Genomic DNA, 128,339 nt, shown 5'->3' on the forward strand with positions numbered 1-128,339 from the left:
CAGTGGTTCCTAATCTGAGGGTCAGGACCCTCCAGGGGGTCCAAAGATAAATGTGAGGAGTTACAAGATGATTAAAGGGACAGCAAAAGCAAACATTTACTCTGACTTATTTCTTTAGGTATCGGAAAATCCTTCTATTTTACTTACTCAGTGTATTTTAATATTAACCACCCTGATCTAAATGTATAAGAAAGATTCAGCAAAGCTAATGCCATGCATGTAGTTGCAGAATATGCACCCAGACAATTAAGTATTGGTATGTGTTCAATGCATGCTCTGGTTTAAAAACTATATTAATGATATGCAGTGTAATCTAGCATTTAGACCTTAGTTCCAGGCAAGAGGACCAGCAATGATCCCTTTTCATAGTGATGATGTACAGCTCAGGGCAGGGTCTAGATTAGGCATGCAGGAGGGTGCTGTAGGCCAAGTAACTGGATGTCCCATCATGACATACTGGTACATCCCTGCTACATTTACCCAGGGAAAATCTATCAGGCTCAGAAGTTCTTGCACTTACTTTAATCATGTATGTGGTCCACACTCCACATATATCTTGGAAAAATGCTACAATTATATTAGGATTCTGGTTCTGTTCCACATTCACTCTTTATTGCCTCATCACAAGTAGTTAACATTATTTTAGTAAACGTTTTTGACAGATCTTTTCGGATGTTGAGGGAGTGTGTTTTTCTTGGGAGTTAATATCTGTATATTTTAATTTAGTCATTTGATATCTTCTCCTTAGCCGTCGTACATTTAGACACTCAAAAACATAGCAATGGACATTTTATTATTTAACAAACTATTAACAGCAGTGACATGCTGAATCACATAAAACATTATTCATCTTCATCATTTATCTTTACGTTTGTGGTGGAGCGATTATAATAAACCTGGACATTTTCAATATATACTCTCTGTCTCTCAATATAACATTAACACTTGATAGAATTGAATACAATTCAATACACAAACACAACAGCCTCAACAGAGCTTAATCAAAATCTTTCTGACAGACTCAACAAAAAAAAACATAATTTGTCTGTCTGTCTGTCTGTTTTCCCTCAGTCCATGGACTTATCACTCCAGGCCATTGACTTTCTTTTTGCCAGCTCCATCCAGGACGGCTGGCTGCTGTCAGACATGGACTGCAACACTGATGGCATTGTAGGTGACGATGAGGGCGATGACCCCACATTTTTACGCAGCCATTTGTCCTCACGAGGTCTGTCTGGAACTTTGGTGGGACTTGATTCTGAAAGAAAAAACTGTCACGTTGGTGCACATGGAGACACTAATTACTATTAAGTATTTCAACAGTTGCAATTAATGTGTGTCAACACACCTGCAGGTTTTACCCCTTGTCTTCCCTCTGGTTTTATGTCTTTGTTTAGAGGCATGGTTTTGACTGAAGCAGGGGATTCACCTGATGTCTGCACCTCTGTTTGAGCTTTCCTTAATTCCACCTGAGAAAAACCGAGTTAGATGATATGCTCTGGATAACGTTTCAGTTTAAAACAATAGCTGTTAAAGAATAAATCTAATGATATTCTATATTTCAATAATTGTCACCAAACCTCATGAAAAGACCAAAACCAACAAGGAATTAATCTGACTATCAAAGACCTTGTTGTCCAACAACTATTAAAAAAACAGAAATGAGTCACAACATTGACATATTCCTTCTAGGATGAATAAGGGCACTGTAGTTTATTTTGAGTTAACTCCACGCAATGTCGTATATTGTAAATACTCACTAGTGCACCAAAGCTAGACATGTTTTGTTTGGTTAATGTTTGCTAAAAACTACAGTGCCAAGCTGTTTTAAGAGATTGCTGAGCCTTTTTCAAACATGAAATTATGCCGATGGCCTTAGACAGGGTATGAAAGTCAAAGTATTGAGAGACAGACTATAGCTCTCTTGGTTATTTTGTTGATAGTAACAAAAAATATAGAATATCACCAGCCTTATCCTTGAATTGATTTACAGTCAAGCGCGGTGTGAAAGACAGTTACAAAGAAGTACCACAAACCCCCTTGGTTCCAGACGGAGTGGTCCACTCTGCCCGTTTCTCCAAAAAAGCAGCCTTTTCGCTTACTGACCCGGCCCAACCGGCCTGTCTTCCTGACTGTGATGCTCCCTCTTTTTCCTGCACAGTGGCTTCTCTTTCCCCTCTTCCAAAGGCAGAAACTGGAGGAGGAGCTGTGGCTGATGAGGTGGTAGAAACTGAGGTTGTTGATTTGAGCTGGTTGGAGGGATGAAGACCTCGATTGCTCCAGGCGAGTTGCTGCTGGCCCGATGATAAGTAAGATTGTGCAAGAGACTGTGTGACACTCCCTTGTGTAAACTGAGATGAGGTTTCTGATTGTGTAGAGGAGTGCAAGGGAGACTGGGTTGTCCATGGGTTGGTCTGTACAGCTGGATGAGATGCAGAATGTGAGGCAGACTGAGGTTCACTGATTTGTTTTAATGATTGTGGTTCTCTGGAGGTGTTTGAGTGAAGAGGAGGCGTCTTCTGTTGCATTAGCGATGGTTTGACAGTCTGTGCTTGACTTCTATTTTGCACTGTTTCTGCTTTGAGTGCATCCGTTGATTGTTGACATGCAGCCTCTGGTGATGTTGTACTTTGTTGTATTTTTACAGTCTGTGTCTGTACTTGTGCTCCGGTCAGTGTCTCCATTTGGACTTGTGGTCGAGCCGCTGTCTGCACCCCTGTAAAATCTCTGGGAAGTCTACTAGTAAAAAGGTGCTGAAGGCTTCTGGTCTTTTCCATTGCCAAGCTCATCCAGGACACCTCAGATGAGGATGTTTGGGGGGCAGCCTGGGACTCCTGGGGCGCTGTGATGGCAGTTTCAACTTCTTTGAGGTTTGAGGATGTTGTTTGGACTTCTGTCGCCATGATGTGAGGATTGCTGGTAGATGGCGGGTTATGCTTAACTGGAAGGGAGAAGCCCGATGGGGTTGGATCTAAGGAGTGACACAGTTCAGTTAGACACACTTGGCAGCTCTGTTAAAGTTAGCCTGAGTGGTATGTAAGTAAGTGCAAAGGTCCCCTGTGGTCAGTACAAATTGTATTACTCCAGAGTGATTATTTACTATGTGCAATTCATAGTGCGCATGTGTGCAATGTTTAACCCTATAGGGAACTGAAAATAGGTTTGCACATAAAAGAAATAATCTTTTTTAGGTGAACCTGAGATTAAACATCTTCTACATGGTGAAATTACTTATATTTTTCAGAGACTTACCTGTCAGTCGGAGGTCTCTTATTTCCAGTCTTTTTTGTTTGTCACATTGCTCCTCATACACTGGTGGCTTTGAGTTACGATTAGAAGAGGTATCAGACCGAAATCTCATCGACAGAGATGTGGAGCGCAGTTTAACACCAAACGCTTTCTTTCCTTCCTCCTCCTCGACCTCCTGTGCTTCCGCCGCCTCCTCCACCACCTCCTGGCTGTTCTCCTCCACCTCTGCAGCGCCTGTATCTGCGCTCACATTTTTAGATGGTGTCGTCACTGATTCCATGTTTTTGAGGCTGTCCCTCCTGTCCCATGGAGAAACTAAACTTTTGTGTGGCGCTTCCTCTTGTCTAAGTCTTCCCACAGTAAAAGGGGCCCCTCTCAGTTCTTCCTTTTCCCTCATGCTTGAAAAGCATTTATCCTTTGTTCCCCCGACTGTCTTGTGCCTGGCTTCAGTGTTTCCCAGCACTCCCACAAAACTGCATGATCGGGGTCTTTCTCCATCCTGGTTTTTGGCAGTGGTGTTGGCGAAATGGAAAGACCCAGATCCTGGGGTGGGTCTCTTTATTCCTTTTGTGCTTTCTGTCTTGCCTTGAACCTGCTGGTGAACTGAGCTGAAGGGAGTGGAGTGTTGGTCAGAGGAGACTTCAGCCTTGTTGAGAGTATTTCTCTTGTCATGGGACATTAATTGTATTTCAAAATCCTCTCTGTTGTCCTTCAGTTCTGACTGTATAAAAGATGAGTGTGGGCGTTCTCTTGGCATTACATCCGCTGGTCTGTGAGGCTTAACTCTAAGTACCTGGGAGGGTATGGAGGGCAATGTCCCAAGAAGAGCTTGGTCCTGTTGGGAAAATGTTAGGCCGGATGATTTGGATGCTGCCTCTGATATGATTGGTGCCACCTCTGGGGATTTTGAAGGAAGACGCTGAGACATAAAAGGAGTGATGGCCCCTTCTTGTTCTGTTTCCAATGTCACCTCCTCTTCAGTACTAAGCTGCCGCCGCCGCCACACTTCTTCTCTTACAGACTCAGGGTTGTTGGTGTTGTTAAGGGTGTGTAAGTGAGATTTAGAGTGATTCTGTAAAAAAAAAAAAAAAGTAAGGGGAGGTGCATGAAGGGTGTGTTTGTCTTCATTAACAATATATAAAGGTGAAAACATGTTTACTCACTGCAGCAAGTGTCTTCTTGGTGTTGGTCCTCTGGTTTCTGGGCTTGACAGACATCCGGTGGCGTGCAGCAGAGGTATCCAGGCAGGGGGTGAAGTGGGCTGGAGAGCTGAAGTCTATCGGGGGCTCCACAGCAGAAGAAGAGGAATGGGAGGAGACAGAAAGAGGCAAAGGGAGAGATGGAGTCAGGGGCATAGATTTGGTTGGTGCAGGTTTGGGGATGGGTGAGAGCGGACGAGAGGATGGCTGGGATGGGGTCTGAAAAGGAAGGAAAGTCATAATACAGTATAACACTGCAAAAGCAAAGTGAACATGAAAACACATACCTTTATTGATTGTATTTATTCCCAAAACCTAACACCAAGCTGACCGCATCTGACTATATCTATTAAGGCTGGCTATATTCTACTTTTTTTTTTATTATTGTAAACCGATCTCCTGAAAAGACCAAAAGCTATAAACACAGCACACCGTTAGGTTGCTTCATTATGGTGAACATGGGTACTCTAGTTTATTTTGAGTCAATCCCACATACACCGTCCTGCTGCCGTAAATACTCACTACATTAATCTATGTCTAAAAATAGTCCCTGACAAATGCACTATTTACTATTTAGCAATGTTTGCAAAAGAAATTGCAGTGCCCAGCTGTTTAGGTATTAAGATTTGCACCTTAAGTAGGAATAAATAAGTTTGTTTGGGGCTGAGTGTCTCAGACAAGGAAGTCAGACAGTATTGAGAGATGGACTGAAGCAGCAACCTTTTCATGGAGTTTGTTGACAATAAGAAAAATAAAGAATATCCCAAGCCTTATCCTTTAGCCATTGCATTAAACTAAACAAATCCTAATCTCAGACTTGAATCTCAAGAATTTAGGATTGTCAAAAAGTCCAGAATTTAGAGTGATGCTCTCCTTGCAGTGTGTTGGGTTTGCATTACGACATAGAAGAAACATAAATTCACACAAAGAAACACACATGGATACATTCACACGAGTATTGTACTTACTGCACTGCTAAGCAGGCATAGGCAAGATGTTTGCATGAATGTTGCTACACACTGGGAGTATGCTACTCGCTTCTACGCTTTACTTCCTACCACTCACTGCTAAACTAAAATGGCTATAGCTCCTGGTGACAGTGTGGCAGTTGGATGGAGTAGAGCCAAAATGGTTGGTGAAAAGTAAAGAGTAATAGAGTCTGATTGATAAATCCACTCAGGAGGAACTCTGAAAATCATAACGCACCCTCAAATACTCCTAAACTGCACGTGGACTGATCAAATAAGCAGATAACTGACCATGTGTCACTTAAGTGGGATAATAAATCACCTTGCTTAGGGCTCCTGAGATTTCAGGAGGGCTGTGGGCAAGGCTGTCATACTCAGAGCGGCTTCCCAGATCCTCTGGACGTCTGATTGGCAGAACGAGAGGCGGCGGCCCCAAATGCAACTTCTGTTGCTGAAGTTTAATCTGTGATACCAGAGGCACAGTTTTTTTTTTTTTTTAAATAAGTACATTTGTAAAGGCCCAACAAAATGCCTAGCATAAAAGACTATACCTGCAGAGCTTTGATCTTGCTGTGAACGTTCTCCTGGGATAAGACCCTGGCTGGTTCAGTGTCTGTCAGGACCAGATCAGCCAGAAAGATGCTGTCATGGGACAATGCCCGTGATCCCATCATCCCCTGGGAGCAACTATGGAAGCCAGAGTGGAAGAACAGAAGAGTTGTAAAGGCATAGACTGGAAATCAGGACAGAAATGGAGCTGTAAAGCAAACATTTACAAGACCATATAGACACTCACGCCAAATCTTCATTTGATCCGAGTCCTTTTCCTGCAGTAATATCACTGGCTGATTGGCTGAGTTTGGCGTCTACCTCTCCCCCTCCTCTCTTACTCCTCCCGAAGAGACGAGTTTTCAGAGCCTTCAGTTTGGACTTTTTACGTCCTGACAGAGATTGAAAAAAGAGACTGATTCAGGTCACAGCAGCTCACACACACATGCGCCAAACTAACAGTCTTTTTTTTTTTATATTCTCTGTTTTAACTGTTACATCAGACACACTGACAATAAATGGTCCCTGATGTGTGCTAGTAGTCACATGTTTCAGTGTTATGCTGACCTTTATTCTGATTGCTAATGATTGTCAAAGACTTGCTTCCTCTTCACGATAACACTCTTATGTAAAACTTCATGACAGATAATCTCACCTGGAATGTCCTCGGTGCTTCCATCTGTATCTCTAGAGAAAGACTCCATCGGTCTGATCAATGAAAGAAGTGCAGAACAGACGACAGGAAAGTGTGTAAAGAAAGGCACCGATAATGAGAAACAACTGTGACAAAAACCTCAGGCATACAGTTTTTGGAGGCTGTTGTCACGTGCTAGAGGGCATCTAACGTGGTGTGAATCCGCCAATGGTTTGTTTTCTGGCAGGCACGTATATGCACTTAATGCACTGGTGTGATAGCTTGAAGGTGTGACTCTGGACTTGAGGTTCAAAGGTTTATTGGCATATCAGGAACGGTACAAACCTTTACTGTAGCTAGGCAGGGCGTGCTGAGGAGCCTTTATGGTCAACAATATATAATCAAAGAAGCTTTTACTATTAAAAGGACCATTAAAAACACATTAAATGCAGTGTCATCAAGAATAAAAACACACTATGTAGGTTATAGAGGAGGTATTGGTATTTTAAATATGGCATTGCTCTAGAAGGAGTACACATAAATATCACGCTGTCACAAAGCAGTGCAGCCTGGATAATATTTTGTGAACACAGCAAAAGCTAAAATCTTGCTCTCAGACAGCTTTACTTATGCAACACTTTGTCTGACAAACATCCAGATTTGGGTTGATATGTTACTGGGTGCAAGATTCAGTGCAAGGTGCGTGTTTTCATTTTTCGTTCATTTTTACAGACTTCCTTTTGTACCCTGCCAGTCATGTAGTTTTCAACTGTACTGATCAGCTACTCGAGTAGCCGAGGAACTTTTAATAGAGCATGATCCTGTACAGCATCTGTGTCTGATAAGACAAGATGGGGCAGGTTATGAATAAACATGCAAAGTCCACACTGCACCTCTCATATCACCCAGCCTGCCCTCAGAATACAAGCACGCCCTATTAAGAAAGGATGTAACGGTATGAATAACCTAGGACACTGACACAAAAAATTGGTTGTGACTTACACAACATTTGAACCTCTTGCCCAAATACATTTTAACATGTGTGGGTTTTCCACCAGAACACTGAATGAAACTAAAGTGCAAATGAATCAGGCCATATCTCAGAGTTTTATCATCCAGTGAGCCAAGCTATAGCCCCAAACCAAAACAGCGGATAATCAAGTGGATTACTGACATTGCAGAGAGATCCTTGTGATTTCACAGTACCATAATCCACACAACAGCTTGATCATAAAATTCCCATGCCAGGTACTGTATACTCTTCCTTCTCTATGTTAAAACACACATTCACACACCGTTTAGGGCAAAATTGAGTAAACTTACCCAACGCCTAATAGCAGCGGCTTTGCTTCTCTTCCTCCTCTTTGTCCTCCTCTCTGGGCCGAGTTGTCTTGTCTCAGCTGTGTCACTGTCGTTATGTTTAAACCTCAGGCTTGAGTCGTCCAAATCTGCAGACGGAGGAAGATGCAGAGGGAAGGGAGCGAGGGAAGTGGAAGGAGAGAGAAAAACATGCAGGGAGAAAGAGAAAGAGAGCGAGAGAAGGACACTCCATGACAGGGTAAGCAAATGCACAAAGAGAAAAGAGGACAGAAGAGAATAAGAGCGAGAGAGAGAGAGAGAGAGAGAGAGAGAGAGAGAGAGAGAGAGAGAGAAATATACTCCATTACATTAGTGGCACACTGTGGCCCTCTGCGCTAAGCTCCTTATAAAACGCTAACCTGATTTTAGGCCCAGAAATGAGAGTAGAGGAAAAAAAAAAATAAAGCTTCAGTTGGAAAGAGGGCAGGCTGCAGGAATTACGGCTCATAGGACTGTTTACACATTACACCGGGTTGCTACACCCCCAGGAGATCACAGAGGGGAGTGTGTGTGTGTGTGTGTGTGTGTGTGTGTGTGTGTGTGTGTTTCTTTTCAACAAAAACTTAAAAATTGAAAAAAACACACACACACCAACCCAGATGTTTGTTTTTAGAAATATATGAACGTAATGTATGTAGTGTACTGTATGAGTGTCCATACTGCTCTTTTTGAATGCATAAAAATGGACCTTTGTTGCATGTTTCAACTATATCTCAGCTGTAAATTGTCTAAAGTCAAAAAATAACCTAAAAACAACAAAAAGTGAATCTTTCAGTAATACTGGTAAGAGACAAAGCTATCCCACACATACATTTTATAATCAATGTGTTTTAACGGTGAATCCAATTGTCTACACATTCATACAAGATAACACTGAGAGATGGGAGCACTATCTAGGCCACTGGGCTACAATCAGTGAGAGGGAGGGCAGCAGGAAGAGAAAGGCAAACATTTGCATCCATATGTTTTTATGTCTAAGTGTGTGGCCGAGCAGCTTCTGTGATGAGGCTCCTCATCACACAAATCCTTATCTCTTGCACCAGAATATAAACCCAGCCAGTGACATCTGGTTTACATGCAACCAACAGCATGTTTACAGAACACAGTGACATAAGAGTCTTGGATGTGGTTTTATTCATGGTTTTATATATGGGACAACATGTATGTTTATTTTATCTTAGAATGTGATTACAGCTGTAATACTTCAGTATGTGAAAGCTGTTTGCACATAGGCCTATTGAAATACACTTGCACTGCTTCTCGCACGTCAGCCTTTTGTACTCGAGGATGCTCATTGTCTGCTCTTAGAAAACAAAGGCAGCGATGTGTGTTACAGTTATGGTCATCTCTGATTCATGTGGTTCCCTGATGGATTATATTTCTTCCCCTCAGAGCCCAGATGAGGACGGTACACATCGAGATTAAGGGCGATAGATAATCCGATCACGGCGCTGTTTGAAGTCATGCAGGTTTCCATTCATTCAAACAAACTGTTCCCCATGAAAATTGAATGAGGGAGATACTTTTTTTATAGGGGAAATATGTGTCATTAAATTAGCCTACATAAAACTAGACTCATATTGGAGTTGGCTAAATATGAGTTTTAATCCTTTACAGTGTGCCTACATCCAGCAGCAGTTGAGATTGTTGTGTAAAGGAGAATAAAACATGTTTTTTAATATCAGGCCAATCTGATAAAGCTGCCGCTACAGTAAGGTTTTGTGGCGTTGCACATTTCAAGCAATTTGAAATAATGGTTAATGATGTGATGCTATTTGAATGACTAAGCAATACAGTTCATCCTTGGAAATAGCTACAGTTGTGTCTAGAATAATAGCAGTGTGTTTAAAAAAAAGTGAATAATGCTCAAAATCTTTAGAATAGCTTTTAATTCCATAATATCAATGCATTGGGAACACTGCACATTCAATTCCAAATCAAAACATGACCAAAAGTTGATCAAGTTTGTGTTATACCTTTACAGAAAGTGAAGAAAAAAGGAATATTAGGCTGTTCAAAAAAATAGCAGTATTTGCATTTTTCTTTACAAACTGAAAAATGTCTCAAGGGTTTGCTTTACTTTGAATCACTGCACTAATATTTAGTTGCATAACCATTATTTCTGAGAAGTGCTTCACATCTGTGTTGCATGGAGTCGACCAACTTCTGGCACCTGTGAACAGGTATTCCAGCCCAGGACGATTGAACTACATTCCACAATTCCTCTGCATTACTGGGTTTTGCCTCAGAAACAGCATTTTTGATGTCACCCCACAAGTTTTCTGTGGGATTGAGGTCTGGGGATTGGGCTGGCCACTCCATAACATTAATCTTGTTCATCTGGAACCAAGACTTTGCTCGCTTACTGGTGTGTTTTGGGTCATTGTCTTGTTGAAAGACCCATTTCAAAGGCAGTTCCTCTTCAGGATAAGACAACATGATCCCTGGTATGCGATAAATAGGCCCAACACCACAGTATGAGAAACATCCCCATAACATGATTTTTGCACCACCATGCTTTACTGTCTTCACAGTGTACTGTGGCTTGAATTCAGTGTGTGGGGGTCGTCGGACAAACTCTCTGCGGCCCATAGACCCAAAAAGAACAATTTTGCTCTCATCAGTCCACAGAATGTTGCCCCATTTCTCCTTTGGCCAGTCAATGTGTCCTTTGGCAAATTTCAACCTATTCAGTACGTGTCTTTTTTTCAGCAATGGGACTTTGCGGGGGCTTCTAGCTGATAGCTTTGCCTCACACAGCCTTCTTCTGATCGTAACAGTACTCACAGGTAACTTTAAGTCTTCTTTGATTTTCCTGGAGCTGATCATTGGTTGAGCCTTTGCCATTTTGGCTATTCTTCGATCCATTCGAACGGTAGTTGACCGTTTTTTCCCACGTCATTCAGGCTTTGGATGCCATTTCAAGGCATTTGAAATCATTTTGGCTGAGCAGCCTATAATTTTCTGCACTTCTTTATATGTTTTCCCCTCTCTAATCAACTTTTAAATCAAAGTCCGCTGGTCCTTAGAGCAATGTCTGGAACGACCCATGTTGCTGAGTATTTCAGTGTGAAATGCACTATAACCAGCATGCACAACATTTGCTTCCTTCCTTCCTTAAATATGGTCCATAATTGACACCTGTTTCTTCACAGAATCAATCACCTCACTAATTGAACACAACACTGCTATCATTTTGAACATGCCCCTTTCAATTACAGATTCAATTACACAGAATGAGCAGCATGCATGTCATGCCTGTTGAGTCTGTTGGTTTTCTATGACTCTACAACACTTACTAGTAAATTATTTGCTATGTAGAAATATCACTTCTACCAAAAAAATTGATTTATGAGGTTAGTGATGTTGGACTGCTATTATTTTGAACACAACTGTATTAAGCCAAGGAAGTCCATAGTGCTCAGAATAATGCAAAGTTTAGACATCCGTTCGTCCTAATACGTTCCATGACAACTGACTGAGCCAACTCTATCTGCTGATGAAGACCGTGTGATATGGTCAAAAGCCCAGGAGCAGGCGAGTAAATAGGTCTTGAGTTAAGATTCTTTTGAAAACTGGAAATAGTAGGTTGACTTTCTAATCTGCTACAGTTTGTGTGTTAGCTTTGTATACCAAGACACACCGAAATCAGACTTCATGGAGTTAAATATAGTTCTAATCAGGCTTAGTTATTAATCTTGTAAAACTCCTTTTTATTATTATTATTATTATTATTATTTTATTTTAATTAGCATGAGAGACCCTGAATATAAAGTAACTGGACAAGATCAAATCATGGTTAAAATTGAATAATAACACACAGACAAATTTTATGATATTATAAAAGCACTTTAATTATAATTTATGAATGTTTTAATTTATTTTTTCCACCAGATGGCAGTATGGCATCCTAAAAAGCAAATAATAGAAAAGTTTAAAACAAAGTAATAGAAAAGAACCCAAAATGACTCTTTGACACAGTTTGACTACAGACAACACTGAAGAAACCATACAAAATTATACAGTTGGTTGGAATTAAAGACATACCAGTGTGATAAAAAAACACATTGTAAAACCTGATAAAAACTGCTTGTTACACAGTTGGTATAAGGCTGATCAACATGCACCTGTATGTTAAGGCAAATCCAACAACATGTCTGTGCGTTTTGAGGGCAGGTAAGTACATTAAGATTCAAGCTTTATGAATCTCATAGTGTTTTTGTGTGTTTGGTGTGAAAAATGTCTACGTTGGTCTCTTGGCACTGCCTGAGGTCATAGTCACAACAGCCAATAGAGAATCGGCCCTGGGAGATAAAAAGGAACACTTCTTACAACCAAAACTCAACATGTTGATACACAGACATTCAGCACCGTAATTCAATGGCAGCAATAGAGAAGGATGAATATTAATTAGTATGAAGTCTCACTTTAGGTCTCTTGAAGTAATCCAGCCCTCTTCCTATCTTGATGATCCAACCATTGTCAAACCTAAAAACACAATTCATTTTGGATTACTGCCATACATAAAGCCCCAGTCACAGAGAATGGAGTGCTGATGTAAAGGTAAATCCTATAAACTCAAGCAAGAATTTCTTTAAAAAGAAGACTCCATCATTTGAAAACAATTCTGAGGCTATACAGTGTCGTATTTTGGTATGAAATTGTTTATATGTCAGTTGCAGCTGTACCTGATCTCCCTGTCATGTATAGTGGAGGAGTACTGCAGAGCCAGAGTCACTCCCTGAGCACTGAGACTCTCTTTCAGCTCAGCCAGAGCGCTGCTCTGCTGACTACTATCCGCCTGCAGAACGGGACGAATGGCATTAAAACAACAGAACTAACTGAACAGAAGAGACCGCTACAGCTGTCATGCATTCACTACATAGTGTGACCTCATTAGTTAAATAACCTACTTCATCCTGTGAAGTGAGGAGATGGATCTTTTTCACCTTGCAGGGCGCTTTCAGCAGCATCTCACAGTACCGCAGGAAGTTGTACAACTGTAGTGGAGAGGAGGGAAAAGGGGTTTGTTTGACATGTTAGAATGAGTTTGGTACAGTTATATGTCAAGACCAAAATAGCTATAAACATTAGGGGTGGGGGAAAAAAATCGATACAGCATAGTATCACGATATTTTCCGTGGCAATACTGTATCGATACACAGACGCCAAGTATCGATCTTTTATTATATATGTGTTGGTCAGTTCTGTTTGTTTGCATATACAGAGGTTTACTCCTCGATGCAGCGGGCCCGGGTTTGACTCCGACCTGCGGCCCTTTGCTGCATGTCATTCCCCCCTCTCTCTCCCCTTTCATGTCTTCAGCTGTCCTGTCAAAGAAAATCATCTTTAATATCGTATCGGGACATAAGGGACCGTTTGGTATTTATGGAATGGACCACCGGAGGAAAATAGGGGAGGGTCATGTCTTTTTATTCTTTGTTGAGGGGAGGGTGCTTGGTTGTTAAACCAATTTTTGTTTTATTAATCAAGTAACTAAAAACATAATGTATAGACTGATTGATAATAAAAAATAATTTGTAGTTGCAGCAGCCCTTGAACAAAGCAAAATAAAAGAAGCCAAATCCAGCTTGAAACAAAGAGGAAAAAACCTGCACAATAAAGTAATGATGAAAACTAAGATCTTACTTGGTGGGTGTGTCGTATGTATGGGTCTTGTACCCAGACCTCTGTGAGTAAACTGCTCATGTATGGCTTGAACAGAGACTCGTAGCTGTAACCAGTAGCATCCTCAGCTATTCTAATCTGCTCATGGTATTTCCCATCTGCCAGGAGAGGTAGCACAGTAAGAGACAAGAAATGGAAGTAAGAGGTCTCTCTCACACTCACACACACACACACACTGAAGTAGTAAGAGTGGGTAACAAATACAGAAGCAAACTTAGGGCCCTTAAAATGTTTAGTTTTCAATTGTGCCATGTGAATTACTTGGTTTGTTGGACAATGATTCATTGAATTTGTATATGCACCACTTAGCCTTGTGTCAAATGCACATGGTTCATATATTTCAAGATAAGACCATTTTTACCAAAAAAATAAAAAAGTAATTTCAGTGGGTCAATGGGGACCCACAGCAGGTTAACCCAGCCGTGGCAGGGGCAGATGCAGACTTTGCCAGGTTTGTTATTCATCCTTTAGTGGTTGTATTAATTACCTTCTTTCATCTGGTTCACATGAGCTTTGATTTGCTCTGCTCTGTCCATGTAGCTCTTTATCTTCTCTCTGTAGTGGCCTCTCTTTGAGTCATCTTTCACAGCTGCTGACAGAAGAAGGAAAACAAAATGAAGTTACGGTTCGTACCTCATTATGCGGCCTCTGCTGTGTATATGTATACCTTTCATCGCGTCTATAAGCAGCTGGATGCCTTCCTGGTAGCAGACAAGAGACTCCTGGAAGCGGTCGCTGTGATCGAGCTCCACTGCCCGCTTAAGGACGGAGATGGCGGATGTCTCCATCCCTGTCACATGGTTTTGTGTCATTATTCTCTCTATCCCTCGTCTTTTTAGAGCTTCTATAAAACCAACAGAGTATTCATTCTTATCTACTGTCAGGAAAGTCACTGAAAGAAGTGGCACCACCTTCTACCTTGATAGCTACATAGGTGCGCCACAAAAATATTTTCCGTAGAAACGTAATGGTGGAATAATGGTCCACGATGCTTATAAGGGTGCAGTTAACATAAACATACATTTAAAACATCTATATTTTAATCATATATTATAAAATGTAAATAGTGCATTTACCGTTTATAAAATCTCAAATATAGTTTAAAAATAGTTCTAGGAACTTTGTTCTGGGAACATTTGCCATATCGGCGCGGTTTCAATGTAACCCCTCGATGTTTCCGGTTTATACATCCATGGAGGAGACTAAACTGTCATGATGCTTACTGATGCAGTTGTTTTTCAGCTCTTGAATTAATGTTGTACGTGTGAATTTGATGTATATATAGTTACGTTTGTGTTTTTATTCATACCGTTAAGTTACGTTTGATCCACGCGCTTATTTTGCGGTTAGCAGGGCTGGACGTTAAAGGTAACCTTGGCGTGCGTGACTAGTTTTTTGTACCTGGGGCCAGTTAACAGTAAAACTACGGATAATTAAAACATGTCGGGTGTCTGTCACGGTTTGAGCTCTTTATCAGTCAAGGTAAGAACAATATTTGTTTAATGTTTCAACTGTTCCATTCTGACAGGATCAAATAACGTGTTCTGTATTTTTAAATTAGGACAATCGATGTCGATACGGTGGAGGTATTTGTATTTAAATGTGAGAATTTACTGCACTGCTTTGTCTTAAAATATATAGTAAACGGTTTGGCTTTTACAAAACATTTTACAATATATTTTCAAACTCTAATAAGCTGACAAAACTTGCTGCTATGCTGAAAGTTGCACACAAAATAATCTGTGATAAATTGTTTCTAAGGTCATTAAATTGTAAATAGAGGACACTAATAATACGTAATAGGGCTACATCTTCAGCCTGTTTTTTATTTTTGTAAACCAGCAAATTGTATTTGTATTTGAAGGGTTCAGTGCACGATTCAGAAAATGTCCGTATTCGATATCGATTTTTAGGATCAAGATTGGATTCAAAATCGATTTTCGATTCAAAAACGATTCTCGAAAAAAAAAAAAAAATTCAATGTGATTGCAGTAGACATACAATTAAAAAAAATATGAATCGATTTTTGGAATTCTATGAATCGATTTTGTATCGGTAGAGCTTGCAAAATCTGACAGTTAACAAATGTATTATTGTCTCATGTCATATCATTCCAACCCTACAGGACGCTGTATTTGTGTGCTCCTGTATCAGAAAACAAATCTGCCTTTTAGCCTATGCCAATTACCCCTCTTTGATTTGAATCTGTTTTACAGTTCCTGTCAGAAGCTACGCTTTTGTCACCTTGCCCATGGTTTGTGTCTGCACGCAGCAAATTTACCAAAGCAAGAATCCCAAAAGAGGTAAGAATGAAGTCAAAAGCCCCAGGCATGTCATTAGTTATTTAATATACTGCTTATTTGAGAAGGAATTTGCAACATTTTGTCAACCAACCAAATTTGACTAAAGATAGTAGTTTAGATTGTACTTACATAGTATATATATTGGTAGATTGGATTAGTTATGATGCTTTGTTCGGCACTTCTAAATGATTAAAGCATCACTTTGGCTCATTTGCTCTGTTCAAATGATCCGTCCTTTTTTCTTCGCAGCTTTTTGCAGAGAGGTCAAAAGAACATGAGAAATATGAGGGAGATCCAGACCAACCTCATAAACTGCATATAGTGACACGAGTCAAAAGTACGATGCGCAGACCGTACTGGGAGAAAGAGATGGTGAAACATCTTGGGCTTGAGAAGGTACAGCTCTTGTGCTATTCCGTTCAACAAGAAAGTATTTAACATTAGATTTGGGAAATATGATATTAACATGTATTGTTTAGGACTACTTATGTGTTAATTGGTATGTTCAGTGATTTTTATGATTGGAAAATAAGCACCTCAATAAGCGTTATACACAGTGGCCGTTAAAGCTATAGTGCGCAGCTATTTTTTATTACTGCACGTCCGTCACACTTAAAAGCCATTGCCAAATAAGTTGATACAAAGCTTAACAAAACTCTCTGTATTTCTCAGTATGGCTATGTTTAGAAAATGGTGTAGTCTGGCATCTTTCGTGCACAGTAGCTCGAGTGAAGATAATTACCTCCTCTGAAGAGTTTTTTTTTTTTTTTTTATCCTCCGTGTCCTCCTTGGCTACAAGCAGCTCCGTGGAGGAGGGGTGGGGGTGGTGCCATAGGCTTGCTTCGTGTGGCTGCAACGTCAATGTTGTTGTCATTATTTAGAATTCCTCATGAGGGAGACAGAAACTACGCACTATAGCTTAACCCTGCCTTGTAGACTGACAAAAACTGCTTTGGGATGATCCCTAAAATAGTTAGCTGTGATTGTATCACCTCAAGCAGATGTAGCATCTGTCCACTATAGAGGCCCAAGGAACATTTATTAAAACATCTTCTACAGGCAAAAATCAATTTGTAACTTGTAACACTCTCTGAACACAGTCTCTGATTTTCCTCTCCGTTTTCTCTTTGTTGTGTATTTAGGCACATGTACCTGTAATTCACAAAAATACACCTGCAGTCAATAGCCAACTGAAATTCGTCAAGCATCTTGTCAGGTAAGATTAATGTAACATCTGCCTTAAATGAATGGTTGTCAAGCCTCTGCTAATCATTAAAGCATTTGTCTGGACGTTTTAAAAAGACTGTTTGTATAATTTCTTGTCCCTCAATCGTCTCTTCGTGGTTCATTCAGGATCCAGCCCCTGAGGACGCCCTATGGACTCCCTGCTGAACAGGACATGGGTGACACCTACATTAACAGCAAAGGAGAGTTGATTGTTCGTCGCCTCCTCCAACCTGTAGACCCCAAGGCTATCGAGTCTTAGCTCTGCTTCCAATCATTACAATTCATAGTTCAATTGTTCATAAATATCATTAAAAAATCTTGTGCTCCATAGCTTCCTGTTCTGCTTCCACTAAACTGAGAAACTTGTTTGGTTTAATGGGTTCTAGATTTACTCAATAAATGTTTAAATACACACTAATCAGTCATACAGATTACAAATTAGGAACAGGTGATGAACATGTAGACCTTTTAAAATGAAATGCAGCCTGTTTCCTTTGCGTTTGTAAGTTCCGTCTCACCTTCTCTGTTGAGTCAGAGTACCAATGGAAATGGGTTAAACCTTATTTCAGCTGCACGAGGGGGTTCACTCACACAGGCGTTTATTTTAACAACTAGACCTCTTTTCAGGATTGGAGCTGTGCCAATTCCGTACTACATACAAATTGTTTAAATCAGGGATCTTCAACAGGGGGTCCGGGACCCCTAGGGGGTCATCCAAATAATTGTTCAAGTTTTTTTCAAAAATTACAAAGTTAACATGAATCCAACATATTAGCAAATATAAATCCCCACTGTTTACTGGCCTATAGGTAAGGTAGCCACCCACATACAGTTAATAAGGATTCACTCTGCCATGTATATGTGTAACATTAAAACGTGATTTATAGAATGCCAACAATTATTAGGGAAGTTTGGGGTCCCCTGCTGGAGCTGCTACCTCGACCCGACCCGGATAAGCGGATGAAGATGGATGGACAACAATTATTAGGCTATTTTACTTTAATAGCTTAGTATTCTATGCAAAAAAAAGGTATGGCAAATCCACCATTATAATAGCAATCTGCCATGGAACAAGCGCGCCTGCTTTTAAAGGGAATGTGAGATAACGCTCCGATTGGTTTATTGCACGTTATGCCCAAACCACACCTACGAGTAATGTAGCTACTTCAGACCAACCCATTTTAGATTTGCGTCGGGTGCAAGAGTCATCCGCCCACAAAGCTACTTGCGTTTCAGATCGTTAAAATAGGGCCCCCAGTGTTTTACACCCATAATAACTAAAACAGGATGCTACTACATCAACTTCTCTCATCTGTCTCTCACAAGTACCTCAACTGTATAGAAGAACTATACAAAATCACAGAAGCATACCTTTTTTTATTCACATTTTTTATTAAGTCTGCATTAATCAAGTCAAACTCTTGCTACAAGGAAATGTGATGCTAAAAGATGATCTTGGCAATCATGCATCATGGTTTCTGTTCAAACATCAGACTTGCATGGTTACAAGGAAACACATGAAATAAACAGAACTACCCAAATGAGCACAGCCGTAAGTGCATGTATTTAATTTTTTTTTGTTCGAATGTAATTCATTAAATAAGGGTAAGACAAAAAGCGCTTTTATAAAAAAAAAAAAAAATTGATATGGTATATTAAAATAAAATCTGTTATGAATGGGGAAAGTCACTGAGAGAAGGGGAGCCGAAAAATGAAAGCGGGCTGTCTGCTAAACTTTATTTTCCTTAAAGGAGGTAGCCCTGAGAGAAAAAAAACAGACGACTGTCGGTGCTTTTCAGTCATCTTCAGAATCAGAATCAGAGTCGTAACCTCCCCCTCTGATGGTTTTCTTCTCCACCTTTGTGAACTTTGTGCCTGACCTCTGTGTCATTGTAGGAGGCTCCATCAGGTTACCACTAGAAGAGATCAAAAAGAAGGATGTTACAATCAGGTTGTATGTTGTTTTTATCAGCTCATTACTGTGAGCTATTCTGTAGCTATGAAGCCTAAAAAGGTGAAGGTGGGAGTCTACTGTGTGTCTCACCTGTAGTTAATAACATCTGCACAGCCCAGTCTCCATTCAAGCATCTCTGTGGAAAACTCGTCTGTGTTTCCCAGGTCAGAGAATCCAACCACATAGTCCTTTGTTTTTCCGTCTAATAGCAAGGCCAGCGTCGGAATAACCTTGATCCGCAGCCTCTCTGTCAGAAAGGGGGCCTTTTCCACATTCAGTTTGATGAATTTGGTCTCAACATGCTTCTTTGCCAAGAGGGCCAAGTGTTTGTCAAGGATCTTACATCTTTATGTAGGGAACAGAGGACAGAATGACAAGTTCAGCCGCCTGATGTACAATGTACTCTAGTTACTAAAATGTAACAAAAAACTTGAGGAGATCTAACATCAAAGGAAATGGGATCGTTTTAACAATAATAAAGTAACACAATGAACTAAAAGCTGAGTGCTAGTAAAAAGGTAGGGATGCACCGAATCCAGATTTTTGGAGTTCGGCCGAATACAGAATCCACTGGTTAAGATTCTGCCGAATCCGAAACCCGAATCCTACTCCCATCCTTAGTCCATTAACACAGTAAACACATTAATGAAGTAAACAACGTCCACAGCCTCTAAAATAGTTAAATGTAACAACAATGTTGAATTCAAGCGCTCTTTTCACATCGTAGGAAAGCACATCGCTATTGCCAGATGAGTGACAATTTTGTTTGGCAAATTTTCGCTAACCCGTGTATGATGAAGGCATGTTGGGTGGGTGAAATTAGAAAGCTAACGTTAGCTAACGAGCAGCAGTCGGCCGTTCCGCTCCCACTGTAAGGAGACTCATTTACCGAGAGAACAGCTGACAGCCTGGCAGAGGCACTGTACCTGAAGTTGCTGCATTTTGGCTGCTGTCTGTAGGTTCCTTCATGCATAACTTATATTCTTTCGGATGTTTCATACGCAAATGTTTTAACAGCGGCAATGTTGTGTATTGTTTAGGGTCCTTGCCGCCGCGAGACAAATCGGCATTGCAAATTGAACACGTAGCTCGACTTGAATCGCCTTCTTTTGACTCAAAGTACTGCCAAACAACACTTTTTCTGCTCACAACGTTCCATTTTCACTTTCTCACAGCCTACTACATTGAATGGTCCACCTACGTAAACACCTTCCCCTAATCAACGGCGGCGTCATTACGTCGACCAGCGCAGCGCGTGTAGTTCAAGCGGAAGGTTCGGTGGAAGAAAATTCTAAGGTTCGGTAGAAACCGAACCCCGTCACAAAGCCTCCAAAAGAATCAAAGAATCCAAAGCCTGGATTTGGTGCATCCCTAGTAAAAGGTAGTGCGCTGACTCCTGGAAGTGATATTCTTATGCATTTATTATGAGTGACTAAATTAGGGGCTGCAACTATAGATTTACACCATTTTTAAATAGATTTATCATTTAGTATCAGGGCTCTAGCCGTTCTATGTGTGCCAAACCGTCACATTGCGGGGGTCATGGTCTGGTGCACGCAGCTGCCCGGTAACACTTTGCCGTACGTTATTAGCAACATGTGTTGAGGTTAGCGACACTGATTGGTGAACGTGATTGGTGAACGTTATCTCCAAGAGCTTTATGATCTGTACAGTATAAACCCTCTGGCAGGTTAATGTTCTGTTGACTGACAATAAATGAACGACAAATCTTTTTAGCACTAGATTCAATTTCGCAATCGTACAGCTGTCGCTCTGTCACTTTATTGAATTAAATAAATACTAGCTATAGCCTAGACTTACCTGAACGTAGAATTTTTGTAGAAGTGGCAGACAACGTTCTTGCTATCTTTGACCTCGCTGAAAAAGTCCTTTTCACTTGAGATTTCTCTGTACTCTCCATGGCCTTTAGACAACCACTCCTTAAAAACAGAACTAGGGTGAGTAGCAGAACAAAGCTCAAAAAATAGAAAAACTGGCTTTTACATGTGAGCATCATTAAACATTTTTTGTTGGCTAATTTGGGATGTGTGTCAAAACCATTTTCCCCATGAAGGATTACTTGTACTCCACTTGTATAGAAACTCCAAAGCAAGACTTAGTCTTTAATTAAAAAAAATAAATAAATAAATCACCACAGGGTTCCCAACATGGTCCTTAAAATTCAAATACTTTTCCTAAAACATTACAACACAGATCATTAATAAAAAGTGATTTGCTGTTAATCTAATTCAAATGGTTTCTAAAAGGGCTCTGTAAATAAAACTGCTGAAAAACCACCATGTAATATAATGGCTCCGTGAAGAAAATTCACAATATCCCAGAAATCCTGTGACAACTTTGAATAAGGCCACAATCAAGCTGTCACATGATAACAAACCACCTCCAAGAAATAGATTATTATTACTCACCATAACAGGCTCTGAGACACCATTTACAACAGTGTCATGGATATGTTAAAATGTTTGCAGTGGGTGTGTTGTGATATAAAATGTTGCACTTGCTGTAACACGTTTATTTACTAAATGGCCCAGCTAATTTAATCCGCTTCAGAAACTGAATATAAAACTGTTAAAAGACATCCCACATACCTGCTTCTGTTTCTGGGCTTTTTTAAGCGCCTCTAATCGCTTCTCCTTCAGTCTTTCCAAATCATCTTCATCCATTTCATTCAGTTTGCTCAACTGTGCATCCACCTTCTCCTCAACCAGCTTGGCTGAATGCTCCAAGACCTTTGTTATGATGTCAATTGATTGGTTGGCCATGGTTGCCTGCTCAGTTAAACGCTTTGAATCTGGGGCAAAAGAACGTATAATGTAAACTAAGACATGACAGCAGATAATACACAATAAAGACACCAGTTGAGATTTCTCCCGGCCATAATTGCATGATCATGCTGCAATGATAACAATTAGGCTACATCAGAGATAAACTTTAAACATTTTTTCTACTATGAAAATACACAGTTGTGCAATGTACACTGTCTGACTCAGCTTAATGCAGTCTAATGCTAAGTTTAGTGTTGATTCAATTCCATAGTCGTTTTGGGGGCTGTAGTTTGTGCTAATGGTTAAATGGTACTGCGCCACACGGAGGCATGTTTCTAATATTGAGTGTATCCTCAGTGATTAAACATGTTGGGATTATCAAAACTGAACATTAGAACCATCATGAAGGTACCGTTAAGGTGTACGGCAGGGCTGTAGTACTACAATAGATTTAGCTAGGTGTAACGTTATTTAAGCAACTGGCATCTGTAAACCTAACATGAGCAACGCAGCAACTTACTACCATAACCACGTATGTACGTAGCTAATGTTACTGTCCAGTCATTGTGAAAGACGATACGCCGAAAGCGGTCTGACTGAACTGCGTCTTTTAGGTAACGCTAGAGACAAAGCCTTGGTGACAACTGGGCACACCTTATTTTCAGTTCGCCGGTTGTTAGCCATACCTAATGGATTGTTAGCTAGCTGCGTTAACGTAACCTAACGTTACTTGGTTATGGTCTTCTTATATGTTCGACATTTCCTCTTTCGCTTCACGTGCAGCTAATTATTACACGCCAATCAATCGAAAAATGAAACTAGGTGCTAACTCCTGCCAGTAATCCTAAGAACAATCAGACCATAATAACGTTATGTTAGCCTGCTAAGCTAGCTAGCATTAGCCCTGCGAATTTCATATATCTATGTTAACGTTAACACCTAACACTCGTATGGACATGGAACAATACTTGACAAGTGTTTGAGATGGTAATAAACGTCATTAATGTGTGGTTTTAAATTAAAACATGCTAATGCATAACCACACTAGCTACCGTTAAATGACTGGGTTAACGTTACCTGATTGAACTCACCGACACTTTTGTTTGTGCGCGATATGCAAACGGTTGCTGCGCATACTGCGGATGTTACGTCACAGTAGGTACGTTTGACGTTAAACTACATCCGGGCAATTCATAAAATAAGTTATTATTAAGTTTTTTTTTTTAAACTTGTGACCATGCTTGTGATGCATGTTTTAATAAAGCTAAATATTTGCATTTTATTTGAAAAGCTCTATATTTAAAAGCAAAAAATGCTTTAAGGCTTTGCTGATTTTATTTATTTATTTAGCGCTCAAATCTCAAACACCTTTATGCCTATTTTATGATTTAAAATTCTTATTTGAGTGAAATCAATAGAATTGTGCTGAGAGTTTAGCAGTCTGGAGCATAGAAATATGTATATAATAAATGTATATTAGAGGATGGATACCCGAGCCCGACGGGACCCAGGCCGGGTTCGGACAAATATTTAGAAATGATGTTCGGGTTCAGGTCGGGTGGGCGCTGTGAGCGCTGAGTGAGCAGGTACGAGGTACGAGTAGTAAGTTGCCGTCTATGGAAAAAGAGCAAAGCAAAACAGCTGTTGGGGCTAAAAATAGAAAAAGAAAGAGGGAAAAGGAGATAACATGTCAAGGGATGCGACAGCAGTTAAATAAGTGGATGGTGAGAGGCAACAGGTAGGATTAGCGTTTGCTAACACTGGGAATGTAGCAGCCAAATGGGGGTTTACCATGGAATCATGCATAGATTTGCTACCAAACTTGGGAGGCTTGCAAATATTCATGTTAACAGACTAGTGTTTGCTAACACTAGCAGATAAAGTGGGGTTTACAGCTAGCTTACAATATGCAAAACCAAGGTTGCTGAGCTGAAAACTGATAAATATAAGGTAGCATGTACAATAAATGACAAGAATCTGGAAAACATAACTAATGCTATAACTCTGGTTTATCACTGAATCATGCATAGATTTGCCAAACTTGGAGGCTTGCAAATATTCATGTTAACAGACTGTTCTCAGACTAGCTAGTGTTTGCTAACAGTAGCAGCTAAAGTGGGGTTTACGGCTAGCTTAATGCAAACCAATGTTGCTGATAGCTACATTTAGATTTTGGTTAAACCCTATGGTACCAATCCCATGCATGACATATCTCAATTTTATTAAGGTCAAATAACAACTGGTAAATATAAGGTCGCATGCACAATCAATGACAAGAAGAAAAATAAATAAATATGAAAAAAATATATAAATATTTAAAATACAAAATGTGAATGTAATTTCAACAGCAGCACAACCTTACTGCATAATAGTTGTCTTATCTGATGCGATCACTAAGAAGAATTGAATTTATATGCTGCTATATTTAACAGTGAGTTCATTTCATTCAGATGTGAGGATGGTGGATCAGGAAAGACAACAGGTAGGTCTAACATTAGGTGGAAGTGTAGGGGGAGCCACTTGATAACAACAGATTAATTTCTTAATATTATTGATATGGAAAAACTAATGAAAAATGTATTACATTATGTCTTAGTGGAGAAGACCAACCAGGGGTGATGATTAGGTTTCCAATTGTCACAATTTGGTTGCCAAGGGCAACCGTTAACGTCGCTGATATACTTTAAAATGAACCTTTATAATTTAAAGCCCATACATGATGTCCGGCACTTTTTTTTGGGGGGGGGCGCCAAAATTGCTGCTGCATACCCCTCTGACACTGGGTAGTTGCACCACTGCCAGTTGCTTAATAAAAGCGGGCTTTCCACACAAACAGACGTAGCCTACATGTGTCATTTGTATGAGGAAAAAAATTAGTATATATATATATATAAAATAATATGTCATATTTATATCTATATCTATATATATATATATATCTATATCTATATATATATATATATAGATATATATATATGGTCTGGAGTGTTGTTGATACATGAACTTTAAGTTTTTAGAATTGTGTGCATACAATAGAGAAAGCATTTCTTCTAGGAGATGTAATGCCAGACACCCAGTTCGTAATACTGCAAATACTGTATATCAGAATCAGAAAAGGTTTTATTCCCACAATAAGTAGCCTACACTTATGTGGAATATGCCTTGGTGAAAGGTGCATACATAAACAAACAAACATATTAAACATTAATATGAAATAAACAATAAATAAAGAAAAACAAATATATACATACAAAGTAACTGTTGCATAAGAAAAAAAGGATGAAAGGGTTGAGTGCAAAATTTGCAAAGAATATATAATATATGCAATGGTTGGATGGTTGGATGATGCGCTGCACTCTGCCCCTGTCCTTAGCAGAGGCAGGAGCGTACCAGATGGTGATAAAATATATATATATATATATTTATTTTTATTATATATATTATAAAAACTTTGCAATACTTTTATCAGTTGTCCATAGGCTCAATCGCCATTGTGTTACCTCCTTCCACGGTAGTGTCTTAACAGATTTATTTAAATGAAAATCCAGACTACAGCTTTAACATTTTGTTAATTATTTTTATGTAAAACCTGCACAATGTAATTTATTGTCATTATTATATTATTGATATAGTTTTGTTTGTGTTTAATAAATGTTTTTTTTTAATCCAAAACAAAATTAATCAAATATTACAAAACAAACTTGCAAGCCATGCAAAAAAATGTTGATAAGAAAATGACTGTGGCTGGTTTTACTGGGATTCCCCACATTGTTTATTGGCACAAACATGCAAGACTTTAGCATATTGCACATTAGTGGATTTCATGCCTGCAAATCCCCTGCAAACACAATAACAGTGGGAAAAAAAAACGTTATGTTGATTAAGTTTTAAGTATTGAGGTATGGAATATTAATGTATTTATCTGCTCCTCACTGTCAGATCAGGGACACAGTGTAGATGAAGATTGACAACCTTGATCTTTCAAGAATATTTTGTAGTTTGTAATATACCAGTAGAATATACCAGTAGAAGAAAATAGCCATTTCCCCCCTTACTTTCAGAACCAACATGATCTTGATTGGAAACCCTTCTACAATTCAGGTTGTAACCTTAAACAATGACAAAGACAAATCAATTAATACAGAGTTTACAGTTTATTACCAAGATTTAGAAAACTTACAACTAAGTTCACAGCTTCAGGTCTTCAGGCACAAGCCAGTTTAGAGAAGACAAGACTGGCCAATTTTAACTTCTGGCCATTCCCTTCTGGAAAGATATGAAAGGTGAAAAGAAGCAAACATCTTGAAAGTGATTGGAGACTTGCACATTCTGAATTACATTCATTTCAACAAGTTGAAAAAAGTGACAGATTGATTTGTTTTGCATATAGGGGATACTGCTTTAAACAAACTACGCGTGCATGCACACGCGCACACGCACGGTGAGATCACAAGCCAGCCAGCCAGCTGCATGTGCCGAGTACTTCTAATCATCAATCATAAAAGTTGAGTTCACAATACAATGATGTAGCCACAAGCCATACAAATGTCTCCAATGTATGAAGTACACAAGTACATACTTTAAATAAAAATCAGGTCACCTGTTCCTTTGCAAATCCAGCATTATTTCAATATTCAGATTTGTGGAACTGGTAATTAGGTTGCAAACACACTAGAAAAAATGTACTCCAGATACAAAGGCTGTATGAAACGTTACATTATCTTGAAGGAACATCTCACTTGCTAGTGAAAAAAAAGAACTGCATAGGCTACTTATTGATTGCCATAACCCCTGTCAACATCCTCCCAAGGCAGAGTGCTACTGAGAATCAACAGTTAACCTCACATGAAGTGCTTTGGCCAGCTTCTGATTTCCATGTTGGAACACTTACAAACAATTAAAGAGTGAGAAGATTTTACAATTTAAAGACAGTTACTAAGAATTCACTACATGTAAACAATACAAGAGGTAAACCCTCCACATACATATTTTCTCTTAAAACTTTTAACAAGGGTCTTTGAAAACATTATTTACATTATACTATAATAACAAGGCTTGGCACTTGTCTTTGCGAGAGACAAGAAAAAAAGATACCACTTTATGCAGCAGACTATATATATATATATTTATTTTTTTTTTGTGACACAGCAGTAGATAAGTTCACATGTCAGTACAAGTGGCATGGAGCACCAAAGAAACACTGATGAAAAACAAGACATTTTAATCCTACCATTTCTGGTATTATCATAAGTCTGATGTCTGAGGAGTGCTACAAGACTAACTGATTCTAAAATCTCTAAAAGGTGCTTTGCATTTAAACATTATGGATGTGTTTACCACAGTCATTTTAAACCGAGACTGATTTAACTGCATACATGGAAAAAGTAACTCAACATGTGCCTGTGTATTTTAAACCTAGGGAGACGTCAACTGCTATTTCAGATGAAAAAACATCAGGAGGAAATTAAAAATCTTATTGGCTGGCTTGGCTTGTATAAGAAATAGTTAAGCACTGCCTGCAAAATGTTTTTATTTATATAAAATGTCACTCGTCACTTGTTATTTAGAAAAGAACTCTATATGAAAAAATGATGAAATTGCAAAAAGTGGCTATGCTTATCACTGTTCTGAGTTTTGGTGAGTAGATTCTAAGTACATTTCCTGCCTTTCAGTTTGTCTCAGTTTCACTTTGTGTGTGTGTGTGTGTTCATTAATTTGTGTCTCACTCTCAGGAGGCCACAGAGAACATTAAGTTGAGAAGGACGAACATCATAATTTAGACGTCATAATTCGTATTGCAGATGACCTTGTGAAAGTAGCAAAACAAAAAGTCTTGGTGTAATGGTAACACACAGAGAAAATAGTACCCCCTCCTTCTTCATACTACTTTCAGGGTGCTACCATAAGCCTGCTGCACAACCACCTGCACGTTGTCTAGGATGAAGTCGAAAGCCATACTCCAAACAGACTCTACCGACTGCTGCATGAGCCTGCAGAGAAAAGATCAAAAGGCAACACAAGGAATAAATAAAAATACAAAAGAAAGAGCGTGAGGTAGAGGAATGGAGGTGGCTAAACTGTACAGTTCTTACCTTTTCATATATTTTATAATCAAATCCAACTTCTCCAGGTCTTTATCCTCAATCAGATCAGTGCAGTATTTTACCACCTGCAGGATGTCCTCCTCCATGGGTTCTAACAAAAAGTAAAAAGTGATTAAATGGATTACATAAAAACATAAGTAACTGCGTGAGTAGGCACTATGAGAGAGCGGTTCTTCACCGTCTACCTGTTATGGTGGTGACCCATTCCCGTAGGAGGGTTTTAATGTCCGTCAGGTCATAGGCTCCAGCCAACACTGGAGAAGGGCGAGGAATGAATTTGGACAGAGACTCTGGGATGTCTGGTTTTGAGGTGGATGTGGAGGGACAATTTTCAGTCTGGGAAGGGAAAACAGGTGTGAGCTGGAAAGATTACATAGAGTACAAACTGCCAAAAAAGTGTATATCTTCACATGCTGCCACTATCAACATATATAGAACTGTTCTTTGGCTCACCTTTAATATGTTTATTGTTTCCCGTGATTTTATTGGAGGTGGTAGGGTTTTGGCTGGACTGTTAGTTGTGTGACGCCTCTTTAGAGGGGAAGGACCTTTTTTAACAGGGCTCGCGGCATTCTTTCTCTTGTAGCGCCGCTTCACCCGACCAATGCCAACTCCTGACTGTTTTAGCTGCAACAGTGGATTCTTCTGCTCCACTGCTGAGAAACCAAGAGGAAAAACAAAAGAAAAAGAAAATATGCAAGCTGATAATAGTAGAGGAAAAAAAAAGCAAGCAAAACTAATTCTTAACAAATTAACCTGGGGACTTACATATTTTTGCCTGGGGCTGGACATTTATTACGCGGTTGTAGGCAGACTTCAGTTCGTCCTGGAGCTCTTTGGGAAGGGCAGCAAATACGTCCGGATCAACCTGCAGTCAGAAAGCCGAGAGACTAAATAAAATCGTCTACTGTAGTGACAAACAATAAAATCAGCTTTATATAATTGGGGACTAATATGCTCATTTGGAGAAAAGCTTTTGCACTTCGAATAAAAGGTGCCTCTTAAGGTGTAAAAATTTGATATTTTTAACATACACCGACCGTAATAAGCGTTCACATTTCTCTGTGACAACTTGGGCTTTTGACAGATTTATGGATTACCTACAAAAGGCAAAATCTCAAACATTTGCATCCCTACCTGTGAGAAGTTTGGTAGTTCCAGTACAATTCCCGGACTGTCTGGCTGGTTTGGAATCTGTAGAAGCAATGTGCCAACGGGTGGAGTGTAGAGTGCAGGACCAGAGACAGGAGGACGAAGAGGGGAAGTAGGACGAGCCTTTAGAGATGGAGGCTGTGGAAGAGGAGCAGAGGGCCGTGGACTGGGTGACCGACGGTTACTTGCTCTCCCATCCCGATTAGTCCATGACTGCTCCACTTGTTCTCTCAGATCTGCAGGCAACGCCGCCAACACAGAATGATCCACCTTGGATATCGTAAAGAAACCCAAGTTGTTGAAAACATTCAACTGTTCAGCTCTTGTTTAATCTATTAGACGTGCCCTTCCAGTCCTTACCTGTGAAGGGGACGGAACCTCAATACTAAAGTTGAGACGGGCTCGAGAATGTTTTGGAGTTTGTCTGCATGCCTGCTGGTCTCTGCTCGTCCCTGGGACCGGCTCGGGAGAGGACAGAGGACCTGGAGAGGAGCGAGATGATGGGCCTGTGGTTGAGGAAGTCTTTTCCTGATGTGTGTTGTTGTCAGCAGCATCTGTAACATTGATGCTGAACTCAGTTGATTTCACAAACAACAACAAATATACCGTATAAACTGAAACACAAAGACTTTACACAAACCTCTGTGACTGGATCTCGCACTTCCCTGGCCTAGCAACATTTCTTTGATGGAGCGTGTCCCAGAGCCCGAAGAGTCCTGGGGGACAGAGTGATGTCCGTCAAGAAGCTGAACCTGGATGCCGACTCCTCTCATGTCCTGAACCTGCAACTTCATGGCGTGGAACAGCTTGATGACTGCGGCGGCTATCAGCTGACCACTGTCAGTGGATTGAGCGAGCATCACAGTCCTGACAAAAAAGGAGACAGACAATAATATGGATAAGCAATGCATAGAGGATATTATCAATCAACCCGTAACATACACAGGTGATAGTTTCTTTCCTACCTGGCTAAGTTATCACATATGCCATGACCGCCGTATTTAGCCGATTCGAGTGGCGCTCCAACCTTGCGAACCATGACCTTAAGGGTAACTCTGCGTCCCCGCAGCCCTGCTTCTTGTAAACGTTTTTGCACCTCCATGGACAAGTTAGTCATGAAAGACTCTGCCTCATCAACCTGATCACAGAGGTAGGGGGACAAGAGGGTTTGAGAGATAGATGGGAAATGCAGGGAAGATAAGAAAGAAGAGATGGAACAGGAGAAAGAAAGTAGTAGTAACCGTAGTAAAGCGAATGTTGTAGTTCATCTCAGCTGAGACGGACTTCCTTTCCTTCTCGTAGCGGACAGGTCGGTCATCTAGCCCCCTGCAGAAGCGGAACAGGGTCTGTCCGGTCCGGGGTCCAAACTTCTTTTGCAGCTGAGACAGAGACACCTGTTGGAGGTCCCCACATGACCTCACACCCATAGCAGCCAGTTTTCTGCCCATAACAGGCCCAACACCTAGAAAAAAGAAATGAGAAATTGATCAAATATTTACCACAGGAAAGACTGTATGCTGACAGCCGTGACTAGCAGGTGGTGCTGTATCTACCTGGTAAGCTGGTCACTGGCAGGTCCCTGATAAAATCATCCACTTCTTCAGACTTTAAGAAGTATTGGCCATCTGGCTTGGCCTTACGGGTCGCCAACCGAGCCAACAGGATGTTGGACCCTGAACAGATGAGTCAGTCTGAGTTTGTTAAACAGGAACGCAGTCTTGATGTATTTTACAGTATAAGACAAACTCACCCATGCCCACTGAAGCACAGCATCCGGTTTTCTCCTTGATGTCTGCTCTGATTGCACTAGCCAGATCTTCTGGGTTGCTGCCCAACTCAGTTAGCAGAGCAGAACCGTCGATCAACACTTCGTCACAGCTCAGAGCCTCAATGTCATGGGTGTAACTGCAATAAATAAATAAATAAATAAATAAATAAATGAGAAGGTGTGCTTTAGGTCATTTTTAATGTAAACAAGAGGGAAGTGATTTAAAAATTGACGAGGAAGTTCTTCTTACCCTGCCAGAGTCTCATACATGGTGAGAGCCACCTCTTTATAGGCCTCAAAATCATATGGGACAGACTGCAGCGAGGGACACAGCTGTTTTGCTTTGCCAAAAAACATCCCGTTTCTCACACCAGCCTGCCTGTGAGAGAAAATTGATTCCGGTTAGTACAAAATACAGACATTTGTGCCGTTTAATATAAATGAAAAGCCCACAAGTGTGTGATTAAATCTTACCTAGCCTCATAACTGCAGGATGCAATCTCTGCCATTGAGAGAGTGGCAGCAGCCTGGTCCACTCCGTTAGCATGTGAGTCAGGACTCTCTTGTGAAGGACTTCTGTATAGATCCTCATCTGCCCTCTCTGAGAGGCAGAAGGAACACAGGAAGAAGGAAGAAGGGTACACTTAGGCAGGCATGTTAAAGTAAGACATGTACAGGAAAATACAGGAAACACACTGAGCCGGGCCTATGAAAATCAAGGTCAGCACGCTCCACGACAAACAGGTTGAGTATGACGATCTCACCAGGTTGAGGATGAGTATGTTTCCTCTGGTAGTACTGCTGCTCCAGCTGAGGGTGGGCCCCGGGCCTCAGGGGCACTCTGCCCTGTCCACGGTTACTGGTCACAGCTATAGGCTTCCCTGCAAGACAACCACGAACTCAACCAGGAGCACAGACTGGATGGATGAGACTATTCTATGCAGCACGTGCTTGTGCATATCTTCAACACGTTCCACTGGCAGCACACAATTTAAACAGAAAAAAGGCGCCTTACCTCTAAGGTCTGGTCGATGTCGGATCCCCACAGACACAAAGAAACAGTCCATGTCCACATGAAGAATACAAGATTTAACACTTGTGGGTGCTGACGTTCCTGACCACACAAATAAATACATACAAGATCGTCAGAGAAAGTTTTCCACATCACAAATGAACATGAGCATCTAAATCCAGTTTAAAACGGGCCACACATGCGACATCAGTACATCGTAAATTAGCAGGGACACAGATGAGATCCCAGAGAGAACATTTTGTTCCCTTTTAGAAATAGAACATGTACTCCTAGGCCTTATGGGGCTGGTTTGCTTATTCACGAGACACCTTTTTCTTTTTTTTATATGTTTTTAGCATTTATTGACACTTTACAGTCGAGGGCAACAGGACACATTGCGAGAATGAATATCACTAATGTCTCTGTCTGAATTTGAATAGGAAAAGTTGGAGTTATGAGGTATGCGTCTCGGACTGTGTAGTCACCTAAATTTACCCTTCTTTAACAGCAAAAACAGGGAAAAGCAACAGTGATCCTTCCTTTCCTACCTCGACTGTCTGTCGAGTGCTGGGCCACAGATTTCCTCAGTCGGTCTTTCCCAGGAAAGGAGGCCCCTCCCACTGCTTTTCGCTTCCCGTGCAGTTCATTGACATACTCAGAAAAGCTGGACCTCCATGTGGAGATCTGGTGTAAACGTGAGTGAGAGTAGTACTCAGAGATCAAACCGCCTGTCTGTGCCAGCAGCTGAGCTGACGACTTAGATGGTGATAAAGCCTTTTCAGTGGGAGGATCCGGTTTGGCTGTTACGTTGGTTGTGTTAAGTGAGGCAGGGTCAGACGAAAAGGCATTGTGGTGACTTCCGTTCAGTCGAATTGGAGTATGTGAAAGAGAGCGAGATGCAGGTGACGGAGTCTTTTCCGGATTCGAATCAACTTGACGGGATTGCTGGAGCTGTTTTGGGAGTAGGTAGCTTTCAGTGGCTTTTGTAGCCTCCTGGTAGGTGGGTGGTGGAGGTTTAGGTCTCTGCTCATTGGCTCCATGTGAATTGGATTGCTTTAGAAAGACAGGAGACTGGTCAGATTGTTTTGGAGGACTATGGGGAAACTCATAAGGGTCAGGTTTGCTCTGAAACTGTACTGGAGGACTCTGAGGTTTATCATCTGAACTCTTGACTCTGCATGGAGGCCGTTCATTGTCAACAGAGTGTTCATCTGTAACAGGAGACAGGTCCTCTTGCTTTAAGGCACCATTAACAAGGTGAGTGTGTCCATTTGTCAGATGTGCTTCCTTCACCACCTGCGGGAGAGGATCTCCTTTGCCACAATCTTGTATTTCATTCATTTTTGCATGGCTCATCACGTCCATTGAGGTCTGTAATAATCTGTTTCTGTGAGATCAAAAGTTGAAGAAGAGATGTCTTAATCAATATTAATGTAACAAGATGTTCCAATTGTGTGTGCAAAACTTTGTAATCTCACATTTAAGTTAAAAAAATAATAATGCATACTCACATTTTTAATTCCACTTCCTTGCAGCCACTCCGGGCACTGTTGCAAGAAGAGTTGTTCTGAGGTTGTGGTTGGCTAGCTCTTTGATGCTGGAGATTAGAATGAGCTGTTTGAACAGTAGACTGTTGGGGCTTGTGTGGGTGCTTTGTGGGGCTTGGGTTAGACAGCAGGTGGGTGTGCAAAGGGCTTCTGTGTCTGGGATCTGTATTGAGGTAAGTGGATGCTAAGTGACTTGTTTGTTGGTTACTGAAGCAAACTGAAGAACTTTGCTGGATGGACTGAGGTTGGATGTTGCCTTGGTAAAGTCCACTGTGGCTGGGGTTAGGGATAGAGTTGGACGTGGACTGCTCATGGTTGAGTACAGAGTGCTGAATGCTGCCCTGTGGCAGATGAAGCTTTTGATGGACGCTTGGCTGAAGCAGCCCATGGCTGGGTCCTGCTATCTCTGACGTCTGGCGCAGAGTCGTGCCAGGGAAGAGTGGGCCTTTCTGTTTAGTGTACAGCTGGTACTGGAAGTAAGGCAGGAGACGCCCAGCCTTGATACTGTTTCAAACAAATGACAAAGTTAACACAAGTTAGTGTTTAGTTTTTTCAGCTAATATTTAACAATATGATATTAAATGAGCAAGACAATTTCCACTGAACACACCTGTCGGTGATCCACTCTGGCCTCATGATCTTTTCCCCTTTGAGCTCCTGAATTTTGCTGTTGGGCAAGTTATTGGCGATGATGTGGGTGGTCTTGGAGCGAGAGTAGTACATGTGGAACTGGCCACCATGCAGCATCATTAGTCTGCGTAGCTCATCTGCACTTGGCTCTGCTCACAAAGAGGCAACCAATAAAACAGTAAACCAAAAAGACACAAAAAAAATTCATAATAATCAGACAAAAGTCCTACTTATAGATCTGCAGACATCATCACAAAAGAAAAATAGATAGTTATCACATAAAACCATGACCTGAAAGGAAGTAAAAGAACGTTTTCATTTTTATTTTTTTTACATTAGTACTGTGGCGCAGTGTTACCTGTGTATCCATTGACATAGATGGCCACACTGCTAAAAATATTGGAGCATGAACCATCCTTTTGTTTCTCTCTGGGGGCATCGACTTTAAACTGCTCCTCCAGCTTAGAAACTTTTGCAGCCATATAGCCTCCCTATAAACACAAAGGAGAGCAGTCAGACAGAACTACCGTCTTGATATGCTGGTATGAATATTACAATTCCTTCTCTTACAATAAGGTACAGTATATCTACTTCCGTCACCAAGCACTTTAAAACTTTTTTAAGTTTATGTATAAAGAATAAACTCTGCAATATGTTCAATTCAATTTTATTTATAGTATCAACTCATAACAAGAGTTATCTCGAGACACTTTACAGATAGAGTAGGTCTAGACCACACTCTATAGTTTACAAAGCCCCAACAATTGTAGTAATTCCTCGGCAGACCCAGGCTCTTGGTAGGCGGTGTCTGACGGTGCCGGTTGGGGGTGTGATGAACAGTGGCAATAATAGTCACAATGAAGATAATGGAACAGTGACTACAAATGATAGTCATATATATATATATATATATCGACTATCATATCTCATATATATATATATATATTTTTTTTAAATGCTGCTTTGTTATCTAACATGCTTGCACACCATGCTCATTTTCTTTTATGGGTGGTACATAGACTATCAGTGTGTATGACATTTAAATAGGGGCACACACAGTTACAGAGACATTGTCTTCCTATGGAGATATTACTGTTGTTATGCTATATGTAGCTCTCACAGTTGTGTTAAAGCTTTGCCCGGCAGTCTAGCCTTTACCTAATTAAACAGTGACTAGCGATCTGCTTCAGGCTCTTAGCTGTCATAATGAAATTGCATTGGGTAAAGAACAGGATTGTTCACTTCCAGTAATATTGTGAAGCTCACTATGCATAAACCGTGTAATACATTTTCTCCCACTGCATTTTTTACTCTTAACACAGTACTCTTAACTGCCCATTCAGCTGCCTATCTACCTACCTTAAGGTTACACTTCTCCTACAGTCATATAGCCTACTGTTTTCCTTTTTAGATTGAGCATGTCCTCAAACTGGGTTTATTTCTGCTTTACATTGTTAAAGAGATACTCACCCTTTCAGCCCAACCATTGTCACCACTGTCATTGGCTCTCTTCTTTGTCCATCCATCTCGACTCATACTGAGCTACCTGAAAGCAGCACAAGAGGTGTTACTCATCAGTACTCAGTCATACAAGGCAAAGCTGAGTTCGGACACCAGACTGCAAAAAGTTTAGTGCTTAGTTAACTGCTTAGGTTATTTATAAAACTATTTAGAGGAGACACTGACTACTGTATTTATGATGCACACAAATAGCTTTCCATACATCCTAAAATGATGCTGGATGTCAACACTAATCAGATAAAGGTGTGTCATTTTAATTACCAACTTACTAATAAGGCAAATAAACTTTTGAGAAGTGAACAATTACTGAGTGATGTTTTCTTGCTAGTTTACAAAGCCTTCTCAGGTGCAGACAAACAGTGACACTGGTAACAACTGACATTTATGGCAGTTGTGTTGTGAATGTATTATTGTGGTGTAATGTTTATTTAGCATAAATGTTATATTGGTTTTATGCTCAGCTTTGTGTCCAAAGGCATGCCCGGGCAGGTCTTCACGAGACTTTACTGTGTTTTTAAGAATCTGTAGCCTCTCTGGGATAATGTAGTCCCGATTTGACAAGTTTAGGTATAGTGGTTGATCTACATGTGAAGAAATCAATGAAATATCCCTTTATTAAATTTTCACAAATAGAATAAACCTTTCCCAAATCTCAATTTGGGTTGCAGACAGCTTTAATGCTTTACCTAAAATGTCAAACACTCTTTCACAACAGTAAAAGGTGGTAAAAACGGAGGATCAGTCGCTCAGCATTGTAAGTTAACGTTAGCTATGTTTCTCGCATTGCCAGACCTATCTTCTTCACAGCGCTGAACTGTCGAATCGGAAGCCAACTTCAGCGTCGTCGGGCAGGTCTTCTGCAATTGACAGGTAGGTTACAGAGCCCCATGTGGCACTTTGTCACGTAGCCTAGCCACTCTGCTTTGCTAATTAATCGTGCATGTCGCTGCGCCACGGCACGACTGTAATATAATGTCAATTCAAGCAAGCAAAAATACGGGTATAAGTGTGTTGACTGCACTCGCTAACAATGCTGCCAAAATTAGCTCGCAAACAAAAGACACAGTAACGTTATATGACTTTGTAACTTCAGTACGGTGTTTATCTGTAAACAAACAACAGTCCTGAGTGATTGTAACAGAAGTCACTCGCTTTTACCTTTTATTCTGTCAGACTGGGTTGTTCGCCACAGACTTCTCTCTGCAGATACAGACCAACACAAACGTTGAGTGCGCACTGATTACGAGGTAAGACCAAAGCAAAGCGAAATCAAAATCCTCCAGACAGTTAACGTTAGCTCGACTCCTCAACCTTGACTTTGTTATTCAGAGAACACCTTTTGGTGGACAGATATCCCCTTATTTTGTCTTGCTGCCACGCCATGTCTCTTCAACATTTTCGCTCTCCCTCCCAGTCCTTTTGCTCTCCATTTCTACCGCCTGATCCCTTTGCTTTCCTTTTTTCTCAGTGAGCGTCAAGCGAAGAAGGCGAAACATAGTAGTTCCGGAGAAGATTTCAAAATAAAACATACGATGATAATTTAACATTTTGTATAAGTGTGTGAGTGTGTTGTGTTGTTGTCTCATAAAATGTTGGGTTAAAGAGCAAAACAACATAACATTGATGTGTTATCACACACATACAGTGGTGTCCTGCAGGCAGTAGGCATTTGCCATAGTAAATGTGTACTTATGTTACTAGGTTATCAGACATAGCTTTCTTCTACTCCTATTGAAGTCAACTGGCACAAAGCTTGGATAACCAAAAAGGTGTTGATGTCTAGACAGCTAAATAAATGTCCACACTTTTGTAAAAAATCCATATCTGAATATAAATGTATATAAATATGTTTCTACATAATACAAGTTAAGACATCATCATAGGCTGAACTCTAATTGTTAAAAACATACATTGTGCATATTTGTGTACATATATTTTGGTCGGACCATTCCCCTTTGGCTAGTTAAGTTCAGAAATGGTACTTATATTTTGACTAGCAAAAACACCTATATTTTATTTTCAAAAACAAACTACGCCGAATTTCCGGTTCACTTGTATAAGCTCATCCCGGTTAGCCCCAAGTTGTGTTGTAATGCTGCCACTATGCGGGCAACTGAGTGCATGTCACCTGAACTGACTATATAAAATAGCTCTTGGAAGCTTTGTACAGTTTTAAACCACCCACTCTGATACTTCCGACCCGATTTACTCAATGGGCTCGACACGACCAAGAGAGCCGTTGGTGTGAAGCTTTTTGATGTAGTTTGATGTTATGTTCACAGGGCGCGCACACCTCCTGCTTTCCTGCGGTAGACAGTCGATCAACCGCCCAGTCTAGGATTTTTTTCCCGGTATTTGTACTGTCTGGCTCCGAGCAGGGTTGTCCTCAGACGGCCCGGCATACAGACACTAACGGCCGTGACGCAGAGGCACGTGCAGATTGAACGAGCCAGCAGCGTAACGGCAGGCTGTAATCATGGTGGTCCGCAGACAATAATAACCATGTATAGTCTTCCCAAAAAAAAAATAGCACACTTGTGTCACTTGTCACGGCTTCTGTGCATTTCCACGTTAGTCAGCAGCTCATTGAACGAATTAAATTATCATGGAGTAAAATAAGGTCATGCAGACAGAAACGGCAGGCTACAACCTAGGGGCATTTTTTTTGTATATCAGTGCCTGCTTTGATTTAGACTAATTGACACATGAATGATCTAGCTTTTTAGATCAATTAAGACAACAAATAGTAAAGTGCAAAGAGCATGAAGACATTGGTTGATTTACTTGATGTTAAATCAAATGGCATATAGGCATACTTAATTGTAGCCTACATAACAGTCATCTTTAAATTAAGGACAGTGGAATAAAGTAGGTCATAATACAGGGAAGGAACATTAGATTAGTTTTCAACACACCCCATTTCATAGAATCAAAAACACCAGGATGCTATTGACCCAAGGTTTGTCGTGGCCCGAAGAGCCCCCTTATTGGTTGTTCTCTGTTGCTATGGTACCAGACATCGGATGCTGAAGTTTCATGAGCGACTTGAGACTGTGTTGGTGTAGCAGGAAGTATAGTTGCAGTGATGGATAGTCAGAGAGTGATTGATGAATGTGTGAGTGTGTAGAGAGAGAGAGAGAGAGAGAGAGAGAGAGAGAGAGAGAGAGAGAGAGAGAGAGAGAGAGAGATCTCTGCACAACTGGGCCAACTAATGAGTCTGACTCACACGCTGTCATTTAGACTGTATAGTGTTTGTGTGTCAGTGATAGAAATAAAGCCAGAGAGAGAGTAAACAACCTAGGAGCCTCTTCCTTTCCAAGACTAATGCATCAACACATTAACACATGAATGATTGATTTAACACCCTGCCTACAAAGTTTCTGATCATGAAATAAAAAAAAACAACACTGTGAGACAATAAGAGCAGGATATTCAGTGGGATGCTTCTCTCAAACATTGATGGGTGAGTGTTTTTCAGGGAGGAAGCTGTGCATTGTGTTTTAGAGACCAGGTTTGCTGCAGGCACAGGGGGCCATGGGATCACTTTGTGTTTTGGGGGCATCCTTGTTCATAAACAATTACCAATAATTATGCAAAAGTCTGATTGTGTGCATGCCTGTATCTGAAAAATGTCACAATTTCATAGCTCTGAATCACTGCCCACATATTTTATTTGTTGAGCAATTCAAATAATTTAAAGAAAATGAATGAAAGTAAATGGCAATTCAGTTTGATTGTCTGGCTGACTCTTTCACAGGGTGAAACAAAACATCCTGATTTTTAAGAGGTCTTTGGACTGATGATTTGAAGGTCTTGATTCACAGATAACATTGTAAGCCTTCAGTTAAAGGTGCTTTGTCACACAAAACCGTTTTTATTTGTATTTTTTGAAATATGTTAGGTCCATATGCGTTTGTGTTATGTCGTAAATGTGAAAATGAACTGCTACCTCCTCTGTCAGCTCTAGCTGCCACTGAAAAGAAATAAGTGGAGAAATCAGGCCAATTACAAAAGCTGGTCAGTCTGACGTGGTGTTGCCTGAGCTCATTACTATTCATGAGCTCGCCCAGTTGCGCTGGGTAAAGGATGCTTATAACCAGGCTCTCATTGGCTAGCTATTAGCCAATCAGAGTCAAGCAGCTTAGCTCGTTGAATATTAATGAGAACTGGCACAAATCGAGCTGAATCTTCCTGCAGGCTTTCTATACCACGCTAGAATGGCTTGAAACAAGGTAACCAAGGCATTTTTTCCACAAAAAATGTTACAGAGTCCATGGTAGAACTTCAGACATTACCACAAAGTAATGAAATACATGTGGCAGGGCACCTTTAAAAACATGGAAAATAACCAAAATTAGAGGAAAAAGATTATCACCTTGATAGTGATGCTGTGTTATCTGTGTCACTCATACTGTAAGAAGCTGGACATTTAAAATGCATACTCCTGAACTAGACCTAAGACAATACACATACCAAAAAGTAAGTGACCTCTTCAACTTTATTATTCATTAAATTATATAATCCCATACTCAAAACAGGGACAAAAATAAAATTTGCATAAAAGGGACATTGGCTGTTGGCAACTAAACTAGCCAACATTTTTCTTTCTCCGGTTATTGTTCTTTTTTTAATTTTTTTTTCTAAAAACAGATAATCCATCAAATATTGCACAGTAAAAACACATACAAGATATTTAAAAAGAAGAGTCATTAAAACCTTCATTAGAAAAAGATGCAGACACATTTCCTACTTTAGAGAAAGTGGTATATGATTGATTGGTCTATTTTTTTTTTAGCATCTTCTCCTGTTTTGGCAGCAGAGAAACAGTCCACTGGTTAATAATTAAATCTGAAGTATGAAAAGTTTGAAGATGCACATGGAACTGTACTGTATGAGAGTCCTGTCACTGTGGGACATTTGGCAAACGATTAGAGACTTCAAATCCATAGCACACACAACTCTTGAGATTAATCCAATGATGAGGAATAAGGTGCATGTAGTTCATCTGTGAGAAGTTAAAAGACTGCTCCTTCAGAAGGTTTTGCACACAGTAAGCACCCCAACATCCTATGAGGATGATCAGGCTCCATGGGATTTCATCCAACTCCATTTCACACAGCTCAGTAGGTATCAGTGCTGTCCTGTCAGCTGCATAGAGATCCAGTTTTGTCTCTTCTAAACAAGACCTGGAGATCCAGTGGGCAGGTTACAGTAAATCCTCTCCGTCGTTAGTTAAGTTTGGCACTAATGCGTATCCACTGAAGAGCCTGTCTGGTGTATTGGACAGCGTTAGCAATGCTACTGTGAAGAGTCAATGGCCCAGACAACGTATTCAAGTAGTTGAAGAACTCTGTAATGAAAAAGGAAGACAGACCGTGCTCTTAAAACATCTTTGTTTGACACAATGTGGCTTATTTTCATGTAAATCCATCTCAAACATTGGATGTGTCTGTGTACCTTTATTCTCCTGTGCAAGGTTGTCTGCCACCTCCCAGTACTCATAGCTGTACAGGACACTGTTGGTAATGTTCAGGTGATTTGCTGCCATCTGGTGGATACGTTGGGGAATGCTTATGACAGAGGGGAAGGCGCTGCCCCCGTGTGAACCCCGTCCTAGGTGTTTGGCATTGGGTGAGAGTGAAGAAGGGGGTCCTCCTGTATCCCTGGAAGTGGAAACACGTACACAAAGTGGTGGTGATCAATGAAGGTTCAGTGGCTGGAATGCAAGCTAATGAAACAGAGAGCCTGTAATATGCAGAAGTAATTATCCACCTACTTCCCAGAGTCACTCCAACAGGGTGGTGTAGAAGGCACTTTGGGAGAAGTCTGTAATGACACCATAAACAAGTCATCCAAACCCAAATGTTTACATTCTACCACAAACTTGAAAGGACCATAAAATGTACTTTATGTTAATGTCTCTATGTAAATGGAACCTCAGACTTCTTTTTTGTTTTGTTTGTTTAGATATACCTTAAAGTAGTCCAGCAGAACTTTGGAGTATTTCAGTGCATGGTCCTTCTTTAAACGAAACATTTGCCAGTAAAGGAGGGCAAGGCACCGGAAACTGTGGACAACACAAGCACATGTCAAGGAGACTCAGATGGATCACAAATCATCCTCAAAGTACAGTTCCTTCAGGTCCTTCAGAGTGATGATAGATGTGGCGTAAACAGAGGAAATGACATACGCACCACAGAACCGCCAGCTGTTTGTCTTCCTGTCTCGCCCCAGGGCCAGAGTGGCTTTTCAGCCTCATTGCGTACCTTAAGACACAGGACTGTTAAAATGGAGCTGCAGTTCATGTATATGTATCTGTGAGTGTCTGTTTGTCTCTCAAATCCAAATTACTTGCTTCTGTTTTTGCATGAGTGTGTAGTATACCTAATAAGCTCCACTGTCTCTGAGTACATGGTATAAGGAGACTTTGCCTCTAGTGGCCCTTCCTCCATTGCTTTCCCACATTCCATGAAGGAGAGAGCAGCATCAACGTAATTCACAGCCTTCCCCAGCTTGTCCACCTGGAAATAAGAAATCCAACATTTAAGTAATATAGAGAGTAAATATTACATCAATACTTGCATATTGTAGCCTTAAGTGTTTAAACAAGCAGGAATTAGCTGAAAATTACTTCAGCTCTGTGCAGTAGAGAGATTTATCCAGGAGGTGTTTAGCCTAGCTTAGCATAAAAACTGCACACAGGGTGAAACGGCTGAATGTATCTTATGTTCGTTAGACTCATGCAGCATCCTCCTTGCTGGTCTACCTAAAAGGCTGTTGGCTGACTACTTGATTACAAAATTCTAAGTAATTCTAAGAAAAAGAAAAGAAATTACTTACTTACTACTCTTTTTGAAAGCCCTATATGACCTTGTTTCACAATACCTCTCTGACTTGCTAATCCAATAGGAACCTATCAAAAAGTATAGGTTATGTGACGGAGGCTTTCTGGTTGACCAAGTGTATACATATACTGTATATAGACAGTATCTTATGTTTCTCTGTGAAGCACTTTGTATCTTCCCTGAAAACAAATGTACTGTGTAAATAAAGTTTTGTGTCCTTGCGTACTGAACACATAGACATTAAAATGTTGCCAAACGTCTCATCTTACTCCAAGTCAGAAAGCAATTGGTTGTATTGACCCAAAAATGTCAGAGTATTTCTTCAATGATTGTACAACATCCCAGTTTTGCTTAACTGTCGACAATTTATATTCAGTTAAAGATAAAGGACTCACCATTGCGTCAGCACGGTGCTTCATCCTTTTAGCTTCATGTAAGTAGTACTCAGCATGGTGCGGACTAATATGGACAGAAATACAAAAACATGAGTACAGTACAGTTGTAGTGTTTTTTTGTCACCAGTAAGTCACAACAGACAGTTGTCTGGGTAGTGTGTATCTAACTAGTCTCGCATTGCCAGACCTATCGCCACAGCGCTATGGAGTAAAGTCTGGCTACACCACAGATACATTCTGGGATAGGAGAAAAAAACGCTCTGGGTTGTTTGCATGTCTTTAAACCAATCACAATAGTCTTCGGCGGCGCTAAGCTCCGGACGCAACGACAATGGCTCTGCAAAATAGTCTCGGGAAGGAACTTGTTTTGGTGGAACATTTGCACCCCGCAAAAGAAAAATGCCACATACAAAATAAATAAAGTTAACTGATTACACAATACAGTAATGTGAGCTATTTAAATCAGCTGGATACATGGTTAAACATAATTTGCTTTCACCAGTGTATCGCAGTGTGTACTTCGCCCATTGCAATCCCACCAATCGGTCCCAAAACGTCCCAGTTAGATAGTAAATGCCATAAAACATATTCTTTGTAAATCTTTACAATCAATCCCTAAAAGAACCAAGCAGGCCGACCTTGCTGCACGATCCAAGTTTTCTTCAAAATTTGCAATTTTCAGCGTGTAGCTTGCTAGCTCGAAGTTTATTGTTGTTTTCCAAAGCGAACACAGTTTGAGAACGGCAACACACAGAGAACGGAAGGTGGCGCCGGATGTCAGACAATTATCCTGGAAATGTAATTCTGTTGATCCAGACTAGTATCTAACAAACATCAAGCAGTGCGGGCTATACAGTGATGCTTACGTTTCATTGTTTGGCACGGTCCCCCTGTGTCCTGCAGGGCCCCAGGACTCGAGTGGTGGTTTTGGCTTACTTGACACTTTGACACATTCCACCTCCATCTTGGGCTGAGTGCAAAGGTGAAGAAAAAGAGGTGAAATAAACCAAAAGGCTGTGAGGAATGAAGTTGGGATGATACAAACAAGTGCTTTAGTTGTATCACCTTTATAGCAGAATCTCTATTCTTGTCTCTGTTTTTGTGGACATGGACGTGATGCTGCTCTGAAGTCTTTGTTTTGAGGGGAGGCTTGGTGGACTCCGGGCTGTCGGACAGTGGAGACAGGGGAGACAGGGGAGACAACGGCCTCTTGCTGTCCAAGTACTCCTCCAAGTACCTGTGCGTACACAAACACACATGGGGTGTAAATATAAATACGCTTATTGTATTTGTGGATACAGTATGATTGCACATGTGTATGTGAGACAAAGTGGTGTGTTTAGTTGTTGTTTTTTCACCCGTTGTGTGTGGTCTCGGTCACAAAGTTGCGCTCAGCTGTGTGAGATGAAGACTCTGTGTGGCCTGAGAGGTCATTTGCATACGGAATACTCCTCTTGCTTTCACTTTGTGACACACCATTCTCCAACTGGTCACACACAAACACACATCCGCATGCTTTGAAGAACAAGCCCGTATCATTGCTTTCATATTTATGAATGCAAACGTACACATCAAATTCAACAGAGAAGAGGGTAAATATGCATGTTGTCTACCTTGCGTTTCCTTTTACTGTCTTTCGTCACAGTCTCAGGGATGTAGAGGTGTTTCATAGCCTCTCTTTGCTTATCCTTGGTTGCTGAAGAGGAGGAAGAGGAGGGTTTTTTAACAGTGGAACTAGTAGTGCTGTCCGGGACCCTTTTGAGAAGACAGAGGTCTATCTGCACCACCAGATTTCTAAGCCCTCGCTGGGAAGGCGCTGTAGCTTGTTCACCACGCCCGAACGGGACCAGGGTGTAGAGTCTTTGCTTCCCCTCACTCTGCTGCCCGTCACTTGGATTACCTGAGGTTGGTCCTCTGGGGTGCACCACCTTCGGCCTGTTGGCATCAGGCCTGCCTGGGCCTTGTTGCCCTCTCTTGGGGAGTCTCTTGTGAGAGGTGGAGTCTGCTGGAACTTTAGTGATCGGAGCCTGATATTCCGATTCTGAATCTGAATTTGAAGAGGTTGAGGCAGAGGGCGAGGAGGATGGTCTGTGAGGAGTTGAGGAACGTGACGGAGGAGGTGATGGGTCTTGCTGTAACTCTCTCTCCTCCTCACTTCTCCCTCCCTTTTTTGTCCTTCCCTGGTGGTGTGAGTTGTCTTGAATGCGGTGTCGCTCAGTGTTGGTAGGCAGTCTCTGTTTGGCCTGGACTGTTTGCCATTCGCGTCTATGTTGCTGCTCCCTCCCCCTCCTCTTTTCCCCTCTTGCAGTCTCCTCTCTCCTCCTCTGCCTCTCTATCACTCCCTCCTCCTCCTCTGCCTCCTCCTCCTCTTCTTCTGCCGAACTCTGGATCCAGGGACGTCTCAGTAGCTGCTCCTCCGCCAGCCTCCTGTCTTCCTTTCTCTCCTGTTTCCCTGGTTGTTTTTCCTGATGTCTGTCCTCTTTTCTCTCGTGTTTTCTCCCCTCTGCTTGGGTCAAATGATCTCCTCTGTGTTCCACCTCCTGTTCCTTGGACTGGGGTTTCTTTTGTGTTGTTTTTGTAAGGTCAACATGCACAGAGTTTGCCGCTGTAGCCTCAGAAGACTTGGCCCTATGTTTAAGGCTGGTTGTTGATCTAGAGTTCAACCCAGTATTAGATTTAGTAGCAGCTTTAGAGGTAGATTGGGAATGAGAACTATGATCAGAGTTGGTTTCACGACTAGTGGGAATTAAGTGCTTAGCTGTTGTGGGGCTATGTTGTAAGCTGGATTGAAATGAAGGCCTGGGCTTGTGGTTGGAGTTGTGGTTGGATCTGCTACTCTGGATTTGCTCTAAATGTGATGTGTGTTTGGCTTTGGGAGCCTCAGAGAGCTGTTTAGAACTTGGATGAAAGTTAGGCTTAGGTCTAGATTTGTGGCCGTGACTCTGGTTAGAGTTTAAAAGAGCAGAAGCCTTGGGTTTGCTTTGGTCTTGGTCCTCTGTGGGTCGAGTCTTGGACCTGTGCTGATGAGTTGGCTGAAGATGAGTACTGTTTTTAGGCTTGCTTTTCGTGTCGGTGTAAGGCAATGGAGTAATCCTATTTTTTGTCCTGTGGGGATTTGTTGTTAGGCTAGGTTGTGTTGTCCGAACCTCGGGGTAGTGCCGGACCCTGGAAGGAGCAGGTACACTGGGACTGGGTCTTCTTGGAGGATCTCTAGGTATAGGACTGGGGCTACGGCTTGCTCTCAGGCTCCCACATGGACTGGGGCATACACTTGGAACCGGGCTAGGGATCGGATTGTGCCTTGGGCTAGGGCTGGGACTTGGGCATGTGCTGAGGAATGGGCTGGGGCTAGGGCAGTAGCTATAACCAGGACTAGGTAGGGGGCTGTTGTTGTGGCTGTAATTAAACTGTGGGCTGGGAATAGGGCTTTGGCTAGGGCTGTATTCCCGATTGCTGTCCCAGGACCTGGCTGGAGATGGGGCTCTTTGAGTGTGGGGAGAGGGAAGGCGTCCTGCAATGCTCTGGGAGGGATCCCGGTCACTGCTGGCAGATTTGTTCCGGGACTTCTTTAGCCATTTATCCAACTGCCACTGGGCCGCAGAGGGGTGATCAGTCTTAAAAGAGCACAGACAAAACAAAATTAAATATTAAATCATAAACTAGATGAATCTAATAGTGAGGCTTAAAAATCGGAGTCAAGTATTTTCAACAAAACCTCCGCAAAGTTTCAAAAGTACAGAAGAATGTTCCATTGCATAGTCATATATAGATTGTATTATTGGACTATTATTACTGATGTATTAATGTGTACGTAACAGCTAATTTTAACTATTTCATACACTGTTAAGGAGTTCAGTCTCTGTTCAAAAGCCCAAATATTAGAAAGACAATTCTGGCTACAATTGGCTCCTGAAAAATGTTGTTTGTGCAGAAAGAGTGTGTTTTTAATTCAAACAAACCTGTCTAAAGAATTGACTTCTGAACTGAATCAAGAAAGTATGAAGTGTGTTTCTTTACTAGAATTATGAACAACTTGATTTAAAAAAAATACTCGAAACAAATTAATTTGCATTGAAAACCTGCTAAAATATTCTTACTGCGCTGGTGGATTTTTTTCACGTTTTAAGAAAATAAGAAGTCCAAGAGGACTCAATTATGGACTAAAATGACTTGATAAGAAGGACATTTCTGCAGGGAACATACAGCATGTATCATAATTTAAAATTTGAAAGTTGAAAAATCATAATTACTTAAGCTCTGAAATATATATGTATAAAAATAGTGAAGTAGAAGTGTGAAGTAACAGAAAAAAGAAATACTTGAGTAAAGTACAAGTACCTCAAAATTGTACTTAAGTGCGGCATGTGAGCAAATGTACTTGTTACACTCCACTGTACACGTCTTTTTCTGTACTAGTTCAGAGATAACAAGGTGCAAGCAGAGACATTTAACCATGAGGAATGACACATATCACTTACTGCACATAACAAATAGATCACTGACTCAGCTGCGATTTAAACTCCAACAACCCGAATCTGGATGACTCATGTCTAAAAAGTGTGATAAAAATTCCAACTGACATTATAACCTCCTTTCAATAGCCTACTTACTACATGGTCTCACAGCGCACATCTGTGCTTACAGTAGCTCAACCCCCATCCAATTATGCCAAATGACTCACTTAATGTTTGCTTAACAACTGGCTTGGTAACCAAAAATGAGACAAACACATGAGAAAGCAGAAGTTTCTACTAAATAGAAAAAAAGAGGATACTCACGGCTGGAGAGCAAACTTCTTTCTCTCTCTCGCGTTCTCGCGTTCTCGCTTTCTCTCGTTGCTGACCAGGAACTAAATTAAACCTCTACTCCTCAAGTCAAACAGTGACCCCCCTCCCCACATCCCTCTTTCCAGAGAAGACACTGCATCTCTTGTACCGTCTCAACTGCCCTCCCTCCTTCTTTTCTGTCCCTCCTTCTTTCTCCCAATACCTGGAACTCCAACCCCCATCTCTTCCTTGGGAGATATTTAAACAGTTCACGTAAATGAAAAACACATGGTGTGCACCCCTCCGCCTCACCACCCCCAAAAACACACTCCACTCCCTCCCTCTCTATAGGGGCCCAATGTAGTGCATGTTTAGTAATACAGTCCACTATGTCGTACAGGGCCTTCCATTCATAAAAGAGAAGCAGGTTTCCCCTTCATTCCACACATAGTACACGTCTCAACACCCACAAAGCCCGTCATATCTACCACACTCCACACCTCAGCACTAACTGATCCATTCACTAGTTATCTAACATAATGCTGTAGATGTAAACATGAACTTGAGTCTTGATGACTTCCACCTCCCGAGGGCTTTCCTCTTTAAGACTGGACCTGTTGACATGACACCCGGGCACTATTTCCCAAAGCTACCTCTGCCCCTCACCCTCCTCCTCTACAACTCATATGCATTCCTCGTTCCTCTGTCCCTCCCCACACCTGCCGTCAACTGCCTCGAGGCCACCTCTCCCTGCAGAGAATTTACCCGAGGAAGAGACAGACAGGCGAGGCATGGACAGAGAAGATAGAGAGCAGAAGAAGAGGAGGCTGTGGCTCAGCGTTGGTACCTCCTTGCTGTTGCACAGTGGCTGCGTGTTGGCAGGCGATGCAGGATCTGGGTGAACGTCTGGGCTCCGGCTGGGGCTCCGGGAGTGAAGGCTGCTGCTGCCCGACTCAGCGGTGGAGTCCGAGCCTGAAGAGTCTGAGCTGGAATGTCTCACCCGCCTGCCATGTGTGTGCGCTCGCTGTGCTGACAGGCTGTCAGTCAACACACACACATCAGAGAGGGGTCAGTGTACGTACACAGCCGAGCGGAGCCCACACACACACACGTCACGCAGGCACGCATGCACACACGCAGGCAGGCAGGCAGGCAGGCGCACACATACACACAACCACACACACACACACACACACACACACACACACACACACACACACACACACACACACACAGAGGCAGGCAGACAGATACTGTTGTTACTCACAGTTTAACTTATGTTTACAGACAAACATCCAAAGCTCATATCCACAATATACACACATGATATTTGTAATGGAGTACCTGTGTCCATCCCAGGAAGCTGACTCATGAGTTACCTTCAGGGACACAGAACAAAACAACAGTAAGTAATTATCTACCGCAGTAGCATAATGTACAGCTGGCTACACTCAATGTCTTACCTCTGCTGTCTTAATATCCTTAGTAGCAGTTGTGCCAAACTGCATATGGGTGTGTGTGCACACAATTAAACACTACCAGAAAAACAGGCATCCTTCAGCAGGAGCTGCCAAACAATCCAGTCATAGTCTCTGTTTCGCTTTGTCTTACACTTTCTTTTTCTGTTCACTCCAACTCTCTTCCACTGTATGTTTGCCTTCTTAAGCATGCACAATAGCATGAAGATATGTCCAGCTTAGATCAAAACTACTTAGTTACTTAATTTGTTAGTTATTATTTCTGCCATACCTAATATTTGTCCCATCCCACATGGGATAAGAAGACACTGCTATCTTACAAAATATGCATCTTCCAGTAATACATATAACATATAAAGACATTACATTGCTGTTACAACGTTATAATTACTTTTATATACTTTCAAAAAAACATGTTTACAAGGAAAAATTCCAAATAAACTTTAACATTAAACTGAAAATAACTGCCACAAGCCTGCAGTTTATCAAGATGAAGGGCTTTTTTTTTCTCTCATCTCTCAGACTTTCACCAAGAAACTGGATAATTAATCTTACTACACAATAATGCTGCTGTTATTATTATTAACCAGTAACAATAAAGAAATAGTATCACCTACCCTTTGAGTGTCATCATCATCACTGCTCAGCTTCAGGTCATCAGCAAGCATTCTGTAAGCAACGAAACACACAGACAGTCACTAGGATTTTCAATAGAGACGCACCAATACTGAATTTTTTTCTCCCAGTGCCGATTCTGATGCCGCAACTCAGGATATCTACTAATACTGAGTACTGATTTGATACCAGTGCTCTCTTTTACAAATCCATCGTATCAGATTGGTGCATCCATAGTTTTAAAAACTTTTAAGTCATCCTGAAAATGTTCCTTTACATCAAAATAAAAAAAAATATGATGGGTTATTTTTACAGTAAACTTCCAAAACAATAAGCTTCTGTAGGCTTCTGCAAATGTAATCAAACCAAGAGACTGTATTAGACAAAGTTAATTAAGATATTGTAGAAAGTGGTTTATATTTCAAAAAACAAAGATAACTCAGTTCTCAAAGCCTCACAAATGTGCATTCAATGTGTCAAATGACCTTTACATACTGTACTGATCTCTGTCTTGTTCATATATGTAATGTATTTCGGTTACATTGCAAAAAGTGCTCAGAATCTGTGAAAAAAAGGCTTCTTCCAAATGTTTTGAAAATGTTACATCACAAAGGCCATGTGATAATGTGGAACAGGCAGTTGGCTTACAACACTGAACATGTGTTTCGCCATAAAAGGAGGATGTAAAGAGGTAACAAACGGGAGCACATCGTTCTCAACTGACAGCTTTAGGAATGTTAACTGACCTTTGACCTAACCTTGTTATGTAGCATGAAACACTGTGTTGGCTGACCCATCCGTCTATTTCCCTGCACTCTCCTTAATGCTGTTCCCTGTGACTGTACTGACGATGATGTTCATGATTTGTAATTTTACAAAAGTTGCTGAGAAGAAAACATAAATTATGTGTGTGATATATTATATTGTCTGTGTTTGGTGACCTTCAGTGGATCATGTTTCCTCATTACCCACTTACGATTTGTGAGGTGCCACGCGAGGGTGACGGGTCGTTCGCAGCTGTACATCCCCCCGATCTTACAGAGAGAGAGAGAGCGAGAGAGAGAAAACATATTTAAAACCAGGCGACAAACAATATATTAACAGAGCGCTAATTGTACATTTTTGCACATATCAGACACGCAAACTTCTCAGTAAATGTTATCACATACTTTGCCTTTGCTGTGCAGTCGGTAGTTTTGCTTCCTTTGGAAAGAGGGAGAACAAAAGATAGTGAGCAAAAATCTCTATTTACATACCTAAATGCTTATTTATTTGTTTTTTTATATATACATATATTCATGGAGTTCTATTTTATTACGCAGTTTAAAAATGTGTTTTTAAAGGAGCCATGCTCATAATTTCATTCATGCTTTACATATTTCTGTTTTTGATTTAGCATTACACTACAGTATAACATTGTTGGACTCACGATGGGCAGTTAAAAAAAAAAGAGGATAGAAATTGATGCATTAGAACCAAAGATATTGTCCTTTTTTTCCAACGCATTCTTCTTCGTTGGCAAAACCTGCCGCCTACATTGACCACAATGTTTTTTAAGTCTAGTAAGCTCACTTCTTTCTAACTCCACACCCCCAGATTATTAAACTTGTTGTCTTCAGACCCAACTGCCACTGACTCAAGTGACATCACTTAAGGCAATTTATCAGATTTCGCACAGCTCTCTCTGGAGCCACAACTGGTTTTATACACATACGCAGTAGTACTCCCCAAGGCCTGTAGACATACTTTATTAGGGGAGTTCCCGTTTAATTATCAAAGATAAACAACACATATACAACACACATACATACCTTAGGGTTGTAGAGGATTCGTTGGGCCCAGTCATCCCCTAAGGCTTGCTGGGACGGCCAGGACTGAGTCATGTCCTGTGCAACAGAAGGGGGGAGGGTCAAAGGTGAATTGTGAGACTTCACTGTGATTGATGTTGTAAACATACAGAAACTCCAGCCATCGTAAATCGATTCCCTGAACTTTCTTCATTTTCTTTTCATTTAAGAGCAACTTATCTCTCCCATTTACTTACATACATAGATCCTCATTTGACAGCTGACACTTGTTATCAGCACTGTTTCTTCCCACCAGGGGGAGTGTGACTGTGATAAATATGGGTTACTCTCAGTGTCTAGTGTTACATGGTTGGTGTGGGAGTGTGCACTTTGCAGCTGTGTCAAGATTCCTCTGCAATCATTTTGTTTCTTTTTGATTGATCTCCAGCTGTATCTTTTTCCAGGTATTTCAAGTATCTGCTATATTTTTTTAAGCTATTTTTGTATGTCTCACAGCTCTTTTCTCTTTTGGAAAGTGAAGTTGTGTATGGCTGTGTGCACTCTAAAGACCCTGGCTCCATTTGTTTTGTTTGTGAACCAATTACACAGTATAGGCTGGAAAATGTATATTTGCCCACTTTCCATTTAGTTTTCTATTGCCTCTGTAATGTTAGTATCCATATATTTTACTGATTCATAGCCTACGTTTTATATCAATCACTATAAAGAACCATCACCTTATCGTGGTGGAGAGGTTTGTGTGTCCCTATGAACCTGAGGGCTGTGTTGTCTGGAGCTTTGTGCTCCTGGTAGGGTCTCCCAAGGCAAAGTGGTCTCAGGTGAGGGGCCAGACAAAGAATGGTTCAAAAATCCTATGAAAAATCGAGGAAGGGATGAAGTGACCCTGCCCGGAGGAAGCCCGGGGCCCCCGTCTGGAGCCAGGCCCAGATGGAGGGCTCGTCAGCGAGCGTCTGGTGGCCGGGTTTGCCACGGAGCCCGGTCGGGCACAGCCCGAAAAAGCTACGTGGCGGACATCCCTCCATCCCATGGGCCCACCACCTGTGGGAGGAACCGCTGGGGTCGGGTGCGCTGCCACATGGGTGGCAGTGAAGGTCAGGGGCCTCGACGGACCAGACCCGGGCAGCAGAGGCTGGCTCTGGGGGACGTGGAATGTCACCTCTCTGTGGGGAAGGAGCCGGAACTTGTGCGGGAGGTGGAGCGCTACCGGTTAGATCTGGTGGGGCTTACCTCTACGCACAGTCTTGGTTCTGGAACCATACTCCTGGATAGGGGTTGGACTCTTTTCTTCTCCGGAGTTGCCCAGGGTGTGAGGCGCCGGGCGGGTGTGGGGATACTCACAAGCCCCGGCTGAGCGCCGCTACGTTGGAGTTTAACCCGGTGGACGAGAGGGTCGCCTCCCTACGCCTGCGGGTTGTGGGGGGGGAAAACTCTGACTGTTGTTTGTGCATATGCACCAAACAAGAGTTCAGAGTATTCGGCCTTCTTGGAGACCTTGAGTGGAGTCCTGCATGGGGCTCCAGTCGGGGGACTCCATAGTTCTGCTGGGGGACTTCAACGCGCATGTGGGTAATGATGGAGACACATGGAGAGGCGTGATTGGGAGGAACGGCCTCCTGATCTAAACCAGAGTGGTTGTTTGTTGTTGGACTTCTGTGCTAGTCATGGATTGTCTATAACTGAACACCATGTTCGAACATAGGGATGCTCATAAGTGTACTTGGTACCAGAGCACCCTAGGCCAAAGGTCAATGATCGATTTTATAATCAGTTTCATCTGATCTGAGGCCATATGTTTTTGGACACTCGGGTGAAGAGAGGGGCGGAGCTGTCAACCGATCACCATCTGGTGGTGAGTTGGGTCAGAGGCTGGGGGAAGACTCTGGACAGACCTGGTAAGCCCAAACGGGTAGTGCGGGTAAATTGGGAACGTCTGGAGGAGGCCCCTGTCCGACAGACTTTCAACTCACACCTCCGGCGGAGCTTTTCGTGCATCCCTGTGGAGGCTGGGGGCATTGAACCCGAGTGGACAATGTTCAAAGTTTCCATTGCTGAAGCTGCGGTGAGGAGCTGTGGTCTTAGGGTCTTAGGTGCCTCAAGGGGCGGTAACCCGCGAACACCGTGGTGGACACCGGTGGTCAGGGAAGCCGTCCGACTGAAGAAGGAGTCTTTCCGGGATATGTTATCCCAGACGACTCCGGAGGCAGTTGCAAGGTACCGAAGGGCCCGAAGGGCTGCAGCCTCTGCCGTGAAAGAGGCAAAGCAGCGTGTGTGGGAGAAGTTCGGAGAAGACATGGAGAAGGACTTTCGGTCGGCACCAAGGTACTTCTGGAAAACCGTTCGCCACCTCAGGAGGGGGGAGCGGGAACCATCCAAGCTGTGTACAGTAAGGATGGGGACGCTGTTGACCTCAACTGAGGAGGTAATAGGGCGGTGGAAGGAGCACTTTGAGGAACTCCTAAATCCGACTAATACGCCCTCTATGGTAGAGGCAGAGCTGGAGGATGAGGGGGGGATTGGCATCAATTTCCCTGGTGGAGGTTGCTGAGGTAGTTAAACAACTCCACAGTGGCAAAGCCCCCAGGAATTGATGAGATCCGTCCAGAAATGCTTAAAGCTCTGGGTGTGGAGGGGTTGTCTTGGTTGACACGCCTCTTCAACATTGCGTGGAAGTCTGGGACGGTGCCTAAGGAGTGGCAGACCGGGGTGGTGGTTCCCCTTTTAAAAAGGGGGGACCAGAGGGTGTGTGCCAATTACAGGGGTATCACACTTCTCAGCCTCCCGGTAAAGTCTACTCCAAGGTGCTGGAAAGGAGGGTTCGGTCGATGAGTCGAATCTCAGGTTGAAGAGGAACAATGCGGATTCCGTCCTGGTCGTGGAACAACGGACCAGATCTTTACTCTCGCAAGGATCCTGGAGGGAGCCTGGGAGTATGCCCAACCAGTCTACATGTGTTTTGTGGATCTGGAGCAGGCGTATGACCGGGTGCCCCGGGAGATACTGTGGGAGGTGCTGCGGAGTACGGGGGTGAGGGGGTCCCTTCTCAGGGCCATCCAATCTCTGTACGACCAAAGCGAGAGCTGTGTCCGGGTTCTCGGCAGTAAGTTGGACTCGTTTCAGGTGAGAGTTGGCCTCCGCCAGGGCTGCGCTTTGTCACCAATCCTGTTTGTAGTATTTATGGACAGGATATCGAGGCGTAGTCGGGGTGGAGAGGGGTTGCAGTTCGGTGGGCTGAAGATCTCATCGCTGCTTTTTGCAGATGATGTGGTCCTGATGGCATCATCGGCCTGTGACCTTCAGCACTCACTGGATCGGTTCGCAGCCGAGTGTGAAGCGGCTGGGATGAGGATCAGCACCTCTAAATCGGAGGCCATGGTTCTCAGCAGGAAACCGATGGAGTGCCTTCTCCAGGTAGGGAATGAGTCCTTACCCCAAGTGAAGGAGTTCAAGTACCTTGGGGTCTTGTTCGCGAGTGAGGGGACAATGGAGCGGGAGATTGGTCGGAGAATCGGCACAGCAGGTGCGGTATTACATTCAATTTATCGCACCGTTGTGACGAAAAGAGAGCTGAGCCAGAAGGCAAAGCTCTCAATCTACCGGTCAGTTTTTGTTCCTACCCTCACCTATGGTCATGAAGGCTGGGTCATGACCGAAAGAACAAGATCCAGGGTACAAGCGGCCGAAATGGGTTTCCTCAGGAGGGTAGCTGGCGTCTCCCTTAGAGATAGGGTGAGAAGCTCAGTTATCCGTGAGGAGCTCGGAGTAGAGCCGCTGCTCGCTTTGCGTCGAAAGGAGCCAGTTGAGGTGGTTCGGGCATCTGGTAGGAATGCCCCCTGGGGCGCCTCCCTAGGGAGGTGTTCCAGGCACGTCCAGCTGGGAGGAGGCCTCGGGGGAGACCCAGGACTAGGTGGAGGGATTATATCTCTAACCTGGCCTGGGAACGCCTCGGGATCCCCCAGTCGGAGCTGGTTAATGTGGCCCGGGAAAGGGAAGTTTGGGGTCCCCTGCTGGAGCTGCTACCCCCGCGACCCGACCCCGGATAAGCGGATGAAGATGGATGGATGGATAAAGATTATAATATATATATATATATCACTTATAGGTGGCGCTACAGCAACCTGATATATACAAGGTCTAACCCTCACACCACGTCCTTTAACAAATCCCTAATATTCTCACATACAAAACAAAATTCTGCCTTCTCCCAATTAGTTTAAATGTTGATACAAAATTTAAAAAAAATAAAAAAAAAAAAATAAATAAATGTAGGCTTGCCAGAGGTGTGAATGCTCTGAGCTCTTTTGAGTTAACAAAACAGTATTTACTAAAACATGATACATTGAAAATTACAAATTATCCAAAGGATAATTATTTTTATATTTAAAATACATTTGGTGCATTCTCACAGATCAGTGACAGCAGGTGTCACTGCTCACCCTGACAGGAAGATTAAAGTGATGATTACACTTGATTATACACCTGGACTATTATGAAAATTTAAACCATTTCTTATTTGTTCTCTCTGCACCGTACACGAGAGGAAACAAGCCACACGGAGAGAGCTCTGCATCCACAGTGTCTTTGTTCCTGCTCTGATTATAATCTCTGCTGATTAGATTGCCTGCAGTCACATTCAGACAAACCAGGCCTCATGGATGCTGACAAAATGGACTGATTTTGTACAATGTTAGCATAATCTGGTTCCTCAGCTGTGTGTCCTAATGTGGAAGCATGGGGGTTCAGTGTGTAATGTGTGTGGCGATCACTGGGTGAGGGATAGCAGTAACAGAAACAGTGACCAAGCTCTGGAAAAGGATACATTTTTCAGCAGGGTTGTTTGAGGATTTGTATGTGTAGCCTACAGTATGTGTGCTTGTGTGTGTTGGTGGTCTGAGTGCTGATCAGAATGTGTGGTAACAGACACCAAACTCAACTAGAGTTGTTGAGATCTAAAGGAATAGCTCAGCATTTTGGAAATTACACTTAGATTGATACCACTTACATGTCTGTACTCTAAATATGAAGCTACAGCCAGTAGCTGTTAGCTAAGCAAAAGCCAAAAAACAGTCTGGCACATAAGCCCCCCGTAAAACAACAACGTGTCAATTTTACACGTTGTTTTATGAATGCATTAAAATATATACATACTGTATATAACGTGTGATTGTGTTACATTCAGACAGCTAGCTGTTCCCCCTGGTTCAAGTGTTTATGCTAAGCTAAGCTAACCAGATGCTGGCTGTAGCTTAATATTTAGCGTACAGACATGAGAGTGGTATCGTTCTTCTAACTAACGCTTAATCAAGAAGTGTCAAATTACTTCTTTAACTCTAGTTTGGAGTCTGCTAGAAGGAATGTTTCCAGTTTCATTTATTTAAATCCAAAGATGCTCATGAGATGAAACATTTTTATCAACCTGGTAGGCGACTCAAAGCTTTTCTTCCTCCTCTTCAAACTTGCCACCTCTCTAGTAAGCCCTCAAGGGCAAGTGTTTCCTTTCTCTGCTCATCCTTTTACTTCATTAACTCTCAGTCACCAAGGACACAGCACCAACCCTCACCCCTTTCCTCCTCAAACAACAACAAGGTCTCCCAGGTGGAGCATTATGTGTTGCTATCTTCCTCCCACCCTTCTCCACTCCAGGGTCTGTATCTCTATTCTCCTCCTCCGCTCCTCCTATCTGTCCCACACTGGTGACAGCCTGACAGGACACAGGGAGCAGTGATCCTCCGCAATGTAAAACCTCAAACATAATAGGAAAAATAGGTAGAAACCCTATGAGATTAGACCTGAGAAGATTGGTTGATTAATTGATTAGTTGATTGATATATAGACGATATATTCTCTGATTTCAGCATCTCAGACATTAAGATTTGCTATTTTTCTGTTATTGAAAGATTATTGTGTTTTGGACTGTTGGTCAGACAAAAACAAGAAATTTAAAGACGTCACCTTGCATTCTGGGAAATCTAAATGGACATTTTTCACTATTTTCTGACATTTCATAAGTAAACGACTAATCAAATAACTAAAATAATCAACACATCCATAGATGCAGCATGTCTTATGTGCTGCTGGTATTTTCGCCACTAAGCAACGATCGTCTGTAATTATTCTATTTTGTCTATTCTATGGCTGTTTCCAATGGCTCAAACCTGGAAAAAGCTGAAAATATCCCCCACAATATAACTCGATACATTTAATGAGGGATGAATCTGAATTATTGTACATGTTCAAAGTCAATTACCACTACTGTGATTACTATTACTTTTGAGAATGAAAAAAAAAATCATCAAAGTCAAGCAATGAAAAAAAAAAAGTAATTCCTTACCTCCAGAATATCTTTGGCACAGTTGTGTTGGCTTCTTGTTACCTGTGCAAACAGAAGAAAAGTGATGGTAAATGAGGAGAAAGTCACAGGAAGTTATGACTGATTTGTGACACTTCAGAACAACATACACAAGCCCAGCTATTAATTAGACAATCACATAGAGAAAGAGCTGCTGTTGCACACAAACCATTTGAGCATCTAAATTACAAGTGCAGTGTGTGTCATCTAAAATTCACATATATGCAAGTTCAACAGCAAATAAAGCGGTGCACTTGCACACACACACACACACACAGCTCATAGACTCATTCATTTCTTTCACCCGCGCCGTCATTACTAAAGTTGTGAACTTTCAGTCTCCTTCACAAAGATAACATACACGCATATACAGTACACTAAAAAAATCAACTTCTGCACTCTGTTCCTGCCTTTTTGCTGGAACATTCATAACGCTGTCACACTTTACTGTCAATCTTACAGTGTGTCTCTCTCTCTCACACACACACACACACACACACACACACACACACACACACACACACACAGTAATTGTGAGAGTTGAGAGAAGGTTGAAAGCTTGTTGATGACTCATATCTTAGAAATCACAGCTGCAGATGATCAGATGGATGTTGATTCTGCTGCAAGCAACTTTCGGTTTCCATCTGCATCTGGCAACCCCGCTCTCTCTCCCCCACGTTTCTTCCCTTTTTACAATTCAGCTCACAATTCAAATTCACCTCGTTGGCACGAAACCCAAGAACCATGTTGCTCAAGCATTAAGATAAAGGACCTAGTACTTTACATTTATGTGTGCAGCTGTGTAGTGCTTTCTATTTATGTGGGAATATGTTTCATTCTGACTGTGGGTTTTGTGTGAAAACAGATGATCCCACTGCACAAATTAGAATCACATATATAGTTCCTCATTCATAATAGCTCATCTGCAGAACACTTACATGGTCTTTCTCCTTGGTTATATATATTTCATACCTTAAACATTTCCTTTACACACTATATTCCATTTTCATTTAGGTGATTTGCTTCTTTCTTTTATGCCCCACTCTGTCTTCTGTGCCATCTGTGCAGCATAAGTATGTGTATGTGTAGTGAAACGTGCATGTGTGTGTGTGTGTGTGTGTGTGTGTGTGTGTGTGTGTGTGTGTGTGAAACTGCCTCTTCTTGCATGCATGACTCACTAAGGTCAGTGTCTGAGAGTGGCTGGACTCTAAGCCTGCGGATGGAAAACAGTGTGTGTGAAAACTGTCACAAACAGCTACAAGGCAGTTATGGGGCCGAAGGCACTAAATGAAAAACATAAACACAGACAACCAGTATTTTATCTCCCTGTGGCAGTGCACACGCTAAAGCCCTGTCTGCTTCCTCGGTTTACACTAACACATCCATTATGGATATCATCATTAGCTATGTGTTTCACACGTCCATATACCAACTAGCACCACAGGCTACAGCTCTGGTGCAATACCCTGATGAGTGAATATTCCCCAGGGGCCAAACAAACCACAACCCATCATAACACCTGCAACAAACAGCATGCAAGCCAACTACTACTAACCATCTGTTACATTCTTAAAGCATCAGCAATTAGGCTACTGAAGTTATGTTCATTTTCAGCTGCTATTCAGCACTTCAATCTGCGTTGAGTGCCTTTAAGAAAAATCTGAAAACACTTTTAATCTGCAAACTGAATATTTATGAAGATATAAACACAGCATGCACAACAGGAATTGTTCTCTTATTTTATTTCAGGATTCAGTAATCTTTCAAAAATTAACCTGCAGGTAGGCCTACTCTATGTAGGCTACAATTTAGGGACTTTAAACATCCATAATATTGTTCAAGAACAAAAACAATATTGAAAGACGTACTCAAACTGCTTTATAAACAGTCTATAAACCACACTCCATGCACCCTCTCACCTGAGAATATGCGCATCTGAGTAGAAAACAGACAATGGAAAGTTCCCCTTTGCCACCGAGGACAGTAGGCATGGTTCCTGTAGATGGTCAGTGCTCTCCTCCGGTGTCCATGCCAGTGAGGACTTGCGTTAAGAGTAGCGGATGCCCCTGCGTGACGCTGGCAGACCGGGCTCTTCACTGCCGGAAAGTGTCTGTGTCACTGAGGGAGACAGAGGGCGATGTAGGCGGGCCGGTAACGTCAGAGATGACACACACGCAGCTCACGCAGGGACATCACGACTCAAAGCACCCCGGTGGATGTTCATCACCAGTGCTTTTCAAAGGCGTATTAAGATGTCAGAGCTGCTAAATACACCGGCGACGGGACACTCTGTAATGTAGTAAGATTTATGACATTTACAGGGGCGGCGCTAAGAATTAAGGGGCCCTTAAACCGAGATTAATTGATGGTTTGGCCATATGGGGGCATCGCAACAAGTGTGTCAATAAATTACATGATGGTGTGGTGTAAACACAACATTTGACAAGATGATATGGCTAACGTGTTAGCAAACAGTTGCCTGACACAGCTATGAGCAACATTTACATGTATGAAGAGTCATGTTTGTTTAATATTCACTTTCTTCTTAGGTTTGTTTTGCTCTTCATCAACTCTTAAGAAAAATACTGCCCTGAAAAGTAGCACTTTTTAGCTGCTAGTGTAAATGCTCCACTATGTTAACTAGCTAGCATAGTTGCTAACTTTGTCTGTTGTTTGCTGCTGGGCTGGTAACCTGTACAGTCGGTTGTTAAGAGCTTTTTGCTGAAATGATCAATGACTTGCATCTTTATATATATATATATATATATATATATATATATATATATATATATATATATATATATATATTATAATCTTTATAGTGATTGATATAAAACGTAGGCTATGAATCAGTAAAATATATGGATACTAACATTACAGAGGCAATAGAAAACTAAATGGAAAGTGGGCAAATATACTTTATGGTATTGTATCCAAATGTAAATATAAACATAAACATAATGGTGAGCTAAGTCAAACACCTTGTATACCTTGTTACAAATATATTTTGTTCACAACAAGGTGAAGTCTAGCCCAGCTAGATGTTATGTCACAGTAACCCAACCTGATAGATATTTATTATTATTTATCATATTTATTATACCCCATTTATGTCAGTGGTTACTAATAAAGTCCAGCAACAGTTTTACAAAACCCCCATTAAGATTTTCTTTCCATAACAAGCATGTACGTGGACCTTGGTTGATTTTGTTCTGTAAAAGCTGTCTTGTTTTCAAGGTCAAGAATGAACTTTTAAGTCAACATGGATGAGAAGTCCTAGAGATCTATGTAATATCTAAGGCAACTGAGCAAATTCAGTCTACTTATGAGGTTGCATGAGATGGCCAAAAGCTCCCGAACAAGCAGGTAAGTGGACCTTGAGTTGAGCTTGTTTTTTACAAAAATGTATAATACTTACTTTCGCGCCTCTGCTTGAAGAATGTTCTTTTTTTGGCTATTTTGGATTGAAGAGTATATAGTGTGCAAGTCTTCATGTGAAGCCATATGTACATAAATACTTTAACTGTAAACTGTATAACATTAAACAGTTCTGTGACTGAAAGCATATTGTTGGCCAATGACAAAATCTGATTATCTCTCCTTCCTGCATCTTGGCCTTGTATGCTTGTCTAGTCCATCTATTATTCTGCTTAATGCATTCTGGCCTGTGAAGTGGCTCTGGATTGCATGGATTTTGCCTTGTCATGATAAAATATGAGCTGTCTCCCCGGCTCAGATGGCTCTGGGGGAAGGCTGGGAGAAGAGGGAAAGACAGACACAGAGAGCTTAATATATTAGCATTGACTGCATTGATTTAAGGAATCATATTTGACACCTTGTTCCATATAACCACATATCCTCCACTGAAACAGAAGTAGAAATTTGGTTTGGGCTGCACACCCCTGAAACCACAGTGTCCTTTATTCGTTTGAGGCACATGTCAAAGACTGACCTCAGCCACAGTGTATATAGCTGGTAGTCCAGATGTAGAAACTCATTTAATCTGCAGTGTTGAAGAGACAAAAAACACTAGTTAAGGAGACAAAAAGGATACATACTGTGTACTGTGCCTAATAAATGAGCGATTTTGTGACCTCCATTATCTTTGGTTGGTCATTGCATAAATTCATTCTTCTTAGTTCAGTCTATCTAATGTGTGTTTGTGTGGGTCCACACCTTTTTGTCTGTGGCTTTTGTGTTTCCGTGTTTTAAAGGGAAGTTTCATACACTCTGTTTCTTGTGCATTAACTCAAGAAAGTGTTTAGGTAAGATATAGATATATAGATAGGTATAGATAGATACTTAACTTATCCCCAGGAGGAAATTTGCATGTCACGGTACAAGAGAGATAAAAACTTGCTTACTTGTGACTGGGTAAGGCTTTCTCATTGACTAGTGACAATTCTCACATTTAAGTTAGGTAGTTAATTAGTTATTTTCACCACACAGCTTTAAACTTTAGAGCAGTTAATAAAAAAGCGATTAAAAAACCCCAAATGTTTTAGGGATGTGCTCTAACGTTGATATGTCAGTAAAATTTGAAATTTTTTGTCGTCATGCACCAATGACGATGTGAGAGGGAACACTTCTTGATGTTAGAAGTTACAAAAAGTACTTTATAACATCTGCACACACTGACAGGGTCCTTCCTTTTGTCTTGAGTCATAGGTGCCAGTCCTGCATTACTAAAAGCACTGACTCCAGTAGCAAAACATATTGAGCTTTATCGATTAACTGATAAGTCGATCGACATAAAAATATTCAGAAGCAATTTTAGCGATAATTAATTACACATTTTCTGGCATTTTTTAAAGCAAAAATGGCAAATATTCCCTTGTTCCAGGTTCTTAAATGTGAAGACTTTATGCTTTTCTTTACCATTCATGATAGCAAGAGAGATGTTTCTAATTTTTTGTCCTCCTTATTCACATACATGAGGGGTGCAGGATATTAGAAACACCTCTGAATATAATGCAGTCCAATACAACACCAGCACTAACTATGACTTTAATGCTAAAACATATAATTAACACCTCTATGGCAGTGTCAAAAACTGAACATTATAGGCATAATAAAAGTAGACTTTAGGGCAGAACAGTGTTATTAGATTGCATTAGATTGTACACCAATAAAGTGTATGTGGCTGTCAGTCTGCTCTTTTCTTTGGACTGGATTGAATCACAGCATGTGGTCCTGATATTACAGCAACTCTCTGTCTCTGAATCTTTCTGCTCTCTTTCTGTATGCTCACGAAACTAGGAAGCAAAGAGAAGAGCGAAGCAACTGTGTTTTCCTATGGAACAGAGTGGAAATGTAGGGATGAACTGGGAATGGAGGGATAAGAAATGCCTGGGGCCAGTCTCCACAGCCACACGGTAGCACCCTTGGTTACAGACCCATGGCGACAGGACCTCAAAGGCACAACGGCATCCCTCGACGCTGCCTGTTTAGAACACGGCTGGCCTCAAGAGTCAGCCTTCCTGACAACACACTCTCCCGCTTTCTTTCTGTCTTTCTCTCTCTCACAGCCTAAATGAGGAAGATGGAGATGGAAAGGTGTTGGGAGAGAATGAGTGGGCCCAAGCTACATTGTCAGTCCCTGCAGCTTGCTTTGGTTACCATGGAGATTCTAGATTCCTTCAGGTAAAGAGGGAAAAGTAGAAAATTGGGTACCACTTTCTAATAAGACACTCTTCATACAGGCTTATATAAGCTCTAATTTGTGTTTTTATATGGTTAACAAATCATTTACTAATGCTTCATAGATATAGTTATAAGCTTTTTATAAGCACACCGTTTGGGGTTGCCAGGTTGTGAAACATCCCCCAGACTGGTGCTAAAAAGATGTTGGTAAGCCATTACAAAATACTCAGTTTCTCATTATCTAATAAGCCAACAAGTCTGTGGTTCAAAATGTTAATTTAGTCATTTCTAAAGATTATTTTTTGGGCTTTTCTGCCTTTAATTGATAGGACACCTAGGTGAGAGAGAGAGGAGGAAGACATGCAGGAACTTGTCACAGGTTGGACTGGAACCCTGGACCTCTGCGTTGAGGTATAAACCTCAAACTATATGTGTGCCTGCTCTACCCACTGAACCACCCTGGCCACTAATTTAGTCATTTCTGAAGAAAGTTTACACCTATCTCAATGTTAATAAGTTGTTATAAATGGCTTTTGGTCCAGATGTTCTGCAGCCTTGTCCCAGAATATAAGTGATCGTCTATTGAAGGGCTAAAAAGCAGCATGGATGCAACACTGGATGAGTAGACGATCAGATGGTATACAGTGAGCAGTGAGCCCCACCCTGTGGCCAAAGTGAGAAGTGAAGCTTTATCCTACTACACTGCCAATTCCCTGCATTACTGTGATCATAAATGTTTTATTTTTCCCTTTGCCTCAGGACAAACACAGTGAGAGGGCTGGATTATGTATTCTTGTTTAATAACACCTCGTCAACATGCACTCAGACGCACACAGGCTAGTGAATATGATGATGTGATGTGATATGATACGTCTTAGGGCTCCAACTAATGATTATTTTCATTGTCTGATCAATCTGTCGATTATTTTCTCGATTAATTATGTCAATAAAAAAACAGAAAATAGTAATATAATGCTGATTGCAATTTCTTGGAGCCAAAGTTGACATATTCATATTGCTTGTTACCAAAACCCAAATATAATCTGTTTACTATATATGACGAAGAAATGCAGCATATGATCACATTGAGAAGCTGGGACCAGAAAATTTTTGGTATTATTGCTTGAAAAGTGACTCAAACGATTTTGAATTGATTATCAAAACTATTACTTTTTTTCTCAGTTCTAATGTGTTGGTTTCTTCCAGATGCTCCAGTTTCCTCCCACAGTCCACAAACATGCAGCTCAGGCTGGATAGAAACTCTAAACTGCTTATAGGTGAGAATGTGTTTGTGTTTTTCACCCTATATGCAGGCTCCAAAGCACGTAGAGGCTGAGATAGAAGATATATAGAAAAAGAATGGATGAGCTGATATAAGGGACAGCACTCTTTAGCAGTGGCTCCCAACCGTATTTTGCTTATAAATATATAATGAAAGTATCACAAGAAGAAAGAAAAGATAAAAGTCAAACATGAGCCTAATTTTGTATTACAGAATTTTTTCTTCTTATTTTCCCATTGTTTTAATGATCTTGTTTAACCCTTCAGATATATTAGTTTGGGAACTACTTCTCTTGGGGTAGACTGAAAGCCATAATAAATAATTCCTCAAAACAGTGATGTTTGAGCATCACTGAGGTATTTTCTGGTTAAAACAGATCATCATGGCTCAGTATTTAAATCCAGCTGTCTTGACTACATTTCCTTCTGTGTTGCCATTTGTTAAATGATGTATTTAAAATGTAGCCAAACGTAAATACAGTGTCATTATTGAAGCTGTGCTCTATATCTAACGTGTTTGCTCAGCTGCTTCCCCATTTGAATTGATGCCTTTCCAAAACACAGCAGATAACAGCAGATAGCCTGCGGCATTGTCATAATAAACGGATAAAAAGAGCAGGATATGCAAAGCCACGCAGAGAGAAGCCTATTCATGTCATGCTGAAGTGCACTAACAACTGCTTGGACTGGCTTGTCCCTCGTGTGATGTCATCCAATGGATGAGTGGCTGGCGGCTGCGATGCGCATGTATGCAGTCTATTGCCTCAACGCTTCACAGCGAACCGCACTTGACAGCTTGCCAGATTAGAGGGGGGAAAACACACCATTCAAGGGAGGAAACCAGACCTGCTGAATTTCCACCAGCCAGCCGTCAACCGCATCCACCCGAGGTAGAGCAGGGTTTCCCGCAGCCCCTCTCTGTCTCTCTCTCATCGTACACCTCATGCATCATTTTTGTGGATTAATTATGTTTCTGTTCTAACGCACAGATGACAGCGTAACCGGGGCGGTAAGCTGTTCAGATACCCAAATACAGCCGCTTTGTTGAATAGGATCTGTTGTGACTGGACATGAATTCGGCGGAACAGACGGTTACATGGCTGATTACGCTCGGGGTGCTGGAGTCGCCAAAGAAGACCATCTCGGATCCTGAAGCATTTCTGCAGACCTCCCTGAAAGATGGGGTGGTGTTGTGTCGGCTGCTGGAGCGGCTCAGCCCTGGGTCCACGGAGAAAGTAAGGGCAACATATAGCCTACTCCCCCCCACTCCCCTCTGCATAGCCAACCGCTCGTCCCGTCGGCATACTGTGTGCTGCCCAGATCTGTGAAACCGACGCGGTTTGTTGTCTGGCTTCTCTTTCTGCCCAGTGGCCCATGAGGCGATTTCTTTTGTAGGTCACGGCAGCCCGGGTTATTGTCTGCGAAGACAGCACTATGTTATGTTATATGGCTGCACATACACGTATGTCAGCGTGTGTACAGAGAAGAAGAAAAGGCCGCTGTTTCCACCGCGTATTGATCTGCTCTAACATCACAGCAAACACAAAATTGATTGATCAAATATATTAGGAGCTATTAGATCCACTATAGGGTTTTAATAATGAAGGCCTCGAATACACTTTAAATGCAGGTTTAAGCACTCAACAACGTTATCGTGTGAAGCCCCCGTTTTAAATTTCTCTTTAATCGACGGCGCCGGTTGCGTAGCCTACATGTCAGTGTATATTGATACACAAAGTATGATCAGTCAGAGATGACTAGCTATCTGTACACAGACCACAGCAATAAGAGTGGGCCGCCATTGACTGCAAAGGCACACAGACAGAGATGGACCCTCTCTCCATTTAAAGAAACAGCGCAGTGTTTGTGTCTGTCAATGTATAGCGTCAGCCAGTTTAGAAGGGAGGCAATGTTTTCCTCAAAAGAGGCTCAGGGCTGCCTGCACCTTCAAATAAGCGTAAGAAATGTGCCTGTTAAATGGCAAAATGTTCCTCAATTTTTCACCCTCTCACAGTGACGATGGGGTGTTGTTTAATTTCTGAGACATAACCAAATTATGTTTTACTATTTTGCCCTCACAAGAGGATTTGGTAGAAGATAGCCTCTTTAAAATACTGTGTTTGAAAGAATCTGTAGCTACTTGAGAAAGGGGGAAACAACTGGGAAATAGGTGCCTTGTCCTGATGGGTGAAAGCCAAATCAGTGTGGTAGGATGATCTAAATTATGTTAAATATGCTGCCATCTCATTTGGGGAAGATTTAACATGTTTTCTTGACACATAACTGCTAAGAACTTCCAAGACATGACATAACAAAAACTGTCACAGATAAAAAGCCTCTGTCCTGCCCCACAATATGTTAATATTACCAAACTAACTTGATGTGATAACTTCATCCAAATGGTAGCCTAAATAATAGAAACATTTGAGTTACAGTAGTAGTACACATCTAAATCTCTGGTCAGAGAAGACAGGTTTCTGTAACTCTTAAATTAACTCTGACTAGTGGTCACTTCAATGGAACAACAGAGGCAACAGATGTCTCTAATAGGTCTGAAGAGACAAACTATAAATGGATATATAAACAAAGTGAGCTGATTATAGTAATAATACTATAGCCTTTTTGAGGTTGATGCAGATATTGATATTTGAGATATCCCAATAGAGATATTTCGGCCAATATTCTACCTAAACAAACACACATTTTTTATAAGGATCCCATTCATTTGCTTATAAAACAATTTAGACTAATATACAGTATGTGAGAGGGACATATATAGTTGACAAATAAACTTATCAGTGTCCTCTGGTGGACAAACTATGTAAAGGTGACACCTTAAATTAAATTATATTTTAGGCATATCTGCACTGACATTCATTGTACTTATCAGCCAACATTTTACACCGATACAATATATCTGAGAAAGGCTATAATTGGCTGATTTGCGCTCCAAATACTACCACCACTACTTCTATTACTACTACTAATATTTTTTTTTAAATTTTTCCCATGCCTCGCTTCCCACTTTTCCCCTAACATTTACATGTGGAGCTTCTATAATATTGATCTAAAATCCCTGGGCTAGTTGTTAATTGGCTAATCATATCGTGCCATTTATCTGGTTCTGTTTTTGCTGAGCAGCACTGTATGTGGACCACAAGAAAGTGGGAGATGCGGGCCACAGCTGGGTCAGATGTCAGTTGCTATCAGGGTAGATACCAATGCTATATAGACCAGAGATGATATATACTGTATCATGGTATCGTATCATGGTTCTTCCAATTAGCTAAAATCGGGCCGCTTTGCCTTCCTCACTTGCATCTCTTCTTCGGCTTTAAGATTTCTCCCAGTTACATTTTGATAGACAGATGAGGCATGAAGTGAGGATGGTGGACTTGAGGGCAACATGCATTGCCTCAATTCTCCCTGTGTACTTTATCTGCTGGGTAGCTTCTAAATTTCCCAAGAGTATGCAGAGTATCCTAGTATTGCATTATTGATCTGGATCCACAAAGTAACTAAAGTTACTAGATACATTTAGTGGATTAAAATTACAATATATATATATATATATATATATATATATACACACACACACACACACACACACACTCAGTTGACCGTTAATATTAGGTACACCTAGCTAAAACTAATCTGCTATAAATCCCACTTTCATGAATGTTATAATGTTTTAGAGAGGTGTAAATTCAACGTTATGGTAATTTTGTTACTATTGTATTGCCTTATAATGTGAGGTGTTTCAAATATTTTGTCCACATCGTTTATTAATAAGGCTTCATTTTGGTCTCAACACTTTTCTTCTTGTTGAAGTAGGTTGTTAAAAACAAAAAACCACTACACATAGGCTACACCAACCTCAGTGGGGATCCCTATTTGTCAACGTCATTTCCCTCGATCCAATACCACAGCCTCTTCCACTTCCCTGCTGCGGCATCAGCGTTCAGCCTCCCCGGAGTGATAGGCCCACTGCTAACACACACTGTAGAATGCGTGTCGAGAGAGACTAGATTTGAGGGGTTGATGAACTCACAGAAAACCGCAGTGTGAAAACCAAGAAACCTGCAGCGTGAAGTGGAAGTTTATCTCTAACCAGCGTTTCCGTCTTTCCAGATTTACCAAGAACCGAAGAACGACGGCGAGTGCCTGTGCAACATAAAGGAGTTTCTCAAGGGCTGCACATCGTTTCGCGTCGAGGTAAGTACCTTCTCAGATCTTTGCTTATCTTGTGTTTGTACCACACCCGTCCGCATAGTATAACACCGAGAGTTGTTGTTTGAAATTGAACGTTAATGAGGAGACACTGGTACAATAAACAATGGGTTCATGGAGTGGACACGGACGGAGACCCTTACAGAGGGAGGAGGAATGAACTACAAGCCGAGAACAATCGCCCATCGCCCGGCTGAGTGAGATTTGCTCGTCCGTTCAGTGGCGATACATTTGCAACATTTTGGCAACCTCAAGTAACTCAAATTGATAAAACTATTGCATTGTAGCGTGCTCACATTTCCTGCTTAGGTTTTGAAGCGCCTGATGTTTACGCTTTGTAATTAATGCAGAGCTTTGTCCTCGGGCTCATGCGTGGCTTTATTGTCACCACCACCGTTTCACACTAGCCCTTTAAAAAAATGTTTTTGTTAAGAGCAACTTTTTGTAGCTATGAACAACATAGAAGGGCATGGTTATGTGAGTATGTCTTGTTCTAACTTGGTAATTACAGTCTTATTATTGTCTTATAATTATAAGGTGTAAAGTCTAAACATGTCCTCAGATCAAGTGCCTCACCCTTGCAGGGCTATATATCAGTATTTGGGTAGGTTCTAGTTATGGTTAGTGAGAATACCTCCATAATCTTTAGCGAATGGAGGACAGCGTGTTGTTTAAGGCTGCATAGAAGGGTCATTGAACCACCCTAGTTTGACAATACAACTCAGTGTTCCTCAGCATTGCCTCTGCTTAATGAGTCTGCAGCCACTGGACAAGAGGTGGAGATGGGGTGAGACAGAGCACTGTCATATTAAGTGTATAAAACATGCCTTTTAGTATTTACAGACAGCTGAAATGTCAGGGAAGCAAAATACATCTGCCATGATTGTATTGGAAAAGGCCTCTGTTTGTTTTGGCTTACAACAGGGACAGGCTCTGGCAGTGTTGAGCAATAATCTGCAGTTATGGTAACAAATAGTCAAATTCCCCATCATAAACACTCTTTTATGTCATGCTGACTTGTGCCATCTCTGGTGGAGATGCTGTGCTCAATACCATCACAATTTCCCTATCTCCCCCCCCACTATTTTAGGTCCTTGCTTGCGTGCAAGAGTGTGTTCAAATATATGTGACTTTTTTTTGAGTGAAGTGGACAGAGCAGGATTACAGTAGTTTGGGACATGGCAGTCCTTCCGCTCACCATTTGTGGAGCAAAGATGGGTCTTCTCCAGAGCCCAGAGCACTGCTGGCTCTGACCCCAGGTAGCTGCAGCTGCAGATTAGTGCAGTGGCTGCTTGCACAAGAAGACAGACAGGTAGACGCTGTGCTTTCGTAGTCTTGACCTACCTCTTTTAAATGCAGTTAAGCTGGGTGTTTGGCTGTTACATCAACAATGCTAGCCTTGCTGTGTTTGCACGTCTAGTGGGGATGTTTCAAGAGGATTGTTCTCTTTTAGATATAGTTTGGATTCCTAATGCAGATTAGACACTCAAGACCATGTCTCACATTTAGTCAGCTGCTGTTACTGACCCTTAACCCCAAATGTATTTGACCACAGGAAGTGATCATTACAGTTCCCATGACCCCACTGGTCCTTGTCTACCCTGTACTACCAGATTTGTTTTGAAATAATATTTAACACAGAAAAACAGCAAATCTTAACATCTTGGGTGCTGGAACCAGAGAATATTTTCCACTTTTGCTTGATTAAATGACTGTATGACAATTAAACGATTATCAAAATTGTCACTGATTAACTGATAAATTGACTGAGCTGGCTCTTTACTCAAGCAGTTTGGATTTGGATTTAAGTAATGGCCATGAGGTAATTAAAGGCATATTTATATTTAGATGAAAATCCATTGCAGTGAGTGACTTGCTAATGTCTGTGACCCATAGACATCATCTTCACCAGAGCTACACCGATAAATTTGCCGGGTCGATGCATCAAATCAGATTGAGTCATTTATCAAATATTGATATCGGCCTCAAAAGTCCAGTATCGGTGGGGCTATAATCTTCACTTCTTGCTTGTCAGTGGGAGTTTTGTCTTCAGGAACTGAAACACATGATCAGTTGGATTGGGTTCGGCTGACTTACTTGGCCGGTAAAGAATATCCCACTGTATTTGGCCTTAAAGAAAGCTTTTTGACTGCCTTGTCTGTATGTTTAGGATCATCATTGTCCTGTTACATTGTCCTAAAATTGGGAAATTGGGAAATCAGTCCAATGCTGTCAACCCTATATGGATGTGAACACCCTTAAAAATCAGCACTTTAGACCCATTGTTTTATTTCAATCCAGTGTCATTGTCTAAATACATACTGTATGTATTCTTAACTCGCTCAATGTAGCCAGTTGTACATACTTGTGTACGCAGAATCATTAATATTTCAATATCATTTTAAGTAATCTCTTACGAAGTAGTCTGATATGTAACCATATCCCATTAACTGTAGTGTACACGGAGTACTTGGTAGTAATACCCTATAAATAAATACTCATTTTCTCAATCATGACAAGTTTAGGTGCAGTTCACCACTTTGTTGTAGTAGCTGAGTCACAGAGGGGTGTTGCACTATTGGCTAAGCCTGCTTTGAGGGATCATTACCTAACTGTAATGTGGTGGCCTAAAGGACATGTCGAAGCATGTTATGTTCAATATTTCCATTAAGGCTGGGCAATATATCAATATTTTAATATGATACTAGATATCGTCTCAGATTTTGTAATATCATAATATGGTGAGTGTTGCCTTTTCCTGGTTTTAAAGGCTGCATTAGAGTTAAGTAATGTAATTCTCTGAACTGACCAGACCGTTCTAACTGTTCTATTATTTGCATATACCCACTTAGTCATTTTAACAACATTTCTGATGATTATTTATCAAAAATCTCATTGTGCAAAGCACCAATTGTCAACCCTACACTATCTTCGCAATATCGACATTGAGGTATTTGTTCAAGAATATCGTGATATTTGATTTTCTCCATATCGCCCAGCTCTAATTTCCATGCATGAATGTTTGATTTAGATCCTACATCGTGTTTCACTGTGACGACTGGCAACTTTTGTTTTCTAATGGAGAATCTGTTAAATTGACTTTTAAGTTGGAGGAAGAACCAAACTCTTGCAGTTATCGTGTGAAAGAAAAGTTAAGTACAAATACTGAAGGTTAGTTGTAGTTTCAGTCCCTGTGGAAGTATTGATGGGTGAGGAAGAGGGTCCTTCCACATGAATGTTCCTTAAGGACAGCAAGTCTTCCACTAGCTTGTAACAAATACACACACATATACCCTTTTTACATAAATACACTCTCGCAAACGCATCATTCACATATTCCCTGAGGACATATCTGCAATCAGAGCGGAAGATTCAAGAGACTCATATCTCACAGTCCCTCGCCCTCAGTATAACTGAAGCGAGAGTAACTAATCAAATAAAGCCGTTACACAGGAAGAGCGACAACAACTACAGTCATCAACAGAGATACAATCACTGCCATTCATAGTAACCAAGAGGCTAGTGAGTGTCGCACTGACAGTGATACAGACCATGCTGTATGTGTACACTTTTACTAAAGTTAAAGTAGAAGGCTGGCATTATTCAAATGTTTTTTATTGTCAACAAATCCCATGGAAAAAAAACAAAGCCATCAATGCATTAGTCTGTTTCTCAATACTTTCTGACCTTCCTGCCCTGTCTGTGACACTCTACAAGTTTCTGGCTTGTAAATAGCGTTCCCATCAACATTCAAGTCGTGTGGGAAACTCTTCTCTGAAACGGCTGATATATCCGACTACACTTGATGTTAAAATGCAGTTTCTGTGTTCAGTGTCTGGACTCTGATATCAGATCACTGGTCTTTGCATTTAAACTTGGTATTAATAAGAGTTTGCGTTATCTTGATTCTGGCCACATTGTTTTTGGATTGCAATATGCAAATTAGCTCTATATATAGCCAAACTTTGGTTATGCAGGAACTACTTGTCAGTAGCATAAATTCATTGTTGGCTTTGGTATTTTCATGGGATTTGTTGGCAATCCTTTGATGCTCTTGTATGAAGGGAACTCAGCTTCTGTCAGTGTCTTTTGTAATGCACATAATGCAGTATGGTAGAACGCTGTAAGCAGTGTCTGATTGCAGATGTATCTGTGCCTGCTGAGCTTGTGTGTTTCGCCCACAACTTCTGTCAAAGATAACAAGTTATCGATTGACTGCTCAGTGCTGGCAGTGTGAGTGATGACACAGTCCTACTGTCCTACTGTGCTGAAATTAGCGTTTAGCTTTTAAAAGGGAAATACGCTTGCTGATGGCTCTCTCACGCTCATGTTCTTCATGTCCTCTCTCTCTCTCTGTCCTCTCTCACCCACAGCCGTTTGAGGCCAGTGACCTGCTGCTAGGACTGAACTTCTCAAAGGTGCTTAGCAGTCTGGTCTCTCTCAATAAAGTGACTGCAGGTGAGTCAAATTATGTGCAAAGTGTGTGAGTAATATGATGTGTGTGTGTGGGTGTTTTATGAAAGACAGGCAAGTAGTCATGAGTGTGTGGGTGCTGACTGCAGATAACAGGTCTAGTGTATTTATATTTTGCCCTTTCTGTCCAGATATCGGCGTGGGCAGTGACTCAGTGTGCGCCCGACACTCATCTGCCCATCGCATAAAGTCGTTTGAGTCGCTATCCTCTCAGGCTTCACTGAGCCGATCCTCCAAGCTGCTGCACAACCAGTTTCGCAGTCTGGTAAGGTCGACACTCACTAACAGCACAGTTTAGGTACACTGTAGTCTATTATGGGCTGAAATATGTGCCACCAGAAACTGAATTTGAATCATTTATATTTGAATTTGAATTGCTAAACTTGAATAACTGCATTGAAAAACTGAATTTGAATCACATAATTTGAAATTGTATTGTCTAATTTGAGTCATTGCATTAAAAAACTGAATCTGAATAGTATAATTTGAAATTGAATTTATTCGTTTGGAACTGAAGTCCAATAAAATGTGATCTTCACTGAAAATTCAACTTTCTATATATCTTCACATTCAGTTCTCAAAATTCAATTTCTAGTTACTGTGACAGACATCCGGGTAGTTGAAGGATGAAGGAAGAGCAGTCGAGTGCAGATCGATAGATAGAGTTCAGTGGCGCAGATACACAGGACTCCTCTTCGGCCAATCAGCACCTACGTTAGATCGTAGATATACAGTATGTTAAATTGTCATTACCGTATTTGTCCCAGCCGAATCCATGGTGGTCACGCGGCTCACGCCAGTCTCAGGGTCAAGGCAAGGCAAGCACTTCTTCCTCATTTCATGGCAGGTACTGTGCTCCAAAACGTAGGTGAGACTAGGAACACAGTAGATCTGGTCCACTGAAAAGATTCACACAATAACATTAACACCTGTCCAATATAATGCAATACAAATCAACAGATATGCAGTGCATACTACCTTTTGTAAAGCGTGTAATGCACCGTTTTTGATTACACTGTGTCAGAGAGCAATTGAGTAGATATTTGAGTTCACAGTTTGTATTTTGTTGTCCATGGTTATAAGACATAAGTATATAATGATACATAAATTGTTAAGTTGCTAAGAGATCGATGCACACACCAGCGCACAAGTATAAACTTCAGGCCACGTAGGCTACGGCGAAAGCTCTGCGTGGAGCCTCCGCACAACCATAAATCACGCTTAACTTTACATCTCTTCCATAGAAACTGTCCCCATCACTCTTTCATCTTCTGACTGTTTCTGCTCATTTTTTCTTTTGCCTCTCTCTCGCTCTCATCTTGGTGACATCCTTCCGTCGTTCATCAGGACATGTCAGAAAACAGCGGACAGCAGCTGCTGGTGAGGGCGCGTTTCAACTTCCAGCAGAACAACGAGGATGAGCTCACCTTTGATAAGGGTGATATCATCGGCGTGACTCGTCAGGAGGACGGCGGCTGGTGGGAGGGGATGCTTAATGGCAGGACTGGGTGGTTTCCTAGCAACTATGTCCGTGAGATCAAAGGCTCTGGTAGGTAACTCATCTACCTCTGTAAGACATTTCAACATTAATACAGCAGTGTAGTAATTCACAGCATTATCTTATATTTGTTCCAACATCATTTAAATAGGGCCTCTTCTACTGCATGTGTCTGTGAATAATCACAGAGCAGCTTGAGAGATTGAGTAGTTTTCTAAACAGATGTTTCACATCACAGTTGCTATTGTCATTGCCATTCCATCTGGCCTTGCGACAGTAACACAGCCCAACATCTGTTGCTTCTCAGGGCCTGCTGGGATCTGCTGTTTTTCCCCTTGTAAAACAGGTTGATGTGCCATTTGGCAAGAGGTGGCAGCTTAAAATCTGATGCTCTGTTTGACTGACATTTAGTTATTCAAATATATTCACAGTTTAATGATTATATTTGGTTATTGTAAGACCAAACTATAAACTACAACAAAAGGTTCATGTGAGAAAAGCAAGAAAAACAGCAATATGAATATGAATAAAACAATAATATGAGTATGGATAAGATGCTCAGCAATGCTGAGATGTGACGAGGGGAAAAGAGGACAAAACAGGACGAAACAGTGCTGCTGAAGCAAGTAATATTGAGCTATTGTTATTTTTTTTCTCAATAAATATTAATGTAAGTGCAAATTTGCATGCCTGATGTGGACTCACTGTGGATATGAAGCAGTGTAAAGACGTTTTGTGCTTTAGACACACAATAAAACGACAGCTGTTATTTGTAGCCAATAGCTGTAAATATCTTTTATGCCGCTAATTATATTTGTAGTTTCTGAATTTGGAAGGAGTAGCGTTGGGTTGAGTCTTTTAACTGTGTTTTAGGTAGTGATTCATGCAAGACTTTCTTAACTGATTTAAAGCAATATCAGCACTCATCCACAGATAATTTTGGAAGTCATTTGTAGCAGTAATATTATTTACATATAAAATCAATTTGAATGGATAAGGCCAAAAAAACTCCTATTGGTCCACGTTTATATATTTAATATTTCATGCATAAATTACCATAAAATTTTCATTGAAAATGCTTATTTTCACGTCTCATTAGATATAATGCTCGGTAGAAGTATGTGCCCAGATCAGACAGACCACGTTTTAGCAGCCTGGGTTGGCTTTTTGTAATTGTTTAAGTGTAAAAAAAAGTGTGCAGCTTTTTGCTTGCTGCAACTCAGATCAGAAGAAACGCCCAACGTCATTTAACTTCACAGCAAAATGTTGGCTAAGGACAGGTGATTTGACGGTTGCCAAGCAAGAATAACAAAAAGACGCGACTGGTCTGATCGGGGCATCTTCAACAAAAAAGGCAGTGCAGTGCACCTCGCGTTTGTCTGATCATGGCCTAAAGGCCTTTTCATGCTTCTGTGTAGAATCAACGGCGTACCTCCGCAGACCCCTCTGCGTCTACGCCAGACCCTACGCCATAGCCTGATGTGCACCTCTCGATAAAAATGTAACTACACGTCGCTCGGCCGTGGCTTGGTAGCGTTGCATTTCCACTGACTCATTTCCTGGTTCTCCTTCTCCATAAACAACATGAAATCAAGGAGAGGGTTAACTTTTCTTGCTACAGATTTCCCACATTGGTTAGAAAAGTCGAGGCGAGTCGAGCAGGTACCATGTAATGGAAAAACGCCATATGACTCTAGAGTCAGTACTCGCTCCGAAGCTAATCGCTGTCACTCTCTCACTTCTCCCTTGCTCTAACAAACTCCCCCCACACACACACACACACGCCGGCTCGACGCACACACCAGCGCACAAGTATAAACATCAGGCCACAAGCTATGCGTGGAGCCTACGCAGAACCATAAAACGGCCTTAAGTCTGCATTCACACAGCCTGCGTCAGTCGTCAGACGCAGTGTGGCAAAAACGCAGGTATTTCCATTCATTTTGAAAAGGGGTAGTGTGTTTAGGCTGCGGCAGGCTTTGCCGCAGGGGGGACGAAAAATTGAGACCGACTCAAGTTTTGGAGAAACGCAACCCCACGTCACGCTGCGGTGGCCAATCATGTAATCCGCGATCAGTCTTGTGTGTTTAGAGGCGGTGTTAGAGTCCCGTACAGTTAACAGTAAACATCAGTGCCTCTATCGCTGCCACAAGAAAGTTTTAAAACACAAAACACAAGCACTGAACTGCCTAGGAGTTTGTCAGCTGAATGTCTGCCAAACAGCAAAGCACAGCCGATCTGTCTCGCTCGTCTCTTTTCTTTCTCCGTGAAATGAAGCCTTCAAGTGTGGTCGGAAACGTCGAGATCTATAAACGATCTGACAGAAAACAGTAACTGTGAAATATAAAGTCTACTTGTGCTACATTGAGGGGTTAAAGAACACAACAGGACGGCACACAAATGGGTTGTTTCAGTGACACTCCCACACACTGTTTTTGGTCTGAATAGGACCTAATTCATTTCTTTTGTCTCTGGCTGCAGACAAACAAGTGTCCCCCAAGTCTGGCACTCTTAAGAGCCCACCTAAAGGCTTTGACACCTCTGCGATCAGCAAGACATACTATAACTTGGTAAGGACTTGCTTTCCCACTTCTCTGTCTCTCCTTTCTCCACTAACATGTTGAAATGTAAGGATTCTGTCTCTGATCTTTCAGTGATGCTTGGTTTTTATCTGTGCGTGTATCTATGATTTTTCCATTAAGATATTTGTAAATTCTCTTGCCTGAATGTAATTTCATGGAGTACCAGGATAAAATGTAGCTGATCTCCTAAACCACAGCTCTCTTTAACCACTGACATACTTTCTTACCTCTAAATGTCTGTATTGTAGCTGAGGGCAGGTGTGGTTTGCCTGCTCTCTGTCATCACATTTGCATGATGAGCAAAGTGATTGTTTTCTCTCTGTCTCTCTCAAACGTGGGATGATTACTATTATTTGGACAGTTATTTTGGTCTGTTTATTTGGTTCTCTCAGCTGGCTGTAGGTAACTGTTTAAGTAGGACTGACATTGTCAATTAGTCAGCAAGTCTCACCCTCCTGATATGTAAGAGATGATGCAATATGCTTCATTACAATTCATTATATACAGTAGTTGATCAATGTCACTCTGTTCATCAGTAGGGAAACCATGACTTTTTGCTATATTCTTATCAGATACAAAGTATATGCTTGCATGACTGAATAAATGAATGTAATGTGAAAATCATCAGTTATGTGGCTCACCTTCTGAACCTGTGTTGTGAATCACTCCATATTTTTCACTGCGCACACAATACATACACAAAATTTAAAAACTCTGAAGCAAATCTTGTGCATACAGTATATAGCACACTCTTTAGGTATTTGAATTGGATAGAAGAAACATTTACATTATAACGTTTACGTGTTATAAACCGCATGGTTTTCATGGATTTATATCACAATTTGTGGCACTAACTACACTACTAAACTACAGTGAAACTGTAATAAAACGACTATATCAAAAAACAGAGCTGTTTTTTTTCTGTTTCTATTGTAGGTGTTGCAGAACATTTTAGAAACAGAGACAGAATATTCCAAGGACCTTCAGAGCCTCCTGACGAACTACCTGCGACCTCTTCAGAGCATTGACAAGTACGACTCATTTACACATAAAACTCAATAAAACTAGAACCTGATTATTTGAGCATGATTGTTGTAGAACAGGAACGTGGATCGATCAGATTTTGTACACCTCCCTAACAACAAATCTGGGTTGAGTACTTGACTTTCTTTTGCACGTCACTAAATTAGTTGTCACCATTTTGCTTTACCCATCCTGTCTTTTTCTTGCAGACTGAGCAGCTCTGACGTGGCTCTGATTCTGGGAAACCTTGAGGAGATCAGCACCTTCCAGCAGATGCTCGTCCAATCACTGGAAGAGTGCACCAAGTTAGTCCCTCCCCGCACACACAGCCCCTCTGCAGCAGCATCCTCCTCACTGTTTCATAATAAGCAGAGGGACATCTATTGTCTGGCCGACTGTACTACAGGGATGTTGGATTAAACAATAGGCTAGGGAATTTGTCATATATTGTGGTACTTTTGGCCTGTGGCACACGTACACATTCCATATACTTCTGCTCTATTTTCTTGTCTGTGTGTGAAAGTTTGTATAGAAGCATCTTATCAGTGTGTGATCTTTTTTGTCTTCAGGCTTCCGGAGAGCCAGCAAAGGGTGGGAGGCTTCTTCCTCAACCTCATGCCACAGATGAAGGCTCTTTATGTCGGTTACTGCTCCAACCACCCCTCTGCAGTTAATTTGCTCACCCAGCACAGGTACGTTTATACATCAACTACATTTAGTTTTATTTTAAAGTCTTTTAAACCTGTTTTCATGCAGCATGAAGAATAATAGGGCTTTCATGTTGCCTACACAGGGAAACAGCTGTTTGTGACAGCTTGTATTGGAAAAGGGACTGGTTGTATTGTTGGTGTTTGTGGAGTCTTTCTTTGTTATACAGTTGTAGCATTTGATGCTTGTGGCAGCTATCAAACATTGCAGTCAGCTTTTTGTATTATCAACACAAGTGAATACAGCTGAAGGAGAGAGAATGAAAGAAAGATTTGTTTGCAGGTTAAAAGCAAATTACAGTGAGTACAGGGGGTAGAGGTTAAAATGTTTAACCCAATCTGAACCTGCATGAATAGATTATAAAATAAATAAATAGAGTCCCAACTCGAAAGGGACCCAGGACACTCAGGAACAGTCTGGAAAAGCCCTGAGGACAATCAGACCTGACCTAAAAAAAAATTAGGGGATCTAAATAATGTGAACTGCCAGCCTTGGCAATGTATGTTTTTTTTTTGTTTTTTTTTAAATCTATCATTCTGATTGTATTTTGGAATTTTTAAACTATTGTGAATCACAATACACTACAACAAATACTGTTTTGCCAAGCTGTGTGAGAAGTGCTGTTTCAACTTAACTGCAGTGTTTTTTTTATTAGGCAAATACACTTAGTTGCCAGTTGCATTATTATGTTGTATTATTAGGTACACCTAGTTGAAGCTAGGTATACCTAATAATAAAAAAACAGTCTTGCAAATAATCCCACTTCCATGAAGATGAACAGTGTGTTGGTTGCAAACCCTGGGAAGTTACCGTTTGTGATGTGTAGGTCATCAAGGTCACATGATAAGCTAAATGAATCATTTATTTTGTCTTCCTGTCTGTCTGTCTGTCTGTCTGTCTGTCTCTCTCTCTCTCTCTCTCTCTCTCTCTCTCTCTCTCTCTCTCTCTGTCCTCTTGCAGTGAAGTGTTGGGAGAGTTTATGGAGGGGAGGGGTGCAGTCAGTCCTGGGATTCTCACCCTGACCACAGGCCTCAGCAAACCCTTTATGAGACTCGACAAATACCCTAACTTACTCAAAGAGCTGGAGAGGCACATGGAGGTGTGTATCTAATGATCTGTCGAGGGCACTTGTGTTATGATGTGTGTTTAACAACCCACATGTTTCTTCCCCCCCAGGAGAGTCATCCTGACCGGCCAGACATTCAGAAGTGCATGGCGTCTTTCAAAAATCTGTCTGTAAGATGATCTCACTTCCTACCCTGTCAAATGTAGCATGTAACCAGACTTAATATGAAATATATGAATTAATAGTCTTTAAGCAGTTTTTGGTTTCAAATTGTGTCAGGCTCAGTGCCAGGAGGTGCGGAAGCGTAAGGAGCTGGAGCTGCAGATTCTCACCGAGTCCATCCGGCTGTGGGAGGGGGATGCCATTAAGACCCTGGGCTCGGTGCTCTACATGAGCCAGGTCTTAGTCCAGAGTCCTGGTTTAGAGGTACCAGCACCATCGACCTCCTCCGCCTGCACCTCATTCAGCTAAAAACTGCTACAAATATTGCTTCTACAATACATGTTGCCCAAGCCATTACTCTCACTGCTGACTTCAGCTGTGAATGTAATATCAAAATGTATAAATTACAGGATTTTTTATTGCCATTTAACTAACTAGTGCAATGCCCGTTTGGAGCATTTGAAAGACACACACACACACACACACACACAGAGTCCTTAATTTATAGTTAGATTACAGTTTTTTTAACGCTGTAGCACATTTGGGTTACTTATCGATATAAGTATTTCATTTTTGTTAAAGTTGCATTAAATTGATGTTTTATCAAACAGGACAATATAACATGAATGAAACAAACTTTTGGCTAATAAGTACACATCAGTCATTTTAGGTGAAGAAAAGTAAGACAACAGCCAATTTCTTTAGATTTGATTAAAGTATCTGTTCTAGTTTGGTAAGATACATCTACGGCTGCTTCATACAGTATCATTATTAAATCGTGTTTATTACTTGACAGGAAAGCCTGGATCATCACCATATTTCAGCTTACAATCAACTCTCACAGTGATCATTTATTTGTTATAAATTGATTAAAAAAGCACTATCGAATTTGAATGCACCAATTGTAAGTAGCTTTGGACAAAAGCTTCTGCCTAATGAATGATTATGAGAACACGTTTTAAATTAGTTCTCATTATGAATGGAAAGCATCTCTCTTTAAAAGATAGACCGAAAGTGACATCTTTCCAGACATTTTTCTCCATTATGATTTTAATAGTACCTCACCTAAACTCAAACTCAAAGTTTGATATTGTAATTAAATACTGTAATGTAATCTGCTTGACATGAGAGCATTTTCAGTTACTGCTCGCATTGTTGAAAATTGGCAGGTTCATGTCAAAGATTCACGATAATGAATGAGGACAGCCTTTCAAAAATATATTCTAAAACTTATCAATTTCACATCAACCATAGAGGGTGTGAACTTTCTTTTTTTCTACTGCCTTTTTGATGGTTTGTTTATATTATATAGCTAAAAACATTGCAGTTGTTTTGATCAGCTGCACCCCATCTCTGGCCTGTGGACCGATACCCAGCCATTGAATGTTTGCTACAGGGACACAAGGAAATTATATGATTTGTCAGAAAAGCTAAATAATAATTTTATAACTTTGTAGACTTCTGCGGAAATTACCTTGAACTTGCTGTGGTCTGTCTGTGCTGCGTTCCTATTACTGTCGCAGCTAACTAGTTATGATGCAAAGAGAAAAAGAAAACGGAGCATTTGAGTGGCGATTGAAAGAGAGTTTCTTGAGATGAAAGATATGAGAGTTTCTTTGGAGGATGTAGGGGGAAATAAAAGACCTAAAGTGGGTGTTATAATATCCTAACGTTCGTAAAGTAAAATGCATAATGCGCCGACAGCCTATGGTTTGTTGTGGTAATGTGAATAACTGACACATTCAAGGTGCACTTTGGGGAAGATAATTCAGATAATGGACAGATAATTCACACTAATGTGACTTTTCTCTGAGACAGTTTGAAATGGTTTCATCTCATCTTTAGTCAAAGGTTTACATACTAGAGTGTTGATATACAAACTGGATTACACCTTATAATTTTCTTGCATTCCCTCTCTCTTTCTCTCTCATTCTTATTTGACAGGAGAAGAGTGAGCGTTACCTCATGCTCTTCCCTCATGTCCTCCTCATGTTGTCTGCCAGCCCCAGGATGAGTGGCTTCATATTCCAGGTCAGTAATTTACATTTTCTTAGATCAATCTTGATTTTAGTTTCCACTCTAGTGTTTAACCTTAGAGTTCTGTACTTGATATAGTGATTGAAAGATAATTTCTCAGTTGCATCTTGATGTGATGATTTCCATCTGCAGGGAAAATTGCCCCTGGCCAGCATGACAGTGACCAAACTAGAAGACTGTGAAGCCCATAAAAACGCCTTTGAGCTCAATGGTAAGGCTACATGTGACTAACAAGAGTGTCTTTAATTTACACATGAGGCCTTTAAATTCATTGTCTCTGTCTCTGCAGGCACAATGTTTGACCGTCTTCAGGTGGTTTGCACCAACCAGCATGACCTGAAGGACTGGGTGGAACACCTGACCAGACAGATCAAGCACACTGCAGCCACAGGACCCAGCCACAAACCACTCACTGTTCCCTGCCACACGGTCAGGAGCTAATCATTACTTACCCACATACAGAGGATTTTTTTATTTTTTTATTTATGCCCTAATGTGGTGTAAACACTGTACATATCTATGTTGATTTCTCACAGATTTGTATCTGCCATCAGATGTTTGCCTCACATTATGCTAGCAATTACTGTTCAGCCCTGTGTAAAGTGGCTTATTTCTCTCACTAGAATGGCTTTAATGACCAAATCGCATTCAATCAATTAAATACAAATACGTAATTATCCACATTCAGCCTTATCCCTTGAATAAACAATCAACAATAATGATAATTTTATTCACAACTGGCCACTTGCATGTTGGTGGCTGCATTGTGGCAAGAGGTAACTGTCTGAAAAATAATTTAAAATCTATAAATCTATCTGCGGGACTTCAGTTAAGGGGGAATGTAATGTTCTTCTATGATTTAGGCTCATTAAAAACCGGGAGTCACATGCAGGAGGAGGCTTCCCTGTAGAGGTATTTTGGGCATCTTCAAATGCACCAGAGATGCACACATCCCATCTGGCCTGGGATTGGTTTGGGTTTTCCCAGGAGGTGCTGCAGGATGTGGCTGGGGTAGATGACAGCTGTGCTACTGAGGGCTGCGGTTCCCAAAAGGGCCGATGAATATTTGCAATGTTTTTAATAACTTGGTCCATGTACAACTACATTGTCGCTGTATTGGAGATGCACTCCTGCCTAGTTTCCTACCACTGTGACCCAGAGTTTCTTTCTGAAAAGTACATACAAAACATAGAATTTGTTGGTGTATCTACTTGGTGTTAAATAAGCATTTAAGAGCAGTTGTTAAGTGGAGGAGCAGAACTGTTTAGTGATAAATCTAATTACATACGGCCTTTTGTTTTGTTCCTCAGCTCCCATCTCACCCTCTCACCCCATCCCGGCATGCTGAGGGAAGGGGCATGACGGTGGCTCCCACCTACCACACCCTGCCTCACCCCTCCTCCCATGGAACGTCTCACAGCACCATGATGTGGGGCCCGCTGGAACCACCCAACACCCCCAAACCCTGGAGTCTGAGCTGTCTGCGACCCGCACCCCCTTTACGACCGTCTGCAGCCCTCTGCTACAAGGAGGTGAGGGGCCGTGTTTTTATGTAGTTCAGACTTCTTGATATGTTATGTAGATATTTTTTAATTGTCATACAATCGTCTCACTTTCTTTTCAGGATCTTAGTAAAAGTCCTAAGAGTGTGAAGAAACTCCTTCCCAAGCGCAAGCCTGAGAGGAAACAGTCTGAAGAGGAGTTTGCCTTGAGGAAGAGTAAGTTTAAAATCGTTCATATTTATGTCCAGAGTTTGTGGATTATTCGCTTATTCACTTTCTTCCTGAGGGTTAGATGAGAGAATCAATAACACTCGTGTTTATGTCTGTTAAGTATGAAGATACAGTCAGAGACAGTTAGCTTAGCTTAGTAGAGGAGAAACGGCTATCATGCTGTTACAATTTCCCAGAAAACCACATATGTGTAACAAAAAAACTATCTTTTTGCTAAGCTAATGTTCCAACAGCTATGAGAGTGGTATCGATCTTCTTATCTCACTCTCGGCAAGAAAGCAAATAAGTGTACGGTTTGCAGATCCTGTAATTTGTGCGTATAGTAGGAGGGAAACAGTGACCAGGGATCTGATGGACACGAGCATGAAAATTAATTATTTCCCCTTCACCTTCTCTTTCTCAGGTACAGCTGCTTTGGAAGAAGATGCCCAGATCCTGAAGGTTATTGAGGCATACTGCACCAGCGCCAAAACCAGGCAGACTCTTAACTCCAGTAAGAAAACTCCAAATCGTACTTTTGTGCATACACAAAAGAAGATAGGTTCATACTGGAGCTTGCTGTCTTTGTTACTGCTATACCTGTATTCTGTTACTCAGTGCCTTTCTTCAACTGGTATTCTGAACTGATCTTTCTAACAGTATCTTCCCCTTCTGTCTGTCTGTCTTTCACTCCTCACTTTTGGCATTGCTCTGTTTTACTTCGAGTTCCTTTTTCTCTTTTTTTACATCATTATTTGTTTTCTCCATACCGTACTATTACTTTCTCCCATCCTGTATCTCTCATTGTTTTTGTTTTTTTTTATGATTTACTATTTGTTGCGTGCTGCATATGCTGCCTTCTCCTTCTGCACCGTCCCTCCTCTGTTTCGCCCACCGTTTCCTCCCTCTACATTTGCGACATCATCGCCAAACTTGGCCCCGCCCCGACCAGCCTGGCAGGGCACTGACCTGATGCACAACCACGTGCTGGCCGACGTGGACCGGTCCTGTATGGACTCCCCAGGCCGCCGTAGCAGCGTGTCACGGCCAGAATTGTCCTCTGACCTTTCGGAGGACTCTGACTATGACTCCATCTGGACCACCCACAGTTACAGGATGGGTTCAGTGCCGCGTAAGAGCTGCATCTCTCACCAGAACTAAAGAACGTACAGTACTGCCACGCTGTACTGTAATGTAACGTACAGCACGCTTACCTCTTTTACCTTCAATCGATTAAAAGAAACAACATTTTTTTTTATTTATTTATCTATTTATTTTTAATTTTATATTTGTTAATTTTTTTGTTAACTTATTTGGTTTATTTATTTTTAGATTGTTTTAAGATGTTTTAAGCATCTCCCTGTTGCCTTTGCCACTTTCCCTTTTATGTGCCTCCTCTATTTGTGTAGTTGTCATGCAGTAAGTGTTTGGTAATTCTTGTTAATTTATCTTGAATGTGACCACTTCCCTTCTTTGACCATCAATGTGGCGGACTCTCAGCAGGGAGTAGAGGGGTGTGGAGTGGAATATAGGGGAGGGATAACCAGGGGAGGGAGAGGTTGGGACTGAGCTTTTCCTGTCTGATATTCAGATGTAATTCAGGAACGAGTGTAAATTCAGGAACGAGTGTATTCTATTTACCATGTACTACTTCTCTCCAGTATGTGTTTCTAGAGTATATATGCTCAAACATAGCACAGATGCCATACACACACACACACGCACAGGTTCAGGCACACTTGCCCCTGTTGCCTGATAATATAGCAGCATGCAAAAGAAATATCCAAATTCTTTAAAACATTGCTGTTTTCATCATTTTGGATCTTTATTTATGTTGCTAAGCAGGATTAGATGCAACATACCATATGACCAATAGCTACTAACTACTAAAAACCCTTGCTAAATGTAATAGTTTGTGAAACACTGTTCATTATTCTAAGTAGCTGCTACAGAAAGAGATGATTATTACATACAGGTCACTGTCTAGTCACGCTTTCTCCAGCTGGATAAGAGCTAGTGAATGGTAAGTTTAAAGTGCCAGTTCACCGAAATTAACAAAAAGAAAAATATAATTTTCACACTTATTGTATCCAGCAATGCAGTTTTATTTGCCATTTTTCTCTGATTGCGATTTTGTTGGTGGTGCTCGCAGCTTTGAAAAGTTACATTTACCCACCAATCTATCTTTCCAGGATTTAGTGTACCCATTACTCTGGATAATCCAAAGAACGCACTGTCAACTACTTCCTACTGCAGAATTTGTCACTATGATACTGTTCACAGGTTTACAGACACATCGTTTTATAAGTTTATTTTTTCAATCCTGTGAGCACCATGAACTAAATTCATGTAAAGTTGTGTAAGCAGAAATATCAAAGTCAGTAACCTGGAAAACTTTCTGTGTCACTAGATACTATGTATAGAGTTAAATGAGAAAATGTGTTTTTTTTTTCTTCTATTTTTGGCAAACTGACCCTTTAAGTCATTAATTTTAATGATTTACTGTATTGTGTAGTCTCCGAAGCATCATCCTTTAAAGCCTGATCTTCCATCCAGTAATGTTGCTGTCTGTCAGTGGTTCTACAGGGTTACATTTATATTTAGTTTTAAACCTCAAGTTAGGGTTAACAAAATAAAAAGCTTCATTTTAACCAGGCATAGCATACCAGCCTGACACCAATAAACTGTTAACAGCCTTACACAGCTGTAAATAAAATCAAATGCCTTTGTTTAATGTCTCCTGCTAGTTAAAGGAATAGTTCGACATTTTGGGAACTGCGCATATTCACTTTTTTATTGAGAGTTAGGTAAGAAGATCGACACCACTCTCAGATATGTCTGTTCAAAATTAAGCTGGAGCCAGGAGTAGGTTAGCTTAGTTTAGCTAACAGCAGTTTATAGCATACAGACTGGAAGCAGGGGGAAACGGATAGCCTGGCCGTGTTCAAAGGTAACAAAGTCCATCTACCAGCACCTCTAAAGCTCACTATTTAACTAAAATAAACAAACAAGATATAATATGTTAATTAGTGAGCTTAAGAGGTGCTCGTACATGGATTTTTTTCAACCTTTGGACAGAACTAGGCAAACTGTTTCCCCATTTCCAGGCTTAATGCTAAGCTAGGCAAAACATGTTCCTACTCCAGCTCTATACCTAACACACAAACATGATTGATATTGATTTTTTTTTTGTCTTACTAATGGAAAGAAAGCAAAAAGCGTAATCTAATTTTATGTGTAAATCTTATAGTTCCAAGAGAACAGCAAACAACTCATTACTTAGAAGAAGCTGGGCTCCTCTGTTTCCAGTGTTTACGCTAATATATGCTAAGCTAAGCTATCCAGCTGCTAACTGTAGCTTCATATTCACTGTACAGACATGAGAGTGGTATCTATCTTCTCATCAAATCCTCGACAAATAAGCGAATAAGCCTATTTCCCAAAATGTTGAACTCTTTCTTTAAGTCGTAGCTGTAACCAGACTCTGACAATTTTGACCAGGTTAGCGTAATGTCAAAAACAAACTATCCACACAACTAGCATCTATGCTAAGGCCTCATAAGCCAGACATACCTTTGTGTTGTCTGGCTTGCGAGGTTTCCCATGCTATCTCTTGCATTAATGACTATTTTTATGAAGAAGTATTTTTCCAGTGATGGTATTAAAAGTACAGGTTGGAATCCACTTACAGTAGAGTCTTATCCCCTCTTACAGCAAGCAATGTGGTTAACATACGGAATATATCGGTCCATGTTACAGTACTATTTACTGTTTCTGATTTCTTTATTGTATTCATTATTTTGTATACAGGTGTTTTTTTAATTTATGTTTTATTCTGTATGTCAATGTTTACAAAATGATCCCTGGAAGAATTATTTGTTTTCTTTTTTACAATCATATTGCTCTGTATCAAAGTTTACACTAAAAAAAATTATAACATGAAGTGTTTGAATTATTTTGCACAATCATGTAACAGGCCAGTGGGGTGGGGGATAGAATCTGTTAAATTCTGTACTTTTTGTCGTCTATCTAGAGTATGTATGATATAGTTCTAAAGGTAGACTTGAGTATTCAGTGTTACTGTAAAGTAAATGCTCATTCGTAGTGTAAAAGCATTGAGGGTAAAAAAAAAAAAAAGAAGAAGACACAAGAGGCTGTGATTATACAGGAACATTTCTATATGAACTATTCATTCAACCGCAGAATACTGTCAGAGTGAACTTGAAATCTAAGAGCACATAGTCTCCCTTTCTGTAAATACTAGTTGTTATGGAGCAAGAAAATATAAATCCATTCTACCTTCTATGAATATTTGAGCTAAGAATATCGCTGTCCTTATATCATGTGCTATACTTTGTGACAGGTGTATTCTGTGGTTTAAAAAGACAAACTGTGGGACAGGCAGGGTGAAAAGAGACCAATTGTCTTTGACCAACGTTGTCCTCTGTGTGCCCTAATGCTGTATTCAGTTCACACATGTGACCATGTCTTATCTGCAAACAGCGCCTTCAGTGTATTTGTTGTACTCTGCTGAAGTGTTCAAGTCCCAAAACGCTGTATTATGAGTTTTGAATAAATCTGTCATTTGGTAGACACTGGCATTCTGGTGATTTGTGAGAACAGCAAATCTGATTGTGTTTGGTGTTTGTTGTCTTTTGGGGAAGATGGTGGAGTTCTCATTAATTTCAGATTGAGAGAATTGTTACATGAATGAATGGATTAGCATGTGTTTTCTGTGTATATCTCCACAGCCTCTCATTTCCCTTTACTTTCCTGATCTCTTGTCTTGTATGACTAACACACTACTACTGCCAATTTTGGTCTGTGCTTGGTTCTCTTCGATTCTGTCACTCGTTTCAATAAAAAAAGTTCTGTACCGTCTCATCTTACTACAAGGTGAGACAAAGCAAAGTACCGATTTTTGAGTGCACTTCTGTTTTGAAACAGGACCGCGAAGGGAAACAGGGCTGCATGTGATCATCCCCGGTGAGAAGAAAATCCTGGTGGAGGATCCCAGTCGCAACGGACAAAGTACAGCAGAAGAAAAGTAGGATAATAGATACATCTCTTACACTTCACCTTTGCCGTGAATCACTGTATTGACATATTGTAAAACCCATGTAGGCCAAAACCAACAATGCCCGAAGCCCATTTGTTCCTACTGAAGACTTAAATCTTTAAAAAAAAAAAATGCTCAGTAATTTTATAAAACAGCTGGACACTGTATATTGTTGCAAACATTACTCAAACAGGAGTTAATAGTGCATTTGTTTGGGGCTATTTTCAGCTGCGGATTAATACACGTGGTGCTCTAGTGAGTATCTTCAATAGCAGAAGCAACTACAGAGCCCATGTTGATCGTAACGAAGGAACATTGAGTGCAAGAGTGTGGCTCATTGATGTATTTTTAATAACAGTGGACATCTATTACACAGGAATACGCTGTTTCAGGCTTTGAGAGCTTGTTAGTAGGCTCAATTATTCTTGGATATGCTCTTTTGATATCAATCAGCAATAAAAATATAGAATATCGCCAGACCATCCTTCAAGTAAAAAGTTGCAATGTCTGCTGCTGCTCTTGATGTCGTAATTATTGGTAAACCAACTGCTTTTGTTTTATGCTGTTACTCTGAGCTAAAAGGACCACATCTTTTTAATAAGTGTGTCTTAAAACAACACTCACAGGCGCATATATGCAATGAAACAGATTTGGGTTGATGTAATTGTTCCTCTCATCCATACTGGCTTGGAAGTGATCCATTCCTAATGTGAATCAAATGTAAGTGATGGGGAGACAAAATCCACCGCCCTTGTTCTGTGAGTGTTGTTTTAAGATAGACTTGGGGGGGGAAAAAATTTAACATATCTAATAACCAGCCCTGTGTTCATCACTGATGTGCTGACCTGTGCATTTTTATCATCTTATAGGAGCCTGGTGGATGTGGTATACGCCCTGAGGGATGAGGTTCAAGAGCTGAAACAGGTGACTGTATATGAATAGGATGTTTTATGAAAGAACATGATGGTGTGATGTATCTAATATATGACTCTCAGATCTTAGAATTTAGTGAAATGGGCATTTTCTGTTCGCCATCTCGCACATGAGAAGTTTGAAACATTAGATGTTTCACATTTCTTTGGCTAATTACATGAATGATAAGATTGTTTTACCTCACAGGATAATAAGAAGATGAAGAGGTCGCTGGAGGAGGAGCAGAAAGCACGGAAGGATCTGGAAAAGGTTGTGAGGAGGGTGTTAAAGAGCATGAATGACTCAACGTGGGATGAGACAAACCTCTGAGGATCTTGTGCAACATTTCCATCCGAAGCTTTCAAAAGAGAGAGCATGTACTGTATATGTGTGGACTTGCTTGCGCTGTCTGTGAAATGCGCACAATCACACACGTAATTTAAGGTTGGTTGTGTGACTAAGGACAAGAGTGAATCTCTAAGCAGGCAATTGTGTGCTTGTTTGAGATGGGTGTGTGTGTGTTTGCCTTAAGTGGAGTGTCCTTACTGCCCCTCTGGTGAAAAGACAGGAACCACTGCGACGTGATGCTGAACAGGCTCGACCATCTATCCCACGATAACATTCCTCTAAACACCAAGCAAGCTGGTGAGGAGATTACACACTTAACCCTTGGTGTGTCCATCACCTCAACATCCATCATCAGTGTCTTTGGCAGCGTTCAGCATGGCTGGAAGACAAGTGGAGACAAGTCCTCTCCCTCTGTTTACAATAATTTAATGTTCCGCTGTCCAATGCTACATAAATGGTATACTTTTAATGATGTTAATGGTCACAAAGGCCTTGGACATGTCTGAACTTGAACCACACCATTATATAAGCATTTCATAATGTTATTTTGTTCTGTCTCTCCCTGACACATGCTTAGCCTGGTGTTTTTTGTCCCGAAGTGAAGCTTGTGGCAGGAAACTCATCTTTTATGTCAGTTTGAATTTTGTTTGCCTTTTTTGTCCTCTTTATTGTTTGACCACTTTGCGGTTTGACTTTTTTTTCTAGGGATCCTAGGGAATTGTACAGATATTGAACTTGTTCTGTATAATGTAAATACTGCTTAAAGATTAGCCTTTGCCCTTTGGGAGAAATAAATGTGTTTTTAGAAGAATGACTTAGAGTTGCTGCTAAATCTGACTATTGACTACTTAAATGTATATCAGATATAATATTACCTCATCTTGTGGCCCTATCTTTCAGAAATGCCCCGTGTTCAAATCTAGTTTTAAGACTTTATTTTAGTTTATATTGTACTCATATGGAATCCAAGTAGTACACCATAGGAGTACTGCCTGTGTTTCTTGGTCTCTGTGTGCACTGTACTTAGTGGGAACCTGGAGATGTCAGGAGCAATGTGTATTTGGGACCCCTCACCACAGGTTATGGCCTAACTACTGTGAACATGAATTTTCAGCAGATCAACAATTATTTTTGCTTCTCAGATTGTTTGATGTGAAGGATTTTCAGAGCCCCGAAGAGGTGAAAGTATCCAGTATTCCAAATAAAAACATTTTTATGAAAAGACAGAAAGAAAGTCAACTAAAATAGCCTACATTTTGTGGAATATTCCCCCCCCCTTTCTGATCTCATTATCATTATCTTGTGACCTCTCAGATTTACCCGGGGGGCATTTGGGGGTCCCAACCTCCAGGTGTAGAAACCATGTAGCCTAGTAGCCTACTAGGTGTATGAGTAATGTCAGTGAGCGATAAATACCACCCAAGATTTGATAAGTGTTGACCCAACCTTTTTGATAGCCCTATCTTACTGTTACACTAACATAAATCACTGGAAATATTATCCTGTGTTTTTTGGACACTGTTAAAATGAAAAAAGACTACTGTCACAGTGAAAACAAATTGATTTTAAAAATAAGTCCAAAAATAGAACAAAAAAAGATTCTGGAAACCCCGTCACTATGACATCACTGACGGTCGGTTTATAATTCTTATAATAGGCTGCTACAGCATAGGGAAACCAGCAAAGTGTTCAAGTGAGTCAGTTCATCAGGCACTGTTTAGGCAAAGTGTGTTTGATTTCGAAATTTGAAGGTATTTAAAACAAAAGTATTAGCCTTTCTTTTCTTCTTTTTCTCTTTTTTGACTTGAACTAGGCCTACTTCAAGCCGAACAACTCATATCCTACTCCGCCCACACGTGATGGAGTCAACTCAATGCCGGCGCACCCTTCGCAAAATGGCGGTCTGTTTAAACGGTTTCTGTCTGTCATCTTGGTGCTGGAAATCAGGTTCAAAGAAGTCCTTGAAAGTGGGGTTTCCGTAAATGGAAGGAAACATATATTTACATTTTTGAAAAGCACTGGACTACTTAGAAAATTATAATGAAATGAAATAATAGATAACGAGTAATTACCAGTAGGAGGCAGTAATGCAACGCATAGGATGCCAACTGTAAAACCCAAAAGAAGTAGAAGCAGAACATCTTGCTGCTAGTGCAAACTGTTTAATTTTCTAACTGTACTTCTGCTGCTCATGTAGCATGTCACAATAAGCTTGCCTGTTAACAGTTATGCTTATTCCGTGCTTTTGATAGTATTTCTGGATTTAGCCATTTGTCAAGTGAGCTGTCAGTTGTTTGTCCTAATTTTGGCTCAGTCTTAACTGGAAGAAAATGTTTTCCTCTCAATTGGCAGATTCAGACCTTCATCACCCATTCCCTGACTCCGCTGGCGTGTCAGGGATAATTGCTTTACTTCACACAGACTTCACCAAGCCAGGTAGGCCTATGTGCTGCTTGTGAAAACAAATATATCTTGATGTCTTGGTTCTGTTAAGTTGAGTTTTTGTACTTCTCTCGAGACTGAGGCTGCTGCTAAGCTTTTGTTCTACAGTTTACATTGCTGTACTGACGGTGACCTGCTGCTTATCACACTACTTACTGCAATTAATAGATTTTCTTTCGCCACTTGGGGGGCAACTGAATAAGCTGTCAACAAACACTGACATTATCATAACGCAGTGTTCGAATTACAGGGGAGCTAGGTGGGGGGGGGGGGGGGGGCTTGGCTTCCCCAAAAGAGACCTGAGCTTCCCCAGAAGTTTGGGCAGGTCTCTAAAACCTGATAAATAGCCATTAGCCTTTATAATGCTGCAATGAATGATATAAGAAATGCATCATTTCAAATTGAAATCTAATGCCCTGTCATTGTTTATTTTAAATGTGTGTGTTGCTCTGCACTGGTCAGTGCAGCTGACTTTATCTTCTGTCAATAATGTGTGTAAAGGCCCAGACACACAGAGCCGACGGCCAAAAGCATAAAGGCCCAGACACACAGAGCCGACGTCCAATTGCCTTTTCGGCAGAAAAGGCAATTGGGCTGATCAGTCTCCCCAAATTGGTCAAAAAAGTGTCTCGGAACCAAGGGGGTAAGCCTCTCCCAGGAACGTGTAGCTCCTATGGCGCCATTTTGATGCTAACAAGCCATCACCTCCCATTAGCATTCCATTGACAGCCATTCATTTTGGCGCCACTTTGACAGCGAATAACTTTACATCTGAAGCGTTTAAAGACTCTATTTGTCCATTGTTTATTTCTAAAGAAACACGACAATGTATAAAAGGCTCCATTACCTTGTATCTCATGTTATGGCTCCGTAGCAGACGTTTTTGTAAAAAAAGGCTAACGATTGTGTCATAACCACATGACTTACTGTCGCATAGTAGAGGAATTACCGTATAGTACAGGAGAAGCTCGCAGGTAGTTTCAACTTACATTCGCTGTTTAATTACTAATGTTAACTAGCATTTTAGTTAGCAATAATTAGCCTGTGCCTAAGTTATCTCCTTACATATACCTACGCTCTCCTTCTCTGCAAGTTTCGGAATGACTGAGATTTCTCTTGGCACAACTACCAGAAGACTTACAACTTTCAGACAGGTGGCTCACGTCACATTTACGTCGTCTCTCTCAGTTGGAGGCTGCGCAGTAACGCTAAGCCATCACCGGAAAAGTGCTTCTAATATCCTTCACTGGTCTCCGTCCAGAGCAACAGGATCTGTTGGTCCGTTTTATATATGTCTATGCTCAAAGCGCCGAGACGTAATACGTCTCCATAACAGCAGGCGGCGCTAATCTGTATTGTCGCCTAAAAATGAAAACCGGCAGCTGATTGGACGAACGCGTCATGTGGGTCTGGTTTCTCCGGAAATTCAAAGACAGACTGTCATGGCAGCTTCTTCAGAATACGATCTCGTATTGTACTAAAATAGTTCACCGAAACATGTTTCGGAAAACATTTTAAGCGAGAAATAGGCCATGCAGTTGCTGAATCTGTCTTCATTTCAGATCGACAAGGGTCAGTTTAAAAGATTTTCGTCAGATTTTGAGAGACTCTAGTCACGCTCATTCCGCTCCCCGTTTCCGGGTTAGCTGCCAATGGATGAGCGCCCCAAGCAGTTGGGGGTTCGGTGCCCTGCCCAAGGGCACGTTGGCAGTGGCGGTGAACTGGCACCTCTCCAGCTACCAGTCCACACTCTGTACTTTGGTCTGTATGTGGACTTGGACGGGCGACTCTCCGGTTCCCAACCCGACTGAGCTACTGCTGAGCTGGTAGGCGGTGATAACTAAATAAAGCTTCTATCTACCTGTTAGCTCTGAGTAAGTTAGTTTGTTAATTTGATCATCACTCCTTAATCTCTGCTGTGCTGAAGATGGTGTATGATTGTGGGGGGGGCGGCGGTCAGACTTATGTGAATACATGTTCTTTGTTCACGTTATAAATCTGTTCCACATGAGTTGGCTGACCGATCTGAAGTTGAAACCTTCAAAAAGTGCAGAAAATAGGTTTGCATGGCAATAATATTGATTGCATCTTGTCATTGACCTAACAAAAAATCATTCATTGTTTGTGTTCATGCTTCCTCCTTTTTGAAACGACCAGCCTATTGAAATCTTTTGTGTACCCTGATAATCACGACGAGCTTTGTGGATGATGATGATCCCATTCTGCTGCTGTTGGATGAATAAGCACAGATGTCAACCTTTTCACTGTGACTCTCACCTTGTCCACTCATTAGTAATGAAAACAATTGCCTTTTGTTTCACGTTGAATATTACTTCATCGGAACAAAGGCACAATTCACAATCCTGTGAAGCAGATCTCGGCAGATAAAGCCAGGCCAGTGCTATCGTGCTCTGACCTTGTTGACTTGACTCTCACAGTGTTTGGCTGGCCGACTGCCACTCAGTCCCCACTAATGAACCAGAGCATGAAAAGAGCCACTGCAGTACTACTGGGAAGTTTACCTGGCTCTTTTAGCTGATGTTACCTTCTTTCCAAGTAGGCAAATAAGTATACATTGCTTTAAGACTTGCGCTCCAACTTTCCTTTATTTCTACTCCCACTTTACCAAGACTAATTTTAAGAGCCTTCTTCCTGTCAAGTGTCTGGTTGGTGAGAAACATGTGAATTGTGTGGCAGACGTGTATTATCAGGGTTCTGACCTGCCCCAGCCCCTCTTCACTCTCTCTGCCTCTTTCTTCCTACCAGGATAGAGTGACAGCTTGTCACTGTGGGTGCTCCACAATACAGCTCAGGCTCCCAGACTATTGTGGAGCTCAGAAAAAGCATCAAGGTCTTCCTCTCTCTTTCGTTCACTCTTTTCTCTCTCTTTTCAAAGCAGAGAATCAATCAGCTGTACACACACACATACATACACATGACTCACTTCTTTTCCCTTCCATCTGTCTATTCAGCAGCCAGTGATCATTTAGACTTGACATGTATTGTGAAAAACTGAGCTGCTCTGCCTCTTTCTTCTTCTCTTTCTTTCACTCCCTTTCTCTTTCAACTGTCTGTCATTAATGTCCAGGTCTTACAATATATGAACAGAGGAGAAGAAGAAAGCGAAGAGTAAGGGATGAATTGATGGATGGGAGGATAAGCACTCAGTGTCTTTTCTTTAAAGATTTGTTATTGTACAGTACTGTCTCCCAGTCATTTTTGGTTGGTGTTTCAGTCTGAAAGCCCGTCCACGTGCTCTTTTGTATGGGAAAGCAATAAGGCCCCATTGAATGAAGCTGAATGGACCTGCCATCCTTAGGGGCTGAGGCCTGAGGACTCCTATTCTTTAGCCCCCAATCTAATTGGAGCTGAAATGAAATGGAGGTTTCTTATGAAAATAGGCTTTGTTTGGCCGCAAGACTGGTAATTCATAAACAATAAGCAGGGCCCCATTGTGTAGATAATAATATATTCATGCTGCTGGAGATGGGGAGAAGGCAAAGCGAAGGCTGAGGATATATAAGGAGGACAGGCAGAGACAGGGATGGAGAGTGGAGGGATAAGAGAAAGGGGAGGAGGAATACTAGGGGCTAATAGCAAATAGTGGGTCAGAGAAAATTGGTAATGGTTGGGTAAAGGCAGAGGACTTATTAGATGAAGTGAGAGGACTAAAAGTGGGTAGGAGTGAAACCTGAGTGGGAGTGGGTGAAAATGACGGGAATAGGAGAGATAGACAAGATAAGAATGAGGCGAGGAGGGCGGGAGATTGGGAAATGGCTTTGAGTACTTCTAAGCCTACAGGTGACTGGTTTGGCAGGGGTGGGGGGAGAAGGCAAGTGAGTGAAATGGAATAGGTTGCACAGTGCAAATCTGTGTGGAGTTGACAGCGGTGGAGCTGAGAGTGGATTGGTCAAGTACAGAGATGGAGCAGAGCAAAGCAGTAAATGTCTAACAGGCGATGGGGGAAGATGAGCGAGGAGACCAGTGTGTCTGTGGTGGTATGATACTGACAGGAGGGCTTTCACTGCCGGGAGACACGAGGGGTGGCTGAGAAGAACAGGTGAGCTTTCATGCCACTTTGATGCATCAGTGTATCTAGATTATCTCTCACTGTTATCATCTGTAATCGTACAGGTCAAAGCTGCTTCTGTGAGATGATCCTCAGCTGAGTCCACACACTCTGTCGGGCAGAGTTTCTCTGTCCGACATTCTCAAACAGCAGGACCATAAAAAGTGCGGGACTTAAGTGCTCTGTGGAGTGATGGACTGACTGAGAGGGAGCCTGCTTTCTGTATCTGTTCTGAGCAGCTATTTCAGTTCATTTTGCAGGCTTTTTACCATTTCATTGGGGAGTGATTACAAACTGTACTGGAGATACCCATTCCTTTGGATGCTTTGGGAAAGCACTTCCTCAGTGCTGCAACTTTGACTACCGATTTTTTTTTATATATATATATATATATATATATTTTTTTTTTTATACTAACTGTATATCCTGGACAGAATTTTGTGACAGTACAGAGAGAAGATGTTGAGGACATGAATGCAAAACTAAAATTGTAAACACGTCTGATTTGAATTTACTGCCTAAGATATAGATGTCATAACTAATGGTGAGTAAACTGAAATGACACTTTTTTGGGTGGACTTGAACTGAGTCTGTGTGTCTGAGTCAGAGGAGTTTGCATGCTCTTGCACAGACAGAAAATATTTGATCTGCATCTACACACAGTATGGAGGAAAATACAAGTGCATTGTCAAGTGTTACAATAATCCATGTAGTTTAGCTGTGGTCCACCCATCCCCACCAATTATTTCTAATGAAACAAGAAGTTATTCTGTCAACTTCTTAGCAGTGAAGGAGGCTGCTAAGGTATGCAGAGAACTGACAATGGCAGGCCTTTTATGATAATAACGACCATTTTTAACACCGCCGTTGTGTGTTTATATTTTTAAACCTGTAATTACATATTTAAAGTGTGTGTGTGTGTGTGTGTGTGTGTGTGTGTGTTATATAATTAGTCATAGTGTCACAAGATAGTTAACTTATCACTTTGTATCCTCTTAAGAATGCACAACCCATCAGTTCTTTTCAAGGTTATAATGGATATGGAAAGGTTAAAAAGTACTTAAAATACATTTATTATATGCACTGATGTAAAAAAATCTGGAAATGGTTATTAGCCAAAAATAATTATGTAAAAAAGAAAAAGCATGTATCTTTCTTTTTGTTGTTGTCACGTGGGTGTAATCCCTAAGAGATGGTGGTATTTGCTTAGGTCCAAACATACAGTATGTGATCCTTGTTCACCTGGTGCCGTGAGCTTTTAGGTTAAGCCACTAGATGTCAGTATTTATCAAAATATCAACCAGAATTGCAGCACCTCCAGCATGTCCTACATAAGAACAAATTTAGCATAAAGCTGAACGTATGCGCTCATATTCTTTTGGTTTACTTGCCTGTGTGTGCACACATGGTGTTTATGCATATTATTATTGAGCTTAACAATGTGAAGATATAACCTTAACATTTAGGTATCATGCAGCATTGAAATGGTGCTAATGCTATGTTTTTAATGCTTTAGCAGTGTTTTATGTGTACATTTAAAATTATATTTCAGCAGGCAGATTGGTCTAAAGTCCTTGAAAGAAAAGTAATGAAATTGCCTTTATGTTTTGGCCAAGACTGTAGAATTGTACTATTTAATTGCATTTAACAGTAAAGATTATGCATTTATTCTGAATGATATAGTTACTTCTACCACAAGATGGCAATCACACATAATGATAATCCCCTCAGGTGTGTGTGTGTGTGTGTGTGTGTGTGTGTGTGTGTGTGTCTGTGTCTATGTCGGAGGGCATGGGTGTGTACGCTCTCCACATGCATGCTTTTGACAAAATGTCTTTACATTGATGTTTTGGATTTGTTTGCCTCTATCCTACATGTGTGTGCGTCTTTTCAGTAACCTGCAGTATTTAGTGAGTATCCGTGCAGGCGGAGCTGGATGTTTCCCTGCTGGAGGTCCTTGTTTGTTTTGTTTATTTGCATGCTGCAAAGTGGTTGCTGGCGGTGCTGGTCACTACAAGTGGCTGGCATTCGGAGCATGGTAATCAGGCTGAAGGCAAACTGGGTGGCAGCACTCCGAATGGTTTGCTGGAGATTATCCCAAAATTATCCATGAATTATCCCTCAGAATTACGCCATTCCAGTCAGGCCCTGTCCATTGATGGGACTGGGAAGAGGGAGAGTGTTGGATGAAGAAGTGTGTGTGTTGCACACGTTGTCAGGGGTAGATTTGGATGTGTGTGTGTGTGTGTGTGTGTGTGTGTGTGTGTGTGTGTGTGTCTGTGTGTGTGTGTGTGTGTGTGTTTTGTAATGACTCTGGCAGTGTTGGTACATTGGGGTAATGGAGCATGTTAATCCACATCAAACAGCTATTAGCAGCAGATTTTACTCATAAAAGTTACTAGTTACAGTAAGAGGAAGGACAACATTAACATACATTTAGCAACCTGTGTACCTTTTTTTTATTTTATTTTTTCTCTTAGTCAGCCAGTGTTTTGTTTTTCCCAATAGGCATTTTTTGTTGTGCCAAAAAAACAATCAAATCTAATGCAACAGAAGTTTGGTGTTCAGCTCGCTAGCTAAACTACAGGCTGCTGTGTAAATGTTGTGTATGTCAACATTTTTATGAGTGGTATTTATTTCCAGAGCTACAGGTTTTCATGCCATTTGGAGCATTGTATTAAATAAATTTCTGTGTGGCTGCTGTCACTGCAGATTGTGCTGTCATTATAGTCTGGGTAGATAGGAGGGACTAGTTGCCTGCGTGTGTATGCCTGCATAGCCCAGGAGGATGAATAGTGCTGGTGAACCTCTCTGCGATAAGTGTTCGGTAAACGGGTCAGTAGATTGTCCTCCGAGGCTCAATCTGAGCTATTTTCCCTGACTGAGAACACAAATTATCCTCCGTATTCATCCCATAAAGAGACCACCAGTGGTGCAGACTCCATGTAGTATGTTGTGGCTGTGTTTGTGTGCTCAATCACCCTATTTTCTTGTGCTTTGGCTGAACACAGGCCTGCTTGTACATGTGAACCACAGTATGGGATAACTTATGCACGCTTTTACCCACTCAACAATAACGTTCAAATGCAGCGTTGGCAAACAGATGAAAGGACAACTATTGAAGATGAGAAAATAATTAGGTGTAGAGCAGGTGCAAGTGGAGGATCACAATGAAACACACACCGGCAAGGAGGAGGAAACGGTGAGAGGCAAAGGGGAAGGAGAGGGAGAGGCCAAGGTGGTGAAAGGTTAAGTACTCTGGATGCTGTCCTTCCTGCAGGGCCTTGTTCCTTGACCTGCTAGTTAGAGAAGGGAGGTAAAAAAAAAAAGGGAGAGAGGGAAGAGGGGAGAAAAGGCTAAAGCTGCATGCAAGGTTGCAAGGTGAGAGGTGGAAGAGCTAAAATGGGAGTAGTATTTGCCTCTGGCTGACAGGGAACAATTGAGCACACAAAGAGGCACGCACACACACTCTAACCAGAAACAAAAATGGACATTCTCTCTCTCTCACACACACACACGCACACACGCGCACGCACACTTAGAACTACAGTCCCAGCAGGCTAAGAACTTCAGTGCAGTTGTTGCCATGGCGATACACTGAGTTGCTGACCCCCCGACTCCATTTTTCCTGCCGCTTTGCTATTGAAAGAGATGATTGACAAGTGTCCAAATGTCAGCCGACCTAGCCGGGCCCCAAAACAGATGGGGGGAGGAGGGGGAGCCATTTTATGTTACTTTCACTCACAGGGAGGAAGATATTTGTGTGTGTGTGTGTGTGTGTGTGTGTGTGTGTGTGTGTGTGTGTGTGTGTGTGTGTGTGTGTGTGTGTGTGTGTGTGTGTGTGTGTGTGTGTGTGTGACAACAAGTACTTTAATAGCAATCACAGTAAATTGTATCTGCCCCCTGATGCCAACAATACATTGAACAAACCTCAGATACACACACCTACTGTAGATGTTGTATTTACATACACGCATACCTGAAGAAAGCCCCTTTTGAATGCAAGACAGGGTAGTATATTTGGTTTGTCATTTGTGCTACACTGATAACCCATTCAGTGAAAAGCTGGGCTGGTTGTTTGGTGGTGGTTATTGAGTTTTAGTGTTTAGTGCTCTGCTGTGCTATGTGCATATTTATGTGTGCAGCACTGATGGACTAAATCTGCATAAATCCACTTATTATAAAATATGATAAACAGTAGGCCATGTGGCCGTGAGTCTTACACAAACAGCTCCATATTGTCTACAAGGCTTTTGCTTATTTCTGTATATTTTTTCCACCTTTTACCTCTGGTTTTTGTATCCTCTCTCCCTTTCTCACTGTCTCATTGTCTGCAGGCTTAAAAGGATCGGTCTTATCTTGATCACCCACAGCAACACATTAACCTCTCCTCTCTTATCTCTACACTGGTCATTAGTGCCAAAACCCTTAACGTCCTATTGACAAGGGGCACCGAACTATGCATCTGTGTGTGTGTGTGTGTGTGTGTGTGTGTGTGTGTGTGTGTGCATGCGTTTGAGATCTGCTGAGTTGGTGATCTGAGGCGATAACATTATTAGCCTGTGGTGTGTATATGTGTGTATGTGCCAAATATAGCTAGCAAGACAGAGTGAGAGGGGGAAATGCTGTGATATTTCTTAAAAATGTATTTGAGATTATTAAATTGAACAGGTGATGGTGAATAGTTCTGGGCTTTTCTTTTGATTCTTAAGTGGTCTGTGCGTTTTAAAACATCTGGTTAATATGTTTCTGATTTACTTAACATAAGTATATTTATAATAAGGTCTGAATTACACTCCCCTCCCACCTGAATACTTTGCAGGAAGATGTAATAATTCAAAAGATAGTCATTAGTTTTGCTATGAGACCATTTAGAAAGTATTGAAGGAAGATTAAATGTACTTCCTGTCTCTAATGTGGCAGTATTGGTGTTGAATGGGTTACTCCATTTGCTGCTGATGGAGAATTACACCTGAGCTCAGTCAAACAGCTGTCAACAGCGAGTGTATCGCAAATTAAATCAATTCAATGATATCATGTCTTGACACACAGCAATCTAATCACTTGTAGTGGTAATATTAGCACCTGCTTTAAACACTCCTTGTACATCCGAGGGGTTTTGAAATACAAATACAAGTAACAACAAAATATATCCTCACATAAATCAATTCGCTCATTGTTTATCACTTTAATCTCTTCAGGGTCACAGATGCTACAATTATTGTCATTTTAAAGAAATAAAACGACAACAAAATATTGAATTTCATACGTTAGTGTCTCTTGCAGACGTATCATTAAAACCCATTCATTCTGACTGAAAAACAAAATCACATTTCTAATAAATGTCATAGAGAAATTTAGGTATTTAGTTTTGAGTTAAATGTGTGCCACTGTTTGTCTCTAAATGCAGTACTTATCTGTCTGTCTCTGTCTGTTTTCTGTCGCCTCCTGGCCCTGTGTGTTAGTGGTGCTGACAATCTAACAGGTTAAAAGAATAATTACAACTCTATTTACCCCAAACAGCCTCTCCTCTGCACATAATTACACACACACACACACACACACACACACACACACACACACACACACACACACACACACACACACACACACACATGTACACAGACACACTATCACATACTGAGGCACACTAAGGGAGGGAGAGAGAGGGAGAGTCCCTGCACTAATATTTAGGTAGTAACAGTCATGTGTTTGAGTGAACCCTCCTCTTGTCCTCCTCTTCAACGCAAAGCACTGTTAACCACCAGCACTCGCTGAGAGAGGAATACACCCCGCATTAACTGCACTTTGTGTGTGTGTGTGTGTGTGTGTGTGTGTGTGTGTGTGTGTGTGTGTGTGTGTGTATATATGTGTGTCCAAGGTGAAGAGCTCTATAGCGAGTAATTTATGAAAATACTGTAAATAATGGGACAGTAGCTAAGGATTATTTTCAATATTTATTACTCTTTTGATTTATTTATTTTTGATTATTGGATTGACTTATTGGTTCAAACACCAAATATTTTATATATATATATATATATTTCAAGTAGCATGCTGCCTAATAATTGCTGCTAAATGATGTCAGTGCTTCATAGAATGGAATCAGCCTAATCTGTGATTAACTCCACAAATTCAAGTTTTATTAAGCTTACTTTTGCTCAATAATTAGTCAGAATCAGTTTTAATAGCCAACTATATTTACACAAACAAAGAATTTGACTGGTTTCTACTGACTGTCAGTGTACTTAATATACATTAACATAGAGCCAAAACGAGGGCAGCAAAGCTGCACAAAGATTAAACATATAACTATTATGTGCAGACATGTCTATATGTCTATACAGGTCAAACTGTTACAAATGTCAAATATTGCCTAAATTAATTTTGTATGGATAATGTAATAGTGTATGTGTATATGTACAGTACATGCATGTGTACACATATACAATATACAGTTAACTTAGATTCACATTTGACAGCGATGCAAAATATGTACATGTTGTATTAAACTGTAATATATACATTTATAATTTGTAGGTTCCGTAGATGATTTTAAAAGAAAAACATAAACGTAATGGTTAGAAACTTACGCTTTTCATATAGCTCCAGGTACAGTTCCTGTCTCCAGTCTTCAGGTGTATGGTTTCAGCCTGCAGCTCAGTGATGCAGTGCCTGTCCTCAGACAGTGGTGGCACTGCTGCTGCATTGTGATTAACAACTGCCGCAGCTATATTGTGGATACACTCATGGCCCGGCATTACATTAGGAGACATTATCTAAATACTCAACAAAGTCAAATTGAATTTAGGGCTTCGTCTCCAGCCCCACCCACCCACCCCCCTCTGCTGGTTCAACTGGCCCGCTCTAGGATCCCATTCTCTCTTTATTGTTAGAGCGAGTCGAGCAGGATCCTCTGCTCCTCATCCACTCTCAAATTGAATCAGTCTCAATTTGACCTTTTATGTACCAGAATCTGCTACAGATGTACAGTATATGCATGCAAGTAACGTGTGTGTGTGTGTGTGTGTGTGTGTGTGTGTGTGTGCGCGTGTGTGTCCACATGTGCCCCCGTGTCAGCTCGCATTGCTCACAGTGAAGTGGGAAACAGCATCTCCCTATTTGCTGCAGAATAGACCAATTAGTGTTTAGCAACAGAGCAGGAACCCATGTGAATGTGTCATTGATTAGCAGGATTTGGCTAATCATCACATCTCATAAACTCACCCGCTAATGTCAGCTGGATCTCCTACAGTACGCCTCCTTCTCCTCGCTCAATCTATCCTTCTATCTCCTCTCCTTCTCCTTTCAGCTCCCTCTTCCCGTCTGTCTTTCCGCACTTGTCTTTTTGCCCATCTGTCTCCGTCTGTCTTCTCTCCCTTCCTTCCTCTGTTTTTCTCCCCTCTTCTCAATTTCTTCCTTCCTCTCTTCTTCTTTCTTCTCCTTTTTTTCAACACTGGAGCGTTTACAGTAGAAGGAGCTGAGCGGATGCTGACTTTTCTCCTCGTACATCAGGAAAGGAGAACAAGTCTGCATTGCTGCTGATCTATAAAGGCAATGCAATGCTTTTTAATTTGATTTTTCCACTCTGCAGTTATATTTGACTGATTTTACTGTACTCTTCACCATTGCTGGAAAAAGCAGCTTTTCATGTTTCTCAGTTTTTGACATCTCTTAAAAGACATTTTTGTGCCTCAAACTATCACTTTCACCCATCCAAAACTCTGTTTTTTTGTTAATAATTTTGTTTAATGGAAGCCTCCCCGTTTGTCATTTCAGGTCAACACAGTGAGAATATGAATTGGGGTTATTGTTACAAAACACAAAAGATGATGTCTTGGAAGTCCATTATCCTAAATCTGATTTTAAGACCTTGGCTTTAGATGGAACTGGGCAAAGTGACAAAACAACAGTAGCCTACGTTTCATAAGCGGAAATGTATTGTCTTTTTTTTATTTATTTTTTTACATGTAATTAAGAAAATGCCACTTGCTTACAGATTTTAATTATTAGTATACCATAGGGCTGTAACTAACTATTATTTCTTATATTTATCCTGCCGATTTTTTTCTTGATTAATCTTTTTAATCCTATTAGGCTAAATAAAAAAATGCCTTTTACACTTTCTCAAAGCCCAAGGTGACATTGTTACATTGCACTTCAACACCTAAACATATTGAGTTTACCATCACATAGGACAAAGAAAAGCAGAAAGATCCTCACAATTTAAAAGCTTAAACAATGAATCCATTATTTAAATTGTTGCAGATTATTTTTCTGTTGATCGACTAATCATTTCAGTTCTAGTACATTGTTTTTATTTGTTAAATAGCACAAGTATAGCAGTTAAAGAAGAAACTTAAAAAAATGTTTGAATTTTAACTGGATTGAATAAATGAACTGGATTTAACATATTTAATATTTAACTTAGCTTGTTTTTAATAAATCTTCAAGTACACTTACATCTTACCACCTATTCAGCTATTAACTATCTGTGATAGGAACAGGAAGAACAGTTTTTCTCGACATTTTATCTCTGCTTTTCAATAAGAAGAAATCAAATTAGTGGTTTTGGAGCTTTGTATGTTGTGTAATAGGTATTAGTTATCATATTAATTAGCATCTGTTTGACACAGTATGGTGGCCAGCTGGGAGCACGAAGGAGGACATTTGGTGTAAGTGTGTGTGCGTGTGTGTGAGAGGTTGCAGGGGAGAAACTCAGAGCGTTTGATTTGTTGTGTTGCTAATGTGACACTGATTATACAGGTCAGAGTAAAACAAAGCGGTGAGACGCTGCAATGCTAATACAGACGCTGTGATAACAGGGTTGTCATCATAAACACACACACACACACACACACACACACACACACACACACACACACACAGATAGACAGATATACCTTCATGTGAACGTATACACATGTACATCTACATGCTTGTGTCCTTGTGAAACACATGCAAAGACACACCAACACACTCATGACACACACATGTGTAGGTCATGGAAACATGTCTCACAATGACTTCAACAAACCACACTGAGCCTTTTTTTTGTATTTTGTAAGAGGTAGACTGTTGCCATGGAGAGAAGAGGTTAGTGAATTTGACCTATGCTATCATGCTAGCTTTGGTCCCGTAGCTGTAATTTCAAATGAGAGAAAAAAAATGTGTTTCTCACTGAATTGATTTATCCCTATGTTTATGAGTAGATAAGTGCAGTGATGCTTAGATGGAGGGTTATTTTCATGGGGTGACTCTTTTGTGTGTATTGTTTTTTTCTAGGCCAATGTTGATGTAGGGAGTACTGTAGCTCTTTTTCTTTCTTTGTGTTTGTGTGTGTGGGTTTTCTGTATGTGCGCCTGTGATTTGTTTGTGTGTGTGCCAATCTCCACCGCAGGTACGGCAAAGGCATGGGAGACATTGTGGTTTATGAAGAGTGGTGCGTGATCAGACTGCCCTGCAGCAGTAACGAAATCAATCACAATAGGACTGAAAAACTAAAAGTGACTAAATATACAGCGTATTTGTTCTGATTTAGTCAGCACAACTTGTTGTTCCATTTAAACTGAGCCAGTTTTGTGGCATTGGTTCAGCTTGCACTAAGGCAGTCAGAAGGAAATAAAACTCATCTCTTATTACCTTTTAACATTATTTGACACAATTAATCCATTGTGTCAAACAGAATGGAGTGTATGTGTGTGTAACATATGGAAGACGACAAGAGAGCAAATAGGGAGCCAAGATATGGTCATCTGTCTGGCTTTTGGGGTAATTTGCAGGGACGGGTGTGAATGTTGGTCGAGATGGGCGGGGACGTGTCAATCATGTGTTTGACAGGGCCTTGTATTGGTTGTCATGTTGCTCGGCAGCCGAGACAGCGGAGCCACGGACCCGGGGGCCACACAGGGGTCACCGTCTGCCCTAAACGGTCCCCTCAACAGCACAGGGTTGCAGATAGGCGAGGCGTTGCTCCGAGGAGGTCAGCCCAGGGGTGATTCAATTCTCTGTGTTTGAGCGTCGGGAGATTGTGTGCTCACCTCTGTCAAACCCTCCATATACAGGTCAGCAAAAATAAGATGAGAGACTCACAGCAGCGGAGACAAGAGACGACATGAGAGAGTATAACCTGTGTGTGTGTGTGTGTGTGTGTGTGTGTGTGTGTGTGTGTGTGTGTGTGTGTGTGTGTGTGTGTGTGTGTGTGTGTGTGTGTGTGTGTGTGTCTGCGTGAATGTATGTATAATTCACCCAACAAGTTTGTGTCTCTTCCATCCTTTCTCCAGTCGTCTGCACAGGCAATGTAGTGGACACCAATGTGCCTCTTAGTTCTCAGTTGACACTTCAAGTCCCCAGTGGGGATACCGAGGGGGTGACTTTGCTTCTGCAGCCTGAGAGACTTCCATATTCATTGTTTCCTGTTTCCCTCTCTTCATATACCTGTTATCTCTCTTTCATTGTCTGTCTGTACTTCTTTCTTGTACTATGTGCTCTCAAGTTTTTGTCTTTCAACTTTCCTCCTCAGGGACACTTCTCACCTTGCTCCTATATGCTGAGGGTGTGTACAGATGTCGTCGTTAGGTATTCCTGTGTGGCCCTGTTGTTAATGGAATTGAATACAAATCAATCACGTGCTATTCTTTCTCACTTGTCAGCAAAGTGTGGAGGTGAAGGTTTTTGCAGTTGTGATCAGTTTGTGTTGCAAGAGCCAGTTAAACATGTTGCACCTGTTAAAGGACATAGAAGTAGTAAGTCCTTCAACCCAGAATATATTATTATTATTGTGTGTGTGTGTGTGTGTGTGTGTGTGTGTGTGTGTGTGTGTGTGTGTGTGTGTGTGTGTGTGTGTGTGTGTGTGTGTGTGTGTGTGTGTGTGTGTGTGTGTGTGTGTATAACCAGTGGGATCTACCATCTGGTAGTGAAGGCCAGTAGACCGTTGGAGCCATGCTGCCCTATCCTTGTCAGTGGCAGCTGTGTGTGCCTATGGCTACATGTATGTGTGCGCTCACATAATTATGACTGTTGTGGGTGTCACAATATGATCAAACCAGCAACGGTCATCATGTGTTTACACATCTAGTTTCTAACTAACTGATTTGTTCCTACCTCCGACTGACTCATACAGTAATGGCTTTGGAGCGGTCATAACTTGATGTTTTCTGGTGTCTGGTGCTCAGTTTTCTGATTTAATCTCTGGCTGACTAACAATTATTTTCATTATTGCTTTATCTAATGCTATTTTCTTGATTAATCAATTCATCGTTTGGTCTATAAAATGTAAGACAATAGTTAAATGGGCGCACCCAATGTGACGCCAAATTGCTTTGGTCCAACCAACAGTCCAAAACCTAAAGATATTCAGTTTACTATCACATAAGTCAAAGAAAACAATTCCTCACATTTGAAAAGCTGGAAGGTGAAAATGACAAACAATGAATCAGTTATCAAAATAGCTCTCAGTACATTTTCTGCCGCTCCACTAATTCAATAATCAATTAACTGTTTCAGCTGTCTGTGTCGTCACATTTAGTGGCAAACCCCCACTCACAGATTTCGTCTTGTTAAAGTGAATAATGTGAGAATTAAAAGCTAAAACGATTGGTTGATTAATCGATTAGTTGTTGGACAGAAAATGTATGAACTATTTTGACAATGGATTCATTATTCAAGTCATTTTTTAAGCGAAACACATTTCAAGGCTACAGTATAATGGCCTATCCAGGCACGACCCCAATCACCTCTTACTTTTGACTGTCCTATCAAGCTTGTTCCCAGTTTGAGGCATTTGTCAACTTTTAAATCTATCTGAACCCGCTAAGTGTCTCTTCTCCTCTTCTTCCCCTTCATCTCTTGTTCATTCTACCCCTCCCCCTCCCTCCAATCCCAAGGGCAAGCCAAAGGCTGACAGCTTTGTTTGTGTTCTCCACTAAGTGATTTTTAATCAACTGGTCTGCATGAGTCCTCCCAAGGGCTGGAGCAGCAGAGGCTGTGAGGGATTGAGCTGAGGGCTGGTGGATGGCTGGAGGGAGATAGTGGAGGTGAGAAGAGCAGCAGACTACCTCAACAGTAAGCTGGCTAATTTTGAAAACGCTAAATGTGTAAAAAAAAAGAAAAAAAGTGTGTCCATATTAGCGTTTTCAGGTTGTTATCTGGATCTCTGTCCATACTAAAATGCCTGAACATCAATTTTTTCCTGACGGTAAACAACAAAACTGCTGTCTGTGATCACCTACACTGGGTTTTACCTAGAAGGGCACTCGGAGAGCGCAGACCTCTGCCAGGGAACTCATTTTTCTGATTATATTGACAACCCTTGGATGCAACACAAACGCCCTATCTCGCAATGTTATTGAAAGTGTTTATAAAGAGAGTTAAAGAGCAACAAGAAAACTGGATTCACAAAAGTAAAAGAAAGCTGTTAAATAAGTTACTTTGACCCTTGTGTCAAAATATTATTATGGAATGAACAAGACATTAAGTCCCTATAGTAAGTAATCTAGTATATATATATACATAGGCTGTGTCTGAAATCACTCCTTATTTACTATACTAGTGCAGTGTCCGTGGCCTCTGGTATCGCTGCTTGCAGCTTTCTCGAGAACCACTTCAACTTCAGCATAGTGAACAACTTCACACTTGATGAATCTGCCTTGACATAATTGCATCTTCTAGCAATGCTAGAGTAAACGTGTCTTAGCTATTTGGGACCAAGCTATTTATGGGAAGAAAAGCGTTCATTCCGAAAGTTACATTGCTGATGCTTGAAATGTATTAGTTTGCAGAAATGAAACATCTCTGGTTTGTCTTTCTTGATCTGTTCTTGAATTTACTGTAGCAAACGACTGAGCGAGCTGTGCCCAGCATGCCGTTTGACAGTGTAACAGTTAATAGGGATCCCCTCTCAACACACTATACTCTCATGTACATAACACACCACTAATAAATATGTCCCAAAGATCTCAAGAGCTCGCACTTGACACTGCGATTACTTGTATGGCTGACACCTGGTCGGTTGGTCACTGGTTGGTTCATATGTTCTTGTCTGACAAAATTCTGATTGGTCTGACAATCGCTGGTGTTACTTTCATAATGCCATGTGCATGCAAAAGTGTTTTTTTACCCATCTGAAACTGCTCAGCTGAGAGCGCCTTAGAGGTGCAGGGTTTTTTCAACTGAGATGCTTTGGTTGCGTCTGGTTGCCATGATACGGAAATAAAAATGTCGGCACAAGGTAGAGAAAAGGTACTTGCTCTGGATTAGTGGTGCAAGATATATTGACTCAATACCGTTATCGCAATATCACGTTGCGCAATATTAGGAAGGAAGTGGAACAGCTAGAGTATCCAGTCAATTTACCAAAACACTCCCCACCCACCCAAAATCATATACGTCTCCTCTACAACACTACAAGAGATTCATCTTGGAGGTGGAAAAACACAATAAGACATCACAGATCTTTTTTATAAGGACAACACATGGAGTTTAATTGCAGGAGTGCTTGGAATGGAAGGTAGATACTAGCTTAATAAACACGTGATTGTTCTGTAAAGCCAGCAAGACACTCCACTTCTGAGACGTGTTGCTGAGGACGGAACGCGCCTGGTGGAATATCGGGGTTAGTCCTTGTGGTATTTGTCCCGCCCCTCCTTCACTGTGATTGGACAGCTGGGTAAAAAGACAGCGTTTTACCCATAGAAATAAAATGGATAGAAAGCGAATTCTGTGACAATGAGGCGTGGGGGCATGACGGATATAACAAGCTAGTTAACTAGCCAGCCGTCTGCTGGTTGGCTGGCTGGTTCCACTGTGCTTTAATGCTGCATTGGTTACAGGAAAATGAGCAGCGGGCTGGGTCTACTGGGATTTCACAGGCAGCTCCGATAGCAGCTCATACTGTTTTTTATAAGGAATACATTATCGATTATCGAAGCTGCCTGTGAAAACCCAGCGTTAACAGTGGTATGAGCGAAGAGTGCCCGGATGCTCACCGCTGTATGGTCAGCGGTATATCAGGGTGCCGGTGCTGTGGTCCCTCCTCCCCACTCCCCACCCCTACGGAGGATGTCGCCCGAGCTGCGTGCGTCCTCCCAGCGAGCTGCGAAACACTTTACACTGACGTGTGTAGTCAAGACAATTAATAACAATCGCCTTTTTTATTTTGTACTAGTCAAATGACCACAGCAAACAGCTCAATGTCCTTTCTATCCATTTTATTTCTATGGTTTTACCCAAAGTTGAATGTTTTTAAACTCCGGGCGACCAGAAAAAAACGGCAAACGTGCTCAGCAAAGAATAGATGATCAACGCCTCGCCACGTTGCTGGCATTTGTAGCATAGTGTAAACACGCGGCACTCCCACTGCAAAGAATTCATAATAACGCTGGCCTCAGTAAAAACATTTTTGAGGAGAAATACTGCGGCTTTGTGTGAATGTGAGAAAAGGATTTTGCACGTATCAGCTGAAAACAGACATGTATATCTGAAAATGGAGTATGTCATAATATCTAGTACATGGCTAATAGTGATATAAAGTGATAGATGATTTTATCCACATTACATCACCTTGTCACAATCCTGAAAATGTCAGTTTAAAGTGTATTAAACAGAGATTTCCCTGCCACTGAGCTGACATTAAACCACGTGGGGCAGTATAATGTTGAAGGGAGTGTGTACTGATGGATTGTTGTATGGCGGCTGTCAAAGTGGAGGCGTTGAGTCTATAATGCTACTTATTAGGGGATGGGATTAGTCTACAGGTTATTTATGTTGTTATTATGGGATGGGATTAGTCTACAGATTATTTATGTTATTTATGTGGTAATCCACAGACAGTGGCGACAGAGATTCTCACCTTATCAAAACATTCATCCATCAAATGCATCTACTCCATATAGAGCAGATGATGCATGCAACATAATGCATACAGCCCTCTCCCTCACACAGCTTCATCCATCAAATGCATCTACTCCATGTAGAGCAGATGATGCATGCAACATAATGCATACAGCCCTCTCCCTCACACAGCTTTGTATCCTGCTTGTCTTAAGGATATTCAACACAAGTTGAGGGATGTACAGCAGTCATTTAAGACTGGATCTGTTTTCCTGTGCTTTTTTGCTTTATGGCTACCACAGTGTCATTTAAAGCACTTAAAGGTAAGGTGTAAAAATATCCCGTTACAAGCCTTGTAGCAGGACAGAAAGTAGGGAGAAATTATAACACTTAGCCTACCTGTCCTCTTGGTGGATGAATTAGTTAGCCCACACACAGAGCGAAAGAGAAGGAGGCCATGGGCTTCTTATTTCATTCAATCTACCCTGAATGAGTCAAGGTCTCAGGCCTACAGACAAATGGAGAGAGAGTGGGTAGAGTGTTATAATATTGGTGTTTTCCAATTGTTAAACAACCTTCAGCGAGAATGGCAGCTACTACCAATATTACCAATCAGGCCTTCAAATTGAATGTAGAGACAAGAAATGATGAGGAGGCTGCATCTGTTGAAAACATTCCTCTTCTTTGAAATAAGTCAAACTTCTGCCTCCTTTTAATGACTGGATTTGTTCAGTGATCGCATCGGGGAGTACCAGTTGCTCACATTTGGACAGGGCTCAGGTAGAAATGAGATTAGTCTTCTTCAGTGGCTCATCTTTAGCACCAACAGATCGTGGCGTAGGATGCACTGAATGCATCCAGCATCCTATACACACACTCAGCTGTTTTGCTATCCTGAGCGTCTGGTCTCGTTCCCTCTTTCTGCTCTGCAGAAGCAGCTGCGGAGGAGCAGAGATAACTCTTAACTTTGTTTTGACACTTTTGATTAAGGACCATTGAAGGAACACCTGTATGGCGGGAGGGAACAATGCACTGAGCCCGTAGAGAGATTGATTTTGTGCATTAGAGAAGCAGCCTTTGTCTAAAGCCACGAGGCCCTTTGTTATGCTAACCAGCCGTGGAAGATTTCCAATTCAATTTCACCTGAACGCTGGTCAGCAGCACGCTCCATTGTATGGCGTCCCTCGGGCCCCGGCAGCCCCCCCACCACCGCTGCCACCGCTGCCTCTCCCCTGTCGTCTCTCAAACTGCAATTTAGCTGGTGAGGAGGGTGTGTGTGAGAGTGAGTTGGTGTGTGTGTATGTGTGTGGGGGGGGGGGACTGTGGCCTAGATTGACAGCCGACTGGATACTCTTGCCACAATATTCACTGTATGCCGTCCTTGTGTGTGCAGTGGGCCGCAGAGAGGATCACAGTGAAATGAGATGATATTAATTATCCTAATCCTGATAGCTCTCTCTGAAACTCTGCTTCCACTCATCGGTCTCAGGAGAGGACTTGGATGGTCAGACAGAGAGAATGTCAGAGAAATGAAATGAAAGACGACAAATTCTGTAGAGAATACTCTCAACAAAAACACCTCTCACTGAATAAGGTAGATTTGCTGCTCTGTCTTTCGCTTTTTTTTCATGATTTCATGGTCGCTTAATTGTCATTCTATTTCCAATATTCCACTCATCCGGTAATCAAGTTTTTTTTTTTTGCCTTGTTGAATATCTTAATTTGGAGTGAAAAAAACGGTAGGAATAAAAATAGTATAAAAATACAAAATATTCAATTTCCCTTTAAAGTCATAATTGTATGTCTTTTCAAACAAAATGTATGTTACTTCCAAACTTTCTACCACTTTGACTAAGTAAAACGTTTATGCTCTTTATTTTCTGAAAAAACTAAAGGAAGTGCCTTTTTTAATTGAATATTTCTGCAAAAGAGCCCATGATAATTGAACCAGAGGGGAAAGGCAGGCTGCATGAATAGGCCTGTATTACATAGAGATTTATATTAAGATCAAGTCTCGACAGTGATGAAATAACACAATGCTCAGCTGCAACCATTTACTCCGATACACGCATTAAGAGAAACTTCATAACTCACTCATTATGCTTGATGATTGTATTATTTTAGTGGGGTCACACTCCAGTACGCTGAATTTGATAACACGACTCTGAGCTCACAGTCATTAATTAGTTTTTCTTCTTCTATCATGAAAGAAGCTGCTTGCTTTTGCTGAGTGAAATACAACTTAAAGCTTATTTCATGTCCTTTGAAGTTTCAGTTAATGCATCTGTGAGAGAGTGTATACTTACATACCTCCTGCTTTTTGTGTCTGTTCTGTATTTGTGTGTATTGTACACAGTTGGGAGTCTTGCTCTCCTGTGCAAAATTTCTTTGCTGAAATATGAATGCATATTGCAATCAAACACAGTGTTGTTTGTACAGTATATTTCACCACGTTTAAAATTAATTGATTTGTCGTTTATCTGTGTGTTTGCATGGTTGTTTTCGATTCTGATAGTTCTTTGTTCCGTAATGCAGCACATCAACACAAATGTGCACATAGAAAGGCCTAATCCTGGCCTGAAGTGGAGGTACAGTATATTTAGAGCGTTTTTGATTGTAAAGGTTGTTATTATTAAATTTGAGTGACGATCACGGTCGTTTGATCATGAATCAATGCCTCGCTGTTCGTGTGATGTGCTTAAGGGGACGTGGAAGTGTAGAAATTGTTTCATGGGGCATTTTGTGTTTCTTGATCTTTGAGGGGCTCTTGTCTTCTCTCTTGAGCTCGCTCTGTAGCCTGATGAGACCCCTGCAGGCACCAACCCCCCGCCCCCCATTAACTTACTCACATCCTGAAACCAATGCACCAGACGAAGTGAAGTGAGGAGAATAGCTGTTTACCCCTGGTGCCTGAGGTATCAGTGCCAGCATAGAGTGGCACATCTCCCCCCTCCCACCCATCCCCCCCATCCTTCAAAAGGCTTGTGAAGTGTGAAGTATATTTTTGTTCTAGTGTTTTTACACCAATTTTAATTCCACAGCTGCATATCTGAGAAGCAGGATTTCCTTGGTTAGCTTCCCAGATTTTCTTTCTCTCCATCTTGCTATTTCCCTCCCTTATATCCTCCCTCTCCCTCACCCACCCCATCTCCTTCTCCTAGCCCTACAATCCCTAACCTCTCTGTGTCTCTCTTTCCTACAAACCCTCCCTCCACAACACCCCCCACCCCCTTCCGTTGCCTGGAGGCTGATTATTTTAGTGGAAATACCGCCATCGTGTATCGCTGCCAGATTCTGCCAGCCCAAGCCTCTGCCACCCCGCCCCTCCCTCCCCGCCCCCATACCCACATCCCTCCACTTAGAATAACCAATCTGATGATGTGACAGTTTCTTTCTCCCTGTAGAAAATCTGCCTCTAACCCTTTTTCTCTCCCTCTTGCATTTTGGATTCCAGTGTTGTTTGACATGTTATGGAAGGGTTTCAGCTTCCCACCTCCGCAATCCTTATTCTATCCCAGGGAAGCGTTTGGCATGGGAATCTAATACTTGGCAAAGAGGGCAAGGAAGGAGGAGGTGATGGAGGGAAGGGGATGATATCTTTTTAAACGCACTCTATTCTCTCTTAAATATCCTCTTCGTTTCCAGCCATGCATCTGATTTAAACTTTGATTTCACTGTAGCTTTCTTTTTCTTGTGTTTGAATTTGTTGTTGCGCAACTTCACCCAAAGTTAAAAAGGAAATATTGTGTATTTGTAAGTAATTATTTATATGTCCCTGAGTGCATGAGTCTATTTACTTGTGTGTCATGTAACTATATGCCAATAGTCTTTGGTCCTTAGGTCGATGGTCATCGGTTACCATGGCGTTGGCCGGTGGAGAAATCAGGTCTGGTTACAAAGCTTTGATGGCAGAGACATGAAAGCCCCTTTCTTCATAACACCGAGATGAACCATAAGAGTTACTCGGCTGTATCTGTCAGTTTGAAGCTGAGGCCTAACCACGTCTAAGGGCTCACCCTGATCACACACCAGATTCAAAATGCACAATTTCACTTGCCAACCGGTGCAGTGTTGGTCCTGAACAAATTTTTTGTCATCATCTGTCATCAACTTCATTGTCATGCAATCATATAGTTAGAATTTGCCAATTATGATTCACTTATGTTGGTTTAAGGTATTTTAGGCTCAGGGTAAGCCTGGAAGAGGTTAATCAACGCTCTCTTGTTACATTGTCTCAGTTAATGTATTGCCCAAAAGTGCTATCTCTCCCTCCCTCTCTCTTCCTCTCTCTCCCCCCCCCTCTCTCTCTCTCACTCTCTCTCTCTCACTCTCACTCTCTCTCTTTCTCTCTCTTTCTCTCTTTCTGTTTTTCACAATGGCTCAGCCTTGGTGGGATCTGGCCGCCTACAGATAACTGCAGTCTTTGTACAACCCATTCTAAGCAGATACATACTGTACCATTCAGACAGGGTTAGGTTATTTATTTGTCCATTCTGATCATTTACATGCATTTCCATCATATGTCCACGAACTGATATGTTCATTCAGTCACAAATCTGTTTGGCTTTGCATTCCACATTATGCACATAAAAGTGATCATACAGAGGCAACAAATGTAAAATAGTGGTAATTTAATCGTGTATCAATCAAAAGCTCACTACATGTCCAATCTGCAAATGCAAACGGTCCACATATGTGTTGCATTGTGGTCCGTATTAACATGTATGGGAGATGAGATGGGTGTAGATAGCCCCGTCTACACTGAGTTGTTTATCAATGTGCAGTTCCTCTCGGCATGCAGAGCAGCCTGGCGGCCCCCAGTGTAGGACTGAGCAGGCAGAGCTGTCATTGTTTAACACCTCCCCTGATTAGTTTACTCTCGCCTGATTAGAAATTAATTAAAATGATGACACAGATCCCAGCAGAGGAGAAGGGAGGAGGTGGAGGAAAATGAGGGATATGTGCGGGGGGGAGGAAGGGGGACGAGGTGAAAAGAGGCTTAGTAGTTTGTTGGTGATGTCTATTGGGAAGGGGTGATGTTAAGTCAGGGAGCTTTTAGCAGGAGAGTGTGCAGTAGGGAGGGATTTGGTGTGTGGCAGGCATGAGGGGTAAGTATTTAGGGGTAGCGGGGGGTAGCGGGCAGGGAGTGGTGCTCTGGCGGGGGACAAACATGGCTTAATGAGTGACTCTTGTCGCAATCAGAACATCGTTTCCTCATGCATTCTAATGAGCTGGATGTTGCAGAGGAGATCGGTTCACGCTCTAATTTATTCAATATATTTTGTGTATTCACCCTGTTTATTTAATAACAGGGACTGTGAACATTAATCAACATCTCAGCCATCGTCACTTTAGCGCAAATATTCCAGAATGAGTTTTCTCTCTGTTCTGCCTGGGTCATGTCACAGCTTCTCAGGCCAACACTTCTGGCAAACATTGTGCCGCTGCTATCTGCTTCTTGCTTATTGCATCTGTAGACATGGTGAGTGTTACCATGCAAGTCAGAACAAAAGCTTTGAGTATTACCTCCAGGCCTGATAACATCGCCGTTGAACAAATATCAGTGTTGTAAACATTTGAGTGTGTAGCTGAGGCTTACATGTCACCCGTGGATGAGCCTGTAATTCCCTCCGCTAATAATTCTCCCTGGAGTCCCGCCCCTGTTATCCCACCACAGCCTGATTGTTGCTTTTCCGTTTCTCCCTCTGTTGTTTTCTCTCCCTCCATCAATGTCTCAGTGAAGGTTGGGCTGACAGAAGGCACACTTTTAATCCACACGGAGATTTTCAAAGTGTATCCCTCTTGGCAACCAACTTTTGATCTTTAACATCAACTTCTATTTTCCCTTTTGCGCTCACTACAATAATTTTGTCCTTGCACTGCAGTGTCTTCTCTTTTCTACCGTCTTTATTTTTCCCTTGGCCTCCCTTTACCCATGTCATAATCAAGTGTGTGTGTGTGTGTGTGTGTGTGTGTGTGTGTGTGTGTGTGTGTGGTGGGGGGGTGCAGAGACTAGTGGGTTTCCCATAGCGATGAGGGCCCGTGGTTCTCCTGGTAACCTAATTGGCATGTGTTTCCTGGCAGGTCTTATTGTGGCCTCTCCTAATCACTGTCCCCAACCCTAACAAGAGCGACCTACAGTATTGCTGCTGCACTGAAGGAGCATGTCTTTTGTTGTTTTATTTCTTTCTCTTGCTTCCTCTTGTCTGTCCTCATCCCCCTCGTCCTAACAGAGGGACTCGTTGAGACGGCCTGATTACCACAGTCGTGTGTGTGTGTGTGTGTGTGTGTGTGTGTGTGTGTGTGTGTGTGCGCGCCGCTTTCCCCCACTATAAAACCAGTTGGTTTATCGAGGCAGACTCCTGCCCAACTGAGCATGTAAACCGTAATTGGGAAATGCTTTAAATAATTTCTAATTAGTACAAGTGTGGTAATAATTGGCTGGGTAATCTGAGGATTAATTAGCAGTGTTGTGTGTGTGAGTGAGTGACTGTGAATGAGTGCATGTATGTGTGCTCGGGGAGCACGTGTGTGGTTCAGTGTGTACGTGTGCATGTGCATATGTGTCTGTGTTCGACACACTCAGTCAGGCCTGGACGAGCGGTTGAATAGACCCCAGGTTCTGCAGCTTGCTAATGGAATCCTGCCCACTCAAGGAGGTCTGTGAAGGAGGGAGGCCAAGACAGAAGCAGCTTTGTTGGCCAAGTTGTACTGTGGGTGGCCCCCCTGCCTGCAGACCCTCATTTGTGTCACGGTGGGCATCCACCCCCTCTCTTATGACCCCCACCTTATTTAACAGCCAACCTCGCCTCCACCTCCCCTTCACCTCACCCAGCCGTCCCAGCTCCAGCCCCCCCTCGTTGTGCACACTGCTCTCATCTTCTTTCTTTGGCTAAATGACACTTTTTATTTTCTTTGACCCAATGTGCTCCCAAGCATGGCTGCTGCTCCCCCCTCTCCCTGTTTTTACCTAGACATATTCTTCTCCCACTTTCTCCTCTCAGGCCATGTTCACCCTCTTCTACCCACCTCCACATTTCCCTCTTCCCATCTTCCTGTGGAGGAGAGGGTGAGCTAGTGCCTGGTCTACCCTCTAATTACTGCATCCTTTCTTTTGAAAAAAGAAATGGAGAAAAAAAAAAATGGAAATGAAGAGCAAGAAGAGTACAACCACTTGTTGCTCCAAGCATTGCTTTTTATAACACTCCCCTCATTGAGCAGCACGGATATAAGCTTTTATGGATTCAATGGATTAGGAATTTATATTTCCAAAAAGCTTTACCTTCAAAAAACATTTCAAGCTCTCTATCACAAAAGATCTCATTGTCATCCTTACTTCCCCCTATATTATATTAAGTATCCACTCCTAACCTATTGGAAGTTTCTCAATTCACTTTTATCTCAACACTCACATCGTAAATCACTCTCCCTCCCACTCTGTCACCTCCTGCCTCCCTTCTCTCACTGTCTCTCTCTGTGTGACAGATGGCTGTCAAGGCTGTACAAATGGGAAGCAGTAAGCAGGTAAACAAACAAGCCAGGATCAATATGGGAGACTAATTGAACAAAGACACAAACAATTTTGCTGATGCCTGCTCTCAGTCAATGTTGGTCTATATGGCTCTCGCCAATCTTGACAAATGCGGCTGGCAGGCAAGGCCGGTTTTAATCAAAAATGTGTTAGTAGCTACAAAGAAGCATTACTCGCAAATAATGTTATTGCAATTCATTATACCATTTCATATATAAGTATTCATTTATTTATAAGCACTAAAAGAGATATATTCACAAATAAGGTAAGTTTAATTTAGTTTTTTCTTATTTTTCTGTTAATGTCTTAGTTTTTTTTCTTCTTTTTCACAGGTGTGATTTGATTTGTTTTGTCGAGTATTAAATGCAAGATTTGGGGCACAGTGACTAACATTATTATTTAATTACTTCAAATAAAAGTAAGCATTGCTCATTCTTTTGAGAAACAATTTTTGAGAATTACTGATTTTTACTGCTCTTATTTCCATCCTTTCTACACGTGGCATCTATTGCATCTCACTGTGCTTCATGGTGTTTCTGTGACTGATAACTCACAGATTTAGCTAATGGTGCTTAAAGGTGCTTATCACTTCCTAGCTAATCTGGTCAGTGACATACAATTACAAAAAGGTTGTGGATTTATTATGACAGAACCTCCCTCCGAACACAGCTATCGCACATATGGGGAGGATGTGGGTTTAAAACTGTTCCCATTTTCTCAGTGATATATACTCAAACCATGAGGCTAGTCCAGGTGCCTGGCCCATTCTCTGACATTTACTGGGCTGGTACAAGGACGTACCCTTTCCCTTCCCCTCCTCTTCCTACCATTCCTCCCAGTTAATCAGACTGGTCTGAAAAGGAGGCTGATAAGCCCATTGTCTGGCTGACAATGTCTTGGTGATAGGCCCGTAGTGGCTAACTGGATGGTGCTCTGTCCCCTCTTTTCCTGCATCAACCCATCCCATAGTTCCTTGCCCTGAACCCCTCTGTCTTCACCCCTCCTCTCTCCTCACCCCTTTTTCAACCCTTCTTCATCCTTTTCTCAAAACTCTCTTACCCCCCTTCACCTTTGCCATGCCTGCACCTCTCCCCACCTGCAGCCCTGTGCTATCCCTCCCTGACCCCTCTCCTTTCTTCCCTCTCTGCCCACCCTGCTCTTTCCTCTTCTCATTGAGCGGTGCAGAGCCACCAGAGGGAACTCATTAGTGCACTGCTCCCAGGTTAATTGGCTAGCTCAAAGAAAAGGACTAAGAAAGAAGAAATGAATGAGAAGAACACCCACTCTGCCCGGGGAGAAAAGGGAATCGACCTGTGTGTTTCTCACGCTGGCAGCTCCACTAAACAGTGATGCAGCTGCTGTCAGGCCAGATGTGATCCTCTCCCACTGATTAGTGCTGCGGTCCTGTTAACTGTGCATGCAGAGGGGGCAAGGCCTTGGCCGCTATTGTTGGATTTATCTACCATGGAACTATGCAACAAATCTGTAAGGCGCCCCATGTGACAGGTTCATATTTCTCCAAGAAAGGAAAAACGATAACATCAAGCTGAATTGAAAGTGTTATCCGTTGGCTATCTGGATGAGTCTATGCAGAGATGGCAGCTGTGGACTCGTGTGCGTCGATGCATGCACATGTCCACGAGAGACTCACCATAGTGTGCTTCAGCGCCCCGAGGCCACGGCACGGCCCTCCATGTCCTAAGAAAAAGAGGGAAATGACTCTTGAGGGAGTGTGTTGTAGGAGTGGTGCTTATGACAATACCAGGAGTGTGTGAGTGGAGTCTGGAGTGCTGTCCACTCTTTAATTAACCACACCGCTTCCTGTCACCTTGGGCAACCAGCACATGGCAGCCAGAAAATGGCTGGCCTCACAATGTCAAAACAATAATAAATAAATAAAGATTACATTGTATTCATTCAGGCAAATTCTGGCAAAGTGGTTGAAATCATTATCATCATAATAGTGAGGGTATTCTCCGATATTGATGTGTATCACCATATTGTAAATACTGTATGCAAAATCACCTATACTATAATTAAAGTGACGATAACTGCGTTACAAATTCCTCATGTGTAAAATGTAAGTGCTTGAATAACACCTTATTTACAGCTTTCTATGAATTATTAATTTGGACAGTAAAAAATATTTCTCATGATATGATTCGGCTCTGAGTCAATAAACTATGATGTTGAATTATCACCAACAGATCACTAACCGACGCTTTCTCCCCCAAAACACTAACAATGGGAGAAATTTGGGTTTCATTTGAGATCTTTCTCGGATTAGCTTTCTGTGTCCATTTCTGTCTAAAAATGTCTGGCAAATAAAGCTGCTGCTCGCCAGTGATTTTAGTCGCCACCTTAACAGCATTATGCAGTTGATTCCTGTTTTGCACATTTAAATTAATGTTCCAAAAAATTATTGAGAAGGTCAGGAATAATTATTTAATCTGTAAAATAAGAGCATCAACATTTCTGTCAACATTAAAAGCAATTGACCTCAGCAGAGAAATAGTCTGTTGCATATTGGTTCAGTGTCTTGCTCAGAGAAAGGCGGTGAAGGGAATTGAACCACTAACCTTGTGATTAATGGCTAACTGTGTTCTATCACCCAAACTACACCCAGAGCTACTAATTTAAATGACAGTGTTGAAAAAGGTCCCTTGAGGTTCAAAATAATGGAAGAATTTAGTTTAATGAGTGGGGTTATGGGTAGACGAGGTGCTGGTGGAGGACAGGAGGCCTGAATAAAGAATAAACAACGCACATCCCTTCTTCCCTTTCTCCCTGTTTCTCTTTCTCTTTTTCCTCTCTTTCTCTCCGGTGAGATGATAACAGGATCAGTGGTTCACTGGGCTTCAGCCAGCACAGGGATCATATTCATATAAGAGGGGTTGAGACTCTCTCCAGATTGGCTGCTGCACCTGACAGAGTGGGGGGATTAGGACTAGGGATAAGAACAGCGTTAGTCACAAGCTCATCTTTTTCCGTCTTTACTTCTCCTCTGGCTCTGCCTCAGTTTGTTGGACATAACTCCTTGTAAACCCCGCCATCTCCAGCACCACCACCGCTTTCTCTCTGCTACCAACACACATACACTCACACACCACACACTAAGCTCCCCCTTGTCTTTTTAGCTAGAAGAGAGAAAGCAAAAAGCAAGACAGGGGGGCACTGCATAGATTCGCTGCTATTGTGCGTCAATCATCGTGTGTGTGTGTGTGTGTGTGTGTATAAGAGAGAGAGCCCTTGCCTCCTGTGATTAGCTCTGTCCATGCTGGGCTCTTGCTGCTTACAGAATAATACAGTAAGGCCTTGAGGGGCATGAGGGAGAGGATAGGAAGGTGGTCTGCCTCTACATGTAGGCCTGTTGGCTCAGTGGTCAATAGTTTGTGTTAGTGTGTGTAAGAGAGAGAGAGACAATGTTTGCTCATCTGTTTGTGCGGGAGTGTGTATTTTTTGGAGTGAATTCACGCAGAGTTGTTTGGTTTGTTCAACAATGTATGAAATAAGAAGAGGATGTCTGAGACTTGAAGTTTGACCACATGAAAAGAAAATAGAACAATGAGTACAGTCAAATCCCACACACACACACACACACACACACACACACACACACACACACACACACACACAAACACACACACAAACACACATTGGGTATTTCTTCATCTCCTGGTCAGTTAGCTGCAAGCACTCTTCCTTTCTCTCTCTTTTTATAATGTAGTCTCTTGCTCTCCATCTCCCTCAGACACACACACACATCATTTTTCTCATGTCATAAGTGGGTGTGCAGAGTATTGCCTTGAGCTGCAGATGAACATGAAATAAACACAAACTGGGGTAGTGACAGTTTTAAATCGGCTTTAGATCACTATGAAAGGTAAAGGATTAGGATGCTTTTTCCAGTCCTGAGGAGATAGGACACAGTCTTGGAGTAGAGCCCACTCCTCTCAGCCCACTGTGGGCCGGGTGTCTATCTTCTAATCTTCTAAAGCACTCTTACACCATTTGCATGTAGCATGGCCTACATAGTTAGCATATGCATGTCTATATAGGCTATGATTAAAAAGGGATCTTTTACACAATGATGAAAGAATAATTTTCTTGTGTGATATAGTCATCAATTTCATCCCGTTTTTGTTTAATTTCCACCTCAATCTAGATTACAAATTGTCCACTGCAGGCTGTTTTAAATAGTCTGTTCCGAACACAATTCATCAATACAGGTTATTTTAAGTGGCTTTAAACCTAAGAATTTAAATTCACATTTTTTTGTTATAGGCAATTTTAATGTGCTTTGTATCAAATTTATATTTGTGTGTCATTTATTATTTATTTTTTACAAATTACCTCTCTTGCAATCCATTTTTTATTTTTTATTTTTTCTGAACTGGCTTTAAATGTTAATATTTTTCTCCAAACCATTAAAGTTACTAATTCTTTTCTGTAATTGATCACATTTTTGATTTAGATTTTTAACCAATTTTCTTATAGAATGAGGAAAAACAATAACAAAACTTTTAGTCATGGCTTTAATAATAAACCGGTCTATTTAATGAATCCATGTTTAGTCAGTATGTTTTGCTATCTAATCGCTGTCTAGTTGTGAATATATATGCAGCCGTGTAGGCCGTACACTCGTCTTTTGATTACCGTGGGTTTTGTCAGCTTTTTTCCAACCAAATCAGGCATGAAACCGTCCCGGGAAGACGTTTTTTTTTGTTTTGTTTTGTCCTTATAATGCTTTTCTTTCAGTTTCCCTTTCGAGTGCACGGAGGGGACTCGCAACAAAATCAAATTAAATTTTCCATTGAAAATGTTGCTCTTGTTATTCAGATGCTGGTTTAGGGTCTTTTGTGTGAATCTAATTATTCTCCACTATCAGGACGGTCCACAGGGTAATTAGTCACTTCTCACCAAAGTCCTCCCTGCATCCTCAGATTCTTATCAACATAACTCTGACATTTTAAAAGAGACATTTTTTTTTTTTTTTGTCTTTTTTTTTCATTCCTTTGCGTTCGCTTTTTTTTTTTTTTTTTAGCAATTTGGTGATGCAGTATGTACGTAAATAGCCACTGCTCTCCGAAAATGTGCCTGCCTTTCAATTGTGTTTTGTGTTGGAGGGGCGAGGGGGAAAAACGAGGGGACATTGCTGCCTGTGTGGGGATCCTGTTTTGCAGACAAGCAGAAATGTTGCGCCGTGTCAATCAGAGCAATAATGCCGCGCAGAGTTAGGAGGTGAGGAACCATCGAAGGAGGAACAGTAGCTTTTATATCAAAAGGAGCAGATGAATAGGTGCTTTAAGGTCCAGCCGCCGCGAGAGGTCCGGAGCAGGAGGATAATACAGTGCCTGCATGGCTCTCAATGAATTGTGACACTTGCACTTGGGGTAAATTTTAGTGGCTGTAACAGTCTCCACAGTGTCTCTTACAGGAGAAACAAACATGAACGCAAATTCTTTTGTATAACTTTGAAATATCATAATACTTAAAAAAAGAAAATCTATAAACCGCAAAGAAAATTGTAGGCGTATTAAAGGAATACAGTGGTGATTTGATTTGATCTGGCCTAATACAATCTTCTCCATCGCCTTTTTATAGTTTCAATACTTTTAAAATGGCCAGTACAAATATTTATTTTTGCTTCAGCAGCTCCAAACCTCTGTCCCTGCATACTGATATTTAATTGCTCAAAATCGACTGCTCCTGATTGTTGCACAGCATGACGTGATTTTTTTGTCTCCAAGCATTTATTTTATTTTTTTCCCCCTTTTGTTTCCCTCTGTTGTTTTCAAGAGCATTTTTCTTAAATCTTAAATAGTATAGGCTTTGGAGTGTGGACTAATAATGGCTCCGTGTACAGTAGTCTGTGATTAGGCATGGTCACCCCCCTGGTTGTAATTTGAAAGAAAACTTATTTTTCTTTTCTTTTTTTAAACTAAAACGGTTCAACACCTTCCTGATGCAGCAGTACGTGCAGCACCAAGCAATGTTTGAGTCCTTTTTGCTTGGTCAGATCATGGCTCAGGCTCAATCAGTCTGACAGCTGGAGCAGTGACGACTTACCAGTAATTAAGATGGGACGATAACAAAAGCGACATAAGTGTGTTTCTATGATGTCGCAAGTTTTCCATGTCTGTATGTGTGCCTGCAAATATCAATTTATTTGTGTTTCGTAGACTACATGGCAAGTGTTGATAATATGTGATTTTGGTGGTTTTAGAAAGAGAGAATGGTGGTGATGGTAGGGGGGGAGAGGATGGTGTTTTCTAATCAGAGTCACTGTCGTTTTGTTGTCACCTGCTCCTAGACAGACAAAGTGGCATTTCCTGACTGTTCCCATCCCTGTCTGAGTTATCTGACACCCAAAAATACGGCTACGGGGAAGCAGGGAGACGAGGCACCACAGCCTTATCCCGGTAAGGAGATGGCTTCTTATCAGATCAAGCTAGGAAGTTTATTTTATGGAGTAAATCTGTATAGAGGGGATAAAGAAATGACACATCCCTTGCGGACACAAAGGGAGAAGGAGATTAGTCCTCCAGCAGCATATATGGCTTTAGTTCAACCTGACAGGCAGCGGATTGAAAGGTCATGAAATAATAATCCCCCTATTCTTCTGCTCTAATCCTACGAGGGTGTGTTTCACTATGGGAACGTATAGGCTAAGGCTATGTGCTGCAGGGTGGATGTTCATTTTGTGTTGTCACTGTATTTAGATAGGCATCCAACACTGATTTAAATTAATTAGACTAATTATGATTGAAGAGGGATTTTTTTTTTATGATGAACGTCAGTGCCAGTACGTCTGTTGCTGATGTTAGGGTTTTTCTATTTTTGTAATTCATGTTTGTACATATGCTGGAGGTTATTTTCTGTGTTGCTGGCTGTTTTTTTTTTTTTTTTGTGGTTAGAGGTTAAAGGGACATTACAAAAGTCTCCCATCACCAGGAGCTTTTTCCTCCACCACCTCACACATACATCAAGCATCAGGTGTGATGCAAACACACACTTAAACCCTGTGTGTGTGTGTGTGTGTGTGTGTGTGGGTGTGTGTGTGTGTGTGTGTGTGTGTGTCCACACATGCACACGAAAAAGAGGAGATTATGCCATTTAGGGAAGTGTGATCTAACAGTGTGTGTGTGTGTGTGTGTGTGTGTGTGTGTGTGTGTGTGTGTGTGTGTGGGGGGGGTGTTATGTGTTTGGAGTGTGGTGGGTAGAGAGGTGACGGGAGGGGGCAGAGTCTGCCCAACAGCCTGATAATCAAGGGTCGAAATGAGAGAGAGAAATTCAATGCAAACTAATGTGTTCCACACAATTACTCGATTAATAATTCTTATTCCATTACAGTGCCATGGAGACCCAGAGAAAGAAAGAGCGAGCCGGTAAGAGAGAGAGAGAGAGTTTTTCAGAAACAGAAAAGGAGACAAGAGAGGGAGGCGGGAGGGGAGAGAGAGAGCACATCAGGCTAGGAGATCTGCAGTGGCTGTATATTTCCCAATGCCTAGTTAAGGCTGCAAGGCAGGGGTCAGGAAACTTAATTATAGCGTAAGTGGATAGAAACTGCAGAATGATAAAGAGAAACATGCAGGCAGATTGGAATGGCAAGGACAGGTTTAATACTATTTTCTCCTGTCTGCTTCCCTCCCACAATACAAGCCAGACCTGCAATCACACAAGGAAACAGCCCATATACCCCGTCTGACAATAACACTAATGCATATCAAAATTACATGCTCGACAACTGCAAGGCATTTTGCACAGCCACATTACTTTCCAATTTTGTGGGTTCAAGAAAATACATATCCCATGTAATGGTGATATCAGAGGAACTTATTTCCATGCTCTGTGTGTGTGTGTGTGTGTGTGTGTGTGTGTGTGTGTGTGTGTGTGTGTGTGTGTGTGTCAGAGCTTCAGATAAGCGTTCACCTGTGGTCGAACAAGAGTTATTAAACCATATCTACCCGGAAGGACTAGCTGAATAAATCTGTTGTTTTTTTTAATTTGTAGGTCTGCCATTAATTCTTCATCCTCTCCTCGTTATTTATTTCCCTTAATATCTCAAAGTCCAGATTTTTTTTTGTGTCTTGTAATTCAACGTGTCTTGATTTGGATTTCAAATCAGTGGGCCTCAATGGGGCAGCCCAATACACACCATACACTGTGCGAGCTCTGCAATCTATTTGCACTGTATAAGATTTGCATATCTGCAGCTCATGAAGCAAGGCTTTAATTTCCTCCTGCTGGAGATAAACATCACCTTGTTGGAGCAGATGGGCGGAGGCAGGATGGGGTCAATGAAGAAGAAGCAGGACAATGGCATTGGATCAGGCACTGAATGCCCAGAAGTAATAAAATTGCACAATTTCCATACGGTGGCCAATTCTTTTTTTCTTCTTTTTTTTTTTTGGGATAAATTAGGATCAAATGTGATATGAGGAGATGCTGCAGAATTCTGTCTGAGGGGAGGAAAGTTGGAATTCTATTCAGTTTGTTACATGTTTGTAGCATACATATAGAGGACCAACTGTGTGACAGTATATTCCTCATTTGTTAACTATGCTTGATTTTTACAGACTTGAAAAGGTGAAAAGAATCGCTAATTTTGGAGAGTCATAACCTGACTATGATATTTAACGTTAAGTAACTATATTTCAAGATAGTTCCTTTTATACATCATCTTCTTCATATAAATTGTCTTGGTCAATGTCTATATTGTACATAATTAATACTCTCCATAGAGCTTTATTCTATTTCTTGCTACTGTTGGCATATTGTACTGCTTACACTAGACGAGAGGTGCCATATTGTATGAATTAGAGTGTTAA

General features: G+C 41.3%; 7 protein-coding genes across 17 annotated transcripts; 2 read left to right on the forward strand and 5 right to left on the reverse strand.

The window, feature by feature from the left end:
- Window positions 1–776: 776 nt before the first annotated feature.
- On the reverse strand, window positions 777–8,327 carry cracdla (cracd like a). Of its 2 annotated transcripts, none has more exons than XM_078262196.1 (10): window positions 7,923–8,323; window positions 6,621–6,673; window positions 6,213–6,357; window positions 5,968–6,103; window positions 5,739–5,879; window positions 4,413–4,667; window positions 3,253–4,321; window positions 2,037–2,971; window positions 1,349–1,469; window positions 777–1,258 (listed from the first exon to the last, which is right to left on the reverse strand). In XM_078262196.1, exons 2-10 carry the CDS (start codon window positions 6,667–6,669, stop codon window positions 1,068–1,070), a joined length of 3,042 nt encoding a protein of 1,013 aa, XP_078118322.1. In that variant the 5' UTR covers window positions 6,670–6,673; window positions 7,923–8,323; the 3' UTR covers window positions 777–1,067. The 2 variants fall into 2 exon arrangements, 1 of the variants encoding a protein (XP_078118322.1); XR_013502682.1 differs by having other exon boundaries at window positions 1,171–1,258; window positions 2,030–2,971; window positions 7,923–8,327.
- Window positions 8,328–11,786: 3,459 nt separating this feature from the next.
- Window positions 11,787–14,594, reverse strand: mitd1 (MIT, microtubule interacting and transport, domain containing 1). Of its 2 annotated transcripts, none has more exons than XM_078262199.1 (7): window positions 14,314–14,594; window positions 14,134–14,235; window positions 13,608–13,744; window positions 12,872–12,958; window positions 12,647–12,759; window positions 12,386–12,446; window positions 11,787–12,262 (listed from the first exon to the last, which is right to left on the reverse strand). In XM_078262199.1, the coding sequence occupies exons 1-7, from the start codon at window positions 14,456–14,458 to the stop codon at window positions 12,167–12,169; spliced, it is 741 nt and encodes a 246-aa protein (XP_078118325.1). In that variant the 5' UTR covers window positions 14,459–14,594; the 3' UTR covers window positions 11,787–12,166. The 2 variants fall into 2 exon arrangements, with proteins under 2 accessions (XP_078118325.1, XP_078118324.1); XM_078262198.1 differs by having other exon boundaries at window positions 14,134–14,238.
- A 214-nt stretch (window positions 14,595–14,808) lies between these two features.
- Window positions 14,809–17,506, forward strand: mrpl30 (mitochondrial ribosomal protein L30). The gene is made up of 5 exons (XM_078262200.1): window positions 14,809–15,128; window positions 15,863–15,949; window positions 16,199–16,345; window positions 17,092–17,165; window positions 17,303–17,506. Exons 1-5 carry the CDS (start codon window positions 15,087–15,089, stop codon window positions 17,433–17,435), a joined length of 483 nt encoding a protein of 160 aa, XP_078118326.1. The 5' UTR covers window positions 14,809–15,086; the 3' UTR covers window positions 17,436–17,506.
- Window positions 17,507–18,717: 1,211 nt separating this feature from the next.
- txndc9 (thioredoxin domain containing 9) lies at window positions 18,718–23,077 on the reverse strand. Of its 2 annotated transcripts, none has more exons than XM_078262201.1 (5): window positions 22,994–23,077; window positions 21,740–21,942; window positions 20,952–21,070; window positions 19,221–19,475; window positions 18,718–19,092 (listed from the first exon to the last, which is right to left on the reverse strand). In XM_078262201.1, exons 2-5 carry the CDS (start codon window positions 21,911–21,913, stop codon window positions 18,972–18,974), a joined length of 669 nt encoding a protein of 222 aa, XP_078118327.1. In that variant the 5' UTR covers window positions 21,914–21,942; window positions 22,994–23,077; the 3' UTR covers window positions 18,718–18,971. The 2 variants fall into 2 exon arrangements, with proteins under 2 accessions (XP_078118327.1, XP_078118328.1); XM_078262202.1 differs by having other exon boundaries at window positions 23,008–23,072.
- Window positions 23,078–27,598: 4,521 nt separating this feature from the next.
- On the reverse strand, window positions 27,599–37,118 carry rev1 (REV1 DNA directed polymerase). Of its 2 annotated transcripts, none has more exons than XM_078262204.1 (22): window positions 36,809–37,118; window positions 35,600–35,675; window positions 34,488–34,620; window positions 34,110–34,278; window positions 33,464–34,003; window positions 32,501–33,339; window positions 31,956–32,054; window positions 31,705–31,821; window positions 31,415–31,541; window positions 31,191–31,319; window positions 30,923–31,077; window positions 30,726–30,845; window positions 30,414–30,634; window positions 30,138–30,310; window positions 29,813–30,039; window positions 29,533–29,726; window positions 29,158–29,442; window positions 28,789–28,888; window positions 28,474–28,673; window positions 28,206–28,356; window positions 28,009–28,111; window positions 27,599–27,906 (listed from the first exon to the last, which is right to left on the reverse strand). In XM_078262204.1, exons 2-22 carry the CDS (start codon window positions 35,663–35,665, stop codon window positions 27,795–27,797), a joined length of 4,260 nt encoding a protein of 1,419 aa, XP_078118330.1. In that variant the 5' UTR covers window positions 35,666–35,675; window positions 36,809–37,118; the 3' UTR covers window positions 27,599–27,794. The 2 variants fall into 2 exon arrangements, with proteins under 2 accessions (XP_078118330.1, XP_078118329.1); XM_078262203.1 differs by having other exon boundaries at window positions 28,474–28,676.
- Window positions 37,119–40,130: 3,012 nt separating this feature from the next.
- On the reverse strand, window positions 40,131–59,998 carry aff3 (AF4/FMR2 family, member 3). 4 transcript variants are annotated; one of them, XM_078262207.1, is made up of 19 exons: window positions 59,823–59,998; window positions 57,886–57,927; window positions 51,561–51,635; window positions 50,919–50,952; window positions 50,726–50,783; window positions 49,752–49,803; window positions 49,001–49,035; window positions 48,504–48,693; window positions 44,504–46,504; window positions 44,249–44,376; window positions 43,956–44,127; window positions 43,757–43,860; window positions 42,891–42,954; window positions 42,035–42,171; window positions 41,845–41,916; window positions 41,624–41,717; window positions 41,427–41,476; window positions 41,108–41,313; window positions 40,131–41,000 (listed from the first exon to the last, which is right to left on the reverse strand). In XM_078262207.1, the coding sequence occupies exons 1-19, from the start codon at window positions 59,892–59,894 to the stop codon at window positions 40,879–40,881; spliced, it is 3,708 nt and encodes a 1,235-aa protein (XP_078118333.1). In that variant the 5' UTR covers window positions 59,895–59,998; the 3' UTR covers window positions 40,131–40,878. The 4 variants fall into 4 exon arrangements, with proteins under 4 accessions (XP_078118333.1, XP_078118332.1, XP_078118335.1 ...); XM_078262206.1 differs by having other exon boundaries at window positions 48,980–49,035; XM_078262209.1 differs by lacking the exons at window positions 49,752–49,803; window positions 50,726–50,783; window positions 50,919–50,952; ... (1 more) ...; window positions 57,886–57,927; window positions 59,823–59,998 and adding an exon at window positions 49,120–49,235.
- A 128-nt stretch (window positions 59,999–60,126) lies between these two features.
- On the forward strand, window positions 60,127–91,451 carry arhgef7a (Rho guanine nucleotide exchange factor (GEF) 7a). Of its 4 annotated transcripts, XM_078262213.1 has the most exons (28): window positions 60,127–60,202; window positions 61,141–61,269; window positions 63,432–63,957; window positions 64,089–64,220; window positions 64,753–64,823; window positions 65,392–65,717; window positions 65,817–66,062; window positions 68,959–69,042; window positions 73,431–73,515; window positions 73,662–73,795; window positions 74,878–75,079; window positions 77,510–77,598; window positions 78,547–78,641; window positions 78,843–78,938; window positions 79,203–79,325; window positions 80,302–80,440; window positions 80,518–80,577; window positions 80,687–80,833; window positions 82,514–82,600; window positions 82,739–82,817; window positions 82,896–83,035; window positions 83,917–84,138; window positions 84,231–84,324; window positions 84,743–84,832; window positions 85,271–85,450; window positions 89,266–89,365; window positions 90,247–90,301; window positions 90,497–91,451. In XM_078262213.1, the coding sequence occupies exons 7-28, from the start codon at window positions 65,898–65,900 to the stop codon at window positions 90,617–90,619; spliced, it is 2,589 nt and encodes an 862-aa protein (XP_078118339.1). In that variant the 5' UTR covers window positions 60,127–60,202; window positions 61,141–61,269; window positions 63,432–63,957; window positions 64,089–64,220; window positions 64,753–64,823; window positions 65,392–65,717; window positions 65,817–65,897; the 3' UTR covers window positions 90,620–91,451. The 4 variants fall into 4 exon arrangements, with proteins under 4 accessions (XP_078118339.1, XP_078118336.1, XP_078118338.1 ...); XM_078262210.1 differs by lacking the exon at window positions 85,271–85,450 and having other exon boundaries at window positions 60,130–60,202; XM_078262212.1 differs by lacking the exon at window positions 85,271–85,450 and having other exon boundaries at window positions 60,130–60,202; window positions 65,395–65,717.
- Window positions 91,452–128,339: the final 36,888 nt, after the last annotated feature.

Source organism: Sander vitreus, chromosome 11 (assembly GCF_031162955.1).
Source record: "Sander vitreus isolate 19-12246 chromosome 11, sanVit1, whole genome shotgun sequence".
Taxonomy (NCBI): domain Eukaryota; kingdom Metazoa; phylum Chordata; class Actinopteri; order Perciformes; family Percidae; genus Sander; species Sander vitreus.

Excerpts from the sequence above, each read along its gene's own strand:
- cracdla (XM_078262196.1), bottom strand. The coding sequence starts at position 6,669 with ATGGAGTCTTTCTCTAGAGATACAGATGGAAGCACCGAGGACATTCCA. Across the intron at positions 6,104-6,212 it reads GGATCAAATGAAGATTTGGC|TTGCTCCCAGGGGATGATGG; the intron begins GTGAGTGTCTAT and ends TGGCTTCCATAG. Across the intron at positions 1,470-2,036 it reads CTCCGTCTGGAACCAAGGGG|GTGGAATTAAGGAAAGCTCA; the intron begins GTTTGTGGTACT and ends GGTTTTTCTCAG.
- mitd1 (XM_078262198.1), bottom strand. The coding sequence starts at position 14,458 with ATGACACAAAACCATGTGACAGGGATGGAGACATCCGCCATCTCCGTC. Across the intron at positions 12,959-13,607 it reads ACATACGACACACCCACCAA|TTGTACAACTTCCTGCGGTA; the intron begins GTAAGATCTTAG and ends TCTCCACTACAG. Across the intron at positions 12,263-12,385 it reads ATTACTTCAAGAGACCTAAA|GGCCGATTCTCTATTGGCTG; the intron begins GTGAGACTTCAT and ends TTTATCTCCCAG.
- mrpl30 (XM_078262200.1), top strand. The coding sequence starts at position 15,087 with ATGTCGGGTGTCTGTCACGGTTTGAGCTCTTTATCAGTCAAG. Across the intron at positions 15,950-16,198 it reads AAGCAAGAATCCCAAAAGAG|CTTTTTGCAGAGAGGTCAAA; the intron begins GTAAGAATGAAG and ends TTTTCTTCGCAG. Across the intron at positions 16,346-17,091 it reads AACATCTTGGGCTTGAGAAG|GCACATGTACCTGTAATTCA; the intron begins GTACAGCTCTTG and ends TTGTGTATTTAG.
- txndc9 (XM_078262201.1), bottom strand. The coding sequence starts at position 21,913 with ATGGCCAACCAATCAATTGACATCATAACAAAGGTCTTGGAGCATTCA. Across the intron at positions 19,476-20,951 it reads TACAAAAATTCTACGTTCAG|ATGTAAGATCCTTGACAAAC; the intron begins GTAAGTCTAGGC and ends CCCTACATAAAG. Across the intron at positions 19,093-19,220 it reads GCAGATGTTATTAACTACAG|TGGTAACCTGATGGAGCCTC; the intron begins GTGAGACACACA and ends GATCTCTTCTAG.
- rev1 (XM_078262203.1), bottom strand. The coding sequence starts at position 35,665 with ATGAGTCGAGATGGATGGACAAAGAAGAGAGCCAATGACAGTGGTGAC. Across the intron at positions 30,846-30,922 it reads CTGTGCTTCAGTGGGCATGG|GGTCCAACATCCTGTTGGCT; the intron begins GTGAGTTTGTCT and ends TCATCTGTTCAG. Across the intron at positions 30,040-30,137 it reads ATATGTGATAACTTAGCCAG|GACTGTGATGCTCGCTCAAT; the intron begins GTAGGAAAGAAA and ends CTTTTTTGTCAG.
- aff3 (XM_078262206.1), bottom strand. The coding sequence starts at position 59,894 with ATGCCTACTGTCCTCGGTGGCAAAGGGGAACTTTCCATTGTCTGTTTT. Across the intron at positions 57,928-59,822 it reads TCAGATGCGCATATTCTCAG|GTAACAAGAAGCCAACACAA; the intron begins GTGAGAGGGTGC and ends CTGTTTGCACAG. Across the intron at positions 42,172-42,890 it reads AGCACCGTGCTGACGCAATG|GTGGACAAGCTGGGGAAGGC; the intron begins GTGAGTCCTTTA and ends TCTTATTTCCAG.
- arhgef7a (XM_078262213.1), top strand. The coding sequence starts at position 65,898 with ATGAATTCGGCGGAACAGACGGTTACATGGCTGATTACGCTCGGGGTG. Across the intron at positions 77,599-78,546 it reads GCAAGACATACTATAACTTG|GTGTTGCAGAACATTTTAGA; the intron begins GTAAGGACTTGC and ends TTTCTATTGTAG. Across the intron at positions 78,642-78,842 it reads CCTCTTCAGAGCATTGACAA|ACTGAGCAGCTCTGACGTGG; the intron begins GTACGACTCATT and ends TTTTTCTTGCAG.